Source organism: Dermacentor silvarum, chromosome 1 (genome assembly GCF_013339745.2).
Source record: "Dermacentor silvarum isolate Dsil-2018 chromosome 1, BIME_Dsil_1.4, whole genome shotgun sequence".
In the NCBI taxonomy this organism is placed as follows: domain Eukaryota; kingdom Metazoa; phylum Arthropoda; class Arachnida; order Ixodida; family Ixodidae; genus Dermacentor; species Dermacentor silvarum.
In genome coordinates, this window is record NC_051154.1 from 63,905,628 (window position 1) to 64,049,806 (window position 144,179).

The following is a 144,179-nucleotide window of genomic DNA, read 5'->3' on the forward strand; positions in this document are numbered from 1 at the left end:
CCACGTGCCCCGTGATATTACAATGTTTCACTCGCGGGAGCACCCGCGTGTTGCTCTCCTTGCGCGGGCCCCTACATTCGATCTATTTCCCATATACGTATCGCAACTGGTCGTGGCCGTCAGGTGCGAGCGAGCCGCACTTTCGTTCGTCCTCGTTGCTATTTATGCGCCGCCCCATCGCCCTCTCGATCCCTTCTTGGACGAACTGTGGCAGGTATTTTCTGATGGCTCAGTGCGATCGTATATTATGGGGGGCGACTTCAATGCGAAGCATGCGCTGTGGGGGCCCGGGCCCGGAGATGTGCGCGGCACGCAGCTCGTGCAGTTTGCCAACGCTAACGCCCTGCAAATTCTCAACAGCCCCGCGTCACTGCCCACTTTTGAGACGCCGTACGCTCGCTCATGGATCGACGTCACGTTGGCGTCTGTCTCTCTTGCGAGCGCGGGTTTTACTTGGCAGGTCTCCGACCGCGATAATCTTTCCGATCACCGTTACATCGAATTTACTCTCTTTGCTGCAACGAGACGTCTGGAGCGTGTCCTTACGAACTACGCACGAGCCCAGATCCTCGAATCCCTACGATTACATCCGTGGTTCGAGAGAGTTCAATACGCCTCTTTATCCTCTGGGCATGCGCTTGATAGCGCGGTCGGGGATTTTTATGAGTTATATGAGGGGCTCCGTCGCCGCTACCTGCGTAAAGCTAAACCGCGTGGCGGCAAGGCAAATGCGTGGTGGAGCCCTCAGCTCGCTGAGGAGCGCCTGCGTGTGCGCGCGATGCGTCGTCGCTTTCAACGGGCCCGCGACCCTGATCTGCGCTCGTTTTACCGGACGCAATATGCGTCGGCTTTCGCTGTCTACAAGCAGCACATTCGTAGGGCCAAAGACGCGGCGGATCGCACGCTTTGCCAGGATATGACGGCTCGCAACCTTTATGGTTCGCCGTTCAAACTGGCGTTTGCGAAGTTACACTCCGCGACGCTCCTCCCACCGCTTGAGACCTCGCCCAACGTCCTCACGTCATCGGTGTTGGCGTCTGCTTCACTGCTGTTGAGTGAGCATGTCGCGACGGATGACCCGGGTTGTGATACCCCCTTTCACGCACGCCTTCGCACGCTCGCGTGCTCTGATTACCCTCCCGTGCCTGACGATCACGCCTTTACGCTCCCGGAGATCGAGCATGCGCTGTTTCAGGGCAACTTACGTTCGGCGCCGGGGTTGGACGGGCTCACCGGCATGTTTGTTCGGAACCTTTTTCGTATTCACCCTTCCTTTTTTCTTCTTTTATTTAATGCGGCCCTCCGCCTGGGACACTTCCCTACGTCCTGGAAAGAGGGACGCGTTATTTTCATTCCAAAACCTGGCCGGCCGCCTCATTTACCCTCAGCTTATCGTCCTATCGTGATGAACTCCTTATTCGGCAAAGTACTGGAACGTTTACTAAATTCCCGGCTCTACTTTTTTCTAAATTCTCATCACCTCCTTCACGATTCCCAATTTGGCTTTACACATGCCCGGAGTGCCCCTCTCGCCCTGTATGTCCTGAAGCAGCGCCTGCTCTCGCTCAAGGCATCAAAAACGCCCGCCGTTCTGATCTCCCTCGATTTTCAGGGCGCTTTCGATAGCGTGTGGCACGCAGCGGTGCTGTTCTTTTTGCGCAGACACCGCTGTCCGGCCAACCTGTACCACCTCTTGTGCTCTTTCCTCTCGGGACGGCGGGTGGTGTTCCGGGCGCGTGCGGGTGAGGTATCGGCTAGCCCGACGATCGGCAGTCCGCAGGGCTCCCCCATCAGCCCCTTACTGTGGAATTTGATCGTCCACTCCCTGCTCAGCCTTCCCATGCCGGACGGCGTGCACTTACAGGCGTACGCGGACGACACCATTGTGCTGCTGTCTGGCACCTCGCGCCTGCAGCTGCAGGGTCTGGCAGAATCTGTCTTGTCCTTGATTTGCAATTGGGCCCGGCAAAACAAGGTCAAAATTAGTCCGTCAAAATCTTTCTTTGTCTTCTTCAACAATGGGCATATTGGCACTTCCAAGAGGCGTCCGTCTATTCGTCTAGACGGCGCTTTTCTAAAACATCAAGATCACATTAAACTTCTCGGCGTGGTCTTTGATGATAAGCTTAATTTTCACGCCCATGTTGACTTTATCAAGACTAAAGCCGAGGTATTGGTTACTCGCTTGCTGAATTTCGTACGTCTGCATTACAGGCTACGTCCCGTCCTTTTACGACGCCTTTATAGACAGGTTCTGCTCCCTGCTGTTGCATACGCATCGCCGGTGTGGTGGCCCGCTTTCCCTACCTCGCACCTCACTGCCCGTGTGCAGTCGGTTCAGCGCTCGCTTCTGGTGGCGTTGACGGGCGCCTTCCACACGACTCGTACTTCGGCATTGCAGATCCTGGCCAACTGCCCACCACTCCCATTGGAGCTGGATCGCCTCAATGCCGAATTCTCACTTTTCGTGTTGCGCCAGGTGACTCATTTCGCCAACGAGTCGTTTGACCCCCGCAACCTGGAACGCCCGTTCGACCCGTGGTCGCGCCATCCGCGGGAGCTGTACCGATTGCGGTTCTACCGCTTAACGCCCCAACAGGCCTCACGTGTGTGTGCCACACCTGCATACCACGTGTTCACGGACGGTTCATTTACGAGCGTGTCTGCGGGCGCCGCTTTCGTGGCTTTTAACCCACGTGGTCATCTATGCGCTGTCCGCAAATACAAGGTCGTAAACGCGTCAGGCGCCTACAGCGCGGAGGTGGTCGCCTTCACTGAGGCGCTCCATTACCTCACCTCGCTGCAAACATCCTCGCCGGTGCACATATACACGGATTGCCTATCTTTACTCCTTGCCCTCTCAAACATCCGTGACGTTGACGCTCGTGTTGTCTATTGCAAGCGCGCGTTAGCGTCGCAGAGCGCTGCCGGGCGCCATGTCTGCTTGTACCACGTCCCGGGTCACCGTGGCGTTCTCGGAAACGAGCTCGCGGATTCCGCTGCTTCTTCTGCGGCCACCACGGGTCTCTTGCGGGAAGTGCGTATCTCAGTACGTTCGGTCCGGGCGCGTCTCCATCGCTTGTCCCGGAATGTATGGCATGGCGTCTGGCAACGCGAGGGCGCAGGCACATCCCTGTATCAATGGCTCCCCAGCGTTCACGATATCCCTGAGTGGTGTCCCCCTCACCGCTCGCTGGTGCATCTCCTCTCGGGTCACGGGCATTTTGTGCCCTACCTCTTCCGTTTCCGTCTGCACGCCGATAATCTGTGCTCGTGTGGGACGCCGTGTGCGGACTTATCCCACTATTTGCTGGCCTGTCCTCGCACCGCCCAGGTTGTTGCTGCATTGCGTGCGGCGGTTCGGGTACCTTCCATCACCCCGCCTACTTATCCTCTTTTACTGCGCTCGCGGCAAACCCGCGCATTACTTATTCGCCTTGCTGTTCTAATAGCTCGGTCAGTCCCCACTTCACCTCCCGCCCCTGCTGTTTTGCCCGACGCCTTTTAATTTTTTGTCTTTCACTTTCATCTTCATACTTTCACATATTACTTTTGCATGGCTGTTTCTGGCCATCGCCACTGTTTATGCCAACTATGGCGGGGGGAACCCCGTGGCCGATGCCTTAAGCTGCATGCGCCATCGTCATCATTTCCTGTTCCCCCTTTCTACCCTCTTCCTGTGTTTCCTTTTCCTGTCTGTCATATTTCTTGCGTTTCTCTTTTGGTCTTTCTCTTTTCTCCTGTTTTCTCTTCTTTTTCTCTTTCGTCCTACAGCCACCCATGTACCGTAGCGCTGCCCACCACCAACTGGCTGCCTCCTGCGGTTCCTGACGTCAGCAAGGCGCTGCCCCTCGTGTGGCATTTCATGTCTCTTAATAAATGGGTTCAGGCGGTTTCCGCGGATCACTGCCAGGTTTTTTTTTTTTTCCCCTCTCTCCAGGAGCTTGTTTTGTTTTCTACATTCGGCCTTTTTTCTTTGTATTCCCTGCGCGCCGGCACTTCGCCTCTCATATCGCACTGCTTTGTCTCCGAGACCATTTTTTTTTTCTCTTTTAATTGGCTTTCTTTAAATCTCTGTTTGGGTTGCTCCTGTAACCCCTTTTCATTTATTTTCTATTGGCCTTATACCTGCCATACCTCTTTGGTGGTGCGGGTTTGCCCCTTTTTATTTCTTTTTTTTTTTCAACTCCGGGGCACAGAAAAAGCCATCCCGTTGAACCATCCGACTCCACTGAAACGGACCCCGACAGTTATGTCTTGGCGATAACAGACTTCACCTATGTGGCCGACGAACAACGTCGAGATCCATCTTTGCTCTCTCTTATTGACCGTCTGCAATCCGGCACCCTCGACCCTTCCCTCAACATGTTCTTGCTTCAGGATAACGTTCTTTACCGCCGCAACATGCACCCCGACGGCGCAGAACTCCTGCTCGTTGTCCCGCATCATCTGCGCAGGGATGTCCTCATCCAGTTTCATGACGCCCCCACTTCCGGGCACTTAGGCGTCTCCAGAACTTATGATGGCATACGACGACGCTTTTTCTGGAAGGGCCTTTATCGGTCCGTTCGCCGCTACGTAACATCTTGTGACCTGTGTCAGCGTCGGAAGAAACCTGCGACTCTACCCGCTGGTCTCCTTCAGCCAATTGACGTTCCAGCCGAGCCATTTTATCGAGTGGGCCTGGACTTGCTGGGCCCCTTTCCAATTTCCACGAAAGGCAACAAATGGATTGCAGTCGCTACGGATTATACCACTCGATTTGCAATTACTCGAGCGTTGCCAACCAGCTGCGCCACAGACGTAGCCGACTTCCTACTGTACGACGTCATCCTCCAACATGGTGCTCCACGTCACCTACTCACAGATCGCGGTCGCTGCTTCCTGTCTCGTGTGGTTGACGATCTACTTCGATCATGTGCTACTCATCACAACTTCACGACCTCATATCACCCTCAAACTAATGGACTCACCGAACGCTTAAACCGTACACTGACCGACATGCTTTCCATGTACGTTTCCGATGACCACCATGATTGGGACGTTGCGCTCCCGTTCGTCACATTTGCATACAACTTATCGCGTCATGAAACTGCCGGCTACTCACCCTTCTATGTTCTCTTTGGACGCCATCCCTTACTACCCTTTGACACCTTGCTCCCTTCTGATCCGGCCTCCACGTCCACGACTTCCTATGCGCAAGATGTCATCACGCGTGCGCTCGTCGCGCGCACAGTAGCCCGCGCTCGGCTCACGTCATCGCAGACCTCACAAAAGGCCATCTACGATCGTCGACACCGGGATACTGATTTTCCACCGGGCTCTCTCGTCCTTCTCTGGCTCCCATCTCGTCACGTCGGCCTGTGTGAAAAGTTAATGTCGCGGTACGTCGGACCCTATCGCGTGCTGCGCCAGGTGACTCCTGTCACCTATGAGATATCTCCCATGGCATCCACCTCATCGACTGCCGCACCGCGAACTGACATCGTACATGTTTCCCGCCTCAAACTTTACAACTGTGATAATCCATTTTGATCACAACAAGCACCGGGACGGTGCTTCATCGGCCGGGGATAATGTCACGAGCAATTGCAAAGACAAAGACATTGTAGTGGGGCTGGGTCAGAGGCTCTTTTGTCGGACTGAAAACCTGCTGGAACCTGTGCGCTCTGTGCAGTCTTGACTAGGCAAGCGCTAGCCGTTCACGGTTAATTAAATACTCCCCGTAACAATATATATATATATATATATATATATATATATATATTGTTGTTGTTGTTGTTGTTGTTGTTGAAATAGGAATTGTGTTCCGTGTGACTGACAATAACTGTTTAATCTGTGTGGGTTTATCACAGCCTTAGTAGAAAGTTACTTATTCAAGCGTTAGAAAGTGTCATGCTACTGTTATTCAAAATGTTTCCCAGTCTTCTAAAGGAACGGCACTAAGTACGAACTTCAAATTCCGTGAAAATAAGGGAACATTTTAGTGTAATGCGCTGCGAAACATTTACGCACTTGTTTTACATGTAACGCTGTAAATAATTACTGAACCCTCGTTTTTTCCCCTATTTTTGTTCGTCATACAAGGCTTGCACACACATGGCCTATCCGGTGTCTGCGGTGAACTAAACAAGGTACCTTGTTCACATGGCTTAAAGTCCCCCTTCAGCAGAGGGGGAGGGGGGGGGGGGGGCTCACACACGCTCATATATATATATATATATATATATATATATATATATATATACAGGGTGTTTCAGCGAACACTTCCAAAAATTCTTAAAGGTTGCCTGTGGCAGATAGCACAATTCTAGTTCACGAGCTGGTCTACTTGAAGAGGCGGACATTACTTGCACAATAAATTGAAATGCATAATTATATAATTAACAAAAATGCACTAATTAAGTTTTTAACTAATTACCTGATGGCCCATATTGCAATTTACAAATTGTAGCCATGGAGTTCGCAAGGCGGATCCACTTGGAACGAATTCTCGGGATGACACCAGTTTCGAGATATTAATCCCCGAACTTTGCGGAGAAATGCATTGGCGTTCCAGTTAGTTTCCTAACAAAACGTCGCTTTATGCATTGAAGCACGAAATTAACTGGAACGTCAATGCATTTCTCCACAAAGTTCGGGAATGAATATCTCGAAACTGGTGTCATCCTGAGAATTCCAAGTGGATCCGCCTTGCGAACGCCACTGCTACAATTTGTAAATTGCAATATGAGCCTTCAGATAATTAGTTAAAATTTTAATGAGTGAACTTTTGTTGATTAGTCGGCTATGCATTTCGATTTTTTGTGCTAGTAATGTCCGCCTCTTCGAGTAGACAAGCTCATTAACTAGAATTGGGCTAACTGCCACAGGCAACCTTAAATAAATTTTGAAAGTGTTCACTGAAACACCCTGTATAGCCACAGTGCTACAGTTGACCTTCCGAGGAGGGGCCGAAACCCCGCCTTAAAGGATGGATGGGGGGGGGGGGGGGGGGGGGGGGGCTCCGGGCCCCGGGCCGCCCTGACTTTAAGCACTGCTTGTTCATATTCGGGGAAAGTTAGGGGCATGGTATCGGTAATATGTAGGCAACGTTCCAAATAGGTCGGTCAAATGCACCTTTTTACAATAGATTACGTATACAAGTGGTCCACAGCATCATTAGTGACGACCGTTGTAAGAATTGCCCCGTTTCCCTGGTGTAATTACAATTACAACCGAGGTCAAATTTTGCGAACATATGGAGAACGCTACGCCAAGTTCGTGTGCGATGTTAAATGCGTGTTGGTAAAATACAGCTTTAAAAAATATAATTCTCTTGAGCTCGTCCTTGCCGATCGCGAGTGAACGAACAGTACAATCAATTAAATTCGGGGGTTTTACGTGCCAAAACCACCATATCATTATGAGGCACGCTGTAATGGAGGGTCTCAGGAATAGTTTTGACCACCGGGGGTTCTTTCACGTGCACAAAAATCAAAGTACACGGTAACAAGTGTATTCTTGCATTTCGCCCCCATCGAAGTGCGGCCACCGTGGCCGGGAATCGAGCTCACGTCGTCGAGCTTAGCGGCGCAACACGTATGCATTTACTGCTAACACGGCGGATGTCACTGTACGATTCAACTACGCGACACGTCTAAAACAAACGGTCATGCGCTAAATACAGGCATATTACTAATGCGTTTTTATCTAGCGACCGTGATATTACACGCGAAGGCGAACGTACGTGACTTACTTGACGGCGCACTGCAGTTATCCACGCTTGTCGTCTATCCTTCTCGTACTACATCCCCGGAATTCTGTAGGACTTCACGGGCGGCTTTCGACCTTTCGAGGCTGTTGTGGCAATCAACAACACAGCAGTATTGCGTGCCACCTTTCCTGGTTGATGAGGTCGCGCTCGCCGTCGCGAAAAGAACGCGCACGATCGCTCGCGCCGTAGAGAACACGGGCGCGCACTGGCCCAGTGACGACCTTCGACACTTCTATCCTTCCGCCAGGGGAGTATTCAGCGCTGGTGTCGCGCGGGCAAGCTTATATGACCCTTTTCCCGGCGCTCCCGTAGGCGCTGCCATGTTTGATCACGTGATGACGCGTTCATTGATTGCCTCAGCTGTTGCCTCCGTGTTTACAACGCAAGCGCATGACGCCGGTGCGGCGCAGCAAACCCCCGTTTCGAAGCATATCGCAGACGGCGACTGTGTGGACGACACGAAGCTTTGGCGACAGCTTTAAACGACATGTACAGTGCTCACGGATTGAAACACGACAGGTAAATTTTGGGTAGAACACTCTTTCTGTGCAATTACTCGAGAGTACCATGCCTTGTTGCTCCGAATCTGGTTACGAAAGGTGTCTTTGACTCTGATCTAAGCGTACGAGTCGAGATTGCGCCGATGTCACACAAACTACCGACGGTGGAAACAAAGTGCTTTCAGAGCTCATTACGCCTTGTCCAAACAGCGCGAGCAGCGTATACGGTGCTTGTACTAAAAACGGGGCTAGAAATGTATTCCAAGCTGTCCAAACTTTCCGCTTATGAATTAAATCAGGATCAGTTGCTCTTCGTTCTTTGTTTGGCAAACATTTTGAAGCAGCGGCTTTTCCTGTTTCTGACTCAGTAATGTTTCTCGGTACGGCCACTATTTGATTGTTTATTTTCAGCATAATCGCTCGCGGGTGTTCTTGCTGCGCACAAGCTTGGAATGTAAATGTTCTGTACTTTATGGTAGCTTGTAGCAAATAGGTATTATCGCTAGTCCGTCACTTACTCTGTCGACCATCACGAAACGTTCCAAAATGTTTCTAGTGGCACGACCGCCGCCGCTGGAGAGGGCCTCGAGGGGAAGAAAGATGCGGCGGCGCTGTAGTCGACCGCACTTGAAAGCGCCTCAGCTTTCGGGCCGTCGCGCTGCTAGGACGACCACTTCGTCCGGCGTTTACAGCGGGTAATACAATTCCAGTAATGCAAGACTAGCAAGTGACAAAAGTTTTTGCTTCCGGTTTTTGTTTTTTGCAGCTTCGTTATGCCACGGCCGGGCTCGACTGGCGCGCGCGGTCGCTTCTTACGGCATCGGAACAAGTTCATGCCTATCGCCGCTGCTTGGAGGGGGGCGCTGCGACCCCACCTTTATTGGAAAAAGGCAGCAGAAAATGCCCCTAACAACACGGCAGCAGGACCCGATGAAATCCCAATACAGCTAATCAAAAACCTCGGTCCAAAAAGCAAGGCACTGCTGACTAATGCCATAGAGCAAGTGATTAGAACAAAGAATATTCCCGTTGGATGGCGTGAAAGCAAGATGAATCTCATCTACAAAGGCAAAGGAGATAAGGATAAGACGAGCTCGTACAGGCCAGTTACAGTAACGTCGGTGATATATAGAATGGCAATGCAAGCAATAAAATTAGAACTGTCGAAGTGGGTGGAGGAAAGCGGTGTATTGGGGGAACTACAGAATGGGTTCAGGCCAGGCAGACGCTTAGAAGACAATATGTTTGTACTAACTCAGTGCATAGAGATTTCAGTAGCTCAGAAAAGACCTTTATGGATAGCATTTCTAGATATTAAAGGAGCTTATGACAACGTAGACAGGGAATTGTTGTGGGATATTCTTCAATACGAAGGCATAGATGACGATTTCGTGGAGCTGCTGAGGGAGATATATCGAGACAACCAAGTACAAGTGGCATGGGAAGGCCGAAAAGGAAATGAAATGGTGGGAATTCACCAAGGATTGAAGCAAGGATGCCCTCTGTCACCATTGTTGTTCACGCTTTACGTCAAGGGCATAGAAAGACGACTGGAAAACAGCGAATTAGGTTTTGATGTATCCTACATGCGTAATGGACAAATGGTGCAACAGAAGGTCCCTGGACTGATGTACGCAGACGACATTGTGCTACTAGCGGACAATAAAAAAGATTTACAGATACTTGCGAATATCTGTGGGAACGCAGCGACAAATCTAGGCCTTAAGTTTAGCACAGAGAAATCAGGGATTATGATCTTTAATGAACACACGAGTAACTTCGTGGTGTCAATTCAACAGCAAGTAATACCCATAGTGAAGCAATATAAGTACCTCGGCGTACACATAAACGAAGGAAAGAATTACTCAAGCAACCACCAAGATAATCTGAAAATAAAGGGGAAGCGGAATGCAGCAATAATGAAACACAGAGCACTGTGGAGCCACAATAAGTATGAGGTGGTGCGTGGAATCTGGAAAGGAGTAATGGTGCCAGCGCTAACATTCGCAAATGCCATTATATGCTTAAAATCGGATATATTGGCGGGTTTGGAAGTTAACCAAAGATCAGTAGGCCGGTTGGCTTTGGGAGCACACGGTAATACGACAAATGAGGCAGTGCATGGTGACATGGCTTGGGCCTCTTTTGAAGCCAGAGAAGCACAAAGCAAAATTAGTTTTGAAGAAAGGCTCAGGAACATGGATGAAAATAAATGGGCGGCTAAAGTGCACAAGTATCTCTACATGAAAAGCGTGGACACAGAATGGAGGAAGAGGTCAAGGAAGTTGGCAACCAAGTACAGGATAATCGAAACTGTAAATAGACAACCAGGGGTCATCAGAAAGAAAGTGAGAGAAATAGAGACCGTGAATTGGATGCAAAGAATGGAAACGAAAAGGACAATGGAGATTTACAAGAATGAGAAGAAAGAAATTAGAAGGGAAAATCTGTACGATAACACAAAGGGCAGTGCCTTGCTATTTGATGCTCGAGCCGGTTGCCTAAGGACGAAAACATATCGGAACAAATATTCGGAACTAGATGAGACATGTGTATGCTGCAGTAAAGATCCAGTGACCACTCAGCACATCCTAATGGAATGCGACGGGATCCACCCAGCGAGAACCGTAGGTAACGTGCAACTCCCAGAAGCGCTTGGGTTTAAAGTGGAAGGAAACATAAACAGATCAGCCGTAGAGATCAGCAAGAGACAATTAGAGTACTGGTGGAAAAAAAGCAGGGAAAAGATGGATACGACCTGATCTCTTAAAATCATAGGCAGCGGTACAAGGTAAATTTTTGAAAAAGAAAAATAATGAGAGGTATACAAAAATGCTAGATAAAGAACATGTATAGCTATACCTAGCTTCAATATTTGAAGCTGACCAAATATTTCGCAACGACCGAATGTTAAAGAGTCCGCTTACTGTTCTCCGTCTGCTTAACAAAGTATCGTAAATCATCAGAAGTGAAAACACGACAAAAGCAGAACTAAAAAAACTTCGTTTTCGGTTTCAACGCGGAAGCATATATGACAATCTTTGATTTTGCTTGTAGTCTGTCAGTGAGTTTTTCTTGCAGTCTTGTCAAGTAGCAGTTTTCTCCTTTTTACACTACAAACTGATGTTTTTCCTCGCAATGGTCCCTTTTACATGTGTCTACGAACACAAGTCCGCCAGCAGCTCTTTTCTTTCTTTTTCCACAACTTCTGATCTTTTGTTGGCAACCATGTATTTAGTGTCTTTCAAGAACTAGTCCTACAGCAGCCATTCATTCTTAGAAAGCTTGTTTTCAATCTCAATCTAATATGTTGTTGAAAGTCTATTCGTGCAGTTCCTTTTTCTTTTTTACATAATTACTGATCTGTTTAAAACTGATCCTTTGTGTCTGAGAGTTAGCTGTCTTTTTTGCACTAGTCAGTACAGGTGCGGTACTTAAGAATTGCTGCTGTAGATATATGCGTCTCCATTAGGCTGTTCGATATTCGATTCAATATTCGATACTTACTATTCGTATTTGATTCGTATTCGAAAAAGTTGATATTATTCGCCACCCTCTAATGAATTGACGAGTGCTGACACAAAATTCTTTGGGCTCTGCTTTTTGCGCTTAATCAGCACCCAGTGACAACAATGACATCCTATGGATATCCACTGCCAGGACATGGATATCCTAGGATGTGTCGAATACGTCCTGCGGACGTCCCTCACACGATCACTTGGCCGATATTTCCATGCCCTGGGGAAATTCCTTGCATACGCGCGAGGGACATCATGGGGATATGCTGCGTACATTTTACGGACATACAGGGTGCTTCAGCGAACGCTTTCAAAAATTTGAGGTTGCCTGTGGCAGAAAACGCAAGGCACGTACTTCCTTGTCCACAGCTGTTCTCTCTTTGCCAACTGCTTGAAAGCGAACTCGCAGGTAGCACCAGCATGTAGCTGTGTTCACTATTGGAATGTCCACTCCGGAAAGTCGATAGACGCTGGTCTCGGCAACTTTTGAGACCTTGTCGCGGCCGGAGGGAAGTACGAGCGTGAGCGATTTACCCGCGTTGATGGACATTCCACGCTCGGCCAAGAACAGTTCAAGGGCGCACAGTTGTTGTTGCAACCCTCGCGATGTGGATGCCATGACGACCACGTCGTCAGCGAACGCCATGCAGTCGACTGAGAAGTCGCCCCTTTCGAACTTTATGTTCTTGTCACAAGTCGCCAGCCATTCCTCGATGACTAGGTTGAAAAGTAGAGGTGACGGCGAATCTCCCCGTCTTACTCCTACTGTGGGATGAACCCGCAAGGTTTCATTTTTCATGGCAAGAACTGTGGTGGAGGTTTCGTAAAAGTTCTGGACGTAATCCACAAACTCTGAAGATAGCCCTCTGCGCATCATTCCTCTCAGAATGGGTGCTAGATTCACTCGGTCGAAGGCCTTGGCAACATCACAGATGCCATACACAAGGGCCTTTGCTTGCTCTTTGCCTCATCAAGGGCAGTTGCTCATGAAGAATTCTAGTTCATGAGCTGGTCTACTCGAAGAGGCGGACATTACTTGTAGAAAACATTGAAATGCATAATCGACAAATGAACAAAAATTCACTAATTACCTTATGGCCCATGCTGCAACTTACAAATTGTAGCCATGGAGTTCACAAGGTGGTTCCACTTGGAACGAATTCTCAGGATGACGCCACTTTCGAAATATTTATTCCCAAACTTTGCGGAGAAATGCATTGGCGTTCCAGTTACTTTCTTAACAAAATGTCGTTTTATGCATTGAAGCACTGAAGTAACTGGAACGCTATTGCATTTCTCTGCAAAGTTCCGGAATTAATATCTCGAAACTGGTGTCATCCTGAGAATTCGTTCCATGTTGATCCGCCTTGCGAACTCCACGACTAGAATTTGTAAATTGCAATATGGGCCATAAGGTAATTAGTTAATAGCTTAATTAGTGAATGTTTGTTAATTAGTAGATTATGCATTTCAATTTTTTGAGCAGACGGCGCATCCCACAATCTCTCGCTATTTTACGGGTCACCTATTCACTGTGCCAAGAAGCTGACCAAGGTTAGCTGAGAGTACACATTCAGGTTATTCATCTATAACACTAGTGACCATTAATTGCCAGCACGTCTGATGAGGATAAAAGACGAAGCAAAGAGGCAACCAAGATGATTAACGAGATGCCCAAATTTTTGCCTAATGCATTACTGCCACTCTACATAATTTGCCTAACACAGACGAGATCTTGCCTCCTTTTCTCAGCATATGTCTTGCACCAAGAGATGAGAAGATGAGCTAGCACTAAAGACAGCAAATTGATGTTGGTTCAGCACAGAAATCACAGGAACCCTGCATTGCACTGGCCACCGGTCTTGGAAGGTGCTGCACCTTCACTCATGACACTTGCATCAGAGGGCAGCTACAGACAGAGCACTAAAACTTGGCAATTAAACCCATCAGTAACTCCTGCAAATAGTTGAAAAAAAAAAAGCACCAACCACAAAGAAAGAGCTGATGTGAAGAGCTAGCATCAGTAATTCTTAAAGAAAATATAATAGAACTGGTATTTCCTGTTTAAATGCAACATAACCTCTTTGCTATCTGCGGTTGACTGCTATACTCGCGGACAACTTTCTGTGCCAATGAAGAGAAAGTTATGGAGACAAAGTGCGCACAAGTGAGAGCACTTCTAAAAAAAGTCCTGCACTTTCATCCACGTTAATTAAAGCTGAGGAAGAGAAAACCTTATTCACAACAGCAAAACATGACAAAATACACCACTCAGTGTTAAGTCGACACATTTTGCGGATTTTCCCTTCCCCGTCAGGGTAAACGCGAAACCGTTGCACGTGGAAGTTGCATCGATTGAGTGTCTGTTCTGAGAAACCAAAAGCGCTGAAAAACGCTGCCAGACTACTTGGCACTTAATACATGCGTGTAAGCTCCGCCCCTATAGCTTTCCCTTCACTGCCACAGAAAGTTGTTGGCGAGCATAGTACTAGTACTTACCGAGTTGTATAAACAACGCATATCAAATTGCGAGCTAGTCACAGTGTTGGTGCTAATCCTGTTGTATGTTTGCACCTTTTCCTTGTGTACAGAAGTTTCATTCTTAGTAAAAATGACATTTTGGACTTTCTGGATCGCAATCACTTTGGACTGACAGTGCTTTAAAGTTTTTGCGATACAGTCTATAGCATATGCACTGTTTATTTCTAAGGGCTTACACTTCATAAACACCCCCTCCTCCTCATTTGGCCACCAGATGTGCTGTATGAGTATGTGGGAGTCTTCACCTTTTCAAGCACCCTCCCTTCACTCGTAATTAGTTCCTATATGTTTTGTACATATGCACATGCTAGCAATGATGAACTTTTTTATATAAAGGGCTGCCTTAAGGCATAGTAGAAAGGAATTAAATGAATCGATGCAACTCTGCATGCAGCAACTTCAGTAAGGTTGTACACACATGCTAAAAATTTACAAGATGGGTTTCACACTTCGTTTTCACTCAACTTTTACCATTCAACATTGAGAATGAGTGCTAAAATGTAGTTAAGTACAAAGAAAACTTGTCAGTGCTCATGCTGCAGTTTTGATTGATCAACGAAATGTTATCTGTACTTACAAAACAGTGAATGCTGTGATTGCCAAATGGAGGATAGTTGTTCTTGGACAATATCACAAACAGTAAATAGCAACACCACTACATTCTGTAGAAGTGAGCATGTTCGACAGAGCTACATTTACAGCAATCTTTTCACATAGCATCATTTAATGTTCTCTGCTGCTGTGAATCATAGGAAAAGGATCATGGGTGCTCATTGTGTGCATGGTCACCTGGCTACATTTTAATGTATATTTGGCTATAGTGGCTCAGATGGAAGTCCCTGATGCAGAGCCAAATATTACCTTCAATGATGCAAGACATATTTCGTATAGATCAGATACCAATGCACTGCTTTGACACCTTACGTGTGGTCCTACCACATCCTGCTGGTCCCAGGGCTAACACGGAAGTCTTCATGAACCTCATCCAGATTTACACCTCAAACTACTGCCCAATATCCACAGAAGCCATGCAAACATGCTACATTGCCTCAGAGCTTGTCTGGCATTCATGAATAATATTCACCAAACTTGCCATGCAGACAGCCCAGACTGCAGTGTGTGCTATATATTCCATAAAACAATGCAGTGTGCATGGGCTGTACATCTGCCCTAAAACATTGAAAATCGATTAGCATGGTGACCTCCCTGGCACAATTCGACAAAACGGAACCATCAGAGTGTGTTGTTTGGTAGTACGGCCAGATTGGTGATCTTATCAGGTACTGAAAGATTACTATGCATTTCATTGTGCAGGAGTGTACTTGATGGGATCAAGAATCTTGCTTCCTAGTGCATACAAACTTGAGTCAATCATTTGCTCCAGTGTCATCATCATTGTTTTCATGCTCTCGTTTTCCTTTTACTGTCCCCATGCCAAAGAGCATCACCAAAGCATAACACATTCCTCTTTGTAAATGAAAAGTACATGCGAGGGCAAAAAAACATGGAGGGTGCTTAAGCTTTGCCTTTAAAAGTAGAACAGGATAGTCTAGCACTAGCCGATTACAACTTGAGCCAGCAAATTACCTCATTTCATCACCCCACCTAACTATCTCCCATCCTCGACTGTGCTTCCCTTCCCTTGGCATCCATTCTGCAACTCTAATGGTCTGCCCTACACATTACATGGCCTGCCCAGCTCCATTTATTTTTACAGCACAGCCGTCTATGGCTAGGATCCCAGGATTTCTTTGTGGCGTAACGTCAACAGAAAAAAGTGTTGGGCCGATCCCGGTGGCAATGCAAGGCAGAGCAATGTCTCATACCCCCGTAAGGCAGACGCTACAAGCAGCGACTAATCACAAGCAAAGAGGGTGTTTCAGTTTCGACCGTAACAGAATTATGTTTTCTCGTATATTCAAATTACAATCCTACGCTATCATGTCTGTAGGCTGTGCGTAAGTCATACTTTACGACTTTTCTGACGCATTTTACTTTGAGAAATTTAATTAGTTCAGTAACACCTATGCATCACGCGGAGGACATGCGTGGTTCGAGATGCATGGTTCAGGATGATTTTCTCTGATAGACAACTCCGCCGATGCCGGCACCAAATTTTCTGTGACACAGGGCCCTTAACGCTACTGTGTTAACGATAGAATCTGCCTACACTTACACCATGCTTCCCACTTTTTAGTGCTTTCAACACTCGTGATGTGGCCTCAGAGAATAGTATTTTTGGATGCCATGATGCCTTGCATCATTCATTGTCATTTAGCTACATGGTGTGCAGCTGGTGCAAGTTTTGCACTCGACTTCTCCTTTTTGCTAATCAGTAAAAGTCAACACTTGAGGGGGGAAAATGCTTGAATAAACAGTTGTATTATCATAGGTAACAAAATGCTTTTTTCTTTTTTTTAGTTTGTCTATCTCAATGCCAAGAGAACAGTGGAAAAAATGGCATCTTTCATCTCCGACACACACAAACACAGCATTGACAATCATGGTCGCTGTGGTTACACTTTACTAAAGCCAGACCAGAAGCACAGTTGTATACTACACCAGGCTGACATACCACTGCTTGACAGTGCAATGTATACAGGGGTGGGACTGCCCAATTTCATTTCCGAGCAATTTTTGGAGCAAGTAAAAGTGCATTTTGGAGCAGACAAAATTGAATTTTGGAAGCACTTGGAGCTGATAAAATTTCATTTTGAAGCAGTTTGGGACAGGCCAATCAGAATTTTGGTGGAATAATGGAATATAGAATATGACAACGCACTTCGAAACCACGACGGAACACAGTATAAACCAACACGAGCACTGTACTGCAAATGTATTCAGCAACGTCATAAGCTGAATTTTGAAGCAGATTAGCCTGATACCGAAACCATCTAGTGGATGCAAATTTTGGCAATAGTGCCTGTAGATTTTTAATTAGTGGTAGCAATCACAAAAAACATGCACTCTGCAATCATCATCATCATCATCAGTCTATATTTATGTCCACTGCAGGACGAAGGCCTCTCCCTGCGATCTCCAATTACCCATGTCTTGCGCTAGCAGATTCCAACTTGCGCCTGCGAATTTCGTAACTTCTTCACTCTGCCTAGTTTTTTTGCCGTCCTCGACTGAGCTTCCCTTCTCTTGGCATTTATAGTGAGTCCAAAATTTCTAAAAGTAGCACAAGAAATTTTTTATAAATGCATTTTTCTTTAATGCCTCGACAGTGTGGGTGAAGTGCCTGGAAATGCGCTTCACCAACAGACCGTATGGAGAAGCCAGATTTATGAACTACTGTGGTTCACTGAAAGTAATTTCTATATAATAGAAATAGTTTAGCCTTGCCGCAAGCCAATCAGAACGTGGGCCGGTAGAAGCGCGCTTCGTAGCTATAGCGTTCTAGAATATGGAAGTGTGGTTCAAGTGGCGGCACGGCATATGCGTTCCTGTAAAGCCGAAAACATCGGTGGCACTATGACCGAACTATATACTCCCGCGCCGATGCTCATGATGATAGCAGAAAATGTTCTCAAATTATGCGGTCCAATCGACGTGGTAACATAATTACAGGGTCACCATGCATATATGTCACCTCAGACCCAGAGAGCCACAATCGACCACAAGGTGTTTTTGTGCTCATATGGGCGAGGCCTGAGCCATTTTGACCTATCACGAAGGGCAAATGGTGCATTTGGAATAAAAAAAAGTCGCAGACTCGCCTGAAAGGCGAAGCATCGATTGCGATAGCAAATTAGTAGGCAGCTATGTGACGTAAGCATAGTAGCTTTATTTGACGTATAAACTTGTAAACATTTGCTTACTGTAAGCCTGCTGCTAAAAAGTGCAATTCTTTAATTGCTGCTCGGAAAGCTTGGGACTGGCGTTTCCCTTCATCCTGGTCTCACCGAACGAAACAGCTGCGAAGAAAGGGTAGAGTAACAGCTAGCAGTATGTTGCCGATGGTCCTTGCTTGACGAGCGAAGCACAATGGGATAATTGATGGTCAGCGGTGGATGCCTGTCATGGTGACGGCGCCGAGATGAGGCAGTTTCACCGCTCAGGACACTGCCCGATTATACCTGACACACGGAGGGGCGATTAGAGCCGGCTGGCGCTGAGCAAACGTGGGGGGGCGCATGACGACGCGATTAGCACCCAATAGTGCACAAAGCTGACTTCAAGGTGAGTGAATATCAGTGCTTCGTCACGTACATCTCGTGCGGTCGTCCTGACAGCAAAAGCTGAGAAGTCCGTGACTACCGCTGGCTCCTGATGTGCGCAGGCCAGATGTGTCATCGGCACAGAATGCGTGAACGCCGTACCCATTATTCACCGTGTGCACCTTTCCCATTGTAACCGCTTTGGCAACCCTTTTCGGAGACTGTTGCCAATTGACCATCGTGAAAAGCTTCTATGAGCAAGCATTTACTCAACCGGGGTACGCAAGCCTGACTGAAGTGTCGTGTTGACAGCATTAGCTATAGCCCGCAGCTACATTGCTATCGGTTTTTCCAAAAGGTGTACAGAGGTAAGAGCACGGAAGGGGTCGCAGCATAGGTCAATCGCATTAGCTTGCAGGTGCTGCCTGTTAGCATGTTATTGTGCCCATTGTGGTGGGCACTGTGGCTTTGAGCAAGAGTGTCGTGCTATGCATTTGTCACCCTCCCCCCTTTGTGCGTTGTTTTTTGTATGTTGTTTAGAGGGAGAAAAACTAAACACTGTAAAAGGTACTAAAGGAAAGGGTGCTTGGACTAAGCGCAATGCTGGCAGACAACTCACACGACGATCCTAGTACAGGATTAGTGATTGGTGCGCCGGCGGATCACTCTCATAGCCACTCGGTGGTGATTGGGCTGTAAACGTTTGGGGCAAGGCACCAAAGGGTAGAAAACATGGCCCCGTTGCCCTGACCAAGCGTTCTGGACTCAACTTCAGGTGCTACGCACCATCGGCTCTGCTGCCAATATAGGGTCGCCCTATGGATGCCAGTTCCACCTTGCAACTCAATGTGTATTTCTTGTAAATAGTTCTTGTAAATACAAACTTTCTTCTAGCTTCATCTGCATCTGCTTCAAAGCGATAGGAAGTCTCCAGCGAACCTGTCACCGCTATTCGTAGCAGCAGTACTCCTCACTTGCGTAGACCACCTCCGGCGGTGCGTTTCGGACGCCCAAGTGGAGGAGTGATACAAGAAGAACCTAACATTACTCTCACTAACTAAATTAACAAGCAAGGTGTCACGTGCGCACAGGTAAACATGAACACATCTCGCTCGACGACTGCAGAAACTCGCTGTCAAAACGCTTGAGTGAGGAAGCAGAAGCGAGCGAATTGACCTTCGTGCTGCCTCTCGCCTGAACGCGAACGAAGTGGCAAAAACAGCGCACAGGAACTATCGGCACTCGGCACAATGTGTCCCCGTCGCAGATCGCTTTCAGTATAGGGGCCATATGCACCAGTCGCCGGAGTAGAACCCCCCCCCGTGCCTTGCGCGCGACGGAATACTGCGCGCTTCCTCACCGCTTTCACTCGCACATACAGCACACGGCATGCGACAACAATGTTATCGCCCTTGGACTTTCTTCTTCTTCTTTCTGGCGTTTTACATGCCAAAACCAGTTCCGATTATGAGGCACGCCGTAGTGGAGGGCTCCGGATTAATTTTGACCACCTGGGGTTCTTTAACATGCACTACAACGCAAGCACACGAGCATTTTTGTATTTCGCCTCCATCGAAATGCGGCCGCGGCCAGGATTCGATCCCGCGATCTCGTGCTCAGCAGCCCAACGCCTTAGCTGACTGAGCTACCGCGGCGGGTCTTGGACTTTATACGGAACATCACGGCCACGGCAGAAATGTGCCTGGAGTGTCCATATAATTGCTATCGCAATGAAACAAATTGGAATAGTTTTACTTTATACTGGCCCTGGGGACAGAGACGGCCGCCTGCTGAACCCACTGCAGCGCGCACCGCCTTAATATCTAGTTCACTACCAGTGAACTCTGCCTACTTTTTTTGTTGCTTTACGCCTAAGCTAGGGAGTGCCGCCGCCACTTGGCTCACTATGCCGTATTCTAGTACACTTTACTTCCGCTCTGGCCGTTCCGACAGCAGCGACGACAGCCGGGAGTGGCAACGTGCGCGCCGGCCACTTGCCGGAAGAGCCGAAAGTTCAATGTTATAAGCGCCAAAATTGGGAGAAACTGTGTGGGAGGCGCCGTCACGCGCTGTGCGGAATGTAAACGTCCACACTCTTTTTCCGAGAAAAAATCTGCTAACTGTTCATGGCCACTGCCGGAGCACACAATCCGAAGCCGTTCTGGCGCAGCGTGGGGAAATTCCAGTCAATTTTCTTTGTTTGGTGCAGTTTGGCACAGGAATTTGCATTTTTATCAAAATGGCACAATTGGCATAGGGATCTCACCCCTGCGTATATAATCATAAGGTGTGCACTGTGCTCCATGCTGAAGGATTGAGGCAAAGCACAGGCATTATTCTTGGTGGTATCAACTTCTTGGTATCAGCTGACATACTGAAATCTCAATCCTAAGTTTGCATGGTGCCCAACGATCAGGCCAACATCTGAGAGCCTGACACGGTGGTAGCACATTACAAACAAGTGGGTACAGAAAAAAACAGCACAATGATTTGATGCGCCAATGAGAATGTAAAAGCAAGCATGCACAACACAGGAAAAAAAAGAAGGAACGAAAAAAAAAGCTAGCGTGCAAATAATAATATTCGATTCGAAGGACACTTTTACTAGTCCAAAATATTCGAATCCCCCAAAATTGGTCAGTTTTCTTAAGTCAGTTTTGCCGCAGCACAGCCATTTTATGCAGCAAAGCATATTTGCCATGCAGTGAAGCATATCAAAAGTAAAAGGGGCACTATCATAGGGCCACTGCTGGTGCTTGTCTATGATACACTATCAGCTAAGTAACCACAGTGTACTGCATCTTCATGCATCTGGACAACACCAGCTGCCAGGTGGAAACATCTGCATCTGCTACTAATCTGGCTAAGTGCCTAAAAACATGGTTTTCAAACTACATTTTGACTAAGTAGCAAGCTTGGCAATACCTTTAGACCTTCGTTCTAAAGTAGTTGACTACCACCAGGATGCTTCAATGGCAAACGGGATGGAAAACCTGGAAAATTTCAACACCAAGAAACAACGAAAGTTTCTGAAGAGGCTCCTTCCACGTCAGCACTGTGGAAAGCCTTTCATAAGCTCATCAACCAATTTTCACTTGCTTGTGGCAGCAATTTTCACTGCTAAAAGCACAGGCTGAAAGATGTATGCATGATGAAATTTTGGGCCAAAAAGAAGATCCATTCGAGTGGTGGTGTAAGCACAGTGCCAAGTGTTGGCTGGGCTTGCGAAGATACCTGGTGATACCAGACACTAGCGTGTCCAGTGAGCAGTTTTCGGTGTCTGAAGAAATCGTGACATGCAGGAGTAGGTTGATGCTCCCCAAACATGTCGAGCAGCTATCCTTCCTTCACGACAACATTAAATAACTGCAGTTATGATACTGTCAAGCAAAAGTGCAGTACTAACAAATTTTGTTCACCACAAAGCATAGTTTTCCTGTACGTTATTTGCTGTGCAATAAACTTGCTTTTTTTGTCGTACCCCTGGTTGGTGAAAAAAAATTTCATTTTTGCAAAACCAATAGTATTTGCATTAAAAAAAATATTCGATTCGTACTTCGTTTTCATTATTCAAATCCACTTTGAAATTTAAAATTTCATATCTGCACACCTTTAAAAAAAACAAAGGTGGTTGGCTGACACACCTCCCTTGAATGTGCAATTGCTACAGTATTCTTAGCTTGCAACTACAACTGTGTTCAGTGCTTTGACAACAATAGCTTTTTAACACAAGCAAAGCACTGCTTTGGAAAAACAGAGTTTATGGCGCAACAGGTTGTGGTCTGGCTATTTAACAGTGTGAAGATGTCAAAGAAATTTAACACACAATTGCCACAATTTGTGACACTGAAGCTGTTCGTGCTCACGTCTTTGCAAATCGAACAAAAACTAAGCTTTTTAACAGCATCAAGTTTGCTCATAACAAGTATAACTGCAAAGATTTGGTACGAGGACAAAAAGAAGTTTTGTCACCTGATCACCTCAAGATAAGCAATAACTAAACTTGTAGGTGTGAGAAACTGCTCCACCTGAAAACAAATTTTAATGCAATGTTGAGCAAATGCAGCTGCACTTGCAGAGATGCCCACACATTCCAGGCTGTTCTGAAAAGTGAGAAATGCTGGAGCGAATAAAAGTGACACGTATAATTAGCCAGATACAAAGGATTCGGTACACAGTTGTCATGACTCAGTTTTGGCTTGGTTGGTTATGTGTACCAAATGAGTTGAAGGGAAGAATTTGTGCAGGTGGCCATCGCCATTTTCGATCAGACGCTTGGGGCTTTGTATACCGTGTGCTGGGCAGTAGCACTTTTGAAGCGCCATCAGGCCCGCATGGATGACACAATGGTCCCATACTTCTGCCAGCACCCTGCGGGAAGTTTCCATCGCGAACACCTACGACGTGCCCACTTGCAAGTCCCAGAAGATTAAATCAACACGCTGCCCGGGACCTGTGCTTGTCGCAACAGCATGAGGTAGTTGTCAACGACTTCGCAAGCTTCCCACGTTCGGTCTAGGACGCACTGTGCTGTATAAAGACACTTCGGACGAAGGACGTCTTTAGTGTTATACTGAGATTAACGTAATCGCTTTGGTCGTTTACTGTGATGCTTAGGTCGTTTGCCTATGCTATTTGTACGTTTACGTGTATGCTTGTGCCCTGTCCGCTGCCATAAAGTAGTTTTCTATGTGTATTGTCTTCCCCGCTGCGCATCTGAGATCCTGGGCCCACATTTCCTATCACAACAGCCTAACAACAGCTCTCGTAAAAAAACAAAACCAATCATTTTTTTTTATTTAGCTCCTTCTTAAATGTGTGAAACAGAGCTTTGGAGAGAGAAAAGAATGGTATGATGCATCACACACAACCACAAATCCAATGCCGAGTAAAATGAGGATAGTGCAGCAAAATGAAAACCAATCGAAGCTGACAGCACAAAGAACTTCACAGATCTTGCAACAACCAAGTACACACATGCACTATGCTGATGAGAGCAAACAACAAATAATATTGCAAGAAATGAGACTTTCTACAGACTATGGACGCTACGTAACTTTTTGACATACAGGTATGATTGTTGCATGCATATTTTGAAGCAGTAATCAAAACACCACAAGAAGAGTTACTGTGGCTCGTTTCTTGGAAGATGGATGCCACATGGTTCTGGTTTTTAGGTATCCAGGTGTCACAGCAATTTGTCCAATGTATACATAGATTTATGTACAGGTGTATGGTATTTGCTTGAGCAAAGGCTGCAAACCAGGGTGTCAATAAATTCAGGCACAGCCAGGTCAAGAAATAGTTCATATTATGCACGAAAAACAGCACCACCAAATGAGACCACTATACATTGAGCCCAAAAGTGCTACTCTGCAATCAAGCTGACTACCACTGAATTAGCAATATGCCTGTCACAATGCAGAGCTGCTATATTTTGTACAAAATGTATGCTTGTAGCCAAAGCACCATTGCACAATGAAAGAAGTCTTTAAACCAAATTTTCTTTGGTCAAATAAATGGTGCACTTAGATAGTGCGTGTCACTTCTGTTTAGTTTAACTGTCATAACATCCTCGCAGTTCAACGTTTCATGTGGACATCGTCCAAGTTTGTGAAAAGTTGCGACTTTGCCAGTCTAGCAATTTAGAGGATCACAGTGAAATGAGAAGGCAGAGAAGTGTACTTAACACAGTCAAAAGACATGCTTTAATTAGAAAGTCCTGCTGTTTTAGGCCTGCTAACAGCATAAATCTTGCTTCCTGTTATGTCTTAGGAAATTACATGGCAGTATCAAATGATCCATTACATTAAACAAGTGAGCTTAAATAAAAATAAGCTACACAATTATTGTGGTATACAATTATTGTATGGCTCCAGAACAGCTATAGCCCACCAGTCACTTGAACTTGTGAGACATTGAACTGAGTCAATGTGACGTCAAAGAAAAAAAGAAAAGGACTCGCAAAATCAATTCATCATGTTCATATGCCAGGAAGTTTTCAACATTTTCAAACAGTATTGCCTGCTAAATGAAGTTAAAATTAAATAAAGGAAAGTACTGACATCACACAACTGCATCAGTAGATGCAAAAGGAAAACAGCAGTACTTCATCATAATGTTATTTCATTAGTCATGATTAATTTTCCAAATCTTCCGTGTCCAACCCAAGACCGAAATTTTTATGAATTCTCATTGTACGACGGCTGCTCTACATCCAGTATGTTTGCAACCCTCAATACCATACCTACACTTCTAGCTTTACAAATTCAACCCACTAAAATCATATCCTTTGCTTAAAATTTGAGCAAAATGCAGAGAATTGGAATACCAGTTCACAGTTTTCCCTATGCAGCATAAACCAGGTCACATCCTCAGCCTCTCACAAATTTCATAGGCCCTTCAACTGCTTATAAGCAATGGCCAATTCCTCTTTATACCGTAACACAACATGTACTGGTGCCACCTTTTCAGATGTTTTCCTAATTGCGCAGTAGCCCATACAAGTCTCATTTAAAAACACGCACACACACACACATGTGCAAACATGTGCACACACACACACATCTTTAGCATGAAAGCATGCTTAACAGTTTGGTAATGAAATTACATTAAACACATCTTTGCGGAATGGTGACATGGAGGTTACAGCATGGGGCTGCAGCTTATAACCACAACCTCTGTGTCCATGCCATATATAGTATACCCCAGAACATATTTAAGTAGAGCAAAAAAGTCTTGTATGGCACAGCTAATGAATGGTTTTCCTGCTGCACTAGGGAAACATACAAGTTTGCTCCCAAGATGGCCAGGTTTTAAAACAGAGTATTTGAAAGCCCCATGGTTTGCCCCGTCAAAGCTAAAAAAAAAAAAAAAAAAAAAAAACGACATGGAAGCTCATAAAAACAGCACAGCAGCCTAAGGCTAAGCAATCTGGTCGCCGAACTAACAGGAAAGAGAACCCCAATTCACACACACAAGAAAAATCATGATAAACAGCAACGTGAAAGTTAGAACTTCAATCACAAAAAGCAAAGTGTAAGAACTTGAATCTTATAGATTTAAAATGTTTTCTGTGAATGAACATTCAGCAAAATTTCAATTAGTCACTCAAAGAACAAAAGAATAACCCAATTTCTGTCCCAGCAAATTTTGTTAAAAAAAGATGTTCACTACGAGTCCAGGAAAGTTATATATAGAGCAGACAGTGAGTGTTCACATATGTACGTGCCAAAGTTAAATAATAACTGATAACGTACTCTGAGCGTAAATGAAACATACATTGAGTGCAACTAAAACTAAAAATAGTTCACTTTTCCACAACTTTATTCCTTTGATGTTAAATTTAAAATGCTTATTACTTTATTTCAAAACCGCGATGTCACAGCACTTGCATTTAGAGAATCTCTTTGTCATACAGCAAATGTAAAGAAATAAAAATGCACTCACTACCCTAAATGTAACATGCTTTTGAGCTGCTTTAGAAAAATATTTTGGTCCAAATTTCCAAAGACAAGTATTTCAACTCTAGAACCTACATACAGCTCTAATGAACCCTGGACTTAGTATGCCCTCCAGGCATTACATAATCAAGCACCATGAATATGGACATATGAAAACTGACACCATGGTATTCAAATAACTCAGAACAGTAGAAATGCTTAGCATTAAAACACAAATGCTTTCATTCTGAAACTTAATATAGATAACTCTGTATGATCAGTAAACATTAAGCAACAGCTGAATTACTGTATCACAAATGTGAGGTAGGATGCCCAGCACAGTATTATTCCTCAATTTATTTCAATCATCCAGAATCACAGAATGCACAAAAACACTGTACTACGAAACTAAAGTGTCCATCCTAACTCAGCAATATGCAGCTCTTCTACCATGCAAACCAACAGAACTTGTAGCACCACAAGGCCACATGGTATACAATAGTGAAATATACTGCTGCATTTCAATTCAATTTAGTTTTATTTGACGTTACCAAGTTACTTGGCAATCAGTTGTCATTTCAAGACGGTATAATTCTGAAAATTTTAACTGATGACAGAACGTTCTATCCAGAAGATTTCCCAGCAATAAAATGGAATGTCACCAATGGGCTATCTTGGTATACGAATAGGTGAAAAAACAGCACAAAATAAACACGGACAAGGGAGGAACACAGGACAAGTGCTGTCCTGTGTTCCAAATTTAAACACGGACAAGAGAGGAACACAGGACACAGTGCTAGTCCTGGGTCCTCCCTTGTCCGTGTTCATTTCGCGCTGTTTTTTTATCAATGAATTCATACCAACTAGCTCACATTCATACCCTTTTTTTTTCTTGGCAGATGAAGTTTCAAAGATATTCAATGCCAAAAAAAGGCAGCTTATTATGACAAATGGCTTTAAATATCAATTAGAAACAGTGTAATGCACATATTTGTGTGTATATACATATATGCCCTGTCTGTACATATAGATAGCAAGAATAAATTGCACTCTCACCCACTTTCTTTCCAGCTCAGTTATAACAATTTGTACATGAGCATGGTGTTCAAGAATGTTTTGTGTTTGGACAATCCTCAGTAATTGGTATAATGGCAGTTTGTGTACAGCTGAGAAAACATATGACATATCACTGTTTTTGTGTCTATAAATCTATGAATGAGAGCAACATCTGGCAATAACAACCTAGTATTTTCTCTACCACAGCATGTTTCTTGTAAGAGAAATTGCACACAACCTTATGGTAACCTTGCCTATAAAGAAGTGCTAATAAAAACAAATTTATGTCACATATGACTTCAAATGTAAATAACAAGAAAGTAAATGCTACATCTCTGCAACTAGAATTGTCCTCAAAGAATATGTACTGATAAAGGTAACTTGGGCACTGCACACTCAACAGTGGAGTCTAAAACATCAAGCGAAGCTGGCTTGGCAATATTAATCCATATTATATGTTAAATGAAATTCTCACAGGAAATATTCAAGTGCTACATGAACACATATGGTCTGCTATTACTCTGCAAATAAAGCCCATGTTTACCTTACATTTCATGGCTTCAAGGATACAATGAGAACAGCCTAAAAAGCCACCTTTGAACTACAGCTATAGTTCAAAGTGCCATGCATTATTGTGGAGTAACCACACACTTGCCCAGAAAACATGGTAAGCGCACCTTCAGCCTGGAGACTCAACAATAGGGCTGAAAGATAGCTTTGCAAGTCCCATTTAACCAAGTTACTTTCATCAGGACAATATTTTGTCTTCACAATCTCAATGTGACAAATATAAACTCACTGGGTGCTTCGCACAGGTACCTAGGGTCAGGACAATATAGATAACAGTGGATTCTGTTATCACGGTGGAAACAACAACAACCGAAAGATATCTGAAGAAAGGCCTTGGCTAGCTGTGCTGTTTTTTTGAGTGAAGATAACACTGGTAGCCATGCCTAAACCCCAAGCCACACCGGGAGCATCGGTGTCGTTCTCTTAAGTGGCACCAGTACATGTGGACCAGGTAACTACTGTGACACCTGAATGCCTTCTTACGCCGCAATCCACCTTCCAATTTACAGTGGTGACATGACAGACTCAGCGAGGACTTTCCTAAAGGTAGGCGTGATGGTACACGTTTTCTTCGACGTCGTGGAGCTGTTGAACCTAGCTGAGACTTTCCACAGCGATCAGAGCAACAGACAACTACTTTTCGAGGTTTGGGTTGCTTCCTAGACTGCTTCAATCGCTGAACCTGCAGCACAGGTGCTGCTAACACCCGGACAGCAGTGTCTGCTTCGGCCACCAGTCCAAAATGCCGCAACAGCATCACTGCACAGTCAGCACAGCGGCCCTTGAGCGCCAGGTTGTGGTGACTTTCTGCTGCGTGCCGCGTCAGCACCTTGGCACTACTGCATGGCATCCCACAATGTGGGCACCGTGCCACTGCATCGTCATCAGCATGCTCTGTGGAAACATGCTTACGCAGCACATCCTCGAAAGGGGTGCTGTATTGACAGCATGCATCCGAGGCTCGGCAGCGAAGTGTCTGACCCGAATGGAGGCGCATGTGTGCAATCATTGTGTCCTGAGTGAAGGAGCAGAAGCCACACACAACGCAGCGGTAAGGGAACACTGTGGCCAGGTTGTTGGGGTCGTCTCTGCAGCCACCCTCTCGGCCACGGGCAGGCCCCGGGGACACGCAGTCTGCTAGCCCTCGCTGCTCAGTTGCTGCACTCCATGTAAAGAGAGACAGGATGAGCGGGTCACGCTTAAAAGGGGCTCACCCAAGGAAATCATTCTCCTATACCTTGCAATGCACCCTTAGAAGAGGTGTCAGTGCATGCTGTGCACATGCACATTAACACCACTGGTTAAATCTGTTGACAGGAAAACACCAGACCCTTTTTATATGCCTGAACAGTTAGTATGCAATCACGATAATAAAACTTTGTACGGTGCATCAAAGATTTCGATGCCACTTTTTGTAAGAATTGTGACTCTTCCTCCCTGCCATGATGCATCGCAGTTTCAAGTGGCTACTAAACAATAAATGAGCCCAAACAACCAGAGGCACCTAAAGGAACATTCAGCAGCAGCCTTTATGCTGTTTGCTGAATACAGTGAAGATTAGCCTCTTAATGCTGCCAGTACTATAGTATTTAATTGTCATTTCTCAAAGCCCCTGTAGGTGTGACCAGACCTGTCATTACCCCATCTACTTTCGTTGATCCAAAGGAATGGAGAGTGAGAGTGAGTGATCCAATTTGAAGCCCATGTGTTACAGCAGCACCACTGAAGAGTTCAGCAACAAATCTTACTTACAAAGAAGCTGTAAATCTTTTGACAAAGGCCATATACCCCATCACAGATCCAATCGGCCACTGCCAGCAATGGTTCGGCTGGCCTTTATTTCTTTGTGGTAAGGAAATGGTACGGAAATGATAGGGGTAATGGTAAGGTAATGCTCAAAAGCCTGGCAAGAGAACAAAAATTCATGATTGGCAGTAAGCCTCCAGAATCTGTGCAAAAGTATGTTTATCTAGGTCAATTAGTCACAGAGTACCTGGATCATGAGACGAAAATCTACAGAAGAATAAAAATGGGTTGGAGCACATACAATAGGCATTACCAAGTCATGACCAGCAGCTTACCACTATCCTTGAAAAGAAAAGTGTACAGCCAATGCATTCTACCGGTACTAACGCATAGGGCAGAGACTGAGGTTAACAAATAAGCTTCAGAAGAAGGATCATGCAAGGAGCTATGAAATGAAAAATGATAGGCGTAATGCCAAGAAACCATGCAAAAGTACTGTGGATTAGAGAATGGGAATGGCCGATATTCTAGCCAAATTGGGCACGCCATGTAATGCACAAGACAGATGCCAGGTGGTCTATCAGAGGTACAGAATGGGTGCCAAGGGAAGGAAAGCACAGTTGAGGATGGCAGAGAATGAAGTGCTATGGTGAAATTAGGAAATTTGTGGGCATAGGATGTGTCAGCTGGTGCAAGATGGGTAAATGGAGATCACTTGGAGAGGCCTTCATCCTGCAGCGGGCATAAAATCGGGTGATGACAATTATGACAGCTATTATTTATAATATTTCATTGGTCTCAAAGGCCAACGATGTTGGTGCTGTGAGCACCAGCTGTGTGACGACACAATGGCATCAATGGAAGTGATGCGACAATTTTGGAGAAAGTGGCAAACAGTGAAAGTGTGTCCCTTCAATATGAAAAATTATTGTCATTAAGTTCAAATGCTAAAGAAAGCCTCAGATTTACCACTGAATGCATACTGCATGTAGAGAGGGCAAGTATTGAAATTAAGAGCTTTGAAACAATAAGATTACCACCAGGTTTGCCTCTCTTTGCATTCCAAATTGCAAAATTTTATTTTAGTGCAATTAAATGTACATAACACAGCCAAATGTATCCTAATTGTTACTGTGAACAGTCTTACAAGCCTTAAGCAAACATTTTTTTGTGAAATCATGAACTTGTGAGCATCAGCCACCAGCCCTATTACCTTTTCCTCAAGAGTGCTTGGCCTTATTCAATGCACCCTTCAACAATATAAAAAAGATCATCACTGAAGAGCATCTTTTTTGAACTACATCGCTGTATGCACTACAGGGTGCAGCAAAAGTTCCCACACTATCCAGAAATCAGTTCTAAAAAAGTCAAATGGCCAAAACTGAAGAAATTTCTCAATGTTCAGTCTCAAGAATTGTGAAAGAGAAGCTGCACTAGTAAAGGGTCCAGAAACCTCAAAACCTCATAGACTAACAGAGCACATGAAAAAGACCAACGTCAAAAGATACAAGGACCTGCTCAAAATGCTTCAGCACCATGGCACCCCATTGCGGTATTGTCTCCACTTACGAGGCAGTATTCAATATCAAGCAGTTTTTAAACCAACACACGATAGGGTATTGACAGGAAGCCTTAAAAGCCAACGTTAGTGGAAGGATCGCCTAAAGGTTTTGTCACCCTCAATCACTGTTGGTTTTTGGGGCTATCACTTCTGATGAAGGATGCCACTGGTTCTTCTGTAACAGGGAACCAAAGTGAACAGTGAAAGTTATCTGGTAGAAAGTGGATGTCATATGTGATGTAATAATGTAGAAGTCCTGAAAAAGGAGGGTCTGCCTTGGACCGAATCACACTTCAGAAACGATCAGTGGACGTATCAGCAGGATTCCACTCCGGCTCGCAAGGCGTAGGTGGTGCACAAATGGTGCATGAAAAACTTTCCCGATTTCATTCACATTTCAGAATGGCCACTAAACAGCCCGGATCTAAACATGCTCGACTATTTAGTGTAGTCCGCGTTAAAAACCAGTCTGCTCTGCTCCTCACCGTAATTTGGCTGCTCTTCATCAGGCATTAGAAAAGGAATGGAGTGAATTAGACCACATCCATGCCATCATCAGTGCATTTCCAAAGCGACTCAAGGCTTGCTTTTGCGCAAAATGTAGACTTTTCGAAAAGCAGATTTGGATTTGTGTATGTAAGACATAACACACAAATTGACATAAAAGTGAGTTTGTTACAGTGCATTGCAAACATATTTATGGGCTTTTATTTAATTGCAAAAACATTTTCCGCACCCTGTAGAGTCCTCAAGTAATGGGGTGTGGTAACCGAGAAAAAAATGAATGTACACAAAGTCTGGGCACACTGCAAGAAATTCAGAGTTGTGGTTTGCACCGGTGTACAAGTAAAGCACTGTCCTCTGCTCTGTTGCAGGCAACATTTCCAAACAACTCTAAATCAGTACTTTTCCAGAACCCACACACTGTGTATTCACAGGTCCCTTTGATGACGCTAGGTCTCACTCTAATGTGCTTTTCTTTATGCGTTTGCCGTATATGTTCTAGTCTCATGCTTGAATGCTGTTTCATCTCCCCTTTCATAATTTTCCTTGGTTGCAAGCTTGCTTTCTGCAGACATTCATTGCTCGTACTGTTTGCATGGCTCCTTGATAAATTTAACCATACTGCACTTAAAAGGGCAACTCAATGGGATTATTAAGATTACAATTCCCACCATATCGGCTACTGATGTCAGCATTTCTGTGGATAAAGGACACGATATACTAAATTTTCCCATTTATGAATTAGAAAAACTCAAATGCTTCAATTTGAGGCACAGTATGCATTGCCAGGCATCACAGGGCCATTAATATTAATCACAATGAACTGCTCCAGTGAAAATGTGTGTTGACTCATCCATATGACAGCAGATGCTTCCCGAGAGGCTCTGCATTTGAAAGCTTCGAGCTAAGTTGCTGAACGCAACTCAACTTCTAAACACTAAGCATGGCTTTTTAACAGATGGAAGAGAGAAGCAGAGAAAGTTGGGCAAGTTGGCAAGTATTCATGGCACAGATGATGAACTATGTAGTGAAAATACTTATGTATGCATGCAACCAATGATGTTACCAAAGAAACAGGATAAATTGTTAAGAATAATTAAAAGAAAAATGCCAGCTAGGAAACCTGCGATTCATTGCAGGCAGAGCAAACAATGCAGATGGAGCATTAACATGCAGGTGGATCAAACACATGTATAGCAAAGGCAAGTCTGAAGATGTCCCAAGCATATACAGTCAACATCTCATTTTTTTCAACTCCCTAGGGGCAGCGAAAATGTCCCAAAAAATGAACACATGCCTTTTACTACCTCGAAGGGCTCAAATTGCCACAGGTACGTCCGAAATAGCTCGAAGTCCTGCAACTACACTTATTAGGCATATTGGTGCTCGTACTGTGATAGGAGACGGCGGGTGCCCGCGAGTATAATCAAGGAAAACATGTCCCATGACAATTTCCCCTTCCCACTCTTGGTATGCTTCAACGCAATACATTGCATATGCTTCACCGCGTAACACTACTGTGTTGAAGCGAAGCTGACTTTCGAGAACCGTCATTATGCAACGCTCCATTCTTTCCGAGCTTCAAAGCCATTAGCGAGGATTACAAAGGCGGAGTTGGTGCCCCTTCTAACAGCGGCACCATTGTTTCAATGAAAAACATGGCACTAAACAGCAAGAAGCTTGGTAGTGAACGTCGAAGTAGCTAGGCCTAGTGTTGATGCAGTGGTGGCTACGGCTGCCAGAGGATCTGCGTGCGAGAGCGCCGGTTCAAGGTGGTGACATAATCAAAATGGCAGTGGCGGTAGCTTCAATTAATACCATTTCAGACCTGCGGTCATGGCAAAAAGTTCGGAAAAGCGGACGGCAAAGGTTTTTTGCGTCCGACGTTTTTATACGTTGACTCTATGGGGTACGTGGCGGTGCCGCGAAGCCGTCCGAAAAATCAGGCGTCCGGAAAATCAGCCGTTGGCTGTAAAAATGAATTTTAGGCATATTAAAAGCAACCCTAGGGTTGCTTAAGTTTGCAGCTGGAGGCAAGAATGCTATCAAAGCATCAAAAAAAGAGAGCCATGGCAGCACACACAAAGTTTTGAAACACTTCACTATCACTCGTTCGTTCTGTTGCCCTGTATAAATAAGTCAGATTTTTCACTGCATCCTAGCAAAATTTTTTTTCTTTTTAGCTTTTTGTGGATATGAATCTACAAGTACAAGCTCAGAACGAAACATCTTGATTATAAATGCTAATTTTTTACCTGCATTTTTTCTTTATTTTACAGAACAGTTTATTTAAAGAACAGACAGTTAAACTTCGTTATAAAATTGCATCCGACATGAAAATATCTTAACTTCAATATTTGTTAGCATACACAGCGATATCAGTGAAAGAAAATTCATTACTGCGTCTATGTGGAAGAAACGCAAGCGTGATGCCCTTGATGGGCCAGCAAAGGGTTTCCTGTGGATTATGATGGCCTGTCAGTGGTTTACCTTGCCAATATGTGACACAGGAACAGTGCTAAATTACATACACACACTTTGCGCTGTCATTAATATGCAACAGTTCAAGTTCATTCAGGATCAGCATGTTGGCTCAATGGCTGCATCAAACAAGCCAAGCCGCTGGTCAAAATGCACATATGCGTCATGAATGTGATGTTCCAAGTTGCCCCCTCCAAGTATTTTACCACTTTCACTACCAGAATAAATATTTTGAGCTGAAAGTGAACAAACAGTCGCTTCGCTGTAACCAATATTGTTCTTGCTCATTCAGTTTCATTATACAGTGCAGACCCTTTATAACGTAACCGCTTTTAGCGCAGGACCGGTTATAGTGTGGGTTTTTTTTACCACCGATATGTCTCCCATAGAACTCAATGTATAGGCGAATCACTTATTGCGTAGGCGTGCGAAGCAGAATACTGGTTATAGCACGGTTCTTTTAAGCGCGCAACCATGAAATCGGCGCACGGAGCACAGCCTTTTCTAGGAGGCATTGAGAGCACGGCCCGCATGGCCGCACGGTTGCCGGGCGCGTGGGCCGTGCGTGGAGGGGAGCATGGGCGTGCACATGGAGACCAGCGGCGAAAAGCGAAACAAAAAAGAGGAGAAGGGTGGGAGACTTTGGAGGAAGGAGGGCGCGTGTTTGCATCACTATAGCAGCGTCCAATCAGGGTGCGTGCTGCGCTGAGTAGAAGCGATAGCGCACGCACTCTTGTTTTTCAGTCTATTTGTTGCATTTGGTGTGTGCACGTTGTCATCTCATCGTGTCGTAGTTGTCCTCTGTGCACGTGCGTTGTTGGGCTTTTGTCACCATGGCATCGGCGGCGTCTTCAAGCAGTGTGAGAAAAAGGCATGCCTTATCGCTGGATACGAAGGAATGCGTTATAAGGGACATAGAAAGTGGGCCGAAGAAGGCGTCGGTGGCAGCCAAATACGGCATTTCCGACACAACCGTGTCAACCATATATACAAGAACAAGGACAAATTGTGGCAGCGACTGCAGCAAGACTCGTCTTCCCTGTCACAGAAGAGAATACGTACATCGAAGTACGAGAACGTGGACGCAGCGCTCTTCAGATGGTTCCATGAAGTTAGGGCTCAGAGCATACCAGTGAGTGGCCCCATGCTCCAACAAAAAGCCAAGCCCTTGGTGTTCTTTTAGGCCACAACGACTTCATCCCACTTAATGAATGGATCCAGCGATTCAAGGATCGCCATGGCATCAGCTGCAAAGTGGAGTGCGGTGAAAGCAGTGATGTCGACGGGTCCATCGAAGTCTGGCTTAGCTTAAATTTGGAATCCATGCTGTCCACGTATACAGACAGAAACGTATATAATGCTGATGAAGCTGGCATATTTTATAACCTTCTGCCCAACCGCACTCTTGTGTCGAGAGGCGAAGCCTGCTCTGGCCGCAAGGCCTCAAAAGGGACCTGAACTTCACGCTCGCCATGCTCTTTAAACTGCGCATGTGCGAAAAAAATAAACAAACTGCACATAGGCATTTCTGTTCCTTGAAGATTCGCCTGTGTCTAGGTACTACTGAGGAGTTGTCACTCCTTGAATATCTGATGTTGCCTAGGGTACTACGGCGGAGAACTTCCTTTGATCGGTTTGTATGCATTTGTCCCTAGGCTAGCCTGCATGTACGTTCGAAATCGAAGTCTGGCTTAGCTTAAATTTGGAATCCATGCTGTCCACGTATACAGACAGAAACGTATATAATGCCGATGAAGCTGGCGTATTTTATAACCTTCTGCCCAACCGCACTCTTGTGTCGAGAGGCGAAGCCTGCTCTGGCCGCAAGGCCTCAAAAGGGACCTGAACTTCACGCTCGCCATGCTCTTTAAACTGCGCATGTGCGAAAAAAATAAACAAACTGCACATAGGCATTTCTGTTCCTTGAAGATTCGCCTGTGTCTAGGTACTACTGAGGAGTTGTCACTCCTTGAATATCTGACGTTGCCTAGGGTACTACGGCGGAGAACTTCCTTTGATCGGTTTGTATGCATTTGTCCCTAGGCTAGCCTGCATGTACGTTTGCGGTCTCGTCTCACCGCCCCCCCAGGTCATAGAAAACTCCATGCCCCGGGTAGGAGTTGTGCCTGAGTTGACAACGCTACACGCCTCGCTGCTGAAAAGCCGCGTAGCTCAAGTTTTCAACGACGAAAGTAGGCACGGCACGCTCACAGCGAAAAAAGCGAACAATACAGCGGGGTGAAGGTGCCCGTGTGTTCAGGCGACAACAATGACGCCGACACGGTAAGTTTTCCTTTGTTGGTTGCAGTGAAAGTGCGACGATGCGAGCGTTCGCTCTTGTGCAAGCAGATACTGCTCTCGTTTGTGCCCCAGTGCGGGTGCCGACGCGAAACAGCGGTCGTTGGGGTGTTGTGGAGCACAGCGTAGCAACACCACAAATAACAAAATACTGCTCCAGTCAGGTAGACTGCTCCCTCCCTGATAGTGAGATTATATTTGGATCATCAAAACAGTGATGCATTTATTTAGGAATACCATCAATCCCTTAACAGCAGCCACAGTTGTGCCTAGTCACCACCAGCCCAGAGTGTTCTCCGTTCCAACACCGGCGGCGGGAAGCCAGCGTCGCGTAAACAAACCAAGTCTCGGAAGCCAACGTTAGGGACAAACGCATACAAAACAAGCAAAGGAAGCTCTCCTCCGTAGTACCAAGGCAAAGTCAGATATTCAAGGAACAAAAGCCAACAAATTTTCTCTCATAACACAACTTCGCGCGCAGTGAGCTCCGCTAGGGACGAACAGAGTAAAACCGGCAACTCGACAACTCCTGAGTAGTACCTAGACAGGCAAATCTTCAAGGAAGAGAAGTCCCTATGTGCAGTTTTTTTATTTTTTCGCGCACAGCATGGCGAGCTTGAAGTTCAGGTTCAAAAGAGCGCATAACTGTGTTGTTCTGAGCTAACATGGATGAAAGCGACAAGTGCCGCCTGTTTGTCATTAGAAAATCAGCAAGGCCAGGTTGCTTTGAAAAGCAAGAGTGCCTGCCAGTGACATACAAATCCAATAAAAAGACGTGGATGATGCAAGACATGTTCACAAGCTGGCTTTGCAAGTTCGATGAAGACATGGTGGCAGAGAAGCAACAGGTCACGCTCATTCTCGACAATTGCACAGCTTACAACATCAAGCCAAAGTTGACTGCAGTCGAGTTAAAGTTTCTGCCTACCAACACGACTGCAAAATGTCAGCCGCTCGACCAGGGTGTCATCGCAACCGTAAAGGCGCTCTACAAAAAATGCATCTGCGAAAGAGTTTTGCTGAGCATGCAGCAGCAGCAGCCTCTTAAAGTGAATTTAAGGGGTGCGATTGATATGGTTGCCGCTTCGTGGTGGCAGGTAAAAGCCACTACAATAAGGAAGTGCTTCAACAAAGCAGGCTTCATGCGCAATGCAGAGGCTCTTGAAGCCGATGAGCCGAGCGACAATGTTGCCGATGAGACGGTCAACACCAATGACATGTGGTCCAGCCTCGTTGAAAGCAAGTTTGTTTCCGCCACAGACATCTTCCAAGAATAGGTCGATGCCGGTGAGTCAGAGCTTCCTGTCTGCGAGGAAGCGAGCACAGATGATGCGATCACCCCAGCAATGCGTAGTAGCGTGGAGCTTGCAACCGGAGACGAGTCGAACGGTGACGCTGATGTCGACCGGACGCCAGACCCAGATGTCCCGTGTAAAGATGCGTTGGAATACCTCAGCAAAGTGAAGATGTACTGCGTGAAGAACAGTTAGAGTGAGAAAGCGCTTCAGTGCTTAAGCCTTGTAGAGGATGAAATTGTTCGAAGCGCTGTTAAAAAAAATCACCAGACGAAAATAACAGCATTCTTCCGCTGATGCCGCAATTGTCATGAGTACTTTGTTTCTGTGCTGCGTTGCAATTGTGTTGCATGTGTGTGCGAGTGAAATATGTAATAAATTGTGTTAGAAAGGTGGGTTGCCCGTTTGGCATAGGCAAAAACCGAAAAAAGCATGCTTTGGTTGTAACGCAGTACCGCTTATAGCGCGAATTTTTACAACTCCCGCGACTTACGTTATAAGCGGTCTACACTGTACGGTAGCATCATATAGTTCTCATTGAAATAATGAATGACCAACCAAATTAGATATTTACTTTATTATATTCAAAATTTCTATATCCATAGTGGTTATATCGAAATTCGACTGTACTGAATAAAAGAACTATACAGCCTGTTAGGCTGAAATTATGCAACCCATGTTACACGTGCTTGTGCTACCACTGCGACTCAGCTGAGCAAGACTCACGATGGCCCACAATGCACTCAAAGGCATGCACTGAATTACCTAAAAAAAAGAAAAAGAAAAAAAAAAGATTAGGGAACCTATCTTGGGCATTAAAATAAAAATTATGGCAGAACCCATCTTACGATGACTATCGACGATAATGCAATTAGCATTCATGCAATAAAGGCACTAATGGTACTGCTGAAGACCCATTTATACTAAATCTGTAGTGGTCATTCTGAGACTTCTGCTGCTTTGGCTATATGCACATACACTCTTCTCCAGTAAGAGCCCGCGTTGCTATCGTACTCCCTTGCAAAGGCGGCCATAAGCATGACAGCATGATGACTACTATATGTCGACGACGCAATGACAATAGAATGACGTCAACAGAATGATTAAAGCGGCATGACAACAATGGCATGAGGACAATGGAGTGAGGGCAAATGTATGATGACGATGGCGTGACGATGACAGCATTAGTACTATAACCATGATGTGACGACAACTGTATGAAAACGATCATGTGACGACAGTGGCATGAGGAGAGTTGGACAACAAAGTTAGAATGACGACGATAGAACGACCATGATGGCATCAGGATGATGGTATGAAAACGAATGCATGACGACACCTATATGATGACGATGGCATGACAATGGTAAGAGGGCATTGGGATGAAGACGATGGTGTGATGACGAAGCTGGAATGATGGCAATGCAATGACCATGACGGCATCACAACCACAAGCACATACCTAGTGGCTCAATCTATTAAACTTGGTTCACTAGGTCTGCGTGTAAAGCGTGACTACGACAGCGTGACGAGAGTCAAGATGATGAAGCTGGAATGATGACGATGGAATGAGCTGGAAGACATTACGACGACAGTATGACAAAGAATGCATGACGACTGTATGACGATGATGGCATGATGGTGACAGCGTGACGAATGTCAGATTAAGACGATGGAATGACTATGATGACATCACAACGAAGGCATGATGACGATGGCATGGCGATAGTCGGATGACTAAGCTAGAATGATGGAAATGCAATGACCACGATGGTCCAAGCTATTAGAGAAGCTGGTTCATTGGATTGGCGTAAAAGCGTGACAATGACGCCTTTAGGAGAGTCAGGTGACGAAGCTGGAACGACGACCATGGAATGACCACAAAGTTATCACGACAACGGTATCACAAGTGCATGATGATTGTATGCCGACTGCATGACGAGAGTAGGATGACAAAGCTGGAATGACAGCAATGCATTGATCACAACGGCATGACAACTACGAGCCCATGCCTAGAGGCCCAATCTAGCAGACAACTTGGCTCATTAGGTCGGCGTGTAAAGCGTGACGAGAGTCAGATGACAAAACTGGAATGACGATGAAGGCATCACGACAATGGTAGGATAAAGAATACATGACAAATATATGACGATAATGGCGTGACAGCGACAACATGACGAAGGTCAGATGACGATGGAATGACTACGACGGCATCACGACAACGTTATCACAACGAAGGCATGACAACTGTATGACGATGATGGCATGAAGACAATGGCAAAGTAATAGTCGGATGACGGCAATGCAATGACCATGATAGCATCAGAACCAGGAGCACATATATACCATATTTACTCGCATAATGAACACACCCCTCCAATCAAGAAGTGTGTTTTTTCTCTTCCTTGCATAATGAACACACCCTTAAGTAGGTGAGACAAGGTACGATTCAGTATCCGATAAGGCGTCCGGCGAATACAATTGTATCGGACACCGAATTGGACGCCAATTGTACGTGTCTCCTACTTTTGTTGCAATAGCAATTATATGGACTCTCCAGGCACATTTTTGCTGTTGGCACCAACAATTGTGCCTCAATCTCTCGTGTTCGAGGGAGGAAAGCGGGGAGTAAATGCACCGTATTCCGTCGCGCGCATGGCGTCGGGGGGAGGGAAGGGAGGAGGGGCGGCCTTATCCTAAAAGCTATCTGCGTTGGGGGGGCCGAGTCTAGCAGTGCGACGGCGGCTTATACCTTTGTGCGTACTCTGTCCTCACCGCTCAGCCTGCATTGAAGTGATACACAGCACGAAGGTCACTTCACTCGATGTTGCTGCCGCGCTTCCTCACGCCAACGTTTTGACAGCGAGTGTCCGCGGTCATCGAGTGCGATGTGATCATGTTTGCCTGTGCGCGCTGACACCATGCTTGTCAATTTACATAGTTAGCGAATGTCTGCAAGTTTATATCGCTGATAAAACTATTATCCTTACTTCGTGTAGCTGTCTATGCATTTGCTATCGCAATCGAGGGTTTGCCTTTCAGGCGTAACAGCGACTTTTTTTGAGGTGGCCACGTAAAAAAAAACACTCGAAATTTTTCCCCACATAATGAACCCGCCGACATTGCGCATATTTTACGTGAAAAAAAGTGCATTCATTATGCAAGTAAATACGGTAGTGGCCTAAGCTATTTGATAAGTTGGTTCACTGGGTCGGCGTCAAAGCCATGACAATGACGGCACGGCGAGAGTCAGATGACGAAACTAAAATGACAGCGATGCAATGACCAGAACGGTATAATAACTACGAGCCCATGCCTAGTGGCCCAATCCATTAGACAACTTGGTTCACTAGGCCTACATGAAAAGCGTGACGACGACAGCATGACAAAAGTCAGGTGACAAAGTCGGAATGATGACGATGGAATGAACACGACACCATTACGACGACAGTATGAGAAAGAATGCATGACTGTATGATGACGAAGGTATGAGTGAATTCAAATGACCAAGCTGGAATGACGGCGATGCAACGACCACGACGGCATCACAACCAGGAGAACATGTCTAGTGGCCCAAGCTATTAGACAAGTTGGTTTATTGGGTTGGCATGAAAGATGTGGTGACGATGGCGTGATGAGAGTCAGATGACGAAGCTGGAATGACCACAATGGCATTATGATGACAGTTTGACAATGGGTGCATAAAGAGAATGGTACAACGAGAGTCGGATGGTCGGATGACAAAGAGGAAATGACAGCTATGCAACGACCCCGATGGTATCACAACCACTTGCGCATAGATTGTGGCCAAAGCTATTAGAAAACTTTGTTCACTGGGTCCATGTAAAAGGCGTGATGACGATGGCATGACAAGAATCAGAGGACGAAGCTGGAATGACGGCGTTGGAATTACCACGATGGCATCTTCTTTAAGAACATATAAGTAGTGGTTCTAGCTGGTAGGCAACTTGGGCAATATTGTCTGTGCAAGAAAATGGATGGATGGATGGATCAATGGATAGGCTCAAAATGCCTGAAGTGGGCAAAGAATTCTAATCAGTTTAAAAGAGTGGGCACTGATAAATTATCACAAAATTGTATTCCACACATCCAATGGCCCATGCTTTTGATGTGCACATTCTAAGCCTGCCTGTCTACAATTTATACATATTTTCTTGCTTTTGCCCACAGCTATGGACAAATTATTTCAAGCACAGAACGAGTTACCCTTTCTTTCATTGCCCAAACTCAACACAAAAGCACACAGAGGGCACCCTTTAAAGGGCCCCTCACCAGGCCGTATAGCAAATTTTGGTTATACACTGCAAGTGGTTACGTGACCTCTAAGGAGTGTTCTACCGTAATAACTTTTCGAATGACTTAATTATTAGCCAAGATAGAAATGCAGTTAAAACTCGACCTAACAAAATCCGATTTTACAAAGTTCCCGATCCTAACGAAGAAATTTCCATTCCCCAGCAGGTACCCACAGGGTTCAATGTTGCCATCAACCCGAATTAACGAAACTAACTTAACGGGTTTTTCCTTGAGCATGCACTCTAACACTCTTATGTTAAAACATGAAGGCGCCCTAGTCACAGCCCCAGCTTTATTTATATGAGGTTGCACTAGGCGCCCATGCACGGAACAATGGACTCAGTAGTCGGTACCCGATTTCACATGTGCAGGCATGGGTTACAGGCACATACAATGCCGTGGTAGCTTTCGGGTGTCACTACGTTGCGATTTTAGATTTCGAAGGACTGAAAAATCCCTTTCTCGATTTTCCGAATTCCCGATTTAACATAATAATTCGAGCGTGGTCATCACTTCGTTAAATCGAGTTGCAACTGTATTTGACATGCACGAACCCATGAGTTCAGGAGGCGAGCTTCACCACCAACACAGACACTCTCCACTTTCCCCTCGTCTTGCCTCGACGAGCGAAATTTCTTCACTGCGTTCTCCCATACTGGAGCCGGAGGATCGCATGACAAATACGTCACGGGCCCCGCCTTCATTTTTTTTCCTCTCTCTCACATTTTTGCAGAGTGGCGCACTTTCGGTGATGGTCTCGCGCACCAGCTCCATTTCTTTCATTTTGCGCAGCACACAAATTTGCGTGCTGTGCACGAGAACACCTGAATAGTGGTATAAGGCAGTTCCACTGCCACAAGCTCTGACTCAGACGCAAGTGGATCAAAGAGCACGATCATGCACTGGAACCCAATATCAACTTCAGATAGTTTCGTTCTCTGCATGCACGACTACACGACGTGGGAACAAGCAGACGAAACGGAAGTATGTCTCTCTTGCTACTACATAGAGTAAAACAAAGACTCGTATACATTCGGTTTGTAGGTGTTATTTCACTAAACTTTAAATTGCCTATTTAAGCAACAGATCAAACAAATAACTGATGTTGCCTCGAATAATTTTCGAAGTCACGTGTCACCGTGAGTGACGTCACAACAATGCCATGTACGTAGGCGTTCTTCTTCTTTCTGGGGTTTTATGTGCCACAACTAGTTCTGATTATGAGGCACGCCGTAGTGGAGGGCTCCGGATTAATTTTGACCACCTGGGGTTCTTTAACGTGCACTACAACGCAAGCACACGGGCGTTTTTGCATTTCGCCTCCATCGAAATGTGGCCGCCACGGCCAGGATTCGATCCCGCGACCTTGTGCTCAGCAGCGCAACGCCTTAGCTGACTGAGCCACCTCGGCAGGTCATGTACGTTGGCGCACTTATGCGATTGATGTCGACTCTACAGCTGAGAACGCGGCACCCACGAGAAGGGCAAACAATTTTTGGTTTGAAATTTAAGCTCTTTCCGCGGCATGTAGGGATGTAATACTTAGCATACAAGATTGTCAGCACGCATTGTATACACTGCACTTTTCATTTCGAAATGGCCAGACCTGGTGAGGGGCCCTTTAAATATAGAGCCACCTATAGTGCCACTTCCATGGCCATGCTATCATGCAGTTTTCTAGAATGTCCAGTACTACGAATACTCAGTAGACTGCAGTGCCAAAATATGCTTCAATAAATAAAACGGTTGAAAGATCTACAGTTCAAGATGTAAATATTAACACAGAATTTAATTACCGTATTTTCCGGTCAATAACTCGCACCTTTGTATAAGACGCACCCCCCTCAAAATGGCCAGTTTTTATAGAAAAAAACGCATATAAGTCGCACCGGTGTATAAGACCCACCTGTTCGTTCGGTAAGCGATTAAAAAAATTTACAGTGACGTTTCACTCCATGAATATATCCACTCCAGGTGCATTTCTGCCGTCATGGTTTCCGCGATGTTCCGTATAAAGTCCAAGGGCGATAACATCGTCCCCGCGTGCCGTATGCTGTATGTGCGAGTGAAAGCGTCCGACGGTGAGCTGAATCGTGCACAAGGGAAGAAAGCGGGAAGGCAGCGCAGGAGGGAGGGGCGTATTTTGCACAGCGGCGCGCGCCGTATCTTGACAGTGATCTGCAGATGCGATGAATTCGGGTTCAGCTGACTCGCGCTCGGCCTGCCGCCGCTTGTGTTGCTGCTCCGTCCATCTCGCACGGCGCTCGGGAACCCGATCACGAGAAGAATGTACCCGGCACCTCGATAGCGGACACAGAACCCGCAGCAATTAAGATAACACCGAAGCCGATTTTGACGGCAGTTTTTCCGGAAAAAAAAATGTACATAAGTCGTTCTTAAGATGCACCGACGAAAAATTTTTTTTTTAAAAGCGCGTGTTATACACCAGAAAGTACAGTAGTCAAAGCCACTTTTCCATAGACTGCCTGTTCTTGTTTTTTAAGTACAATAGCACTTCTGACTAGTGGCGTTTTTCCCTGGTCAATCTGGGGCAGGATTTTTTGCTCCACGGCGGCGAATCCAAATTTCACTGGTCGAGTTGGAGCGGGTTCGTGCTTTTCATTGGTCATTTCAGATCAGCTCGCTCTCCGCCGGATCGCTCTCACTTGCTCCGCTGCCAAGGTGCGGATTCGGGCGGAAATAGGACGAGAAGCATACGTCACTTCCGCTCGCTGGGGGACGGAAATTTTGGTGGCCATGGAAGTCTATTTTTGCGACGTGTGTGCACGGACTTCCGGTACAATGCAGCACGCAGCATTTTCGGTCTCTGCTGGCAGATTAGGATTGGTGAAATGCGAGCACTCGCTCCAAGATTTCGGCGGCCACTTCAGATCGACCAGTGAAAAACACCGTAAGGAATCATAGAAGGAACGATTGAGCCAATACTTACGTCCCACCTGCGGTTTTGAATTGGAAGTGCAAGCGCTAGTGCCATTGGGCACTGAACATCCACAGGGCTCAATTTTGCACTTGTCCACTGGCTGCGAAATAGGTGGGTGCGGTGGTCGTACAGGAAACGGTGGATAGAGGGAGCAGCCCATACGTGACTTGTCGTTCAAGCTCGAGCTCAAGCTGGAAAGGAAAGTTCATTTTTCTATAAAAGCTGTACGTTACTATGACAAAAGTTGCACAGCAGTTATTGCAGGTAATAGCCATTTCTGACGCTTGCAACTTCTAGGTTGTCTGTTAAGGGTGTCACGTGACCATCAGTGTCTTGCTTAAAGGGACAATGAAAAGCAAGCACTTAATCAAGCCATATACTGGCAGATTTCTTTGTTTGAACTTTCTTAGCATCAGTCAAGTAAAAAAAAATGGCTTAATGGAGGAGAAATTTACATAACAGGGCCAAACATCTCCCTTTCAATTTCTCTCTCTGGAACCACAGCAGGGACAGTGCCACTGTATGACATTCCAGATTTCGTGGGTTTGGACTCTCACTTTGCAGGAAAAGACAAAAAAAAAAAAACCAGCAGACTTCAGAAATTCCTTCAGCTCTGAACTCATTTACTGTGACAGCAGCATTATCTCCCAGTGAAGACCATCTTATTTGTTTATTTGAGTTGCCTGCTTATTCCTCAAATAATTGTGTTTGCCCGCTACAGAGAACTGGACAAGAACCTAGGATTTATAGGGCAGTTTGTTAGGGGGAAAGTGCAGCCTAAAGAAAAGTTGATTTGAAGTAAGAATAAGAAAAAATTATATTTATTATCATATTTTCAAGGTAATTACAATTGCATGATAGCACAGGAAGAGTAGTGTGGATTAGATAAATTGTGAACTTTTTCTTTTTGTGATGTATGCAACTTCCTTCCTTTCAAACTATGTACATGGACAGACCTTAGCCATTGCAGACTCCCTCTGTCTAAGTAGGCTACACTTATTTAGTTAAAATGAATAGCTTTATACGACCTTTTATTCACAGGTGTTTAGCTAAAGGCTTATGCGAACTTTTTTTTTTTTTTTGATCACAGCGGTTCAACATTTTGCTATTTAAATATATTTCATTCAGATAATCTTAATGCATGCTTACTTTTGTTTGTTTCATGTAAAACAGGGGCATTTTTTTGTTTCCATCATTCAGTAAGACAACGTCCACACACCTAGGTACATGCCTGACATGACTGCAGATGATCTTCAAATTTGAAGTTCTGCACATCATTTCTTAAATTCAGTTTTTGTGCAAATCAATATTTAGGCCACAGGAGAGGAGGAAGTTACTGTGTTAAAGGCTACATGCTTCTAAGGCTTGCTGACTCCTTTTGAATAGACTTCAAATAGACTGAGGCCAGAACTTCTACTACAACTGATGTCACGAGTGAAATGACGCAGTGCCACCTATGAGATTTGAAAGATTTCATTTTCTCTGTACATTTGCTGTATTACTATATAGGGCACTTGGCGCCTGTGCATACTGTGAGGCACTCTGTAAACTACGTAGCATTGTCGCTGTACCGTTGCTGTTGGCATTGATGATGTCAATGCTTTCAATGGTGTTTTTCACCAACAACCTTATTCTTGGTGCATCCTCTAATGTGGATATATGCCATGTTTGAGGCTTATCATCATCATTGTCAAGTATGCGTCCTTGGTGCCAACAATGGTAGACACAATGACGACAACGGTCATTGTCAGAGTAACAGAATGGACAGGCAGACAGACAAACCAGTTTAGAGCACTTAAATGTTGTCGCAGTAAATGCTGAAAGATTGAACTTATAACTGAATGAAACCCTATTCTTTTTAATAATTTTACATTGACCTACCTAGTTATGGCCAAATCATTTGGAGCTGAATCAGAAATCTAAATAAAAAAGGTTTTAAAAGAAGTGCTCATGTCCTACACACAAGTCATTTTTTGAAATACCAAACATCAGATATAAGCAATTTTCAGCAATCAAATAATTTATACAGTATTCTAATTCAGAGTCCCTTAATGGGCATCCTTTAACTGTGCCTGATAACTCAGCACACCTTATTGACAGCTCACCGATACTTAGTGCAGCATAGACATCTCTACTGCTATGAAGTGATCTACAGTCGCATAGCAGGCAGGCATCTACTGAAGTACCACCACAAAATTTTGTTCCCCTACAAGCAAAGCAGCCACAAAATAACTGGATGAGATGGTATTCAAAATAAAACTGACAAACACCAAGCATATAGTATAATTTTAAATACATGACAATCCATAGAGTCCCATACAATTACTAGAGGAAACTGTGGCGCTAGTGCCTACGGGAGCTGCAAGCAGGGCAGTTCAAGCAAGCATGGGATTAATGGGCAGTACAAGGATTTGCCTAAACTTCGTAATTCTGGCTTTAAATGGCTTTGTGACTGTGGAAAGTGATCATTTTTAAGAAAGTAGTGCGTTATAAATAATCAGATAAACATTATTAAAATTGTCCGATGGCAGGATACGAACACAGGACCTCTAGCACAGAAGCTCGATATTGAAACCATTATGCCACGGACACGTGGCACCACTGCAAATTAGCGATTATGCATGCTTGCAGTCTTATTACCGTCTGCATTAAAGAAGTCCTGAACCACATTTTATCGAAGTCGAGAAATGCATCTGAAGTTGGACTATTTTAGAAATACTTTGCTGCAAAAAGTTCTTCAATGCGTTCAGCAGAAGCGGAGTTATTGGCAATCAAGCATAGCGCTTGAGGTGCTCCTACTCCCCTTCAATGATTTGCACTGCGAAGGCTACGACGGAGTGGGGTGTGCCCACAACGCTCCATTATTGAACATGCAGTTCAAATTTTATTTTGGATGTTCACGTAGGCACCACTATTTCCAATTTTGGCACTCCCAACACACCAAACGTAGCCAAAAGTGCCAAACACGGTTGTCCTCAGTGAGCCGCAGTGCACTCGGCCAGTGGACTCGTCGTGGCACCCCGCGGCCGCAGCATCTACGCTATGTATCAGACCGCAGCTACATGCAACTGCAGCGCTTGCTTTGTGCAAGACAAGGCTAGAGTGCACGCTCGTACTCATATGCTCTTGTCTGGCTGTGCTACGCGGTGCGTACGAGCTTCGTCCTGCACCAGCTTGACCAACCGATAGTAGCCACATCCAACTTGCGCATTTCGAAGCGTTATCAATAACTCATTACGAAGCGAAGTCTGCCAAGGGTCTAACTGGAAACGGTCAGGACTGAGCGCGCGCTACCGAGCATGCGTGTGGTCTGACCTTAAGTTTCGCGTGGTTCGAGGCTAGCTGAGTGGTAAAACTAGTCGAAATTAGCAAGACCCGACGGTTACGACACCGATAAGCAGGGTGGCCGTAGTTTGTTTCCAACGTGGACGGCCGCGGCCAAGCGTGAGCAAACAATAGTCGGCTTCTTCCAGATGTACTATCGGCGTCAAATGAAACGCGAAGAGTGGAGTGCCTGCCGGAAGGTATAGTGCGCGCCATCCAATCGTCACCATTGACAAGAGCGCACATCCGGTTTGAATGCACTGCGTGATGATGTTCCACCCTATACTGCAATATTTTCATTTCCTTTCTGGTTGTCTTTTATTTGAAAGCTACAAAGATGACGGTGCTTTAATGATGACTGTGCAAACTGTACCACATGCACCGCTGTTAGAGTTTTATTTGATGCCGATAGAACGTACGGCTTCGCCGCACTTGGCAATAATACTTGCCATATGCTAGGATATTCTAGCGCCTGTTTTCTTTGATTTTTGGTTCGCGCTTTGAAATAAAGGAGAGCCAAAAAGAAACGAAAGGGGGGAGCATCATCGCGCAGTGCGGTCAAACCGGATGTTTGCGCCTGTCAATTGTGATGACTGGACGGGCGCGCACTATACCTTCCGTTAGGCGCTCCACTGTTTGCATTTCAGTTGACGCCGATAGTACGCAATTATTACCGAAATTCGAAAGCAGATTTTCACTTACTTCAGCCTGTTTATTGAACTGCATCCATAAGTATACATAGTAACAGTAGGAAAAAGCATATTGATCTAAACACCCTTGACTGATTCCAGCTATTGGCCAATAGCAGCCGCACATGGGAATCTGCTATAAGCATCCAGAAAAGAGTGAGGGGTAGGCTTCTGCTGAAAAGACAGCGTTTGAGAGAAAGATGACTTCGTGCTCTGCTTGCGAGATCTACGCGCCGCACATGACTGTAAAATGTGGCTGAGATGTTCCCAGCAGCATATGCTATGCGCGGACTGTGTTTTTTTTTCCAAGCCCAAGGGGTTGTTCAGGGCCCCTTCAAAACATGTACGTATAAATTACTTTGAAACTTAGGCCAAGTTAGGCCCAGATAATTTGTAATAAACGAAGCCACAAGAACATCTGAAGCCCCAAGCATGAAGGTCAAACAAGGCCATCATACCCATGATGGCTGAACGATCGCAGCGCCAGAGTTCCCTCCAGTAATTGTAGGAAACTATGTGACAATCCACACAGAGTGAAAAACTATGTAATGCCAAGTCAATCAAATCTAAGTAGACAAAGGTGCCAATTAATAAAGAAGTTTGGTTATTTTAAAGAATCGTAATATGCTGTTGGCATCAGAAGTTCTTGGGCCATGAGATCTGTAAAAGCTATCTACACCCTCAGCCTAAAACTCAAATTTGCAGTCTTCACTAGAGAGCTTTAGCGTGTCTGGTATTACGGTAAGTGCAAGCGGACTGGGGGTTTTACCGGGTGAGCGGAGGTGCATACGAGAACAGACTGCAGGTGCTGTAACCACCTGGTGGTGCAAGGTTCAACCAGACCAACACAGAGCTAATATTGCACTAATATTGAGTTAATATAACCAAGTGCATTCTACTTTGCTCCTGGGGTAAATTTTTGGCAGCAGTGTAATCGTACATGTTGCTGCAGAAAGTTTACACCAGCAGCTAAGTAAAATACACTTGGTTAGTGCAACATCAGATGAGTTTGGTTGGTTCAGCTCTGCGCCACCAGGTGGATGCACCATGCAGGCCATTTACATTTATGCCTCCGCTCATCCGGTAAAATGCCCAGTCCGCTTGTGTTTACTGGAATACCGGACACACTAAAACTCTCTAATAGTACATGCAAACAAATAGCATGGTACAGTTTGATTGGCAGCAGGCACTAAATGCATTAGAGTTCAGCTTTTTTGCATACCCTGTGTCCCAAAAACTTTTCATGCCAATAAATCAAATAAATCAGCATCAATATAATACAATATTTTGTAACACTTTCTTCCTAACAATGCAGCATATAAGTGGCTGCTAATCACAACGAACAATCTGCCAAAGTGTAGTGAATTATTTATTAAATAATGTTATGCTAGTTTATTTTTATGAGGAACACTTTAAAAAAACTCATATCTAGCCCCCTGCCGCATTTGCTGATGAGCTACATGGTTAGGCAGACAGAGCAGCTCGAAAACCTTTAACGATAATTTATCTAATTAACTAAAACATGTTAACTAATGTTTTAAATACAAGCTTTAGGGCACATGATGCAATTGTGAAATTAAATCCAAAGAGTAGCGAATAAGTCATGTCTACTTAGCAGAAATCCCAAGACTAGCACCCCTTTCGAGATATGCGGCCCTCAAGGGACACTAAAGGCAAATCCTGAGTCAAGCTAAGTGATGGATTAGTGTTTGAGTATCTCTAAGGCTCCAATATTACCGCAAACAGAGCCTCAGTAATCGAGAAATTGAGGTAAATGCAGGACACGATTAGAGACTTCGGACAATTCAAGTACTTGCCCGATGACGAAGGCACTCATTTAAATTCTGTCACTAGTACTCAACCACTCGTTATAAAAACATCATTGTATTCTATTACAGGGCGAAAGAAAATGCTACTTGAACAGCTCTATTTCATTTTTGGAAAAAAAAAAAAAAAGCTCATTCACATTACACCGTTGACAATGACGCAGGTGGTCGAAAGGTTTTGTTTTCGCTCGACTGTGCACTGCCTGCGCTTTCACGTTTCAGTAGTTCCGTTAGTGTGTAATGCTTCGCTGGTTTTGCTGGCTCACAAAACTCGCCCAAACTGCAAGTAGCAGAAAATTCCACTTCCATGTGATGTCGCGGGATGCCCAAACAGTCCACGCCACTTGACCAAAAGCAGCTACAGCAGTGCATCGTACCGCCGTCTGTCGGGCGCCGTTTTACTAACTTACGGCAGCAAAGGGCGGAGATGGCGTAAGCAACGTCACCACTCCCTGGTTTACGTGGTGGGAGATTTGAATTGCCATAAAGGTAAACGGACCCTTCAGATGCAATTTTCGCGTAAACTAAGTCTTTTCTTTGCACGAAACAACCATTGCGAGGTTTTTGGAATGGTATTCAAACAGTTCCCGACTTCGTATTTGCCTTTAGTGTCCCTTTAAAATGTGCTACGGAAAGTCTTTTCTTTGCACGAAACAACCATTGCGAGGTTTTTGGAATGGTATTCAAACAGTTCCCGACTTCGTATTTGCCTTTAGTGTCCCTTTAAAATGTGCTACGAAATATTCAAAAATTTTTTTAAATAATTTTTCGCAGTTAAAAAATACCTTTTTGTAACTTCTCACATGCATAGCAGACACGTAAGGCTATGAAACGACATATCCCAGATATTTTAAGGCCGACCACCAAAGCAACGTTTTTTACCTTGAACACAAAGCTTCTTCCAGAAAAATTAATCTTTGCAGTTTTTTTCAGGCTACCTGCTGAACCTTCAAAGCTTCAAATATTTTTTGGCTATACTATATCAACCAGGCTATCACGCTATATTTAATTCGTGCCCTTCTGGATTTTCCAGCGTTTCAATAAAAAAAAATTCAAACTGATATTTTAATCACTTTTGCCAGTGGCAAAAGCACTTGATGTATTAAAATAATTGAAAAATTGGCTATTTTGGCTGTCACACCATTTCACTGTCTTGCCCTACCCACCATGTGAATGTCTGGATCATACAACATGCTTTTGAAAAAAAGTTTTCATTGGTGCCTTCTAGCCCAGCTGGGCAAGAACAAATCTTTGCCAAAATGTTCGAAAATCCTTGGCAAGAAAAATAAACGTGGAGAATGAGTTTCTAACTTCAACTTCATGAGTTTCAAACTTTAACAAAGATGTGGAAATTTTTTCAACTATATCTGACAGTAGAAAAAATACTCGTTATTTGGTGTGCAATAACTTACCTAATGTACACGTGGTTTCAGTTTTTTAATGCATCAAATATACCATTAAGCCAAACCTAAGGGCACTATCAAAATTTTTTTAGTTTATCAAAGTTCAACTAGACGAGATCCGTAAAATCCCGAGCAAGTGCCCTCTGCTATGGTGAAAGATAATCCAAGAAAGGTTAGGGTTAGGACCTTATTTGGTCGTGGACCAAAACTCAAGGGCTGTCTGGCCCCGGATCCAGTGGCCAGCGAGCTAGGCCTATACCGTCTCCCAGAGATCGCAAGCTTGCCTGGCGTTCGCTTCCATCGGCATTGATAATATCAAATGTATTGCAATTTTAGCACAACATAATTGCTTACACGTGGTGCTGACCAACATAGGCGCTTTATTACGAGATGCATGTGGTCGAATCGCAACCACCACCCGTCCGGCCCAGCGAGCTAGGCCTGCCGGCTCCTAGCCAACAGCGGCTATCGAAATTGCACCATGTGTTTCGTGCTTGATTCAGTGATACTTCGCACGTTTGACGAAACCGGCGACTGACGAAAGCTATGCCTATGTTTCCTCGGTAAAGTGCAGCTAAACAATAAATTTCTTTTGCACTAAATTGCACCATTTGGTGTAATTTAATATGCAATTTCGTAAAATGTCGACACAAGCAAACTGTAGCCAAGCGGTCCAGTGAAAATGCATGAAGCGGTGAACAGTGTGAAGAAAGGAAGCAGAGGGGGGGGGGGGGGGGGGGTGCTTGCTCGGTATTGGCGGCGATTTCAAATCCCTCGAAAGTGGAGGGGGAGCTTGCACAGGTAGGGGCGCTTGCTTGGGATTTTACGTTAATCATAGAGCACATCCCTGGATTGTCAGCTCGGCTGCTACTAAAAAGAAATGGCTAAAATTGTTTCAAGAAAGAAAGATAAAACCACAAATGGTTGTATTACTTGGCTCTGGTGAACAAAGTAACCATTTCACTAGGCACCACTTTTAAGTAATTAACGAACTTTCTTGCTCCCATAGCACCTGCACGACCCGAGAATGTCTCGTGAACTTGTGCGGCCACGTCACCCTCAATAAAGAATCCTATTTTCAAATATCTAAACCTGCACGCCGCTATGTAAGGCAGGCGTCATTGAGAGGAAGACTAAAAAACAACCATACAATGATAAAAACTTGCAAAAAGCTGCTACTGCAGAAGCACTGCTTAAGATCAACATGCACTATCTGGTTCGAGTATATAGCCATTATCAAAGCTGAATTCAATAAATAATTGAGGTTGAGGCTGAAGATTCTTTTATTCAACAGCCTTATAAAACGCAGCAAAATAAACACTAAAATACTTGGACCGAACATATACCTCACACACAGTGTGAAATAAACAAGAGCACCTTTGATGCATAATGGCCAAGTGTGATGGGGCGCTGCTGCATATATAGCTACTAAGCATAGTGGACCTCCTAATTTGCATCGAAAAAGGAATGAAATCAGTGCCTGCATTAGTGGACACTGAAACAAACATACTTTCTATATACTCTATTCTTCCCATTTGCTGCTATATTACTTACTAGTGTTGCTGCTTTCTCCTAAACTGACCGGTAACCTTATATGTGCATATATATTGATTTTTTTATGTGCCTTCTGTTGTTACCAATATAAGAACAGTCGCCCCATAAAGCTGCTTGTCAAAGTTGCTTTTAGTGACTGTTCCCTCCTTTGTTTGAAAAGAAAAAACCTGTTGAGTGGTTTTGATATTGTACATATACAAGATATTCTAAACTGTGCACAAATGAGACAGAGATCAGAAATTTTGAGTAGAAAGATGGTTTTCATCAAGATCTCGAGACTTCTCATAATTTTTCATAAAGTTTACATCAAGACCGTAGCAGGAGTGCTGCATAATCTGGAATTTAAAGGTTACCGTTCTTCATGCAAACAAATTTGTGACTGTACTTACTGGTTCTCTTTGACATGGCGCTCCAGAGCAATCGAGTCCTCCCCCGCAAAGTGGCACTTGTTGCACAGATGCTTCCCGTGAACCTTCAGCACATGCGTGTTCAGGCGCTCTGACCGGGCTGCCTTGTACTCGCAAAAGGGGCAGGAGAATGGCTTGATGTGCGTGTTAAGATGCCGCCGCAAGCACCAGCCATCTACGCCACGCCAGGGGCAGTAGGCGCAGGCAAATGTCTTGGCTGCTGCAGTTCCGCTTGTGGCAGTAGCTGCTGCTTTGCCCGAGCCCCCACGTTTTCCTTTTGCCGTCGTCTCTTGGGGCAGGGCAGCGGGGCAGCCCATGGCCTTGGGGCCAGTGCCACTGCACACAGCAGGCACATTGCCAGCATGGAAGCCCCAAGCCTGCGTGCCTCCTGCACACAATGCCAGCATCTTCAGTCTCCTGCCGCACACGGATGTCAAGGACAGGTACATCAAACACAATAATCAATCTTCACTCCCTAGCAAAAAGTGTGGTATGGAAAACGTGTGAACTACCGCCCTTCAAGAGAGCATCAGAAGAAATACATGCATTAGAAAATGTCCTCAATCCTATGGTCAATCATATGAGCTGAAAGCCATGCCAGTTCATTTTGGCATTACGTAAAATTAAGGGTCATGTAAAGTGATGCTAGTGACAAGAAAAATTTACTGGACGGACACACTATGGTCTAATCAAGCCACGTATATGGCTGAAATTCTTTTTAAATTGCAGTTACTATAAATCAAAAGTGTCAGAATTTGGGCTTGTTTGTTGAACATATTCTGATTTGAACAGTGCCAAGTAAACTACATACCAATAAACAACTGATAAACTACATACTGCACTTTTTGAGTGCAAGCAAAACTCGCGAGATATGATTATTATATCCTCCTAAGACCCTTTGTACAACACACTGCACATTGCCTTAAACTTTTTTTTGACACTCACTCGGAAGTGATTACGCCAAATATTCATTCTCGGTATGAACTACGGTGTATTTGTAACTGTAGTGAAGTAGTTTACACATATTCTTGTCAACTACTTTCGAGAAATTTGACACTAAATTGATTTAGACCTCTTTGTCATCCCAAATGGCTGAAAGCCACCTGGAGGTGTGTTTCGAAATCACTGAGATTGCGTGAAAGCACCGGATGCGGCAGCAACATGGCAATATACTACAGGTAGTTGTGTCATCCCAAACGGCTGAGAGCCACCTGGAGGTGTGTTTCAAAATCACTGAGATTGCATGAAAGCACCAAATGCGGCAGCAACATGGTAATGTACTACAGGTAGTTCCATCTTCATCTCTGCATTTAGGCAGAGCGAAATGCAGTTTTTACCATAGTAAACATGAGGAGATGATGGAGATGGTTATTTTTATTTTTTTTTCACATAAATGGAGACGCAGCTGTCGGCATTTAATCATGACATTTAAATTTTAAAAATTGTTTTTCACCTTCATAAGATAACAGTAGACAATAAAAACCACCTTGAAAAGCAATTATAGCCTATAGCTGTAGTCGGATCTCAGGAGGATATACAGAATCACAGCCCAATAAACATTCTCTTGCAAGCTTATTTTGAAAAGCCACCAGAACAGCCATGTTACAGATGTTTGAAGCAATAAAATCATGCAGATCCTATGCACTGTGAGAATCATATGCAAAGCATTTTGCAGCTAACTGGATATCCAGCTTGAACTGCAGTTCTGCAAAATCCTTACAATATGGACCAACATGCCTGTGTAAGGCGAGCGATTGTGTGTGCAACGCAAGTGTGTGTAATGATAGCAGCAAGGTGATGATGACGGCAGTGATGATAGTATGACAGCGATGGCATGATGACTGCAGTGAAGCAACGTTACAACCTGTTGCATTACAATTTGGGCTGATCTCAAAGGTAGTTCAATGTCACATGCGTCTCAAAACACTAGATGCCACAAGAATTGGACTAGAAAAAGTGGGCCCCTACCAAAGGCGGTAACAGTGTCAGTGTTTTTAGACACTATGTGACACTGCGCCAATGTGCTAGCATCGGGTTATGTGCTAGCAGCGGTTATTAGCATCAGAGGCATAGTTTCCGTTTCGTGAAAAGGCCTGAAATGACGCTTGATGGCAGCCTACCTAAGTATGGAACAAGGTAAAAAAAATGATACACTCACAAGTGCACCTTTCCTCATTTGCTCATCCTCTTGCTGGCATGCATCTACCACAGCCTCTGTGGGCCTTTGGGGAGATGTGAATTTGCATAATTTGTCTACATCACTATGTTGCTTTTTCTTTTCTTCAGCTGTTGTAACATAATGGAATTTTTTTGCAATCAAAGGCAGAGAGAGCATGGGGGTGCTCTGCCACAGACGCCGCAGCATTGGTTCTGATATCACTGCCAGCAGCTAGTGAGGTTGACATTTCCACAATCAGACAGCATATTCAGTCTTGCGTTGAATTCTTGAATTCTTAAGCATTTCAGACAGCATATTCAGTCTTGCGTTGAATTCTTGAATTCTTAAGCATTTCACAAAAACTTGAGGAATAATATTAATTCTGGGGTTTTACATGCCAAAACCATGATATGATTATGAGGCACACCATAGTGGGGGGGCTCCACATTAATTTTTACCACCTGGAGTTCTTTTAACGTGCACCCAATACACGATACACAGGCACTTTTGCATTTAACCCACATCGAAATGCGGCCACTGCGGCCAGGTTTGATCCTACGCCCTCAAACTTAGCAGCGCAACACCAAAGCCACTCATTATTGCTCACCACGGTGAGTGAGTAATAATGTTAATCTGCAGAAATTAAGGTAATACCATTTAGTACTCTGTACTCTGATGGTACATATCATCAGTCGCGCGGCAATTTTGCTTGTATTCACAGGCTTCTTACATGCTCGGAAAAACACTTTTACGTAGCACGTAGTGAGCAACAGAAAGCTGTATCAGGAGTTTTTCATGTTGCTCTACAATTTTCTCATTGACACTTTTCATCTAATTAAAATAATTGATAAGTTGGTGAATTCATTAAGACTAATTATCAAATTGTGCGAAATGCAAAAAATAATCTAAGTATCTCCAAGCGACGGCAAACAACATTACCTTGGTTCTGTCCAGCTACGTAGCATTTGCACATAGCATTTAAAGTTTGGCCCAAGTTAAGTGAAACACCCTGTATAATGGCAAGGATGGGAAGAGTGCCCAACTACAGCAACAATTCAATCAAAAAAAAAAAAAGGTGGGGGGGGGGGAGGGGAGGGTTACCCAGACTAATGACTATAACTACTACAAATACATGCACTGATCACATGTTTACATGGTAGGTTTGAGAAGTTTGACATCCGATTGCATTGAAAGGGCTTGTGAAAAGCAATTTTGTGCCTAACCTAGGAACACCTCTAATATGGTAAGACGCCTTGCCTCGTATGGAAAGTCTGCCTCAGGGATTTTTTATAGAATACAAAATATCAGTGGAGCTGCAAGGCAAATGTTACCCTCTACCTTTTCCCCTCAACTTGTACTACCAGTGGAGCTCAGTGCATAGCACTGTCCACCACAACTGCACCATCTCAGAGAATGCATACCATTCTTTTTTTTCCAATCACCACATGCTAACAACACTCTATATTGTCGAACAAGTTGAGAAAAACTTCTCTGGGGGCTGGATGGAGCACAATATGGTAGCTCAGTTAGCCAAACGACAGAAAGGTGGGAGAGTTCATACAGGTTCACAGTTAATTTAGGACAGAGTGCAACATGAGGATGAAGGAAGGACAATCAAGACATGCACTGTCCAGACCATTCCCTCCTTCACTCTCATTGTGTCACACAATCTAAATTAGCTATGAACTCAAGCTGCTGCTGCTGGTGCTGCTACAGCAATGATTGAGCCTATTTCCCTCCTATTTGACAAATTAAACACAATACAGCTATGACTAACAATGGTCAAACAAAGGATGTCTCTGGAGCCAATGTTTTGACAAGGGGACTCCATTTCATCAAGGCAACAACTTATTTCCCTATTGTCAGTGCCTTCAAGGCAAGCAGTTACCCGACAGAAACACGTCCCATTGTCGAAATGCTGGCTGCAGAGGCATCCCTTGCTGATCGTCCACTGTTGATGCCTTCAAATCCCCTTCTTCCTGTGTATCGCTTGTTTACAATCCAGCTATATGACATATGATGCCTTCAAGGGAATGACCAGTGTACCTTTTGCGCATATGTGGCACATCAGGGTGCTGGCCACAAAAAGTGTTCCTTTACACAATGGGCTACCCTATTCTGCAGTAACCATTAAAATCCAAGGCAACAAGTTTCAAAAATGTTATGTACCCAGCCGAAGTAAACCCCTTTGTAGCTCCCCCTTCGCTTTCCTTATTCCTATAATGCTGGAAGCTGCTGCTTACCACTAGCTAGAATAAGTGATACTCCACCAAGAGATGGGCAAGTGTGGCCCATTAAACTTCTGTTTCCTTAACTATCTCGGGTCTAATCCAGATACAACAGGTTTTAGACGAGCAAACAGCCACCCTCACTTATTCTCTGCAGAGCTCTGCCCAATTAGTATATCTTACCTGCTGCTTTGCTCATGGTTCATGAAACCTGCAGTTAGTGAAATGGTACTAATTGATGATGGCCACTAAAGAAATCAGGCTTACTTGGCCAACAAGCTATCGTGATGCATAAATCAGACTGAAAAGCTGCTGGGTAGCTGCCTATTGATTGAAAATGTAAAGTTCTTGCTGCTCAGATGTTCATGATAGCATTACCTAGCAACTTTGTGGTTTTACATAAAATTTGCTGAGATTTTATGTCCCAACGCTACATCCATGCTATCACGGTGGAAAGCTCCAGGTTGATATTAACCTGTGCATTCTTTACCATGTGCTAAAATTTAGCCCCTATTGGTAAGCAGCCACCACAGGATAAAACTAGTGCTTCATGCTTAGCATAAGAGCAGCATTGACCCTGAACCACTACAGTGGATGGGATGGTTTATGTACACCCGCCCACAAAATATTACGGACCATGAAATCTTAGAAACAGCTGAATATCTCCGCGGCCACACAACGCAGCCTGGTATTTGCATTTCAGGCCTCGACTAGAATATGCTAAGAACATTTTCATATACAGTTTTACTAGCTACTCTACAGGCTGCTCGGGAATTGAACGTTTTCCCAAGATCCCGTGGTACGTAAACTTTTGTGGCCGGGTGTACAAGTCCCCCCCTCCCCCCCTCAAGAGCCTTATAATAGAGTACACAGTACTCAGTTTCCAGACATGAATGCAGCGCAAAGCACCAAAGAGGGGGAAGATAGGTGTGTCGTTAGCGGAAAAAGTACAAACACAGGCACTTCGGTGCACTTCAGTGCTTTGCGCTGCATTCGTGTCATGAGCTTAGACCAAATCACCCAAATCACTTCACTTACCTAATTTCTATTTTATTTCGTGCATGTTCTTCAGGCATTGTCAGAGTAAACGAAAATTTTAACTATAACTTCACTTGTCAATTAAAACATGTGAATGCAGACACATTAGATGACGAACCTTCTTAGGGCATCTCCATACAATTCATTTGCACCAAATTTTCCCAGTAGTGACACTGGTTTCATTACATTTGTTTGGCAGTTAATGGCTACATATGAAGGCACAAAGAACATTGTTGTTTTTACAATATATAATTGGAAATATGCATATCTAATATATAAGAGAGGAGTAGCAAAGATAGATAAGTCAGTCTAACACACAAGGCACAAGATTTTAAAAAAAAGGAAAACAAGAAAAGAAAATATTTGTTAGTTGCACCATGCCATTGACCTTCTAGGTGTACCCAACTTCAACAGAGCTCTTTAGCAAACTTGTCTGTTGCACATCATCCTCAGTGATCAAAACCAGCTGCTGATTTCAGTTTTGTTTACAGATGTTCAATGCAAAGTCATTAGAGAGACCAACCATAAACACTTCAGCATTAAAAAGTACCAACCTGCAGGGCATCCATTGGTAGGCACAGGCAGAGCCCTCGAACAGTCAGCTGGACCAGCACAGTTGGATGGCTGGGGAAGGCGAGCTGCACCTGCAGGATGTGTCCACTGGCCATTGTTGCTGTGATGATGGCCACTGGCCGAGGGCCCATGGCCTGTGTGTGTTGCTGAGCGTGGCGGATGGCGCCGAATCAGGCCAATATCATAGGGGTGGTTCTTGTGGATGCGCAGAAAGTGCTTCTTGACGTGGTCGGCTCGGTTGAACAACTTGAAGCAAACGTAACAGTGGAAAGGCTTGTCATCCTTGTGGATGTTCTCATGTCGGTGGTATAGGTCTCTGCGGTCGGTAGCATAGGGGCAACGAGGACAGACATAGCGCTTATCTACAGCTGGAGTGGCGGGTGCTGCAGCCAGCCCTGCACCCCCAGAAGACTCGGCCAAATTTTTCAGGTTCTGCAGCAACCCCATAATTTCATCGAGCAAAGGCTGGTCACGCCACAATGATGCTGGGGCATTCTGGATGCCATGCACCTTGCCCAAATGGAGTCGAACACATCGTGACCAAGCGCTGCTGTACGGGCACTCCGGACACTGGAACACCTGCTGTTCATGCGAGCACACAAAACATGCCCATTGTAAGCAACGACAGCAACTGAAAAACATCAAAAGGAAATGCTCATGGTTCATAGAGCAAAACTTGCCATGGAGAAATATTTAGTGGTAGTCCATGAATACTTAAACATTGCACCCAGCCGTAGAACTTAAAAACTACGATCACCTGCCTACACTTTGAACAGAGTAATGCAGTAGCACAATGCCTGTTTGCCACAATGATTAAGCACTATACTTTTTTTCAGAGCACATTGCTTATAGCCTAGCTTGATAATTATACCTCCAAGAATTCACCTATTTTATAACATGATCACCAACACAATTAAGTTCCAAAGTGAAGATTGTCACCAACCAGAAATTGGAATGAATGCGTACCATCTAGTGCATAAATATACATGGTTCATACACCATCCTGTATGATATTAGCCATGGTGCATACAACTTTAAGGGTTACTTAAGGCAAACATTGAGTCAATATAAAATGTTAGACAACCCTTCAAGAAACCACACATGTTCCATGCCAAGAGATGACTTAGTTGCAGAGACAATCATGACTAACGAGGATGCAAAATTTTCGACATCGAAACATTTGTTAAAAGTGGTCTCTTATACATTGATCTCAGAGGACATGCTTGCAATACATCATTCTACTTGATGCAATGTAAGCAATGTGAAACAGGAAAGTAGAGACAGACAAGAGCCAGCTACTAACTGTTTAAGGTAGCTCCAGAGAAAGCAAAAAAGCTTTCCATGTCCTATAGAGCACTGAGTGAGCCATAACCTCAAAAAGGTGGCTACCAGATATGGTATCCACATTTTCTCAGCTCCCAACAAGTGGCCGAAGTTGTGACCTTGAATTACTCGTGCTGAGCAGTGAGGGTGCCACAAGAAACAAAATATTTCAGGCATTGTGCTTGACAGTACTTGCACGAATACATTGAGAGTTACTTTTATTGAAATTTCCAGCTGCAAAACGTGCCTCGCGTTATATTCAGGCTCATGACACAAATATACACGCTTCTAAAAAGTTTTTCCTGGCACCTCACATTGCAGTAAGCGAAACCACCAGGCACCACCGTGATCACTACTGTGTACGAAGCCGTGTTTGAGCACAGAGAATCAAACACAGAGATTGTGCCACAGGCCCTTTCTGTAGTGCTGCCTATCCAATAACTTTGATGGCATGAAGGACGGTACCATTCTCGCTGACAGTGACAAAGATGTCAGCAGTGACGAGTAAATAGTGCATGCCCTCATTCTATCACTGTATTTTGTGACGGCAGTTCATAGTAACAAAGAATAAAGCTCCCTACAAGCATCCCCTTTTATGTGTCGGCCCTTTGAGTTATAATGGTAATATATATTTTTTCTTTTTCCGAGAGACCGAAAGCCATCCCTCGCGTTATATTCGTGGTCACATAATTTATAAGGTAGTACTGTATGAAATCCCCCTGATCTGCAGCAAGTCCCAAGTTAAACAAATGGGGCAATGCATCAATTACAGCCAGAGGGAGCACGTTAATAATTAAGCATAGGCAAAAGTGATGACACGCATCTTCCTACATAATGTAAAGCCAGTTAATGAGAGCCTTACTTGGCACAATTCACAGTTCTTCGCGAAAGCCGGGAGACCAATATAGAAGGGGACTGATGGAAGTGTTTCATATCAGAAAAAAGGACCTGATTGTGTTAGATATCACTATGTATTCTTCAGAAATTAACTTTTTTTTTTTAATACAGCTGTCATGACAGCATGAAAGTGTATTGCGAATTTACTGTGGCGTATACTGTGCATGCACTTGAGGCTTCATTGCGATGTGTCTGGAGCCATTATTAAACAGTTGGTATTTGGCGCTTGCCTCAATGCTTCCTGTTTCACATTGCTTATGTTGCACCAAGTAGAAAAACACACAGCAAACCTGAACACCAACTTGCCAAGGAACAAGTTCCTTTAGAGGTCATGCTTGGTAGTGGACTACTGCCTGCTTTGACACAGGCTGTGGTGAGATTAGTCAGAAGTAGCATCAGTGAATTCTTTTGCAGAAAAATAGAATAATTAGGCAAACTGCATTTTCTTTTATGTTTAAATGGAACATAATGTTCATATCCACAAGGTTCTCCACAAGAAAAGTAGAAAGTTACCTATCAAGAAAAGGGTCAGGCAAGGAGACACAATCTCTCCAATGCTATTCACTGCATGCTTAGAAGAAGTGTTCAAGCTATTAGACTGGGAAGGCTAAGGAGTGAGCAACAACAGCGAATATCTCAGCAACCTTCAGTTTGCAGATGACACTGTCCTGTTCAGCAGCACTTGGGACGAATTACAACAAATGATTGAGGACCTTAACCGAGAAAGTGTAAAAGTGGGATTGAAGATTAATATGCAGAAGATAAAACTAACGTTCAATAGCCTGGCAAGGAACAAGAATTCAGGTTTGCCAGTCAGCCTCTAGAGTCTGTACAGAAGTACATTTATCTAGGTAAATTACTCACAGGGGACCCTGATCATGAGAAGAAAATTTACAGAAGAATAAAAATGGGTTGGAGTGCATACGGCAGGCATTACAAAATCCTGACTCGAAGCATAACACTGTCATTGAAAGGAAAAGTGTACAATCATTGCATTTTACCAGTGCTAACATGTGGAGCAGAAACTTCAAGGTTAACAAAGAAGCTTGAGAACAAGTTAAGACCGCACAAAGAGCAATGGAACGAAAAATGTAAGGCGTAACGTTAAGAGACAAGAAGAGAGCGGTGTGAATCAGAGAGCAAATAAGGATAGCCGATATTCTAGTTTACATTAAGAGAAAGAAATGGAGCTGGGCAGGCCACGTAATGCATAAGGTACATAACCGAAGGACCATTAGAGTTACAGAATTGGTGCCAAGGGAAGGGAAGCACAGTCGAAGACAGCAGGAAACTAGGTGGGGTGATGAAATTAGGAAATTTGCAGGCGCAAACTGGAATCAGCTAGTGCAAGACAGGGGTGATTGGAGATTGCAGGGAGAGGCTTTCGTCCTGCAGTGGACATAAAATTAGGCTGATGATGATGATTAGGACAAGTATTTGACCACAATTCACCAAATACGAACAAGTCAGGTTCCATCATGGAAACTGGTATGTACTGCATTTTCAGAGGCAGTAGCAATTCTGCCTTATGTTTACATCATTTACCTGCTTACAAAAGCTGCATCTCAGTAAAGATGATCCTTTGGTCACCTTAGTGCACTAATCGGTATATATTTAACTTGACTTCAAATTTGCCTTTAGTGTCCCTTTAAACCAGGTTTGACTGCTACAAGACACAGAATAATTCCAATTATTCGTCTTTCTTGTAATATGCTCTATGGTGGCAACATTTGTACATGAAGAAATCATTACAGAATGCAGAATTTAAATAGTTTGAAAGGTAATTCAGGAGATTTATGCAACAAGAAGGTGGGAGGTAAGTTGAAAGGACAACTTTAAAAGACAGTGGTAGGGCCAGCATTGTTGTATAGACCCAAAGTTATCCTGGCTAAGAAATTAACTTTCAGAAGACACAAGTAGCTGAAATGAGAATGCTAAGCAAGATGCCACAAGAAAAAATTTTGGAATGACTATACAGTCAAACCCCCATTGTTATATAATGCAATTCCCAGGACCTCTAAAATCCTTCATTATACATGTCATTTCGCTGAAAGGGTTGTGTGCACTGTACCACTCACACTAGAGCAGGCTAAGCGTGTGCAACAAAAGAAAGCCTTTATTAAACACGAATTCTAGGCATGACTTAGTGTAGTAAGTCGCAATCTTTTTCGTGCACTCTGACAGAATCTGCGACTACAGTCAACCTTGTTACAGAGAGGTTTACAGCATTCTCCTCGGCAAAACACAGGAGCTACGCAAGGTAACGCCACAGATTGTTGAATGCAGCTATCGCCTCCCTTGCTGTCAAAATCCTTGGATCGTTAACAGGATCTTCATCACTGTAGCTTTCGTTGACATTCACATCCTTTCCACCCTAGCTGCCTATGAAGATGTTGTCGGAAGTCTGTTACGAATACACCATGTCGTCATCAAGTGCGACATATTCGTCAGCCAACGCACCCGCTTATGCACTACAACAAGCAGCGTACATGTTGAGCAATTTATAGAGCAGTGCAGCTTACTTTTGACATTGGCACACTCTTCAAGTGCATCGCTACTGCTGCCATTAGTGCTCAGAACGCCCCTTGGTGACACTTTCGGAAGACAGTGGCAATACCTCTAAAATCCTTCGTTATACAGGTCATTTCGTTGAAAGGGTTGTGTGCACCGTACCACTCACGCTAGAGCAGGCTAAGCATGTGCAACAAAAGAAAGCCTTTATTAAACATGAATTCTAGACAGTAGTAGTAGTAGGAGTAGTAGTAAAACTTTATTATATTCAGAAACCGGACAGGCTCCTACCCCAGTCCACAGAGGGAGTAGGGGGTTAAAGACGAAGTTTGTCCAGCAGGGTGGTGCCCCTATTCCAAGGCCCCACTAGCACGGGCCATCCGCTCAGCTCGTTGGATCAGTCGTAGCTGATCTTCCAGGGCCGGGCTAGACAGCAGTGCCTCCAATTCGTTCCACGTGCCGTTTGTTTCGTGTTCTTCTCCGTGTTCTGCACACTCCCACTGTGATGTGAAAGAGTGTTGGTGTTGCTCCACACCACGGGCTTATGTCTCTGTATGCCGTGGGGTAGATCAGGTGGAGTGTGTGCAAATTTATGTAGGTGTTCGTCTGTAATCTTCGCAACACGGTTGCCTCCGCAGCGCTGAGTTTACCGTGCGGGGGTGGATAGATCTTTCTATTTTCTCTGAAGTATTTCTGAATTGTTGCAAATACTTAGTGAAGTAAGTCACAATCTTTTTCATGCACACTGTGACAGAATGTGCGACTGCAGTCAACCTTAATGCACAGAGGTTTACAGCATTCTCCGCGGCAAAACACAGGAGCTACGCAAGGTAACGCCACAGATTGTTGAATGCAGCTATCGCCTCCCTTGCTGTCAAAATCCTTGAATCGCTTACAGGATCTTCATCACTGTAGCTTTTGTTGACATTCGTGGTGTTCGTTGTAGAGCAACAAAGCAGCTAAATTTCTTTGGTGTACAGGCAAGTTCATTTAGGTAGTCTTCACTGTACAGGCATTCACAATAAATATGAAAAATAGAAATTCGGCTGGGGACTTAATCAATCCTTCATTATACAGGTCATTGTGCTATAGAGATGTCCATTGTAGAGGCATTCAACTGTATATCTAAAGAATGGTTAACGCTTTCAGTGCCATTGACTTAGCGGTACGTTTTGCAATGCCAGTCGAATGTGGGCAATAACACGAAGTTGGCAAGCTCCGAGGTAGTTCCGCCATCTGTTGTATATTTCTAAAAACATATTTTCTCATCTCTCTGGGTTTGCTCAGTCTGGGTTTTTGTTAGCATGCAGCGGAACACGCCTCTTCGTGGCCATGGTTGCGCCGCACAGAGTGTGCATCCGCCGAATGGAGGGGTGGCTTCCAGTTTTTGTACAACCACGACGATTTTCCATTCAAAAATTCACGCCGTAGCACAAAGACCACTCTTGTGTGCTCCCGTTATCTGTCGAACAATTATAGCAGTGTTTCCTTTTTTTGACCCCGACACAGCGGGACGCTATCGCGGAAGCTTGCACGTCAGAATGAAACTAGGTAGGAGATAAGAAAATTAGGAATGTGAGGACCATACTAAGAATGCATTTGCCGATATCCGTGTCATTTTTTCCCTTCTGAATAACCATAGATAAACCATTGTGTTTTTTTTTTTCAAATATGCAAAAACAACACCTGACACTGAAAGGGTTAAAATTGTGGATACAAAACATCATTTGAACACAGTACAAATATATTTCTAATACCAATAAGTAATGAACAAATATAATCCGTAACTCACATTTAAGAAAATAGCCTCAAAAGCCTGCAGCATCTCTAAGGGACAAACAAACATTGCACACTTAGATAACTTGCCTTGGCATTAACATGGGTTCCCAAGTAGTGCTCGGCAATTCTTGACAGAAATCCCAACGTGTTGCATGCAACACAGCGGAACATCTTCGTTGCAGGATTGTAGGCAGCCACTGGTGAGCCATCCCAACTGAACTTTTCTTGTCCTTGAACCCAGCCATCATTAGCTGACGCTCCTGGATCACGCTTCGCCTTGCGTTCGGACTTGGCTGAAGTACCCGAGCTGGGAACCTGCAAGCAATTGTAATGTATGTCAATACTCAATACAAGTGCTACAAAACCTGCTTGTGCACTTCTTGTGCATTTTAGGGGAAGCTTCAAATTTGAATGTGAATGGCTTCAAAACTTTTACTTGTGTCATGTAAGTTCCCAGATCATGTGTGCAATTATGACTACATCAATACAAATTAAACTGCATGCCTGTTCGAGATCTACAATAACAATTTCAAGCATGATCTGAAATCTGGAACCAAGTGGGAATCATCCCTTCTTAACATACAACAAACATTGTCAATTTAAACAAGATTAATAGAAACTTTAATAGAAACTTTATTGGAATGGAAAAGATATTAAGGAGGGGTGGTCGGAGCCTCTCAGTCCAAGGCCCCACTGGCCTCTGCCGCCTGCCTGACCTGGCTAGTGAAGGACTTTTGTCTTGCCAGGTCGGAGCGAGATGATGAAGCAGTTTTGAAAAGAGTAAATCTACAAGGTTTAAGACTCCAAGATGATGAATTTGTCTGTTCTTGGAGACCCCAAAGAATTTCGTGAGCAGAAGCAGGAATAGATAGTGCATTTTCTGGCATCAAAGATACCCTGAAGTGTAGATTTACACTTTTCAAAACTGCTTAATCATCTCAGCTGTGTAGAAATTAGTGATATCAGCAAGCATTGCTTTCACTTTTTCACTTTAGTAGCTTCTCTGCCATGGCACAGTCTATCCTCATCCAATTTTCCACATAACTGCTCACCTCTATATGAAAAAAAAAAAAAAAAAGAAATGTAAAAGCTGATTTTAAAAGCTTGTTGAGAAGAAAGAGGACTGCTGCAAAATGTCATCATTGAGCCCCTATGTGCAATATTTGGACCTATAAATGCAGAACTAAATTTAAATCTACATTTTTCAAGTTAATAGTCGTTGCTGGTTAGCTCTATATGAATTCTCACTTTCAAATTCACTCAGAAAACAGAGCACAACATAGTAAGCACTTTCTACAGACCAGTAATCACAGAAGCTGTAGGAGGTGCACAACTCGCATTTTGAAAACACTATAAAGCTGCCCCGAACTTTCATTTTCATCATGTGTTACAGGAAAATGCTGGAATGTTAACCACCAGCTATCCCCTTTCCTATGTTTCCTTATAATAACCAGCAGAGCTTTCATCAAATCACCAGCAAAGTGCTAAAGTCAAAACATCCTATATTCAACATTTCAAGCTCATGATAACTACCTTTTTTCTTCACTGGCCCCTGTAAGAACTTTTGAATAGTCAAGCTAAAGGTACCACTGAGCTATTAAAAATGGACCCCAAACATTTCTTTGCAGCCCCGTGCACCAAGCACAGAGTCAGAAACCTGCAATGTTTGACATTAAAACATTTTTTTAGGTTAGCAGAATTGCGTACACTTAAAGCAAAATGTGTGCTATTCAATTTCTCATCAATAAGGTCCACATGTATCATGATGGTTATGACAGTGCCTTGTTAGACTAGTTTATCACGTTAACATGTCAACCTCAACACGACAACCTCCCACAACATGACCTAAAGCCTTAAATATTATCAGCTAGATTGCTAATGGTGACAGACTCGTACAGTATGTGCTCACCAAATGCAGCACTCAGTATGTATTCACCTCACTATTCACTTCCTTTACGACACAGTGCACAGAAGTGTTTTATCTACTTTCCTTGCATCACTGGCTATCCAAGGCAAAAGGTACAGCAGGATAGTGGCGCAGTAATACTTAACCGCGAAAGAAATTATACCACACAGAAGCACGGCATAACGATAAAGGATACACCACATGTGCTGTTCTCTCCCCGAAAAAGAAGAGCAAACTGCGCTAAGAGATCAGCTCAGATGTTTACTTTTTACTTTCAAGCAACTACAATGAAATGCAACAAGATTCTTAAGAGGAAGCTTTAGCTTGGAAGCTTCTTTATCTAAATACATAGGAACAGAGAAATTTTTCTCAGCATCCACCGCACCATATTTGATGAACTTTGCTGCACTTATAAGAAAAGTTAACATTGTAGGAAGCAGATTTTATTATTTAAGACGTGGAATTTCTAACAAATATTGCTCACAACTGCGAAATCGAACGAAAAAGCTCAAGTACCAAGTTTCTAATTTTAACTTAGTAATAAATAATGATATCACAATTCTGCAAACAGCACCTTTTAAGAGATCAAAGCAGAAAAAATTGATAACCTCTCTCAAATATACCACTAATTTGTGAGCAGGACTTTTCCGAAGCCCTCGCAAGTGTAATAATTTCACGAAAGCTGTAAACTCATATGAAATTCGTCCACTTTAGATGCTCTAACAATGCAATTGACAGAATTTCTATATCTGTTTTTGGTGCAGAGTGATTCACAAAATTCATGCTTTTTCTTTTTTTTTTTTTTAGCTTACCGATTTTCAGCAATTCTCTTTAAACCTATGAGGTCCTAAATCAAAATAGTGCTTCTTACAGTTGCTAGAACCTAACTGCGTCTCTCAAATGCAATAGATTTTATTCAAATCGGTCCAGCAGTTGTCTAACAACAGCCTTGCATTTTATATGTACTGGAAATCGGAGATGAACCTAAGCTAAATCTTCCTCTTAATATGTGAAGACCCCTCAGATCAATGCTTTTCAGAGGCCTGTGGATAAATAAATGCACAAGGCTTTCTGAAAAAATGTGTATATGGCTTATCAAGCATCCTTCAATAGCAGTGTTCACTTATGTGAATCACAAACAAGACTGCTTTCTATATTATCTTAGTAATTTTATTATGAAGCCAGTTCACTGATGGCATTTCATTGATCTGATCCCCCCCAAAATTAAATATGAACATAGTGGTAGTGTGGCTAGCTTCACAAAACGTTTACAAACAGTAAGCTTGCAGTGGAACAGTAAGCCCCTATAAGCCAAGTCATTAATTGCATGACTACATATTCCCCCAGTAAGGCATGGCTTCTAATGAAATAATTTATTATTATAATCAGGCCTATGCAATATGGGATCAAGCCTGTGCACCCCCAATTTTCACATATTAGCAAATGCTTACCCTGGAATGTTGCTGTTGCTGTTGCTGTGGTTGCTGCGGTTGCTGCAGCTGCTGCTGTTGCTGAGGGGGGTGGGCTTTTTTGGCACAGTCATCAGTTGCCGGCAATGGTGGTGCAAGAGGTGGGAACAGTGGATAGGGAGGCAAAAAATGGGAGGCTGAGCCTCGACTAGCTTGCAACAAGGCGCTTACATGCTTGCCCACATTCTGGTTTGTGTAAATGCCCTCTAAGCAGCTGAAAGCTGCATTCAGAGTGCCTTTGTCCATGCTGGGTCATTCTCGTCCAGGTCCCACCTGGTAGTCCTGAAAGAGCCATACATACACACACACACAAATGATTAATAAATACCATAAAAGGTACAGATAGAAAAGCAGATAGGAAATAACAGCAAGGGGCTGGCAAGAAGCACAGCAGAATACCCTTTTTAGCCAAACATGCTGCATTTTTCTTTTTTCTCAAAAACGGCACCATGAATTCAGGATGGCAACACACAACAATCAGATCATTCATGGAAATAATTCTTGTTCAGCACAAGTGGTGGTCAACATTGCCAAAAACAATCACAAAAACAAACAGCCCGAAACAAACTGCTAATTCTTTCGTCCTGTGTTCACTTCATGTTTCTTTTCGACTATGTTAACCTACCGACTCATTGCCAAAAACAATCACAAAAACAAACAGCCCAAAACAAACGGCTAATTCTTTTGTCCTGTTATCAAGGTATAACAACTATTAACAAAGGTGTGTGAAAAGGTGAAATTTCGTTCTGAACAAGAGGCCACTTTACTGCCGCTTCACCTTGGAAAGTATGCTAGTTAAGAAGCTCACTTTAGAAATTTTCCTTAATTTATAAAAAAAAAACTATGTTAAAGGAGTATAAGGTACCCAACTTTAATGGAAAGTGAAAGCAATGCCAGTTTTAGGCAGGGTGAAGAAATATGCTAGCCGCACAAACGGATTATTGGTCTTGAGTAAAGAGAGAACTAATATTTAAAATTTTACAGGAAAATGAACTGCTCCAAAGACTCAACGGCAAACACTGTATTCACTGGCTGGCTCTAGTAACTCAGAATTTTGATATATACTCCAAAGTTTCTATCATGCCACCGACAGTGAAGTGCATTCAATGTTGGCACAGGCTCCGGCTGCCAACTGCTGCAGCTCACTTCAGTGCTGTGTTAGCAATGCGACTTTCTGCACTAGTTCACGGTGATGCCCACAGTAATCCTAGAGCCCTGCGCTACGGTCACAGGACTCTAGTTAGAGCCACAATTGGCCACTTCTCACCTGCCCTCATGGTGAGTGGAAAGTCGAGTGTAAAAGTGGGGAAATGTCATCTGCTGCATGCTTCCAAGCCCTTGATGATAATGCCCATGATGATAATGCACAAAATTTTTGCTTTTCACTATCACTGAAATCCCCAATCATGCTACTTTGCAGTGGTAACAAAGTCGCAGTTGGGACTTTGTACCGCAAGTCAGAAAATGACACATGCCAGAAGGTAACTGCAATAAAAAAAAAAAAAAGTTTGGAAGCTACTAGATGTACTTACAATTGTCCTACGACAACAAAACAGCCTCCTAACTTGTAATTGAATAATAATAATAATAATGATATATAATAATAATAATAATAATAATAATAATAATAATAATAATCAATCAATCATTTATCGTTCCCAGGAACAACCATGAGGTCTAAGTACTGGCGCACGTACGAGGTCTGTATGTGACCTTATTTTTTTTTTGCGAACACCTGATGGATATGAAACAAACGCGCTTGCATCAGCCGACCTTGAACCTTCGTGCGCATGCGCTAATTTTTTCCCGCCTGCCAATAGCGTCAGTCGCAGGGAGGCAGCGTTTGAGTGAGGTATTGCGCAGTGCTCTAGTCGGTTTTTTTTTTATTGCAAGCAAAATGACGGAGCGACTGGAGCAGCACTACTGCATCAAATTTTGCCAGAAACTGGGCGACAGCCAAGTGGAAACCATTCGGAAGATTCAGACGGCTTTCGGTGATGATGCTATCAACAGCACACAGATTAAGGAGTGGTACAACCGGCCACACATCGGTGGAGAGCGAGCCACACTCCAGTCGGCCATCAACACGCCGAAATGACCAGGTCATTGCCGAAGTGAACGCTGTGGTGATGCGGGACCGTCGTGTGACTATCCGAGAAATTGCGGAATAGGTGGGCATCAGTACTTTTTCTGCACATTCCATTATGACCGAAGATTTAGCCATGAAGAGAGTTGTGGCGAAATTCATGCCGAAGCTGCTCACGGTGGAGCAAAAGCAACTTCATGTTGAAGTCTCACAGGACATGCTGGATTCCACAAACAGTGACCCCGACTTCATGAACACCATAATCACTGGTGACAAGTCTTGGGTGTACGGGTACGACCTGGAAACCAAATCCCAGTCGTCACAGCAGAAGCATTCCACGTCACCAAGATCAAAGAAGGCCCGCCAAGTGCACAGCAACGCCAAAGCGATGCTGACTGCTTTCTTTGACTCCCACGGTGTGGTACACCACAAGTACGCACCACAGGGTGAAAACCACTAAAGAGTACTAGAGGGATGTCCTCCGTCGTCTACGTGATGCTGTGCGGCGCAAGGGACCGGAGTTGTGGTCAAGAGGAAATTGGCGCATCAATCACGACAATGTTCCTGCACATTCCTCACACTTGATTCAGACTTTTTTTGGTGAAAAACCAGACTCCTGTAGTTCAACAGTCTCCTTACTCTCCTGATATGGCCCCCTGCGACTTCTGGCTGTTTCCCAAAATCAAGAGGCCATTGAAAGGAGCGCGATTTCAGACAAGAGAGGACATTATGGCTGCAATAACAGCTGAGCTAAACTCCATTCCGAAAGAGGCCTTCTCGAAATGCTTCCAACAATGGCAGCACCGCTGGGAGAAGTGTTTGGAATCCCAAGGAGACTACTTTAAGGGTGATTAGGTTTGCAACGCTCCAGTTATGCCAGTTTTTTTTTCTTCGGCCAAAGGTTGTATACTTAGAATTCTAACAGATCTCGTATACATAGAAAAAGAAATACAGCAGGGGAATATCAGCAAAAAAAAAACAATGATAAAAAATAACAATCTTGAAAAGAAAAGTGTACATACAACAAGGCACAAAATGCATACATAAGAAAAAGGAGGAGAAGGGAAGTTAAACAATATGTAAAACTAAGAGACAACAACGCAAAGCTCAGAACAGAATAATGACAGCGAGTTGTTAAAAATATCAAGGTCATGAAAGTGGGCATTATAAAGACTGTATTCTGTGGATGGTTGAGTGTTGCTGGTGAGAGGCAGCAACATGGAAAGGTCCGAGTTCTCTGGTAATCTTGCCCGGATTACGAAACATGATACAAATGAGGAGTTCCGTGAAGGAGTTTGAAAAGAAACAGAAGGTCAGCACAATTACGTCAGCAGCGAAGTAAGGGCAATGACAATAACCCGACAGTGCTAGAGCAAGGTCCAGCATCTGTGCTAGCAAAGCGGTGATGATATATGCTTAGAAACATTTTCTGGACCCAATCTATAACGTCACTGTTGGATCTAGAGATGCCGTTCCAGACGACCGACGCGTATTCGAGTTCAGGAAGACAGATTGTTGTGTACAACTTGCAGAATGGTGTAGGAGAATTTAATTCTCTCGATAATCTGCAAACAGAGCCAAGAGTGCACCGCATACCCCACATTGCAACGCGTTTAGTGTGAGCTGAAAAGTCTAAGGTTGTATCAAAAAGTACACCGAAATCATTGATCTCACGGACCCTACACAATGATACAGAATCTACCGAATAAGAAAAAGAAATGCTTGCTGTTTTGTGGGTGAAAGTCATGACTTTGGTCTTAACAGCATTCAAGGTTAGGTTATTACCTGTGCACGATTTAGAAAAAGAAAGCAGGTCAGACTGCAGGATGTGATAGTCATCAACAGTGTGAATTGCCTTAAAAATCTTTGTCAGCGGCATATATAAGGAATGAAGAATGTCAAATGGCAGAAAGAATGTCATTAATAAGAATTTCTAAAAGGAGTGGTGCCAATACATGACCCTGAGGGACGCCGTTAGTTGCCACGTAAGAAGAAGACCTTTGGCCATTGACGTTAACATAACATGATCTACCAATAAGATAACTCCGCAAGAGATTTACAATTGATGATTGAACACCAAAGTACGTAAGCTTGATCAGAAGCAGTGAGTGGCTGACTACATCAAAACCTTTGCTGAGGTCACAATAAATGGTGTCAACTTGCCCCCTTTGGAGTACCGGCGAGGATGTCTGTGTCATGAAACTTGTGAGATTTGTGATAGTGGAGCGGCCAGTGAGGAATCCATGCTGATTCAGGATCAATGCGTTCTTCACAATAAAAAACAATATGTTGTGAAGAGCAAGCTCAAAAATCTTAAACGTGGCACAGAGAAGAGAAATTAGGCGATAATTTCAGACATCGGTGTTGCCGCCAGACTTAAATACAGGAAAAGCACGAGCAGTTTTCCACATGCGAGGGAAAGTGGAAGTATTCAGAGAGTTATTAAATATAGATGTCAATACTGGGGCAAATATACAGCCATAATCTTTTAGAACTGCGGAGGAGAAACAGCACAGCACTAGATGTAGGAACCGTTGTGTGCTGCTGACACCTGCGTTGAAACCTGAAGTTTTATATAAGGATGAGAAATGGACAGCAATACAATCCGTGACTGCTTGGACTTCTACTCCTCTAGAGTCATGCAGCCAAAACTTTCCATGTTTACTAGAGCGCTTTTGCATATACTTCCAAAATTCCGCCGGCTGGTCGGAGGCGCTCTTTTCTAATAATGCAAAATATAAGTCGTGATGCCACTTAGAGGCATTTGCAGATCGATCGAGAGTTCAAAGAAAGCGGAATTTTTCCCTCCACAGGACTTTTGGATTTACGGTGCGCGCGATCTTTATACTTCAGGGCAGTGATAAGTTCAGATGAGAACCAACGGGGATATTTAGAGTGTTTAGGACTATACTGAGGAATGTATTTGCGCATAATGCTCAAAACAAGCTTTGTAAACTGATCTATTTGGTCATCGAAATTGGTTTTATCTGTGACGAGTGACCAATCGGTGGCGGACAAGAAATCGTACAAGCCAACATAATCACCCTGCTTGAAAGCAAAGCGAGAAGATTCAGTAATGCCAATGGAGGAGCTCTGCCTCAATAATAATAATAATAATAATAATAATAATAATAATAATAATAATAATAATAACCCAGCTTCAAACTACTGTTGGCAAAAGCTTAGGCAATTGTGCACACCTGCCTCTTGTAATCTTCCTCCATTCACTTTGTTTCATTTCATGTCTCAACCATCTCAACAGTATCTCAGCCTCTTCCAGTTAGGGCTTTAGGGGCGCGATCTTGTACGCGTTCCAAAATGGAACGGAGGCGTTCCGTTCCATCGAGCCGCACACGATTGGTCAATTTGAACGTCGCGGTTGAAATTGACCAATCGTGTGCGGCTCGATGGAACGGAACGCCTCCGTTCCATTTTGGAACGCGTACAAGATCGCGCCCTAGATCAGCCCAATCACCTCTCCAAGTGCACTGCCCCGGGAGTACCCACGCACTACTCATTGGTAGTTCATGCAGGTGTCTTCTGCCTACACCAACACACAGTGGTTAGTAGTCAACATCGGCCGTAAATAAAATCATGTGTGCTGATTGAAGGACCCACACATATAACTACTCCAGGACGTTTGTTACTGACGCACTCCAGGCCCGTAGCCAGGAATTATTTTTGGGGTGGGGGGCACTTGCTGAAGGCCTGGTCTATTTGAGGAAAACACCTATTTTTCAGTAATAATTTTTGGTAAAAATCGCAGTATGTAAATTATGTGACTTATTAAATACTATTTTATTACTAGTTTTATAGTTTTAGTTGTGAGATTAATCTTCCTAAATGTATACTATTTTTATACGGACGAATCGTCTCATAGCTTTCATTAATAAAAATAAAACAGCGTTACCGGGGAGCAACACTACATTTGCTAGTAGGTACAGCGTTTGACCGCTGGCGCCACGCTGCGCCGCTCGCACGTACCGCGTTTCTAGGTGGTTCCGTTCACCGAGGGCGCTCGAACGCAATGATATGGTTTGCACGAACGCAATGATATGGTTTGCATGAATGGAAGCGTGGCTGTATGGCTACCGGGGGGGGGGGGGGGGGGGGGGGCAATATCGCCCCTCCCCCCTGGCTACAAGCCTGACGCACTCATCACAAGCCGATGACTACAGACGAATCAAAGTGATGACAGACGGATGTTTAAGGAACAACAGCCAGGTATGTCCAAAGACCGCCAAGACAGTGTTTTGTAAAAAAACAAAAGAAAACAAAAAAAAAAGCTAAAAGCTTGATAATGGAACGTGAACTTGAAATTTTCAATGGTAATGAGACACGTCAAAATGGCTCAAGAGCCTATTGCAGCTTTCGCTGTGAAAAGGTAACATTCTCACACTATGGAGCTTCACATGCGAGGCCTTGGGACGTATTCTGAAACGTTCCACTTCGGCAATATTTCGCTTTTCGCCTTCAGGTGCGCGCTGATTGAGCCAAATTGAATGACGTGGGGCTCAACCAGCCAATCACCTCATACAATTTTGCTAAAACAGGCAATCAGCGCGCATCTAAGGCGAAAGCGAAATATCGCCGAAGTGGAACGGTTCAGAATACGTCCCGTTCACAGTGCGATGTGCCGGCAGGGCTTCCTACATGCCAGGAACAACTCGCTCAGGTCGTCTCTCGAAGACCTGAGCGAGCTGGAGCAAATTATTTTAGCTCGCATGCGTGCTCAGAATTTCGCGCGCGTACAACCGCAATCATGTGCGCCGCCATGCATTGAGAGACGCGAGCCCTGCTCATTAGCGTGTACTTTTTTTTTTTTTTTATAGAATCAAGTGCGAAGGCCTAATAATAACGAACTGCAATTTTAAACACTAAGTACGCGGCAGTGAATAACAGCCGACTTACCGCACCGTGATCTCATATACTACATCCGAAGCAACCCCCCGTCACTCGCGGAAAACTTTCTGTGGCAATGAAGGGAAAGCTACGGAGGCAAAGCGCGCACAAGTGAGAACGCTTCTGAAGAGTCCCGCGTTCTAATCCACGTTGGTTTAGGCTGGGGAAGAGAAAACAACAGCTTATTAGCAACAGTTAAGTAAAACAGAACACACCATTGTGCGCAAAAGTATACTTATTTTTCTGCTTTTCCCTTCGGCGTCTGGGCAAACACGAAACAGTCGCACGTGAAAGCTACGTTTGATTCAGCGTCTGTTCCAAGCGTTCCTGCCGGACTACTTAGCGCGGTAACACGTGCAGCATTCACGTGCAGCATTCACGCGCCCGTAGCTTCCCCTTCATTGCCACAAAAAGTTGTCCGCTATAATAGGTTCGTTGATTCGAAGTACGAAGGCTTCACCGCCAGTTCGCGCTACTTACTGGTTCTTAATAGAGTTACTGTATATGCTACCAAAGGTAGCATAGGGAGCATATACAGTAACTCTAGTTCTTAATAAAGCCCCTGGAAAAAAAAATTCCAGGGGCTTTAGTTTTTAAGACTTTCTTTGCCAATTTAACATTATAATTCCTACTTAAATCGCAAACAGCGTCCGCGATTCTACCATTATAAATCATGGTCATTTCATTTCTTGAACATACAATTTGATATGTACACAATGGTAACAACTGCTCAGCTCGAGTGTCCGTGATTGCATGGGCGCTTTGGCGAGAAAGCCGCGCTCTCTAAATGACATGCTTATGGCAGAGTGTTTCCTAGCTGTTAGCAAGACCACGAAACACCAACACCAGCTACCGAAATCGGCAACAGCCTGCAGAACACCCTTCCTGTCTCCATTGTCTAAAGGGTCCGGTCACCTACACGTTTCAGCGGCATATGTCAAGCGAATGACGAGCGGTGACTGCGTGCGGCAATTTGCAAACGATAGCACCGCTCTGGTGCTCTGCGCGCTATATAAATCACTATTCAAAAGCAGTAATCTGTGATATGACAATTAATTGCAACGCACATAAGAAATGCCCGTACGAAAAACAGTAAAAAAGCGGGAGTGCACGTTAAAGAACCCCACGTGGTCAAAATTAATCCGGAGCCCTCCATGGACACGGCGTTCCTCATAAGAACTCGTTTTGGCACGTAAAAACCCCAGAAAGAAGTAGAAAAGAATAATTGTGCTGTAGCACACTTCCTGACTAGGGCGGCCAGAAAGTGCAACCAACAGTAAGAAACCGGGATGCCAAACTTCGCCATGCAAAATTTTATTTTCTGAAACCGCTTCGATGCCTCAAAAAAGCAGACATCAAAGCTTCGGCCTTCTTCATCTCCTTAAAAGTACAGGTCCCTAATCTTTACAGAGCATATAAGGCAGACCTTCCAAACACACACTCCACCCGACGCAGTGCCCAAGTGGCTATGGCGTTGCACTGCTCAGCACGAGGTCGCGGGTTCGATTATCAGTCGCAGCAGCCGCATGACGTGGAGTACAACTAAGTGAGCAAAACTCTTAATTCAACGGATGCCCTGCCTAGAGAGAGGGCCGGAGGGGGAATAAGCATAAGATAGGACTGCAGTCTAGCTTCGCACACAAAGCGCCACAGTGACACCAACGTGCGCCGGACGTCAAGTCTGAGGGATCGAGACTGTGGATGGATCCAGTAACAGGACAAATAGATATATGGTAAAAGATATGACTATTTACATATTTACAACAGAGCGACTAGGTAAAAGTGATGCATAGTTCGCTTGCGGAGTGACTTCCCCGAGAGAGTTTGTCACCTGGCCCCGCACTGTCACACCGGCACCGTTAGGCCACGTAAGAGAACCCGGGTGGCGAGGCCTAGTCATGCCCGAGGAACTTGTGGAGAAAGTTGCTTGGTACCGCAGAAGCGCATCCTCCTAGTGCGCACGCTAAAGAACCCCCAAGGTGGGCAAAAGTAATCCCGCACACTCCACTACGGCGTCCCTCATAACCCACGGTGCATTTCTGCATCGTTAAACCCCATAATTTGTCTAAGAAGCACCCAATTCCACATTGTAGTTACGGTTTATGGAAGTCGGTTGTTCCAAATGCCGAAAGTGACGCCACACACTAAACAAGACGTGTGCAAAGGCGGGCGGCTGATCTAGTGTTAATTATGCTAACTCGAATGATCAACGACTTTCTTACAAGTCGTCTCACTGCTTAGTATGACCTCTACGTCATGGTGCATGCAGATTCGCTGCTATCGCCTGCGAAACGCATCAAAATGCAGCCACTTTCGCGAGCACCTGTTTGCCCACATACTGCGACCCCGCGCTGCACCACATCCGGCAGCTTGAGCGAGCGAAATCGTCCCGCAGAAGAGGGGGAAAAAACAAGCACTTTGTTCCCCCGTCAGGAAAGCGATGAATGAGACCGGTTGATTGCACTACATCTGTTTACGTCCTTCTTGCGCTGTAATTAATAATAATCTTAACGAACTCGCCAAGCTGTTATAAGTATACAAAGACGTACACGAAGTGGAACACAAGAAGCGGAACTATCATATTCGTGACTTCCTTTAGCGCAACTCAGTTTGAGTATGAAGGGAAAAAGGTCGAACCTGTCCCTTTTTCCCTTCATACTCAAACTGAGTTGCGCTAAAGGAAGTCACGAATACGATGCACCAACTTGCCCAATCCGCAGTACTTCGGAACTATCAGCTTGCCTTTGACTTTCTGCTCGCTGCTATATAATTATTGCACACCGGAGGATCAGCGATGGGAACTCTAACGTCCGTCTGCTCATTCCCGTGTCTCATTCAATAGCTCTATCTGAACTTATGTCGTCTGGCTCCATACTGGCATGGTGTGGTGTCATGAGCGGATCTGTCATCCAATTGTTGCCAAGTTTTATAAGGCGCATGCTCAATCTGCGGTAATCAACCCAACAATTGAAACGAATTGGAACACACGTGAATCGCCGCGCGCACGATTCTCACGGTGATGCCAGCTCGAACTGGCGCCAATAAGCGTACGTACGCACGTTCGCATGCATGAACTTGTTAATAAGTGGACAGGTGACATCCTTCGACGGCTCCTTTGAAAGTCATTTCTATTGTCCTTTCGGCAAACCATAGGCCAACCAACCTCTTCAAACATTCCAGAAGTGCTTTTATATAGGGAGAATGAGGTTGGGAGAGGGCAAGTTGCATACGTGCGCGGGCAAGACAAGTGACAGAACAGTATTTCAGACAGTATGGTAACTCCGCAAGCAACGAGAAAACCAACACTCTCCAGTAAATGCTCGAGACGCCGGCGTCGCAGAAGGGTAGTCGATCAATGCAAAGCTTTCTCATCACAATGGACAATGATCAAGGGAAGCCGTAGTGAAAAATTTGCTCAATTTTGACCACCCTGGATTGTTTAAGCGCCGCTAGAACTAAATACACTAGCAATGTTGCGCTGCGCATCCATATCGCAATGCTACCGCTTCGGTCGGAACTCGTTCCCGTGTTATGGTACCCAGGAGCAGCAGAAACTCACGGCCATTTAGCTACAGCAGATGGTTTTAAATTTTCAAGGGGTAGTTCGTGGCCTCCAAGAAGTTGCACCGGAACACGCCGTTGCAATCTCGGAGGCCACGCGTAGTGACAGCAAAATTTCAGCTCTTCCTCGTGATCCGAGTATTGTCGCTGCTAACGAAGAACTGGTGGAAACAGATCCAGACACGGCGCAGGAAGATGAGAGACTGTGCGCTCTCACTTAAAATTCAGCGCACTATATCATCTTTGTGCTCCGTCTTTGCGCAGGGCAATTTAAAACTACACACCCCACCCCACCGTTTCTTATTTTCAAACATATCCTGCCAATCAGCTGGTTTCGGTTTCCAAAGGCTAAGCACTATAAACATGCCACCACAATCCCTTTACCATGTATACCCTGAACCACGTACGGTGCTCTGAACAACACGTGCAGTGCTATTTCCCACTGCTTGCTAGGTATTTAAGCGCGTTTCTGCATTAGGCTAACAGTGAACACTATACGCCTCATAGCGTTCCATTTAGAGTATGTCGCGTGAGAGCTATAAAAAAAGTGAGAAATAGTCATCTATCTCAACAAACGTAATTAATGAATCAGGTTATGCTCTGTGCGTGAATGACATATCGTCGCCAGTGGTTTGCCGTCGTGAAATTCCTCAAGTTATTTGCCTCGCCCTCATTTTAACCTTATAAGGGTCTCCATTCTTCTATAGGCATACCGAAGAGCTTATTAGTGAGCCATCTGGTAGTATCAACACTGTTTTTCTAGGGAAAGCATAATCTTGATATCTGATGCGGTTTTAGAAAATTGGATGTTTTCACTTTTCGCATTCCAACTGTTTACCTGCAACAGCAGGAGGTAATTTGAAGCTATAGCGTCTATGAATTGTAAAAAAAAAAAGACAAACAAGATAAAAAAGACAAACTTGTGAGCAAGTTATCATCACTTCGTTACTTTTCGCCAAAGATGAAGTCTTTTGGGCCACGACCTAGTGGCGTAAAAAAGAAAAAAAAAGTTACGCGCACTGCTTCCTAACATACTGCATTAATCTTTATTGTGACGGGTCGTGCTTCTCTCGGATGAGTTCACGTGTGCCATACGCGCAACGACTGATCAACATCAGTGTCGTTCTACGGCGCCCACTGGATGAACCTGTGTCTGCCTAGCGAGCACAAAAGAGCCTTCGCTGCCCTCTGGTTTCTCCATATTCTTTCCTCACCGCTTCAAACAAAGCGACAAGCAAGAAAAAAAAGAATAACAAAAAAAAAGAAAAAAAAAAAGAAGGCTGGTAAAAAAACCAAGCTGGAACGCTCACGCGCGAGCCCCCCCGAAAGAGCGAAACAAGAAAAAGTACTCTCAGAGGCAGCTTCTTCCCCACCCCCTCCCCGCCGCCCGCCCCCTCTCATTCTTGCATCACGGCCCTCAGCCAAGGCGGCGAGGAACACCACCGCCCAGGCCGCGAGCGAAATAACACGCCAAGGAAGACTCGTCGTCCGAACCCCCCTCGGATCGGCACAGCGACAAACTAGGATGGTACGCTCCAAAGGACACCACCCGCTCCTCCCCCCCCCCCCGGTCGCCCACATGGTAGGCGCCGCCGCCGAGCCCAGCCGCCCCCGGGGAGAGCAGCAGCAGCCGGACCCCACCCACCGGCACCCACCACCCCGCACAGCCTTGATGGACTCGCCCTACCGCCAACACCCCACCCCCTCCCGGCGCTGGCGTCGGCGAAGCCGCCGTGTTCTTTGCTACGCCGCCCCACCTCCTCGCACAGGACACGCACACGAGCGAGAACAACACAAAGACGTAAAAAAGCAGATCGAAGAACAGGCCGGCGGCGGGGGGTATGGGGCGGGGTACGGCCACATGAGAGATAGAAAGTAAAGGGTGTTATTTGGATAGAAGCGCGCCGGCCGAGCGCTGGACGCTGGAAAGGCGGGAGTGCGGCCGGCAACGTCGAAAAAGCAAACAGCTTGACGGGAGTTTGAAAAGCGCTGCCGCTTCCCGCGGCCGGACGAGCACTGACGCATCCCCTCCTCTTTTGCGTACTCCTTTCGGGGATAACAATTAATTCAGCCCAAGCGCCACCAGCAGTGGGGTGCGCCGGAGCCAAAAAAGAACAAGGCACGGCCGGATTAGCGCCGCCGAACCGCACAGGCGGCGGGCGGGTTACATTAAAGAGAAGGAAGGGCATCGATTTTTCTCTCCGGCGGAAGGGGGGGGGGGGGGGGGGGGGGCGGCTGTTTTCTTCTTTTGGCCGCCCACAGCAGCGAAGCAGGCGGGGGGACGGCGGGAGGAGAGAGCAGCCATTTTCGTCCTCCGCGCCTGCGCCTTCAGGCCGAGACAGCCGTGGTTGAGTACGGCTGGCGCTTAGCGACAAGTCTCGGAGGCCGCCGCTTTCCGCGTGGTCCACGGACAGGTGTGCGCCTGCCCTGCTGCTTCGCAGGCGCGTCAGCTGTCGGTCACACTGGGCCTGATAGCGCGTCGCACATAAGCTCCCGTAAATCGTGTTGCAAAGAGGCACCGGGCTGACGCAGGCGTAAAGCAGCTAAGCTTTCGTTGAAATCGTACACAAGCTCCGGAAGGCTTTAAGGTCTTAGTCTGACCTGGAAATAAAAGTATTTTCTCTCTCCGGAAGGAACACAGAAAACGCGTTGGGTACACCGTGGAGAGGCATCACAGAGGCGACTCTCGGATGCAGTAAAAACCACTATGACACGCTTGCGTAGCTGCTAGCAGTGCGCGTCAATGGGCACAGGAACATCTACATCTGATCAAAAATGGTTATGCAATCAAAAGCATTGGTAGCTATAGTGACGTAGTTCACGCACGCAAGAAGTACGTACACATAGGTGATCGCCTTGGATTATTTGGCAAATAGGCCACCTGCTCTCGACTTCAATGCCCTGTTAAGCTGGTAATGATGGGAAAATATGAACATTTTTTCGCACACACGTCTAACGGTAGTTTCTCGTCCTTTCGCAACCAAACTCATTAGGAAAAGGTGGCAGCCAACAATATCAGAAATTTTCTCCAAGAATGACAACCAAAACGTGGGAATGGAATGACATCAGCGACTCGACAGTATCATAGCTGGAGTCAAAAAAGGACTAAAAGCAAATCACGCACAGAATCTGGTATTTCATGATCGACGCGACATAAGAAACACTAATACATACTAGTTAAGAACGAGATCGCATGGCGCGACTATATTTTTTACAGGGAATCTTAAGCAGTCAAACGTTACTCCCTGCATCAGCAGCGCAGCCAGCATTAGTGATACACCGCTTATGAAATCCTTCGTTGCGTCAATGATATTGTAAGCGAGGGTCTATATATATATATATATATATATATATATATATATATATAATAAAAGCGCGCTCTGCCGCCCAGTTTCCCAGTAACTGATCAAGCCACACTGCTCTAAACGCGCTACAGGTATTCACACAATATTCAAACACTATGCCAAGGAAGAACATGGCCACAGCGCAAAAAGTCACTACCAACCAGGGTTCCACAGTGCCCGGTCACACAAATATACCGTGTGTTATATTAACGTTAACATATTTTTTAATTACCTGAGGCATATAGCACAAATGTGTATATTGAACTGGATTACTCGAGGAGGCAGACATTACTTACACTTGAAATCAACATGCATAATTACGAATTAACAAACTTCCCCAATCACTAACTACTTTAGCGTCCACATCACATTCGACTGGATTAAGTCATTTCACAAGGCACATTCCCTTGGAACAAATTTTGAAACTAGCACCAGTTATGAGATAAACTTGCGGTAAAAATGCACTGTTCTACTTTACCAAAACGCAGTTTTATGCATTGAATCTCAAAAATGACATACCCCAATGCATTTTGTCGCACATTTTAGGAGCGCATATCTTGAAACTGGTGTCCTCAGAATTTGTTCCAGTGGACATGACTTTCGAAGTCACCGGTTCCACTTCTTAAATTGCATTACATGTGCCGTAAAGTAGCATAACAGTTAATTAGCGAGAATATGTTAATGGGTCATACGTTTATTTTGATCTGTCATGCAAATAACGTCCGTCTCCGAGAGTAATTTAGCTGAAGAAGTAGAATTGTGCTATATGCCACGAGTGATTTAAATTCTGTAAACGACAATAAAAGAACACCCCGTACAGCCCACTGTATAACGTGCAGTTTTCAGCAAGTATGGGAAAACATTTATCGAGTAGCTGCTGCTCAGAAGGCTGCGCAAAGAGAGAGAGAGAGAGAGAGAAAAGGCAGATAAAGGACAAGGGGACGGCGCGCGGAACAATACGACCGAACAGGTGCCTCGTCCATAACCGTATGCGACCTGCCAAGATGCTCCCATTCTCTCTTTTGTGGGTACTGTGCACTGCAGCCTATACATGGCGGTTGTGCGGTACGGCGGAAAGCGCGCGTCTTTGCCTATACTAGCGAAGTTCACCGCCACTCAAAAGCCGAACTTGAAATTTCAAAGGTGCGACAGGCACAAAGGTTGGCGGGTGAAAAAGCCGTTGCCTCTCACACAGTGGACGACAGCGGCGCGCACAGGCGGCGCCAGTAGGGCAACAGAGAGAGAGGAACAAGTGGAGGGTGGGGCGATAGGAAAGAAAGAAAGAAGGCAACTGTCGGCTGCTGCTGCTCTACGATGGTAAGATAAAGCGTCGCAGTGCACCAGGACATTCTATTTCAACTGGACATGACTCTGGTCTGCATGGGTGCGGGGGGGGGGTCACAACATGAGTCTCGAGCCTGCCGTCAGCGGTACGCAGCGCCGATCGCAAAACGAACTTTCGCAAAGATGCTTCTTCGCACGGTTTATACAAGACAGCTGCGCTCCACGGCGATTATAGCGGCTTCTCACACGTTCCCCACACCTTACTACCAAGCGTGCAAATCATGACGCATAATATATAAGCGGGAGTGCTCAAAATATTTGGAAAATCTACAAGCGCGCCATAAGCAAAGCCCTTAGATGACCTGACTGTTCGCTTCGTTTGTTTTTCTTTCAGTCCGCGGTTCACACAGATGTTTCGCCTTGCGCGGCCTTGAGAGAGCTGCGCCAAAGCGTGGAGGCCCCCACCCTTTCTCAAGTTTGGACTCGATCAAATCAATTAAATTAAGTCTGAGGTTTTACGTGCCAAAACCACCATCTGATTATGAGGTACGCTGTAGTAGGGGGGCTCTGGCTTATTTCTGGCCACCTGTCTTTTTTTTTTTTTTTTTTTTTTTTTTTTTTGAGCGTGCACTTAAACCCAAGTAGACAAACTTTTTTTTTTGCTTTTTTTTTTGCATTTCACCCCCCACTGAAATGCGACCGCCACTGCCGGGATCGAACTCGCGATTTCGAGCTCAGGAGCGCAACACCACAGCCACATGGGCTACCGCGGCGGGTGCGGACCGAGCAAGTGAATACCTGATGGCTTATGTTCCCCTGCACAAAGCGGCGAAAATAAACTTCGGTTTTTCAACATGGATTTCTTCAAATAACTAGAAACAATTTTCAACACTATATATATATATATATATATATATATATATATATATATATATATATATATATATATACAGGGTGTTTCAGCGAACACTTTCAAAAATTCTAAAAGGTTTCCTGTGGCAGATAGCAGAATTCTAGTTAATGAGCTGGTCTACTCGAAGAGGCGTACATTACTTGCACAAGAAATTGAAATGCATAATCGAATAAATAACAGAAATTCACTAATTAAGTTTTTAACTAATTACCTGATGGCCCATATTGCAATTTACAAATTGTAGCCGTGGAGTTCGCAAGGCGGCTCCACTTGGAACGGTTTCTCGGGATGACACCAGTTACGAGATATTAATTCCCGAACTTTGCGGAGAAATTCATTGGCGTTCCAGTTAAGTTCTTAACGAAACATCGCTTTATGCATTGAAGAACAAAATTAACTGGAACGCCAATGCATTTATCCGCAAAGTTCGGGAATTAATATCTCGAAACTGGCGTCATCCCGAGAATTCGTTCCAAGTGGATCCGCCTTGTGAACTCCACGGCTACAATTTGTAAATTGCAATATGGGCCATCAGGTAATTAGTTAAAAACTTAATTAGTGAATTTCTGTTATTTATTCGATTATGCATTTCAATTTTTTGTGCAAGTAATGTCCGCCTCTTCGAGTTGACCAGCGCATTAGCTAGAATCGGGCTATCTGCCACAGGCAACCTTAAATAAATTTTGAAAGTGTTTGCTGAAACACCCTGGATATATATATATATATATATATATATATATATATATGTGTGTGTGTGTGTGTGTGTGTGTGTGTGTGTGTGTGTGTGTGTGTGTGTGTGTGTGTGTGTGTGTGTGTGTGTGTGCGCGCGCGCGCGCGCGCGCGTGTGTGTGTGTGTGCGTGCGTGCGTGCGTGCGTGCTTCATGGAGCGTCGGCAGCGTCTGTGAAGACACTTGAGCTACAGGTGGGCCGCGTGAAGACAACGGAAATGAATGACTCATGAGGTCCCAAAGCAGCACAGCGTGCTAGAGAGACGCCGCACTTGGGGGCACCGGATTAATTTTGACCGCGCGCGGGATTCATGAATGTGCACCCAAAGTCACACAAAGTACGGTACGCGGTTGGTGGGTGTGTTCCTGCGTCCACTGGGATGCAGCCGCCGCGGTCGGGTATCGAACCCGCGACCTCGTGCGCATGGAATAGAACGCCATACCCCCGTGACTGGGTAACGAAAATGTCAGCTTGCATGGCCTAGCTCCAAAAAAGGGTGGTTGGTTTGCTGCAGCGACAAGCTGACGCGCTAAAGCGGGAAGGCGGTTTTAAACGCTAAGGTTCAGCAATGGCTACCCGAGACTCCCGCCGCTTTGTATAACTTACGAGACGCTTTACAGCAGTTCTATTGGTGCAGATGGTGTAGCGCGTTACGGACAAGGACCAGAAAGAAACAAGTAATACGCAAAGGTTGCTGTATTAGTGTGCGTATCATCTGTTTCTTTCTATAGCGTCCTTGTCCGTAACACGTTACATAGTCTGAACCAATGGCACACCAACGAACCCGAACACAGGCGCTCCGGAAATTTATTTTGAGTGTGACGGTATACGCCGGGACTCATTTCACCTACACAAACCTTTACTATTATTTTATTGCGAAACCAAGGCTTAATTTATTATATTCGATAGCGCCCAAGGCTGTGGGGGCGCTCGCCTCCACAGCCTAGGGGTTCGGGGGTTGTAACCCCCCCCCCCCCCTGAGGCCGAGTTAACCCCCCCCCCCCCTTTTGTTTAACCCATTTTCTTTCCTTGCGCCTTTGAGTACTGCAACTAAGATTAAGACGCGCAATCGTCTGCACACTCGCAAACTTGCGCAAAAAGCGAAGTTTTTGACAATTTCCCGTGAAGAAATTGAAATTAGTGCTGTTGAGAAGGTATTGGCAAACTGTCAACCCCCCCCCCCCCCCCCCGGCAGATATCCTGGGTTACTGCCCTGATCTATACTAAATATATATACACAAACTGGAGATAATTTCGGGTTGAAAGGCTCGTATATATACGCAACACCCTTTTCTTCAGATTTCACGTAACACAATTTAGTGCGCTTAGATTTTGAGCGCGCACGAAACCGTTATGTGCACAAATACGTAGCACGCATTGGCCAGCCGTTAAACCTAATTCTGGGCGAGAGCCAACATCGTAATATTAATAATGGCCATACCTATTTGGAGGAATACCACTATAGGACTGATCTTAACCATACGGCGCACAGCTCTAGGTCAGCAGCTAACACAGTTTATTTTAAAAAATCAGGACATTTGGAGGTGGGTATGAGTGGGGTTGAAGATTAACATGCAGAAGACAAAGATAATGTTAAATAACCTGGCAAGAGAACAAGAATTCAGGATCGCCAGTCAGCCTCTAGAGTCTGCAAAGGAGTACGTTTATCTAGGTCAATTACTCACAAGGGACCCTGATCATGAGAAATTTACAGAAGAATAAAATTGGGTTGGAGTGCATACGGCAGGCATTACCAAATCCTGACTGGGAGCTTTCCACTGTCGCTGAAAAGAAAAATGTACAATCATTACATTCTACCGGTACTGACATATGGGGCAGAAACTTGGAGGTTAACAAAGAAGCTCGAGAACAAGTTTAGGACCGCACAAAGAGCGATGGAACGAAAAATGTTAGGCCTAACGTTAAGAGACAGGAAGAGAGCGGTGTGGATCAGAGAACAAACGTGGATAACCGATATTCTCTGTACCTAGTTGACATTAAGCGGAAGAAATGGAGCTGGGCAGGCCATGTAATGCGTAGGATGGATAACAAGAGAAGGGAAGCGCAGTCGAGGACGGCCGGCAGAAAACTAGGTGGGGTGATGAAGTTAGGAAATTTGCAGGCGCAAGCTGGAATCAGCTAGCGCAACAGGGAGAGGCCTTCGTCCTGCAGTGGACACAAATATAGGCTGATGATGATGATGATCATATGATGATCGGTTAAATAAGGCGGGAATAGTACAGCACAAAACTTCCAGCTGGCACTATACGTCGAACTCATGTCAAGAAGCCCAAAAGAAAGCATTCTCCTATATCCAAGCACCGTGATAACTTACTATGCTATATGTGTACCCACCCGGCACCCTTTAAAAGCTGCCGCCTTTCAACAGAATGTCAAGAGGCCTATTGACATTACATTTAAAGTCGGCAATTTTTAAAAGGCATCTTTGTGCTCGACATCTACGCTAGCTGATAATCGATCCCTTATCAGTAAGGGTACGTGCGAATAGTCGAAATTTCAAATACGAATCGGGAGACCCTTGCTATTCGATTCGAGAATTCACTATTCCAAGATACCGAATAGTCGTTTCTGTCCAAATATAATGGATAACACTTATTGGAGACTACAATTAGAAATACAGATGCAGTAAGTGGTGACTGTTGCGAATTATACCGCTCCAGGGGAGACGGGGTAGCTGCGCAGAGGCATGAGTTGCCAAGCGACCGCACGGTGTAGTTATAATAACTACATATATACTGCACAGTGATTTCTAGTCATTCAATAAGGATGACTCGCCTATAGCCAGCTTCCGAATTTGTCTTATCGGTTTAGGCAAAACATTTCATTATTTAGACAATTGCAGTTTGCATTCTTTTAGAACTATGTGCGGTGATCTAATGTTATTCATTGCTCCTTCAACAAATATCACCGTATACGTGCCTCTGTATATGGTGACGCGCTGTTCCTGTGTTTAGTTACTGCCATTGTGATGGTGCGCCAAATGCGATCACCTTTCAGAGTTTCTCATCTACAAAACTTCTTAGTTTATTGGGCTTCAAGTTCTGAACTGCACTTTAATGAAACTAAATTATGTAAATGCGCTTTTTTCATTTATTATTATTATTATTATTATTATTATTATTATTATTATTATTATTATTATTATTTTACAAAGCGAACTACACGCATTTATATTACACTTCGTTTAGAATTGAGGAAATATTCGGCATTCGATTCAATATTCGAAGGTCTCTTAAATATGTGTTCCGATTCACATTTTTTGGCTATTAGAACAGCGCTCTACCTATCACGAGTAGCGTGCACGACAGACGGAGAGAAAGAAAAAAAAAAAAAAAAAACACCGAAAGAAACACCGTTTAAATAACAGTCAGGACACTAATCGTGCAATCGCCAAACCGAGAGCGATCGTAAATGTGCGCCTGTGTTCTACGTATGTCCATGATGACAATGTCATGAGAGTCAATGGGATCGTTTTCATCCAGAAATCTTGCGATTCGTGCATAAGTGTACCTCGGTGACACCTACTATCACGCATGTGAGGTGATATTTCCTGGCAGGGTGCTAAATTGCGCTTAATTTGCGGGAGATTTTTTTTTTCTTTTGTTGTCGCTCGCACTACGAAACAACTTTTTTTATGGTAGTTTATTTGCTTTGTACTCCTCTGCCATGCAACCGGAACTTGTATTAAACCTGTTTTAGGAAGCAGCCCACTTCAATATATATTGCGTTAATTAACATCTTGCACGTTAATAATAAGCACGTTCACTAAGTGGTACGGAAAGTTGGGCGAGTTGATACGTATTCATTTTCTTGTACATTTCGGCGCGCACAATCGACAAGGCCAGCAAGGAAAGAAACAAAAGAACACAGGCGCTTCACGTTTACCGCCCTTCCCCCTTCCAATTTATTTGTGGTTGCATTGAAATAATGAATCAGCTGCGAGTGTCAGCGCTTGTGTCCTTGTGTTTTTCTTTGAGGCATTGTCGATTGTGAGGCACTGAAATCTAATAAAAGAAAATGAATTTTGCGTCAAGGCACTGGCGCGGTGCGGCAACCCACGACTGCATATGCGCACGCCGGCTCCGCACGTTCTACAACACGGAAGCACCCCTCGGCACTTTCACTCGCCGCGTCCCTCCACAGCTCGAAAACTTTTGGAAAGGCCACTCTAGTTGGATCTGTCCGACGCAACAGCATGTCTACATGCGCTGAATACAGACTGAAAACGAGTCGGAAGCAAGCCGAATGTAACAACACCCGCAAAGATCGGTCTACTCGGGTACAGTGCGGACACAATACAAGGAATGACAGTGGCGCAACGCAACACGATATAGACGGATGTTGCCAATCTCGTACAGTATCCCTCGTACAAAGAGTACGTCACAAAGATTCGTACGATGTACAAAGCGGGACGTTACTGGGTGCCCTACCGAGCGCACGATAATCATCAGACGTGTTCAACTTTGTTCTACAAGTCCTTTATTAACGTTCCCAATTTCCGCAGCTTCACCTGGGCGAAAGACTGGTGGTTTTAGGGTACAATACGCCACAACTGCAGGTTAGCAATAACAGGTATGTTTGAAAAAGCGAACATAAGAAAGGCTCACGAGACTGCCGAGCAAGGTGACAATATATCAAGGAAACTGCAAGTTCTGTTCAATGCCGAGTTTTTCAAGCTGAGGACACACCCCAATGCTTGCCTACTACTACTAGTACTACTACTACTCTTACTACTACTAGTAGTAGTAATAATAATAAAATACTAATAGAATAGATGTCTGCTGAGACGTATTTCCTTAAGTCAATCGCCGAAGCAACTCAACCAAAGTGAAACAAAGCGAACGTCTGTCCTTTCAAAAATGAGTCCAGGTGTTTCTTCTGAGGACCCAAAATACTGCTTTAGCTTAATTAAAACAGGAACAGGGCAACCAACGACGCAAAATAAGCAGCAGTTTTTGATGCGACAACAAAAATGGCGCCTTCGCTCGCGCGTAACGGCAGCTAGTCGTTGTCATGGCATGCGACTAGTGGCAGCTTGCGAGAAACTTGGCACAGAAGCCAAACATAACACAATTTGTTCCGCTTTAAAGAGATCCAAAAGGAAGGTCAAGTCCGCGAATGAAACCTGTTGATCGTTAAAGTCAGGACGGCAGCACAAGCTGTAAAAAAAAAAAAAAAAAAAAAAAAAAAAATAATAATAATAATAATAATAATAATAATAATAATAATAATAATAATAATAATAATGAAAGAAATAACGTAAAATAACGTAAAATAACGTACAGCGCGCTGTTTTGCCCTTACATACATCTTACATTACATTTTCAGACAACTACGAAACTTTGTGGTAGATTGAGGATTCTCACTTATCCATGAAATCGGATACTGTCACTGATTGATGCATGCCTCCTTTTAAACAACAAAATTACGCACTCCGTTTTATAACTTTCGGCATTTGCCTTTCCTTCGTACGCTCGATATATTTGGTTTCACCACACTGGATTGCTTCCGGAGACGGTGCCGAGTGACTTGGATGCGAAATGCAAAACCTTTGCAGAGTGCCGCGCGTCGCTACGGCCACACGTATGGCTGTTGCGACTTCAGGTCTGAATCCTACAGCTGTAACGACTGTTGCGAAGCCGCAGGAGTAAGATTGCGAGCGTTAGCACCGACGCAACGTGGTCGATGAAGCGGCCGGACAGAGAGGATCGGTCCTGCGAGGAGACGATAATTTATACAGAATATTTACCAATATCAGTGAGTGAGCTGACAGGGCCAATCATACTGACTAGGGGTCGTCCCTCTCAACAATGGGCCGACACGGCATTAAATACGTTCGGTGTCCCCGGCTCGCCGGTCCATCCTTGGGGGTAACAAAAGCGGGGCGGGTGGTGACGTCACCTCGGTCGAAAGGAGTCGATTCCTGGAGACACTTGTCAAAGAAGTAGTTGACATTGCACTGTTCGAAACCGTTAGCTTGCTTTGCGTGGGCGAAAGGTGTCCGGCATGTAGATAGGAATGCTCAACAGGTCCAATGGCCCAGGCGCAAACCAGGAATGCGGGAAAACATTCATCTCACGGGAGCGCGATCCGATGTGGTCCGGCACAAGAGGGCCAAAGCCCCGACACGTTGAATCCTGGGTGCAACGTACGGGCTTGTTCGCCGTTAGCGACGCTGGTGACGCCGCGCCGACGAGTGTTCTCACGCGCTCCTCAGCAGTGGAAGTGCAAGCGCTTCAATGGCTCCATAAGTCCCCACGTACCTCTCCCCCCCCCCCCTCCCCAATTAACCAGCCGTTCAAACGTTAGGGTGGTTAAAAGGATTCAACGTCCCAAAGCTACACCAGGGTCGTGAGAGGCCGGATTAATCTAGAGAGAGAAAAAAACTTATTTACAGGGGCTATGTGGTAGTCCTCACTGGGAGGAATCTGGACAACTGCTTCATTCCTGCGCTCCGCAACACCGGAGCAACCGCCGCTTCCAGGAGTGAAACCCGCGACCTCGTGCTCAAAAGTAGGAAATGCATCACCACCACCGCTCAAACACTGAAGATTTTAACGTTTAGGGCCCCGTGTCGCAGAAAATCCGGCGTCGGCATTGGCGCCCGCGGCCGAGAAAAGCATCCCCAACCACGTTTAGGTATACCACACCATGCTATCATTAATGTTGCTCATACCTTGTCTTGCATTCTTGGCAAAGCTATTCCTCGGAATTTTGAGAATGACAATCCACAAACAAATGTCATGAAACAAAATACCCACAGCGCATGCCTTTTATGTTAAATCTTCTCAGACTGAAATATTAGAAGTGCGAAACGAATACGGAAGCCTGAAAATGATGTAATTTCTTTGGCGCGGTTGTGCACTATCTGCGGGATCGGCCCACGCAAGAGGCCGCGTTTCCACCAGAAAGCTCGCCGCCAGTGTTTGCCAGTAATCATTACGGTTGCATAAGCTGCAGTTTTCAGGAACCATGAGTAGCAGTCAGGGATCTTTGAATGCTATCGCGTTCCATTCTTAAAAGCGAAGCTTAAGCGTCCTCCCAATTTTTATTCATAACGTTGCCGCGGACAAAAATAGCACGTATAAGCCATAAATTTCTGCTGCCCGAGGTATCCCGGGAACTGAATTCTTAACGAACGTAGTGGTACGACCTAATGCGTCGCAAGGTATAAGTGAAAATTCGCCGTAGTATTGGCCAGACAGCATTTCGCACAAGGAACTTTCACTTTTACCAAAACAGAAACAAAACCTAAGTAACAAATCCAACTTTCCGTAAGCCATGAAACATCAACGAATACTTTTTTTACGCAGTTGGAACAATTTATTTGCTGTCGCTTTATGAATAAATCATGGCTTTGTTGCCCCCCCCCCCCCCCCTCCTCAAACATCAATGATGACAAATCTTCAGAAAGCCTTGGGAAAGCTCGTGCTACCGTGCAGACAGTCATGCTGTGATAGCATTTAGCAACAATGAACCAGGCACCGGCATGCCACACTGCCGCACATTTAGAAAAGATGGACAATTGAAAACGGTAGTTGCAAAATAAAAAAATAAAATAAATTATGGGGTTTTACGTGCCAAAACCAGTTCTGATTATGAGGCACGCCGTAGTGGAGGACTCCGGAAATTTGGACCACCTGGGGTTATTTAACGTGCACCTAAATCTAAGTACACGGGTGTTTTCGCATTTCGCCCCCATCGAAATGCGGCCGCCGTGGCCGGGATTCGATCCCGCGACCTCGTGCTCAGCAGCCCAACACCGTAGCCACTGAGCAACCACGGCGGGTGTTGCAAAATAACGCTTCCACAACTGAAACAGAACTACTGTGAAAAAAGTGGCACTTCAGATCGTAGCCAGTGAACATCTATAAGTGTAGCGTGTAACCACGGTTGCAATCGCAACGATTTAAAGAAGTACAGCAACCCAAAACGCCGGCGAAACGGGCACGCACGTGCGAGAATAGCACGGTTGGCCAATCGTAAATACAAAACACAAGGGATACTAAGGAGGCAAGTTCACATTATAGTTACGGCCGCATAAGAATATACATTTTTGCAAGGCGATTTGACAAACATTACAAGCTAGGGCACAAAACTTCGCGCAATACCCAAAATTATACGCGTCCTGCACATATTTCTCTGCTGTCGATCTACGACTTGAGTCCTTGCCATGTTTTTAAAACTCGCGGTATCGGAGTGAGATGGCCCGTTTTTCGAGCAGCGCTGGTGTTTACAAGCGGGCAGGCTCCTGGCTCAACGCGTAAGTATACGTGCGTCTACTCACCCGCACTCCAGCTTGCGCAGTACCCGGCGCTGCGTTGTACGCCACGTTGGAGTTCATTTTTTTCCACCGGCGAGACGACGCTCCCTGGAATACAGCGAGCGTCTCCTTTCCGGATAGAACCCCTGCCGCCCACTCGAGGAAAAAGCGTTTCTACCACCCCCTGCGTACGTGAAGTCCGGCAGGGAGAACACAGCTGAGCGCAAGACGCGGCTTCCCGACAGGCCCCCAGCGGTCGTCAAGCGAACCACGCAGAGAAAAACAACATAAAAATAAAGAGAGATCGACCAGGCCTGCGTTGCCAGACAACATTCAGAAGCGTGCCGCTTGCCGGCTCAGCGCACTTTTCGCAAGAGAAATAACGTACTGTGGTAGCATCACTTTATAACATTTAAAAGTTGTTACTAAGACATTTCGACTCGCTCTGTTTTTTGTTGTTGTTGTTATCACTCTACGCAGCACCATTTTCTTGAAAGTGTTTACATTGCTACAAGGACGACTTTCTAGCTCGGAGTGACAAGCACTTGTGAGCTCTGTGAAGCCTATGAATGCAAACGCTGAAGTCATTTGAAAGCTGTAAATGCTTTTAGTAAACATTATACACCGTTGTTTTAATTAGTGATGTCCACATTACAACCGCCAGCAACCCCTTTTCTCAAAGTAATAAAGCAAATCTCGAAGGCTATACTTTAGCGTGCTGCAAGCGTGGAGAGGAATGACGGTCATGACGTAATTGCGTGTTTCGAAACCAACTTTGCCCTTGTGGTATGGCAAAAGCATGGCCTTTGAGATTCGTAATTATTACCCTAGGGCGCCTTGGGAGGCGCCGTCGCTGATGTGTGTGTGTGTGGAGGGGGGAGTGAGTGAGTGGTTAACCACAACAACATTCTCTTCTTTCTACTGCTTTTTTTTTTTTCACGGCCGCTGGCTTTTTACTTACAGCTTCAGTTTTGTAGACAACATATACTCTCAATAATACTATCGACAGAATACGCTACTTACCACACCAAAATTTTATTTGTTCAAGGCTGCTGCAAGCAGCAGTCCGCCACCGGTCTGCTGCTGCTAACTGGTTCGTTACGCTAAACATTTGGGCATTTTGACCCTTGCAAAAGTTGCGAACTATAAGCTGACGGAAGAAAGAACAAAAAAGAGAAAGTGGCGTCGTCTGCTAGCTGATAATCGCGTGCGCCTCCACCTCGGAAGTGCTTTTTCGCTCTCCAAAAAAGAAAACAGGACTGTGGGAGTGGCACGCGAGGGCTATGCATAGTTGAGCTTTTGCTTGCTTGCTCTTGAAGTTTTCGCTTTATTTATTTCTTTTCGACATTTCGCGCCGGGTTATCTTCGTCGAGCTCCGACAATTCGTGTCTTTTGTCTTGCTGGGTGCGCCTCTGGAGAGCGTAGCATGAGGCAAATAAAAAACTGTAGTGAATCGAAGTGGGAGGGTTGTAAAAGTAGTGAAAGAGGGTGGCAGAATGGGGAGTTTAGATGGCTGCGCAGAGAGAACGGTGAAGGGGTCGGGAACTCATAGGCGTGAGGCGCCTGATCGCTGTACCTGTACATCGTGGCTAAGGTGCTGTCGTGAGTGGTTGACGAGGAAAATTGAAGATCGGCGGTTCAACCTGGTACATCCACGGTCGTTCAAAGCGGAGAGAACGTCGAAGTATTGCAGCGGCAGAGGAAGGAGCGGTACGAAGAGGTCTTTCCAAAGGAAGCCGCAGTGGCCGTCTGGCCAAGTCTTGCGAATCGATTGGTTAACCTTACCGGAGCGAGTGCCGATCAGCTAGGTAGCGACTACGCTGACACATGTATACGTGTATGACACATGTATGCAGAGTGAAAGCCGAAGTAAAGAAACCGAAGCGTGAGATTAAAGGTCATGGACGCGACTGTTTGGGATAAAAGTTCACTTGGTTTCTTGTTGGGCTACGACGGCTGGGAGTGGAAGGGGGGTTTTAGCCTTTAAGCATACTGCTTTCTTTCGATTCTGCTGCGGATGCGATGTTAAGAATTGGGCTTTATTCTTTATTATTCTGGCTGTTTCTGATATGCTTCTCTGGTATAGTACATCACAAGATTCGTCACTGACACACCCGCTATGTCTTGATACCTATGTATTGTACTCGAGAAAGGAGAAAGAACGACCGATTAATCCCTATGCGTCTTCCACTTAACAGTGTCGTTTTTATCTTCCTCACGGGTCACGGCTGTCTAGAAAATAATTATTTGCATGTTTTTAGCTAATCTTATTGAAATTTTATCGCATATCCCCGTAATCCCTAGCTATTTGCTGTAATAAGTTAATATTACAAATAAATAAGTAAATAAAGAACAAGTAATGCATGCGATGCTCATAACACAATGCGCTTCGTGGAAAGAACTGTCCGTCCATCTGTCCGTCAAAGTTTAATCGCGCTGACAATGAAAGCCAAATATTTCATGAAAAAGATGAATCTGTCCCCCTTGCACAATGACCGTTATTATGTGCTCTATCGCCACGTAAAAATGCAAACCTTATTGAGACATACCACACCTGACCATGCCATGAACCCTAAATGTGTTCATACTGGACGAATTCAACTATACATGTCATAAAATATGCACATCCGCAAGATGCGTGATCAGGGCTAATTAAGAGAGGAATTTTTACTCACACGTGTGTAACTGACAACAAAAACGAACGAAATAGTGCTGTGATTTTTACATTCTGGGCAACGTGAAAATTGCAGAACCTGGACCGCAATTCATTAAGACAGCCTTGTGCCGCTAAAATCGGGCGCCAGGGTGACACGCTGCGGGAGAGGGTTGCATGCACTCTCGCACTGCTCTTCCTCTTTCTTCCACATTTAATTTTCTCAGCAGTACGCAGAACGAAAGAGAGATGGGCTAAGGGCGAGGATCACCTTGGTCGCAATTTTGGCCACCGTTTTAGCAGAGCGTTACCGTATAGCGCGAGCTTTACCGTATGCGGTATACGGTACGCGGTATGCGTTACCGTACGCAAAGGGCCTCGAGCGGCCAGTCGCGCGGCAATTTTGCGTGTATTCGCTCTCGAGCTTGGAGACAGAGAGAGAGAGAGAGAGTAAACTTTCATTCTGAGCAAGCGCTGTTTGCGCCCTAGGTGGGCGGCCTCCTTATTCCAGGTAGCCGCGGACCATCTCCCGTGCCCGTTCGATCAGGCTGCGCTGTTTCTTCGGGTCCGGGTCTGTTAGCATGGCCTCCCACTCCTCCTCGGTTAGTGTTTGGGTATCTGCGGTGCCATGTTTTCGTACACAGGGTGTCTGGGACATCACAGTATACTTGCAGATGTACTACTTGCGGGTGCTCAGTGGGTGAGATTCGGTGCATAAAGATACCGGGATCGTAGGTATTGGTCTGCAGTTTCCTGAGGGTTACTGCCTCTTCCCTCGTTAGGCTGGGGTGAGGTGGCGGGTAAGTTCTTATGTTTAGCCTGTAGAGTTGCAGAATATCGGTGTACGTTTTGGGGACTTGATCCGTCCTCCTTGGCGCGTCCTGTGAGAAAGCCCGGTGGACGTGAGCTCGGACAGAGGCGTCGGCTGCCTCATTCCCCAGCAGGGACTCGTGGCCCGGACTCCAAACGATGTATATATCTGGTAGGTTCTTCTTTGCAGTGGTTGTGAGGATTTGTAGGGCTTGTCGGGAGGTTCTTCCTTTTTTAAAATTTCGGCAAGCCGCTTGAGTATCAGTGACTATTATTGCTCCCATCCCCGCAGGTATAGAGATGGCCAGGGCTATTGCTGTTTCTTCTGCCGTATTTACATATCTTGTTAAGATGCTAGCTGCCGTTCTCTAGCCCATGCTTGGAAAAACACTTTTATGTAGCACGTACCGAGCAGCAGAAAGCTGTATCGGGAGTTTTTCATGTTGCTATACCATTTTCTCGTTGACACTTTTCATCTAATTATAATATTGAGAAGTTGATTAATTAATTAGGTCTAAATATCTCATTAGGCGGAATGCAAAAAAAAATATGTGAGAATATTCAAGCGACGGCAAACAACATTACCTTGGTTCTGTCCAGTTACGTGGCATTTGCATATTTTAATATCTTAGCGCGTGATAGTTATGGGACACCCGGTATATTCTCTGCTTCTTTGAGGACGAACTCCGGGAGTGTGCGCTTGATCTGTGACTGTCCAGGTATACGTTGATGTTCAACATGTGTGCGATTCACATTGTGTTTATGTGCAAGTTTGCTTAAAGTGTGTGCACAGTGCAACATGGGCAGGAACGAACACCTGTGCGTTCATTGTCTATGTGCAACAGCCGAAGAACGTGCGCTTCTGTGGTTAACTTCGTGTGCGCTGTTTATTCGTACACCATGGTGTGCTTGGATTTTGTGGCGTTTGCGCGACAACGCTGCGAGTCAGGCGGGCGTGTAATAAAAGCTTGTTGCGTATAGCTAGCCGGAATATCGTGTACGTGACGAGGCAAAACTTCTGGCGCGTGCTGCCTTCTAGCTGGCACCGGCGACACGGACAAAGTGGCCGAAATGTCCCGCGCATGTTCACGTTGGTCTACATCGTGGAAAGAGGTTACTGACTAGCTGGCTTGTAACGTGCCTTGCGTGTCGAATCTGAGTAAAGCAATGATCTCGTAAACCGTGCTGTTTGTGTTAAGCAATACAGCCGAATATATTTCTTTATGTAAATTAAAGTTCGATGTGGTTTACGGGCGGCAAAGAGTATAGGTGGCTGTGATATATACCCGTGCACTTACGATACATTAAATGATGATTTGCAACAAGTATGGTGCTTGCTATGTTAATTCAATGCTTTATAACAAAAGTTTGCAGACCATGACTTGAATATATCCATTGATGTATAATGGCGTTTCCCGTCAAGGTTTGCGTTTTCTTACAGTCAAACCAATATTTACCCTTGTTAAAGCAGCTGTTCTTCCTTACTTAGACTTCTTCTACATGGACCGTACATATACTAAACTGACTGTGGCGAACCGAAAGCTGCGCGAATTCATCTTCGCACTAACCTAACGTTCTCCTCCTCTTTTCTGTGCATGCAAGACCTGCCGGTGCTCTCCTGTCATGAGTAAACACAGCCTCACACATTTGCCATTTGCTGTGTACAGTTGTCGAAGCTATTAGTACGCAAAGGATGTCCTTCAGCGCAATATGTGGAAATGGAAATTTTAGTGGTCAGCCTGGTATCTTGGAGCGCTTTGGAACAATTGTGTGTTTTAACATGTTTTAACACAAAGCGATTGCGATAGTCCGTATGAGGGACTTAATTTGGAACCGCCGATCAGGTGTTCCCAATTCATATACGAAAGAAAAACATAAAAGCAGCGGCTGTTAAAAAAAAAAATTAGCCAGTTCCACGCTTGTGAAATCTGATCAAACGGAGGCGCTCTGCAAGTGTGGGTGTATAACGTAGTGGGTATGACGCGCGCCTTCGGACCGTGAGTGCCCGGGTTGAAATCCCGCCTCGCCAAGAAAGTTCATAGAGTTTTTTTTTCTTTCTTTCTCTCTCTCCTTCTCGCTGCCATTTTCTCTTTCTCTCGCCCATAGCAAGTTGTGTTGCAATCGTCGGTACAATGCAACCATATGGTTCCCATAAATGCACGGTCTGCAAGCGTGGGTGTATAGCGCAGTGGTTATGACGCTCGCCTTCGAACCATGGGTACCCGGGTTGGAATCCCGCCGCGCCAAGAAAGTTCATTTTGCTTTATTTATTCTTCATTTCTCTTGCTCTCTGTCTGTCTCTCTTTCTGTCGCTGCACCTCCTCTCCTCCTATGCTCTGCTTTCACTACTGATCAACGCTCGGCACGGTTCAACCTCGGCCTTAAACAAAGGCAGAGGTTGAACCGTGAACGAAAGTGCATTTACGACGTATGTACAATAATATCAGCTTGTACAGTAATACCAGCTAGCCGATAAACCGATAAATACGCCAATAGAGACAACCGCCGAGGAATCGAACAAGTTCAACTCACCATGCAAGGGATAGTGAGGTGAAGGTTCGCCTTGTTTTTTTTTTTTTTTTTTTTTTTTTTTTTTTTTTTTTTTTTTTTTTTTTACGAGTTAATTTTCATTCCTTTGGTTGTGCATTATGAGTGCTGTGTTGTACGAAAGATGCATGCATTTTGTCCACTTTTGTAAGTAAGTAGGTGTGAAACCATAAAATATATTGTTGTAGTGACTGAGGTTGTCAATGAAGCAAGACAAATTGTGTTCTGTGTTACTCATGCTTTAATCATGCCACGTTAATCATGCTAATCACTAATCATGCTTTAACATTTATTCGCCGGAGCGCAATTGTCATCGCCGTTTTAGCTACACCGCAATAGCCATAGAAACGTACGATTGCGTAACACTTAGTTGCTGATGACGTCGCAATCTGTGTTTCTCTCGTTTACGCTCGTCCACTACCTATGTGGAAAGCAACAATTGCCATGTCGTAAGCTCGCGTCGAACACACACACACACACACACACACACACACACACACACACACACCACACACACACACACACACACACACACACGCACGCACGCACACACACACGCACGCACGCACACACACACACACACACACACACACACACACACACACACACACACACACACACACACACACACACACACACACACACACACACACACACACAAAAACGGCCCTCCTCACCCTCTGGACGCTCACCCCTGGTGTCGAGACCGACGCTAGCATGCATGCGCGTCCCTCTGCGACTGCAAACGTGCATGTTTCCGCGCTTCCTCCCTGCGCGCCAGCGATATCCGAGTGTAGCCACGAGGTGCTGGCGCGCGTCGCAGAGGCTGCTTTTTGTCGAGTCACGAGCGCGGATGCATATCGCCCGGTCGCGAACGCAACAAGTCATTTTCTTTATTGCGATAGCAATTATGTGGACACTCCAAAGCGGATTTCTGCCGTCGACGTCGTCGTCACCGTGAGGTTCCGTATGACGTCAACGGCGATGAAATCGTCGCCGCGCTCCGGACGCTATATGTGCTAGTGAAAGGGCGCGAGGGACGCGCGCTATCGCGGGGAGCGAACGCACGTCGGAGAGCAAACGCGCGTTCTGCGCCGTGCTTCCTGAAGGGCTGCCGAATTAAGCGTCTCTTTATTCCTTTACAATCACCATATATAGAGAGCAAACGTGACTTCTTCCATCGCGCGAGAGGCTGTGGGGGGACGGGAGCGAGGGGAGGCGACGTTTAGCTGCGGCACCAAATGCGTATTTATATAAAAACGTTGCGAGGCGAGAAAGGGGGTAAGATTTCCGACGCAGCTGGTCGAGTTCCCCATTCTGATCTCGTCGAAAACCTCCGAGCCGCCCCCAGAGGCACCGGCAGCAGTCACCAACGCCGCGCGCGTTCGTTGCGAACGCAGGCAAAACGCCGACGGCGTCGACAACAGTTTTGCGCGTTGCTGGTGCTGCTGCATGTCAAAGTTTATACAGCTGATAAAACTATTATCCTTGCTCCGTATAACTCTCTACCAATTGCTATCGCAATTGATGCTTCGCCTTTCGGGTGAAACTGCGACAAATTTTTTGTCTGCGCTGTGCCTTTTCGTGGCCAATGTTCGTTATTTCTTTATTTTTACGAACGGGGGCGTTCTCCCACAGAAGAGCCTGACAGAAAAGGCGCTCTATAGAAAGAGACAGGCAAGATGAAAATAAACTTATTTCCATTATATCAGCCAAGTTTTGCCCGTCGAAGCCGCCACAGTGCAAATCCCAAGAGGGGCACCTCGCGGCTACACTGGGATATCGTCGGCGCGCAAGGAGGAAGCGCGGAAACATGTACGCTTGCCGTCGCGGAGGGCCGCGCATGCGCGCAAGCGTCGGTCTCGACACCAGGGGTGAGCGGCCAGAGGTAGAGGAGGGCCGTTTCGCCACGCGCTCGCGTACCCAGCAATATTTTGTGGCCGAGTGTACATTGTGAATTGACCGGGAATACAGTCTGCTACAAAGAAGTATCGGTATCGAAAGCTATACGGCTTAAGCTTCCAAGTATTCGAAAATGTGCAATGCTCCTACTCATGAGCTCATAATTGTCCATCTGTTAATTGTTAACTGTATTAACTGGCGATTTGGAAAGGCGAGGAAGATTTTGGAACATCCTATGATAAACTGACCGCTTCATTGAAGAAAACTAGAAAAAAAAAGAAAGAGAAAAAAAATATTACTTTTCTTCTATAGGCTAATGAAACAGAGCAATAACATAATTCATAACTGAATCACAACTCTTCAGATCTCATCGCATCAATACGGGGTTCTGTGCACACGTACGGTCAAGGCGCAGCTTCTTCAGTGGCCGACAGCATGTTTACGGTCAAGTACCAGCTTTGAGCCGTCGCCCTTCTTTTTTGACTTCCAACCGTATAACTCGAGTCTCCGTGCAGATCGGCTAGAATTGACTGCAGGCTCATGTATTCACTCGTGTAGTCGAAGTCGCCGGCGCGCCTCATTTCAAAAGCAGCAGCCTATACACAGAGGGAACTTTGTAGGGGCGTACGAACCCCTGCCTCTACACATTTTGTGAGCTAGTTTCACGGCGCACACATTTCAGCTACTTCTTCCAGTTTACCTATACGTCTAGTACTGCCACGTAAGCAAGGTTATCCAGGGCTGCATATACTTGAGGTGCATAAAGGATCCCCCCTTTTTTTTTTTCTGCCTTAATCCTGGCCCTGGCTCGACGCCTTCCGCACGTCTTTTCAGACGACCGTTTCGCTCCGGTCAATAAACTTTGCAGCGTCAAATTAAACGACTCCAGAACTTCAACCACCACGAAACTTATAGAAGCTCAATTATTTTTGTTATTTTTTCATTCATCAGTGGAATACAATGTACCGATGCAGAAATTACAATCACAAAGAGCGTCCGCGGCGCGCCTTCTGATATTCATTTCAACGAAACACCGGTTCAGTACCTTTCAAGGAAGCAGCGAAGACCGCTTGCATGCGTGTAAATTGAGTACACGAGCGGAAGGTGAATAAAAACAAAATTATATGAAATTTCTTCGTGTTTCTTCGGAAACCAGACACTGAAATGACTCGGGTGTCTATAGAATATAAAAATGAAACTAATGCCATAAATTTTAAAATAGGAAGTTTAAAGAAAGTGGTTCTGCTGCTATTTCAGCAACTTACCGAAGTGCTCTCATGCTCGATACTAAGCAAATATTGGGCAGTCGATATTTATACGGAACAAAATCAATATTTCTATGGCGACGGCGTTAACGAAGGTACAGATTTACGTCATTTTACCCGGTTTTGGCGATTAGGTGCGCAGACGCCAGTAGCAGATATTAATGTGATTAGCATTATGTGGAAACTTCAAGCACTTTCCGGTATATCCGTCCGTAGCTCACCTCTTTGACGCACTGGGCATGTACCGCTCTTCAATGACAAAAACAAATCCTTTAAAATTTCTCCGGTGCAGACAATCTTGTCTGAATATATAATGCAAACACGCCACGCGCGGACTTCGCGGCGGCGCTTCCAGATGGCGCAGCATGTCCTGATGGCGCAGCACGTCCGCAGCATGTCCTGTGTCGTTACATTGCTTCAATGCTAATTGCATTAACTCGACAGTCGACTTAAGATTGTTTCTGCCAGAACTTCTATTGATTGTTATCACCATAGGTAGTCCGTGTTACCGCTGTGTGTAAAAAAAAAAGAGAGAAAAAAAAACGATGTTCACGAGTGATAAAACATTTATATCGCAGACGCGATTTGATTTTGCATCTATCGTGAAAACTTTTGCAAGTAAACTTTCTGTGACCACAAGCTGAAATTTTGAAATAGAAGATTGTTCAGGGCAACTTTAATGACTCGTAACATTTCATCAACGGCTGAAATTTTTCTTTCAGTTCAAGTTATACGAGGAGGTGAAATTGATACAAAGAAAATAAATGAAGTAACACTATAACCTTACACTCCGCGCTCGCAGCGATTGCTTTGTTTTTCCTTCTTCCCTAGAACATGAATGGAAATCCTTAGCCGTTATGTTTGAGATGATTAATGATCTTGTTTACGTCACATTTGACGCTTTTTCTCGATAGCTCTGCCGTTATACTGCGTTGCAGCTAAAGCTGATTTTTTTTTTTTTTTTGTTCGCTTTAGCCACATTTGTAGAATTTTGTTCCTTTTCTGCGCACCATCTGGCTTAAATTTCCCAAAAAGGAAATTGAGGTATCTGCACGTAAACTCGATCAACATACCGAACGAAGATCTTTAAGTAATCGTGAAAAACAGCTCTGAAAAAAAAAAATTAGTTTTCAGCACCTTATATTTTGCGACAGTACATGCTTCTAGAATTGTGCGATAAGAGACAATAGATTCTCTAATTGGCCAAAATCCACCGATTGACATTAAATTAATAACAGCCTTAGCACACGGGTGTTCTGCCGTATCAGTTTCTCGAAAATCATTTCCTACGCTCTGCTGTAGAACACATACGCCTACAACGCGAAAATTTTGTGGACGAATATATCCAAATTGAGCTTCAGGATTCCTACTGGATGGAAAGCTTTGAACAATCTTTACCTCTGATTTCGCATTCACAACATGTACGCCAACGTCCTTCACGAGCAAGTTAACAAATATTAGTTCAACCGCAAAGCTTCTATAGCGGCATCTGCCACAAATAGTGTATCGCAGGGGGGGGAATCGGTTTATCTCTGCTGTACTGTTTTTTTTTTTTTTTTTTTTCAAGAATTACCTCGGTGCAATAGCTGTAATGAACAAGAGCTTTTCGAAAGCGTGCGTCTATTCAGAGGGTGGTTGGTCTGCCTATTTCTTCAACGTGTACTGCTGCATGGTAGTTATGAAGGTTTACAGTCAGCAATAATAAAAACGGTGGGACTAACCTCAACGTAGCGCAGTCGGCTTAGCATGCGAATTGCGACGCTCTGCCATGCCGTACTTATAGGGGGCAGGCGGTCACGCGAACATTTTTGCAGGAGCCTTTGCGTTTCAACTGTTAGTTATTTTACTACTTCGTCCATCTTGTATTTTTAGTGGTCATCAGCGGGGTCGATTTGCGCGAGACACATGTCCCATCGACCGCGGTCGTCGTTGACGAAGTCGATCGTGATGATGTCAGCGCTTTTCGCAGGCACAAAAATGACTTGCAATTTGCTTTATTGTTATTGAATGGCGGCTACCACGCCAACCCATGCTTGCTTCGGGACGTCGATGACGTTGCTTTGGTTTAGAAAAAATCCGTTCTTCTCTGAAGAAATCTCAATGGTGAAGCTCATTCGGATGCCCTTCTTGACATACATCCAGTCGATCGCAGTGCCCGGAGCGATATCTGCATTCATAAAAAAAAAAAAAAAAAAAAAACTTTCATAAACTTTCCGTTACCCTTGCGGCGAAGTCATAGACATCGCCTCAAGCAACCGCCTCAAGATTTGAGAAAAGCTGCCGAGGGCCTTTCAAGGAAACCAGCGTATACAAGTGAATGGGCTCTTGCGCCATTAGGAAAGTGTTAACATATGAAGGAAAGGACAATAAAGGAGAAGTATACTGGCATCAGACGTGTCTTTAGAAGCTAGAAGCACATTACATTTCGTGCAAGAGAGAGCAAGGTAGTTTAATTTACACATGAGCTGAATGTTCCAGTCATTCGTCAACTGCCACGCCGAATCAGGTAAGCACAGTACGGACTCGTTGAAGTTACATGAATAGTTTGGAAAGCGTACACAACTTCATGTCGAGTTCTCTCATCTTTTCACGACAAAATGATAAACAGACACTTTGGCGCGAACGAAGACGATACCTGCATATTTTAATTACCTTTACTGTTATAAACAAACAGGTTTGCGTGACATTGGACTTAGTTTTGTATACATAAAATTGCGAAGTGACATCCACAGGGTGTTTTTTTTTTATCTGCACTAAATTATTTTAAAACATGTCTGTGGCAGATAGTACAATGCTAACCCTTGATCTAAATTACTCGATGCGGCGGCCATTACATCTACGAGAAATCAAAATACTTAATTCAATAATTAACATAATTACGCTAAATAACTTTTTATATAATTACCTCATAGTGCGTATTTTAGTCTTCGAATTATAGCCGTTGAGTTCGCAAGGCGTATCCACTTCGTACGAATTCTCAGGACTGCATCAGTTTCGAGATATTAATTTTCAAAGTGCCCGACGAAATGCATTGGTGTTCCAGTTACTTCTGTGCTTCAATGCATAAAACAACGTTTTGTTTAAAAAAGTAAATGGAACGCCCATGCATTTCGTCGGGCACTTTGAAAATTAATATCTCGAAACTGATGCAGTCCTGAGAATTCGTACGAAGTGGATACGCCTTGCGAACTCAACGGCTATAATTCGAAGACTAAAATACGCACTATGAGGTAATTATATAAAAAGTTATTTAGCGTAATTATGTTAATTATTGAATTAAGTATTTTGATTTCTCGTAGTTTTAATGGCCGCCGTATCGAGTAATTTAGATCAATGGTTGGAATTGTGCTACCTGATACAGGCAATTATTAAAAATGTGGTGCAGCTTAAAAAAAAAAAAAAAACGAAAGAAAGAAAAAAAAAAAAAAAACACCCTCTATACTATAAAACTAAGACGCATACCCGTTTACTACATCCGCGTGCGGCGGTCGCAACCGTCGAAACCAACATATTTTTATCCTTATAGTTTTCTGCTGTGAAGCTGTATTTACCACGAAAATGCGCCACGATGCGCTATAGGTGATGAATCCGCGACCTTTGATCGTGTGTACTCACAAAGTAAGGAAGATATGGATCCGGCTTTGTAGACGGTGCCGCTAACCTCCTGTATTGCAGAGACTGCTCGATTTGCCCGCGCCATCTGAAAGGACATACGGAGCAAGAGGATATTGAAGAGGGACGTTGTGAGCAGTGCTGCAGGATTGCACCAAAACACGTGTGCAAAAGAGATTTACGCCAACAATCCTGAGATTCAACACAGTTCATATTAAAGACGTTCCGTAAATAAACTTATGAGTAACAGATTTGCAAAGTTAACATTTCAAAACAGGAACTGATCCCGGTTTTTAATCGGATTCGTGGGATACTTTCATAACAAGTCGCAATCAAGAGGTAGGACAAGAAACATTTGTGAGAAAAGTAGGTAACGCAGAGCAGAATTAAACACCAGAAGTTCCCCGCGAATTCCCGTTTGTTGGGTCCCCGCTATTCTCAGTCAGTTTTCAAGCATCCATCCGTCCATCCGTACAAATTAACGACCCAATAATGAGAACAGAAATAAAAAAAAGTAAGTTGGGCGAGTCATGAACCATCGCGGTACGAAACAGCGTCCGTCGGCTGTCTACGTATACGAGTGATAACCGACGGTGTGCTCCAGTCGCTTCGAAACCAAGGCATAGAGAGCACGCCGCACCTTTTCGCTCGCCGGGCACGCGCTATTTTATACTGCCGCACTACACGCGGGGCGGCGCTGAGGCCACCCCAACAAGGACAGGTGGCGGCCAGCGCGTACCAGTTCGTCGTAGTCCGGCGGCCTCTCGGAGCGGAAGCCGTACGGGATCAGCCAGAGGTCTCCAAAAGCGTGGAAGCTGAAGTAGAAGGCTATCCTGTTGCGGAATTCAGTCACGTATTCCCGGAAGGCGTGCGACTCCGGCTCCGAGAAGGGCGCCTTGCCACAGAAGGTCTCCTTGCAGGGATCCGCCTCGTCGGGCGTGCCTGCACATACGCACCACGTGTGTACGCGTGCACACGGCAGCGACGCGAAAGCCGCACGCGCTGGCTTCGGCTTTGTGCCCAGCGGCTACGTCCCGTCACGAGAGAGCTCGGTAATTGCGAGAGAGACACCATGGCCTTATCGGCGTTCCTTCAAAGATGAGTGCTATGTGTAACAGTCGAGATTAGAAAGAAGGGGTTAGTCATGTGTAAGCGCGGCAGTCAATCGCCCTTCTCGGAAAGAGTATTTCACCCCGTAACGCCCAAACACAGTTCCACATCTAGGGAAATCGGGACAACTTGTTCACGGCTATTTCTGGCCATGCAGCAATTAAAAAGAAAAACAAAGAAATGTTATTTCAGTCATAACTTGATTAATATAGCAATAATTTATTTACTCGTTTGTTGAAGACCACAGCTGGGGGAAGGGGCGGGGGGAGAGGACCTCCAGCATATCAAAACCGCCACTAAGTGCTTTGCGTTAAGCTTCCCGAGCCTAAATCGGCATTCCGAGGCGTCAAAATCAGCGTAGGATATATGATACGTTCGGTGTTACCGAGTTGATCTCAAAGATTAACAGTAGATGCAGGCGCTGACGGGTGGTCTTACTTTTGTTTTCTGTTCTGTTGCTACTTTTTCGTGCGATATATATATCATAGCAAGCCAAATAGACATCAAGGACAACATGGGGTAAATTACTGGTACTTGCTAATTGCATTAAAGAAATAATTTCTTTAATTCAATAAGTAAGTACTAGTAATTTCCCTTATGTTGTCCTTTGTGTCTATGTTTGTTGGCTTCCTATGATCTGATTAATAAAATCGGTACCCTCCGTTCCCTTTCTTCTCGTTCATCATCATCAGCCTATATTTACGTCCACTGCAGGACGAAGGTCTCTCCCTGCGATGTCTAATTACCCCTGTTTTGTGCTAGCTGATTCCAACTTGCACCTGCAAATTTCCGAACTTTATCACCCCACCTAGTTTTCTGCCATCTTCGACTGTGCTTCCCTTTTCTTGGTATCCATTCCGTAACTCTAATGGTCCACCGGTTATCCATCCTACGCATTACATGGCCTGTCCAGCTCCATTTCTTTCTCTTAATGTCGACTAGAATATCGGCTATCCCCGTTTGCTCTCTGATCCACACTGCTCTCTTCTTGTCTCTTAACGTTAGGCCTAACGTCTTTCGTTACATCGCTCTTTGTGCGGTCCTTAACTTGTTCTCGAGCTTCTTTGTTAACCTTCAAGTTTCTGCCCCATATGTTAGCACCGGTAGAATGCAATGATTGTACACTTTTCTTTTCAACAACAGTGGTAAGCTCCCAGTCAGGATTTGGCGATGCCTGTCGTATGCACTTCAACCCAATTTTATTCTTGTGTAAATTTCCTTCTCATGATCAGGGCCCCCTGTGAGTAATTGACCTAGATAAATGTACTCCGGTACAGACTCTAGAGGCTGACTGGCGATCCTGAATTCTTGTTTCCTTGCCAGGCTATTGAACATTGCCTTTGTCTTCTGTATATTAATCTTCAACCCCACTCTTACACTTTCTCGGTTAACGTCCTTAATCATTTGCTGTAATTCGTCCCCATTGTTGCTGAATAGGACAATGTCATCTGCAAACCGATGGTTTCTGAGATATTCGCCGTTGATCCTCACTCCTAAGCCTTCCCAGTCTAAGAGCTTGAATACTTCTAAGCATGCAGTGAATAGCATTGGAGAGATTGTGTCTCCTTGCCTGACCCCCTTCTTGATAGGCAACTTTCTACTTTTCTTGTGGAGAACCAAGGTAGCTGTGGAATCTTCGTAGGTATTTGCGAAGATATTCACGTATGCCTGCTGTACTCCTTGATTACGCAATGCCTCTGACTGCTGGTATCTCTACTGAATCAAATGCCTTTTCATTATCTATGAAAGCCATATAGAGAGGTTGATTGTACCCCGCAGATTTCTCGATTACCTGATTGATGACATGGGTGTGATCCATTGTAGAGTATCCCTTCCTGAAGCTAGCCTGTTCTCTTGGTTGATTTAAGTGAAGTGTTGCCCTGATTCTATTGGAAATTATCTTGGTGAATATTTTATATTGGGAATATTTTATACAGTACTTCTCGTTCATATATAAATATAACTGTGTATATATACCGGGTGTTCCAGTTAACTTGGACCAAGATTTAAAAAAAAGACCAAGAGCTCTAGAGATATCGTACCGACTGCATAGTAGCGACAGCCGTGTGTACTTACAGCAAGTATTTTTTTTTCATCACGAAGTGTTAACTAATTATTTGCTTTTAATTAGTGAACTATTTTATTATTGCTTGAATCGCAAACATGTAAATTCCAAATGTAGGGCACCTCAAAAGCCTCCGAATGAAGAATTTATTTCGTGCTGAAGTATGCCTGGTCCTTTTTCTAAGAAAAAAACAAAAGGCCCACGAAATACGCGAAATATGATCTACTCAAGCGCCTCCGAGCAAAATTTCAAGGATATACGGATGCATTCGTTTATCGCCGCATCGTACAAGGCTTCGTCATGTAGGATGGCTCGAGAGGTATCGCGACCTATAACTAGCGTGGTGCGATAAGCGTCAGATCTGCGCCGTCACAGTTTCCCGGCTTTAAAATTCCCCCCCCCCCCCCCTCCTTACGGCTCCGCTACCCTTATCAATGCGTCAACGGCGTGTTATCATGATGCCGCGAGCATCAAATAGCGTGAAGCCCTGTATCGAGCTGCCGCCGCTAGTAAAGCCGTGTATCCGTGGCTATTCGCTTGGGAGCGCTTGAGTAGCGGCGCGCGAGCGCGCATCTATTTGATATTTCGCGTATTTCGCGGGCTTTTGTTTTTTCTTAGAAAAAAAACAACCAGGCACACTTCAGCACGAAATAAATGCTTGATTCGGAGGTTTTTTTGAGGTGCCTTACAACTTTGTAATTTACATGTTTGCGATTCAAGCAATAATTAAAAAGTTCACTAATTAAAAACAATTAATTAATACTTCATGATGAAAGAAATACTGGCTGTAAGTACACACGACTGTCACTACTATGCAGTCGGTACGATTTCTCTAGAGCTCTTGGTCTTTTTTTTTTTAAATATTGGTCCAAGTTAACCGGGGCACCCGGTATATATATATGGAATAAACCGTCAGTTGGTATAGTGCGCGCAGTGGCTTGAGTCTTTTTTAAATTAGATGCAAATTCTTATAGCAGAATTTAAGTTAATAAATATAGCACAGACAACCACAGAATGAAATTAACTCACGATATTGTATATCCCAAAAAACGTTACGTACGGAGAAAAGCGTTCACGCTTTAACACCGAAGATACTCTCCTTCCATTAGAAGGTGGCATCTTTTGTTGCTTATTATTACTAGCGACGATTTTCGCTGATCTTAAAGTAATCAGCGGTATACTTTCTCACTCATGTTTGTCCGGGTGCACTTCAGCGATATATCACTGACTAATATAGTATTACTCACTCATATATATCCTATGTATCATTCAATCAGTGGTGTATCACTGATACATCACTTCCATTACATTGAGAAACAAGCAAGGAAACTGGCGTCTAATTAAATAACAAGAATTCGTTACAAATTATTGCTTGGTGCGCTGTGATTACAGAGGTTAATTGTTCATTTGTAGCAGCCCACATAAACAAAGCAGAACAACGCTTTTTTTTTTGCGTGTGTGTGTGTGGGGGAGGGGAGATAGATGTTAATTGCTACGATGAGTCTGGAAATGAGCAAGAAAAGATAACAAGCTGGCTTTGCGGCCACTTATAGTTTTCGTTACATATCCCGCATGCTTTAAACCTGAGCCCTGAGAACGGAAAGAAGACAAAAATGATTTAAAAACTTACTGCAGAACGACACATCGAAATTACGGTTGAGGTCGGTACCGTAACACTTCGTGCCATTGGACAAGTACTGAACCGATCGATTCTTCCTCCACATCCTGTTCTGCATGGCAGAAGAAAAGGTAACCAGGTTTGCACACTTTGTTTATTTTCCTATTCAAGAGAATGCTCACGTTTCATAGTTATAATATACTTAACAAGCTTCAAAGCTGCGACCCGAAGCTCAGCATTATCTGACAAAATTTCTTTCCACCGAAGGTAGCTTTAATTACTAGCTTACTGGTCGTTGGAAGCAATACTAATGTGCTCTCGCGGATGATACTGTAAAACAAAGGTCAGTGGCACATGCAAATATACCTGCAATGGTATTTGGATGACAACACTCGGTAGGAGAAATGAAGAAATAAAATGTCACAGACTATAGAACAATAAACCCGCTATCGCTAGGAAAAGCGATAGGAGCCCTCCACTACGGTGTGCCTCATAATCAGAACTGGTCTTGGCACGTAAAACCCCAAAAAGAAGAAGAAAGTATAGTATACGAAACTCGTACTATGATCCGTGAAAGAAAACTTTACGGCATGTTTACGATCGGCAAAGTTTACACACCGATTTCCTAGAGAACTCGTATCCGTCAGGATTGAGGCAGGGAATCACTCGCCACTCGTAGTCGAATATTTCGGAGACGTCTGAGGTTCGCTCCTGATGGCGGCTGACAAGCTGCAACCAAAAAGAAGTTCTTTGCTAATGATAACCTTCCAGGCATCTCTTGTTTCAGAAGGGTTCGTTGTGTAATCAGTGAGAACAAGCTTCTCCTATTGCTTGGTTTGAAACGTTGTAAGTTTTCCTTGACTCGGAGACTTTTGACATAAAACGGATGTGCGTTAGGGGGGTGCCTGTTAAATTTGTGGAAGTTCCATGTTGCTTCGGAAAGCCATCCTGAGTGAACTCTTCTGAACGTGTACTTTTATTCATGATGGATCGACTAATGATCTTTCTATCTACCCAAAGGTATTATTCTGCAACTGGCGACTGATCGAATCTTTCTCACTGTGGCAGATTTGTGCAGGTGTCACACGACAGCCTCGGCGGATCATGAGCGGCATCGCCTGCCTAGCGCATTAGTTTACAGTTACTTATTGGTTGCATGGTATGTGTTTGAAAAAAAAATACCTTCTTGCAGTATTAAGGATTTTACATTGGCTCGAAAAGAGTTCATTGCGTTCAGCGGAGTCCGTCGACTGCGGATTCATCGCTACGAGAACGGCATTAGAGACAAAGAGAGGAAAATTTTGAACCATTTCTGTTTTTTTTTTTTCTTTCCAACCAAACTGTTATTTTTTCTTTCTTCAGATTGCTTGATATAAAAACGAAGGGATACAAGAGCAGTAGAGCCATGCTTGGACATGTCGCTCTTCACCGTACCCAAAAGTCACGTAACCGTTTGCCGCGACCGCCGCTATAGCCTACACCTCCCATGCAACAGAAGGTATGCGCGCTTAGATTGTTATGTCACCTAGTAAGCCAAGGCCGACGCTATGGCTGGAAACCGCGCTTTAGAAATGAGGTGGTCAGGGTAAGGACGCCGACATGCCCCATTGAAATGAATGTATACTGTCGACCTTCCTGCGTGACGTCACGGCTCAAAGTGCGTGCATGGTCTGGGTTGTGAAGGAGGTGTTGCACCATGCAGTTCGCACGGAAAACAAACAGGCCCGACCACCAGAGAGCAGCACACTCGCCTCGTTGACGATGTACATGCAAGCGGAGATGGTGATCCACTCCCTGGCATGAACACCGCAGTCGATCAGAATAACGGGAAGGTCACTTTCGCTGGCTACCTTTAGAGGAATGAAAGAAAACATAAGAAGCAGTTGGCTATCACATATATAAAGCGGCAAGACATGAGATACAATTCAATAGGCGTACAACGCCTGATATGAATTGTTCGACATGTTTTTTGTAGGATATTCGAACGAAAAAAAAAAAAAAAAAAACATGGCTCTAATAATTTCATTAAAAGTACAAGAAAGAAGTTACAATTTTTACAAAAGATGCATGCGACGCTGGGCTAGTTCGTTGAATATGACTTTTGACGGTAAAATAGCGCAGGAAGCGAAGACTGAAAGAGGAAAGAACACACAGTGCTTGGTGGTATGTGTTCCTTCCTCTGTCAATCTTCGTTGCCTGCGCTGTCTTACCTTCAAAATTCACAAAAGAAGCTTCACAAAGAATTTCACAAAGAGAAGCTTCAAAGTGCTTACATCAAGCCTTCTCATCGCTAGCAACGTAAACTGGTAATTTGGTGGCATATTTATCGCATCGGGTCGACGTGTATGCATTCCTTTAGTTGGGCTCATGATCTACAGATATCGCTTATACCTTTTCGATTAGTGCATGCAGTCGTCGTGCCTCGAAATTTGAGTGATTTACCATCATTTGTCTGTTTTTCTTCTTTTCCTTCCCCCTTTCAAATCTTATAAGCCACCTCTCACGCAATAAAGCTTTCAGTTGGTAGTCAGCGAAGCATCATGTGTCCTCTTGTTCTGTATACCGTGTTTGTAGAGCTGTGTGCTCCCTAACACATTCAAGTTGCAAAACTCCTACAAACACTGCCACATTTATCAGCCACATAATTGCGCTCAAAGTTTCAGTCACCGAAAGCGCTAAAACAAACAAACAAAAAAAGCACGTTAAAATCACCGATAAACAGACTCTCTTTTTTTTTTTTTTTTCTTTTTTTTCTTTTTTAGGTATACTACCGATGCTTCGGCCATGTATCAACATGTGCATAGACAACATGCTGCGCCCATTTTTCGTAGCGGTGGCGGAGACAACAGCCCTGAGATCTCCGAAAAGAGGTGCCTACCTTCACAGCGATGATGTCGTTGTCATCGTGAGTTTGCCCAATAACTTGCGTTTCAAGAAAGCTGTGGACTTTTGCAAATCCCAGCAACGCCTTCGTTACCTGACGAAGCCAACGAAAGTAGCAAGAAAAAAAAAAAAAAAAGGTGTCATGGGCAAAAAAAAAAAAAAAAAAAAAAGGGGGGGGGGGGGGCAAAGCAACATTCGAAACAGACCTTGTAACAAGAGAGTGTGTAAAAGTAAATGAATACATGCTTTACAAACGAACAACTAGGTCACGTCGCACTTGCACGTACTTATATTCCGGCATGCTCTGCGGTGCGCAAGGTTTTTGACAAGCTGGTAAGTGGTAGCAGTTCACCTAGCGCAAGCGAACATTTTGTTTGTTGCAGTTTTCCTTGTTTATTTATTTACTCCCATTCGAAGAATTCAATCACGACGGATAGGAAACAAATCGGACCGCAATGCCTCTGTTCCTCTGACGCGCGCATTAACGTCCTAAAACAGATGAACAGCTGAGCGAAGGAAATGTTTTCTCGCGTAGGAGAGCGAACTCCAGCGCACGCTATCGTAAATATTGCACTCTTCGTAGAAAAATAAAAATGCGATATAAAAGTTGGTACCTTATGGTACCCAGTTACGAAGGCAGCAACACGTGCAAATTGTATTTTATACGGGAGCAATTTAACGTTGCAACTTTTTCTTGCGCTTATTTTCTTCTGACGCTTGTGCAAGGCTGCATACGGGTGACTGAGTAAAAATGTTCACCATGCGAAAAAAAAAAAAAAAGGGGGGGGGGGGGGGGGACTTCGGCTTACGGCACACTGCACTTGCAGTTGTGCCGAAATCCAAAGTGTGAACAGGATTTTTGTATAATGGGGCCTAATTTTCCTATATAGTTGCATATGAGAAGACAGTTTAAAAAAAAAAAGTGAATGGGCCGCTCTACCAAGAGGCTGTTTTTTTTTTTTTTTTCACGTTCATTATACTCTTCACTCTTGCAATTATAATATCATACGTGCACTGAGTACGCACCGTCGGAATTAAAACACAGAGATTCGTTGTAGGTGGCCGGACCATGAATGCGTGTGGGACGTGTAGATTTGCTCAGCAAATGTATAGCAGGCTGCTTAGCTCGTTGGACTATATAGCGTGTCTGGAAATGTATAGCGCGGCTCGCCGCGGTATAGCTCCGTAGCTATGGCGCTGCGCTGCTAAGCACGAGGTCGCTGGTTCGATTCCGGCCGCGGCGGCCGCTTTGCGATGGTGGCGGATTAGAAAAACGCTCTTGTACCGTGCATTGGATGCCCTTTAGAACCCCCCAGGTGGTCAAAATAAATCTGTAGTACACCACTAGGACACGCCTCATCATCAAATCGTGATTTTGGCACATGAAACCATATAATTTAATACATTTTTTTATGTACCGCGAACCGATGTGAAACGCGAAAAGACGCGGATATGGCGCTTGTGGTGACCTTTTTGCCCGCGTCTATTTGCTCTGACTCGAAAAAAAAAGAAGAAAAAAAAAATCGCGGCAGTACCTCGTACGAAAACCACGTCAGCGTGCATGTAAATTGTAACAGCAACGTGGCCGTTGTCGACTCACAGACTTGTAGCTGTAATAGCGCGCGTAGTCGAGAAGATCCGAAGAAGTTTCCCCTCTGGTAGCGCTCGCATCGTCGGGGGCGATGAGGCGCTTCTCTTCGTTCACCAGACTGCGAAGGAAATACGGGTCTGTGCTCAGGCCTGTAGGAGTGTAGTGCCTATAGGCGGATCACTGGCCGCAGTGAACCACAACATTAGAAATCGCCAAATCGTTACTGCAAACAGACGTTATGAACTACGCCGGACCGTGTCCGTCCGTTATCTCAGGAAAGGCACAACGTCACGAAAATGACATATCGCCAGCAGGTGTGCCTGGGATCGAAACAACCGACACACAGATTCAAGTCACGCGCTGTAATCACTACGCCACAACCGCACTGCGCAAGCGACGAGAGATACCGGCGTCGGCGCTGGCGAATGCTGACGGCTTTGCGTATGGTATACAGTCATACCACAGGGTTGATTGAGACGCGGTCCCTGCAACGTTGGTGGGAATCTCTATAAACGCATTGAGGTGTCGGAGGCACAGACGATTGTGTCGGCTGTAATCGAGTACAGGGCTTTTTTTTTTTTTTTTCTTCGACTGATTGCTTTTGAGTAGTTGCTGAAAGTTGATGAAAAAGGCCATGAAGGTGGTGGCATTTAAGGGCATTCGCGTACGAACCTCGCACGTATATTTTATCTTGAAGTCTGTGGACAGCATTGTACGCGCGAGCTTCCAAAGGCCGGAAACGGGGAAATACCGTCGCTACTTTATGCACCCACTGCAAGGTGGCACAAGCTTGGTTGGAGCTTGGACACAACACCGTGCATGTTAAAATTTGGCTATTAGTACTACCGAAAGTAATTTAAATTGCCCCGTACTGAACTTTTATCTTTAATTTTGTGTGGTATAACGAACAACTGATTGCTTTCTATAGGGGGTAACTCCATATTTAGCCACGGCTATAAGATTCTGTCGATCGTTAACTTTCCATGTCACAAATTTTAGCAGCACACTACAACAAAACGGATGAAGGTGAGCAGTCTTTGAAACAGTTGCGAGCTTTCAAGGTCCTGGAGATACAAGAAAAGAAAGAAAAACGAAAGTTAAAAATCTCGTTACTAACCTCTGCAAGTTGTCCGAGTTGACGTGATACTGTATGCCAGCCGACTCCATAACATCCACGATTTCGTTGATGCTCTCCGGGGGCACTCTCACCGAGTCCAGTGTGACCCTCTTTGATTGCGTGGCTCCAAAAGTCTAGCTGTTTTCCAAGGAAACGGATATTGTACTTACACGAGCGCTGATAAGCACAATTAAAGCAGTACACGACGTTCTTTAAGCCACATTTCTTTTGTCCTTCGAAACTCTATTCACTAGTAAAGATTGCTAATGCACAAGTGGTCAGACAGAATCACGTAGCGTGAATACCGTGACGAATATAAATTTTTCAGCGAAGCGGTCAGGGCGACTATAGAAGAGCTAGGAAAACGTAATATGCGTGTATTCCCTCACTAGGTCATGCACCGAATATACACTTTGAGGGAAAGGGAAAGATGTTAGGGGTTACGTGCGGGCTCCGGCTGAAATGTGTGGGTTATTCGGAAGCTACATAAAAATTACTATACACTATTGTTCTCTACCCGCTTAGAGGCGTTATACGAAACACAAAGCGTCCCCAGTGCTCTGGGATAACAATTAAAAATGCCAGCAATGTTATATTTTTAGAGAATTGGTGGCCATCTTATGGGTGGTGTGCACTGAAAGCTTGAAGAGTGCAGGTTATTTAGGAACTTTGGAAATAATTACAACATCCTAATATTCTTCCTATTTAGGGGCGTTAATACAGAACGTCTACTTAGTTTGTCTGGTTTACGGGGAGAACAAAACTCGGCACCAAGATTCAATCTATGAAGATGGGGGCATGTAGCGGGTGATGCACGATAAAAGTTTAAACTGTCTAAGGTTAATTACAGCCTTTGTAGAATATTACTTAAGCAACCGTCCCAGAGGGAGGTGGGTAGAGAATATAAGGGTGTTTTACGAACCGCGTACGAAGTTTACCCGATGTCCTGACCGAACTGAACGGGACACAGAGCTTTACGTTTAGAGGGAATAGGAGGAATCTTACGGGTGATGTGCGGACAAAGTTTCATGAGCCTCAATTAATTACAATACAGGCTTAGCGAAAAATTTCTCCGGCAAATGCTTGAAAGCGTTATATGACAGTTATCCGCAATGTTTCCCAATGTCCCGAGATAACTCTAGATGAGCTCGAGTTCACATTTGGTGAATATGAGGGGCCTGTTAGGGTCAATGTGAGGCGAAACTTTAATGTTGCTGTATTAATTACGAACTTTGCCGATAATTACCAAATTATCGTTACCTCCTATTTTTCATGCGTAATACGACGCACTTGGTTAAGTTTCCCCGGTGTCCTCAGTAAACTGATCAATGCACCTTGCGTATATCTGGTGGAAATAGTGGGCAAGTTATGAGTAATGTGTAGGCAAAGTTTAAGTTCTGTCGGTTAATTACGGTCTTTGCAGTAAATTATTCATGCAAGCGCTCCAAGACGTTTTAAGTGCGTTCTACGCGTATATACGAATCGCTTAGAATTTATCCCGCTTGCATTGGGAGAACTAGTGTAACTGGCACCGTGTTCAAATTTAGTTCATATGGGGGAAACATTGTGACTGATGTAGTGCATGCAAAGTATAATGTGTGTGGGCGAATTATACCCTTTGCAGTAAATTAATTTATTCAAGTGCCCGCATCCTGGGGAAACTGTACATGTCACCGAGTTCACATTTGCTGGATATGACGAGTGTGTTAGAGGGAATGTGTAGCGAAAGTTTAATGCTTCATTGTTAAATAGTGGATTCAGATAATTACTCACACTCCTCTTCCATATTTCAGACATTATACGAAGCACATATATTGTTTGTCTATACTGCCTAGGTGGACTTACAGTGGCACCGACTTTACATTTGGGGGAAATTGGGGGCACATAACGACTGATTGTGCGTAGAAAACTTTAATGCGTTTGGGTTAATTACGACGTAATACACGCGTTATACGGATGTTTTCCCGGTGTCATGAGATAAAGAAATGAAGACGCCTAGTTTAAGTTTGCTCGAAATTTGGTGCATATGTTATGAGTCATGTGAATTATTCAAATATATATGTGAACAAACTTGCTGGAAGTCAGTAGTAGCCTTCTGGTATACTCTTATGGCATTTTTCGTTGCTCTTAATTAAGAGGGCGTGGCACAAGTACCATGACAATTTTTTTGCATGCATTTTAGCAATCTTGGGCCGCCCTATATTTCATTTTCACGAACAGAATTTATTTTTCGTAAAGCTTAATGCAACACTCGTAAAATTATAGAACGAGTCTAAATTTGCAACCTTTACTAAAATTCCGGAGAGTTGGCAGGTATGATGGCATTTTTCATTCCGACGTCACGCTTTGTGTGAGTTTCAGTGCCTCTACAGGCATGATGTGTTATAGATCATCAAACGCCGATTCAGGTTCCATATGTGATGCAGGCTCAAGTTCCGTTAAAATTGCCATTGCGGAAAGAAACAAAGTAGGAGGGAGCATTAGGTCACGCAGCCAGCCTGCGCTCCGTGAAGTCATCCCCTTCGCTGTTTCCTCCCTAAAGAATTCGGCCTATAACACGTGATCCTGCGCGCGGCGGACTCAGCGCTTGGTTCCCGGTAGGCTTTAATCGAAGCGCATTTGTTCGGGGTAGCTCTGCCAACCGCTCTGTGCACATCTTCATTTTGTCGTCACCGTTCCAACGTGCGATCGTGCTGTGATACGTTGCTGTCGCGCCCGTTCTCATTTCGGGAAGAGCGTGCGCTGAGCGCGGCTAGTGCACGCAGCGGTGGAAGACACTAAGGCTGTGTTTCAATTCTTTCCATCATCGTAGACAGTCTACTTTGACGTCTACGAAGACAGCGAAGACACCTTCGAGGACAATAATGGAACGCGTTTCGAGCCGTCTGGAAGACGCTTCTGCGACGTGACGCCACCTCGCGGCGACAAAAAGAAAGTTGAGAAAAGCACACGTTAGTTCTGTATTTTAAGTATTTTCGCCTGCGAACCTATGAAAAACATGATGTGACTTACATTAAGGGTATTGAAAAGCGTGTCTACGTTTTTGTGTGCGCAGACAACCTTCCCGTCGAATTTCTAAGCGCCCTGCTCAGTCGCCATCTTGTTTAGACAGGAAAGTGGCCTGCATCGTTCTTGACTTCGATGTTGTCTTCGCGATGCTGTCTACTTTGACATCTTCGTGAGAATTGGTACGAGACTTAAGATGGCCGCCGTCCACTTAGCTGTCTATTTAGCCGTCTAAGGCGAGTATTGGAACACACCCTAAAACTTACCGCGACAAGTTCACGTGCTGGGCCGACTTTATTGGCTTCAAATTTGCTACGTAATGCCACCTCCTAGTTATTTCCTTCCTCCGTGAAAATTGCACACTGCAAGGTCGGAATCGTGTAACGATCCTATTGAAGTTCTATATTTCTTCTCGCTCTTATATACCGGCCCAAGTGGTGCTCAGCCTGCGTTTTCAAAAGAAACGACCGGTCCGTGGCGGTGGGTTGATAAGAATGAAACAGAATCATTGCGAAAAGAATCGTTACATTATACTGGCCTAGTCGCGGTTGCTTTTTGTTTCATTGTGTCCATTGGTGATCACCTCTTCGTAGCTCGGCAACAAGAAACGAAAGCATCACATCTTTAAGCAGCAATGCTGAGCAATGATACGGCCCTTACGTCGAGATTATCTTTCACATCGAGTAGCGTCTTCAGATGTGCTTGGCTGTCGATCCTTACTGACAGGAGGTGGTGCCTGCATGCAAAATAACACAATCAGCACGAACGTGAATACGAAAGAAAATATGCCACATAGACAGAAAGAGAAAAGAAATACCTAAGTGAAATATCACGTAACATTGAATAGATGGTAAATATAGTCGATGTCCCTCCCATCTGTTGACTGTGTTTGAAAAGTGAAACATTGGCCACTTTTAATATTTTGCCAAGGAAATAGCCTACTAGCTTATCTGGCTACTAGAGTAAACGAGGTTAACATTTTAACTGTTCGCCCGACATACATGGCGAGGCTTCAAGAAGGGCTCATATTTCACTGCCTGCTTGAACTATAAAGGAGTATCAAAAAATGCACGAAAGCGAGTATTCTGGTGTTGCAGTTCATTTCCACCAGCATTCCAGCCCTTACCAGTGTACTTCCCAGGCATAATGCTACTCCGTTAGCCAAACTATAGAGGTGCGACTAGTGCTTGCGTCACTCATTGCTGCACACCCTCGTTCTCATGAGACGCGCCCCTATGTTACACTATTACGATCGTGACCGGGGTGGTCGTCAAGAGAACTTTCTTCTTGCTCATTGCAAGTGGCAAAAAAAGTAGTTACACACCTACCTAATAAAACACCTGCCAAAAGTTTCTGCCGCTAATCGTGGAACGTTGACTCCGGGATTACAATTTGAAAGATGCATTCGCGATGTTTGACAAGGCGACGAGTGCTTACCCGAAGAAGGTGGTGCCGATGGCGCCATCGACTGCGCCCTGGGCGCCCCTGCATAGTCGGACGCATACGAAAGCCAGCAGCAGGGCGGCTCTCGTGGACACGGCCGCGGCCATGAGACAAGCCGCAGGCCGTCCCTGAACGGCACTGTTGCTGGCGCCCGCCAGAGACCGCTACTCCGGAAGAGCCGCGACGCCACTGCGCTGCAATAAGACACCGAGACGGGCAGCTGCATGCATCCGCCTCGCTGCAAGCGTGGCTTACGAGGATTCTGTGCATTCAGTACTCAACTTCTACTGCCGATGGCCAATGTAGTAAAATGAAATGACTGGGAATCCCTTTATCTCGTACGCAAATGTATCCAAATAAGTTGGACTACGACGGTGTGAGAAACAACTTTTGCAGAAACGATTATCACAGTGAACACTTACAGAGTACAGTGTGCAGAGTACAGCAGTTGACTGCTAAACTGCTATAGCGTTCCGCAAAAAAAAAAAAAAAAAAAAAAAAATATCGTTCGCATCGCGCATGGTGTCGAATTGCGAATATGATGTGCACTGAGTCGCAACCTATATAGCTGCTTCATTTTGTCGCTCTGAAACAGCACGAGCGGCAGTCGCGGTGGTATGCCGACTGAAGGGACTTGCAATATATAGATGCTAGACTGTTGAGGGCGATGGAGAATAGCGTGTTATAAGATAGATCAATGTTGTGGTCCTCTCATCAAGAATCTTACTTCCGAAGCTATATGTTAATCTTTAACTTTATCGTAGGATTTGTCGGGCAGTTCACGGTCTACTATACGCGGAAAACGTTTGTCTTGGTCGTGGTATACGTGCAAGCTGTTCAAAATTGATACGTGGCCGATGTTGTCGAATCCCCTTTTTATATCTAGGCCCATTACCGCTCTGATCTGACAGAACTCTTGTGCTGGCAGATACCTTCGAGGGAAAAGAAGAAACGACACAATGTTGCGTCGTTTCTCTCGCGTCGTTCGTTCCATGTCTGGCGCCGTTTCCATTGCCTCAGTATGATTAACCGAGTTGTACAAGATATAAGTTTGAATAATGTGCAGTTATACTATTTTATTTTTTGTCTCGTTCGTTCTTTTTTTCTCTCTGTCTCTTCAGTTTACTCGACGCGACAACTTCCATGTATTGTCATTATTTGCGATGTCAGAAGTAATACAGCAAAAGTAACGGCGAAGGAAATTCCCATAAATCTCGCAGTTACTACAGGATAAAAGAACGGCGCTCCCATATACGCACCGTTATCTCTACTGCAATACTACTGTAAGCTGCGAAAAAAGAATGAGTTATATGGGCTGTCAGCAAGCTGCTTAGAGCTGGTGAATAAGCAAAGCTGCAAAGTGCTAAGACAACTATTAGAAATCAGTGATAGGAAGCTTATCACCCTGGAAACAGAACAGCAAACTGCGTTTACCGAATAACAAATTGCGAGCCAGCCCGCTGCGTCTAGGTGACTACTCACGTGACTGTACGAAAAGTAAGAGCACACGCACTCTTATATCGATAAATATAAATAAGGGTAAACAAGTGTAAATTGTACGCGCATGCAGTCGTAAAAAAAAAAAAAAAAAAAAAGAACGCCATATACATTGTGCGCCCAGCAACGACAAACAATGCATATTCGTTGCCCTGGCTCCGTGCTACCAACTCCGTGCAGTGTGGCGTCAGCCAATGAGGAACGTGAACCGGTTGCCTACGTGAGCCGATCTATGACGTCATGCTACCTGACCCTAAATTTCCATTGCCAAGGCTGGCGTGACGAAAGCGGTGACGTCAATATCACTGTTGCTAACGCGGGAGCATCCCCATTAGATTATATGGCACTCGGGCCAGGTAGCATGACGTCATGATCGGAGTGCGTACTCCTTGTGCTGTCTAGGTGGTGTTGCCTACGCGCCATAAGTTCACGAACTCAGCGGCGCGCGATAGGCGATCCCTTTTTAATTCTCTGACGTGTACAGTCTGCCTTCGTTTCTAATTGGATGACGCGGTACATAGCCTTGGATGCACTGCATGGTGCCGGTGAGACAGAGTAAATCTACACTACACGCAATGCTTCGTACTGTCTGAATGAGCGAAAGATAGGGTCAGCAGGCAAAGTAAGGTGCTTACGAAGCCTTGTGCTTGCTCGATGGCTGAACTGGTGTCCTTGCCACCTTTCGTAGCCCGGTCGGCTACACGAAACTGACGACGGACGCAAGTGGATGGCCCATCCTTTCAGGCCATCCTCTCATGCGTGCTGGGTCGCAGCTTGCGTCAACAACACTCGGCAACGGCCGAGGAGACTTCGAAGCATTTCAACTGATGATGATGACCTCAATAACTGAGGCGCATACCCACTGTGGTGCATTGGTCAAGAATTGGGCGACGTGGGGAAAGTAAATCTGTGAAAATTTTAAAGAAATACCGGGAAAAGAAATTGAGAGTATAGCCACACTGGTATGAACAGAAGGGAGAGAGAGAGAAAGGAAACAATATCAAAAGGAGAGGGAGATAAAGAAATGATGTGATTAAGAAGGTAGACGGCGAGATTCACTGATCAAATTTCCCACGGATGTGTAAACATTCCTGCGACTGTGAGCGAAAACGGACGCCTAAAAAAAAAAAAAAAAGATCGATGACGCTCTTAGTGCTACTCAAACTAGCGCCATCTTGTGCGCCCTGTGAAAAATAACAAGCAAGAGTGACAGCAAGCGACAAATAATAATAATTTAAAAAATTGTGGCAGAACCTACTTCACGATGAATGTCGACGTTAACGCGATTAGCAATGTATAGCGACAACGTATCGCCACAGCAGAGACGCGTCATAGATTTGAGGCGTGTATGCAGCCGGGCTCCTCTCTCGCACTTCCCTCTGGACACGCTGGGTCATTCAGAGGCGCAGCCGCGAAGTCCGCGTAAGTTTGTCTGAATATATATGACGCGGTTCGATTGCACCCGAGCGGCGCATACCCCGTGGCGCACATAACCAGTGACCCAAGTTGGCGTCAAAGAGTTTCATTGAAGAGCGGCACATATATACCCAGTGACCCAAGACTGGTGGTTGGTGTCGAACCCGGTTCCCTTAGCACATTAGACTGCGGACTTCACAGCGACCCAAGCTGACGGGAAAACGGTTGGAGACAGACATAGATAGATAGATAGATAGATAGATAGATAGATAGATAGATAGATAGATAGATAGATAGATAGATAGATAGATAGATAGATAGATAGATAGATAGATAGATAGATAGATAGATAGATAGATAGATAGATCAGTATCTCTATGAAACAGGTTTGCATGCTTATATTTAGTTACATATACTGACGTTGTGCCGCGTGGCGACCCAAGCAAGCAAAAAAAAAAAAAATCTATGAAACCTGTGAAACATAAATGCTCTTGTTAGACGACCACTGAGCCGATTGGAATGAAATTAATTGCATTTTAATAAGAAAGCCTAATTATCGACTGTTCTGAGCTAAAATTTTATTTATGGCCTGATCTTCTTTTTTTTTTTTTTTTTTGCTGAAATTAGGCCTTTTTACGCTCAAGCACAATATTTACAACTCCAAGAAGGTGAAGAAGAAGAAGAAGAAGAGAGACAATAACGACAACAACAACTATAAAGATGCAAGTTATAACAAAAAAGGTAAGGAAGGAACGGCAAAGAAAAGGAAAAAAATAAACGAGCAAGAATCTACGGAAGTCATTGTGATTGTTTTACCTTTCCTCAGATTCCTTTTTGCATTTCGTATGCTTATAAAGGGTTTCGTCATTTCATTTGGGAACAATAATGCATTGTACTTAAACAGGACCGCCATCACCAGCAATAAAACACTTCAAAGAAAAAGTAATGGCACGCGAAAGCATGCAAAGGATAATTTCATCCCAAAAAATCTTTTCCTTTTTTGGTGGGGTCTAACGTCTTAAAGCTACACCACTGTCTGTGAGAGACGCCGTAGTCCCAGACCGGCGGTCGTGATCGTTGACTATAAGGAGCTATTCGACGCGCACCGAAATATCAGCACATGGCCGCCGCCATAGGAATGCGGTCTCCGTGGGCCGGAAATGAAACGAAGACTCTGAGCTGAACAGCACACCACCTTAGCTTCTGAGCTACTGCAGAGGGTAACAAGACCGCTCAGGAGTTCTATTCTGGACATTTCGCCGCTATCAAATTATACATTAATTATTATACGCCAATATAATATATCAGATGGATATTTCATAACCTGTTACAGAGAGAAAACTTCCATCAAAACAAATATAACACTATACACATGTGTTCTCGGAGGGTGTCATATTGGGATTTCGAGAGTACAGCATCCCCTGTGCCAGAAGTAAGTCATAGTTGAAACGACAGGGGAAAAGACAGGGAAAGAACAAATAGAAAGGTTGTGGGCATCGTGACTGTCTTAATTTTTGGAGGTACCCGAACTGCACTGCTGCCTCGCAGATGTGTGATGTCACGAAATGCAATATTAATCTGTCAAGCGGAGTGATAGCCGACATGACTGCAAGAATCATCCATGTTTTGCAGCGTTCATTCATTTGTCCGTCTTCCCGTCCACCCAAGCACCTATTTGGTCCTGTCTTGTGCATTAGGGTGCCTCAATCCGCAACCTCCTGCCCCGCATGGAGCAGACGGGCGAGGAAGGCCATCGAGGCACCCTACTGCGCATGAATCGATAGTGCCCTGTGGCGCTAAAAGCTATTTACGCCGATTATCTGAACGGCGATGATTAAAAACGTGTCTATTTGCATGGCGCTGCATCTGTGAAAGCTCATTTGTTCTTGACGGCGAAGTGCAATTGTTGAGCAGCACCAGCACATCTTTGTTTCGACAGCAACGAAACGGTACTATACCTATGTTAACCATAACAAGTCAACTGAAAATGGGGCTAAGGAAAGCATTGGGGAAATTAACCATTTCCTAAACCCTATAATAAACTATATAATTCATATATGAGCTTTAAATTTGCGATAAACTTCGTGCTTCTAATAAATAAAAAGGAAAATAAAGGTACAACAAAGGCATCCCCCATAGTGGGTATAGGAGCCACATGCTCGATATAGGCAACAACAACAAGAACCGACAACTTTGCCGCCAGCGGGAGCCGAACCCACACGTCACGTACTGTATGACGCCATGAATTACATGACGTCTGCGGTTTATTGGATGCTCCACATCCGTAGTTGCAGGTGGCGCTGGCTAACACTCCCTTGGCTAGACAATACATGTACCTACATACGTAATCGTTTACCCAAGAAAGTGGACAGCGGTTCAGCCGTCGCCGTAGCGCAACTGATAGAGCACTTCCCACCGGTGGAAAAGTTGTCGATCGTTTCACTTTCATTTTTTTCTTTACTACGGATGTGAAGTATACCACAAATTTAAGCTTAATATGTAATTAATTGTACAGTTAATTTGCCCTGTTATTTCCTTGGTTTCATCGTCTGTTGGCATCATACGGTCGTTGCTAAAATCTAGCACCTCGGTCCCTTCAGGCTCGCTCATTCGATATGTGATAGAAGTACGTTGCACAGAAAAAAAAAAAAATTTTAACGTATACACACAAACAGAAATTCCATGGTGTAGTACCTATGGGCGCCAAAGTAAAGTGGCAAACATCAGGATATGTCTCTGATAGATAAATTCGGGTGATGCAGCATGTATTTGAAAGGTTACGCAAGGGAAGAGCAATGCCAATTGTAGTATTACTTCCTTCCTTCATTTCTTCGTTGTTTTTTTTTTTTTTTTCTTTTCAGCCACCAACATAACTTCTGTGCCCCACAAACTTGAAATTCCACGCCCGCACTCCGTGATTTATTGTAAACATTTTTGTATCACTTCGTAACTTCAAGCCTTATGGCAGAAACCGTTAACGGCTCTCAGTTACGTAGCCACTCTTTTGTGGCGAGAACTCAATAATAATATCACAGAGACCCCAAATTCTGAAATTCGGACCACATAATATAATACACCATGCTTTGGGCCAGCGTCATGTCCGAAAAGGTGTGACGCACAAAAATATGGCATGCAAAAATTTTGGTCAACCGACTCACTTGGTTTGGTGCCTAATGGCTCAACCCACTACGGCGGATCGGCCATGAATCGGGCGATCTCGCGTTCACTGACAACTTGTGAAAGACGAAGAGAGAAAAGCGGCGACAGCAAACGATGAATGCGCGTAAGAAACTGCAGCACTTTAACAGCACATAGCGCTTTGATCCTAATGTTGTGCGTCGCAGCCAAGTTTAATCAGTGTAGCACTGCTCCGTTTCTGATCAGAGTGTGTGCTTACAATCGGTTTCATGAACGCCGATCCTACGCCGAACTTCGTGTACCCGCGCAACACGGCTTGCTTTCTCATCTGTCAACTCGCAGGCGACTGTTACTGCCAACACATCCGTGCATGGCCGGGCTGAAATCAGGAGCCGTTCAGCTCAGGTAAGTAACAAACGTACAATCCCGGTACATCAAATGAAAGTGTAGCAGCACTGCTCATTCGACGGCAACATGGCAAGGCTTTTAATATATATTTTTTCTTTTGCAACAAACTTCTGTCCACGTATGTACTTTTCGGTAATTTAAATGCCCGGTCTATTTCATTGGCGTAAATATTCCACGAATTTGCGACTCGGACTTGTGAACGCCTCTTTTTTTTTCTTCTGTTGCATGTTCTAAATTTAAGCCCCTCAAAACATATTTCAGCCGACCAAAGCAGCGGTGGAGCTTCGATGGAGGGGCTTTAGCATGTTCTACCTTTGCATTCTGCAGCTATACAGTACTTTAATACAACAATTGCAGCATTTTTCTACTCCAAGGGTCATAATGTGTCATAATGCTGCCCTCTGATGTGCGCACGTCAGAACAGCACTTTGTCGCACTTTTCTGAAGAGGCCGTGCTCAGTCAATCTGATTAATCTGTAGCGCGGCTTGTTTCCCGTCCTCCCGCTTCCCTGTCGAAGATAAACAAGATAAAAGAGTGGTTTGATTTGATTATTTGAAGACTGCATGCAGCGGGAAGTGGGAAACTGATACTACAAACTCCCTTATACGTCGTCGAGAAGTCTGGACGACTTTGACGTAGAGCTTATGGTCGATCAAAGAGCTGCCGCCAGCGTCAGCTCAACCGAAACTCTAACTCGCATTGTGAGGACCGGAACTTAATTCGCCAACATAGGCTGATTATGCGGAGCAAAATCACGTGATTTTGTTTTTATCACATGTATACATCGTTCAGGAACAATAACGAGGTTTGTATAAATGTACGGGCCATTACTGATGCAGAATGAGATATCGTTTGTTAAAAAAAAAAAAAAAAAAATGTCGAGGCCCCAACTGCGTAAATATATGTGTACGCCGCTCGAAACTTAGGAAGGCTCTACTTTTTTTTCTCTCTTCTTTTTTTTTTCCCCCTTCGAGGACCACGAAGGCACCCGCCGCAGTAAAGCCCATGGTAGTTACGGCGTTGCTCTGCTTAGCTCGAGGTCGCTGGTTCGATCCCGGCCGCGGCGGTCGCATTTCGATGACAGCGAAATGAAAAAAAGGTCGTGTACTTAAAATTAAGCGCACATAGAAAAAAACCCAGGTGATCAAAATTAATCCGAAGTTCCCCACCATGGCGTGCCTCATAATCAGATCGTGGTTTCGGCAAGTAAAACCGCATAATTAATTTTTTTTAGACCGCGACGGCGTCCATAGTGCTACGTTAATTCCTGCGTTGTGAGGAATTGTGCAACTGCACTCGGCGTCGCTATATCCACCCGCGAGGTTTAATATTCTACCTATATTAACCTCGAAAGAGATCTTTTAGAACAACCAGGCTGGACCATGGCTTGTGGGTATAATGAACATAGACCATCACACGGAATTCGGTGCTGCACGTACATGACCAAGCTGGTATTGCGCCCCGACATCGCACACTACAATCAGATTTGTCCGTTATGCACAGCACTTTCCGAAACAAGCATGATCTCGGCACACGCGCTTCACTGCGCAGTCGTCTCTGTAAACCCATGCATGGGATGATAAAAGCCGGCATCTCTTTCCAAGGCGGTGCGAGTTCGAGGCAAAGCAACTTCGATAGTTCGCGCAGCATTGCTGGGAGTGAATGAAGCACCGTCGCTTGGAGAGCCAGCCCGCACGCTTCACGTAGTTTGCTCTGCATGTAGGCACGATCCGCCCACAGGACGCCCACGTCTCCCGCTCGTGGCCTTCGTATTACTGCGTACCGCTGAGAGAAGCCTGTCGCCCTAGTTCATCGCCCCTTCCCGCCCCACCCTCCGCAACCTCTGAACGAGTTACACAAGTACGAGCTCTTCAACGCAGGCGCGGCCTCGAGCGAAAGTCGTCAGCGAGACCCGCTTGCTCGAGTGCCCATCGGCCGGGCGGCTGGCGACTGAACGAGGGCTCTGGTGACGTGGGTGAGGCGATCGCGGAGAAGCTCGTCAAGTTGCTGTCCTCGGATGCGGCGAGCTCGCTGCACTCAGTGCCCTTGCCTCTGCTCGAGGCGCCGGACGCCGAATTGCGTGGTGCCAAGTTGCTGGGCCTAGACCGCTTTCGGCTGCGGCCGGACGACCCGGCCCGAGTCCTGCGCACGGACAAGCATCTGCTCGTCCACATCCCGCTGCAGGCAAGCAGTTCGGTCCGCGTAGAAGCCAGCCGTTGCCGCAAAAGACAGATCGCTGGCCACCACGCGTGAGACAGTACTGTGCTCACGCGTGTGCGTTAGCGGCCATCACCAGCGGCTAACCTATCAACGCTCGTCAGTACAAGCCACGTATATTTATAGATGGTTGTCAACGTTAAGTTGGGCGTCATCTCAGTAGGTCGCAATAATGACAAAACGCACGTGGAACATAGCCCGGTCCACACAGCACATATATTTTCTGCATCAAATTACCGAAGTAGAACTACAGATTTTTAACTATAAAATGAACTGCCATAGTACGCCGGCCACTACAACTATATGGAGAATGGGGCTCTCGGCTCGTGAAGGTGGCAGTCGTATTTACAGTCGCGCCCGGGTATATCGAATCTGAAGGGGATCACAAAAAAGTTCTATATATATGTAATTCGATATATAAAATAAAAATTTTATGCAAAAATTTTCGAGGGAATTTAACTGCTGTTCGTTATACTCAATAATTCGTTATATGTGGGTTCGATATATCCGGGTGCGACTGTACGTAGTACATCCCCCCCCCCCTCCCTTTCCCAGTCTCTATCACGATCCCGCCCTACCTTCACCCGCCCCGCTTTTTTTTTTTTCCCTCTTCTTTTTCTACATTCCCCGTTAATCAAAGGGGCTGAGTAATAGGTGGGGGATATCTAATGGATGCCTCGACCACGCATTTATTGACGTGGTCCAACCAGTCCATCTAAAATTTCACAAGGATTACGGTACTTTGACCGGAGAAGCCAACGTGGATATTTTACCCATAACTGGCAATAAAGTAATTATTCAGGCAGCAAACATTTCGCAAAAACAAAAGAATAATCCTAGCCTTTAGTTGCGGATGATTACAACCAAATTGCCTTGCCTTCTAGCACACAACGCAAAGGGCCGGTAAACCAAGCTAAAAACCACAAGCAGCACTAAAAACTAAAATGCTTTGCACCCAAATAGTGGCGTAGCCAGAAATTTTTTTCGGGGCGCACCCACATGACCGCGGACGGAGAGGGTGATAGGAGAGGAGGGGGGCTGGGCAGGCCCCATATAAAACATAAAATTCGGGGGAGGGGGGGGGGGGTACGTTTGGGTGTGCCTCCCCCTGGCTACGTTACTGCACACAAGACAGCTTTGCTGCACCTGTGCCGCAAAGTAGGTTTAACGATTCGCCAGTTTGCCACTACACTAGCCCGTTGGCCGCGTGGCTTGTCACGCGGATCGAGGCTGTGGATTCAGATTCCTCGTGATTGCAGTATTTTTGCAGTATTGGAGATTGCAGTATTGGAGAAAGCACTGAAAAACAATAAATAAATAAATAAATAAATAAATAAATAAATAAATAAATAAATAAATAAATAAATAAAAGAACAATAACTGTCCCACTAAACACACTAATTATTTCATGAGCATACACTTTCCAGGGCTTTATATGGTTATTTGGCTGTAGCGCATCTCCGGTAGCTAGCCCCTAGGTCTCTACTATGCATCAGGTGCGCGCGCGCTCAAAAGCTTTATTTGCAGCAACATTTATACACCACCGACCTGCCAACCAAGAGCTATCCCGGCATTTGTACGGCTTCGTGCACGCAATAACTGATCAGTTTCACATTTTGTTAATCTCTGTGGTGGATTTAAACACGTGAGCTTTCTTCTGAAGAAGATGCGCAGTACACGCATCAGTGCAAAAAGATTAAGCACGGTAGCAAAACACGAATGTCAGAAGTGGGATTCGAACCCACGCCCGGAAGACCGGACTGCGACCTGAACGCAGCGCCTTGGACCGCTCGGCCATCCTGACAACGGTTCTCACGATGACTAAAATGTCTTGTAATATATACGCTAGTAAACCAGCTCTTCTCCGCAAGCATGTTGCGAATGTATTGTCGCCCTCGAAAATTTATCCCCTTTGCGAAACTGTGATGTGATCAAGAAATCGGTTCGAGCTGCAGCGCTGTTCTAATCAAGAGACACACCCCCACCCACTGTAGTGCGCAAACATGGCACTTTCCTGAGCATCTTAAATCTACATTCGCCGATTACATAATAAATTATGTCATTCTCGTTAACCGTGAAGGCAGTGGCGTCACCAGAAATTGTTTTCGGGGGGGGGGGGGGGGGGTAGCACTATGGTCGATCCCTAGAATCCAATATTCTAGGGACCGTATAGGCACTCACATGAACAGGGAGGGGGCTGCGGGTGTTGTCGCACGCCCTTTTACTTTAGTTTTATGCCAGCGGGGGGTGGGGCACATTCTTGTTGACTCCCCCCCCCCCCCCCCCCCCCTCCCCGTGGCTTCGCCGCTGCGTAGAGGTGGAAAAAACAAGAAAAAAAAAAAAAGTGCCACAATAACTACATTCGGACAGATTTTCCCTGTGCACAAGTAAGGTTACATACAAATTAATCGGTCAGGTTAAAAAGCCGTGCGTAAAACGTTTGCGGTCGAAACCATGTGGACAATAATACCAATGGCTTTCCTACATTTTTAAAACGAAAACCATCTCGGAAGCATACGACGCACTACGATCCCTGTACGGCGGTTATGCAGGCTCCCTACTATGTACGGGTACGTGCCGCCATCTGGGGGCAAACTACCGAGCTAGTGTCGGATAAACTGCGGAGGGAAGCAGGAGGGGCGGGGTGCTGTGTCGGCTCTTTTTACCATGCTTTTACCGTTCTTGGATGAAACCGAAAAATACCGCAAAATTTATCCGCAAAGCTTTTCGAAGTTCTCTTTTTAACTTAAGACGGTCACATTTCAGAACAATTTGACACAAGAACAATAGTGAGAAAGATTAAATTTGTAGTGTTATGGCTAGAGACCGTATTTTTAGGCACTAAAAAATGATGTTTCAGGCGCCTATAACAGGCACTAAAGCTGCCTTTTAAGGCATATATATAGGCACCAAATACTGTCCTTTAGGCATGTATAGGCTCAATTAACAAAAACTTTTGCTGCACACCTCAGGATGAATTATGGGTTTCTAAGGAACATAGCCCACTAAACGTCTGTTTCATGAAATTCATTTTATTTTATTTATAAAAAGGAATGAGGCATGTTGCGTAGGTTACAAGATTCGTCTGGAACATAGAGAAAAATTGTGAAAGGAGTGGCAAAGGAACACTGTCTCAAATTTTCGGGTTTCATGTTGTGCATTTTTTTTTTTCTCCGAGTATTATTTTAGTATGCAGAAAAGGAACGTCCAACATCCACTAAGTTAGCAGCACATACTTGTACTTCAGAATCTTCGATGATCCAATGCAGTCTGGATTTGTACGATGTTTAGTCAAAATCGTTGGCATTTCTTTCAGTACCAAAAATTAACCCGGGATTTTGTACGACACTGATTGAAGTTTTGAACTCTGTCAGCAACAGGTCCATTGAGGATGGCGGTGCACCTTTCCTGAACGTCCGAAATGAGTCCCACATTCTGAGTCAGATCGAGTTGCGCCCGAGAATCACTGATGTCAGCTAAAAACGTGAAGTGAGCACACAAGAACGCAAAGTCACCTTTAAGTGTATCATTCCGTATAGCAGTCTCCACCCTCCTCAAGGTGTTGCTCTAGTCTGTTCCAAAGCTGGTAATAACAGCTGCAATAACAGCCACCAGCAAACTGTTTGTGGTAATAATCGACTACCTTCAGGCAAGTTACCCACCAGGTTATAACATAAACAGAATGAGGCTGTGGTAAACATGGAAAAAGTCAGTTTTAGACTCTGAAAATACAACATGGGCACCTACATTAAAATACACTTTTATAGGCATGATAAAGGTGCTACTAAAATGCTGTAAACATTTATGTTAAACTGGAACGATAAAAGCGTAAGATAGACATTTTACCTAAAGTTCCAGTTTCTAGTCATGGCATGTGAGCAACACATAATTGCTGATTATTTGTACAATCAAACCCAGTTATAATGAAGTGGTTCGTGTGTTAAAATAGTTTAATATATTAAGTAATTTGATATATACGATCCCAGGTATAATGTACTTTTATGAATGTTTATGATGTGCTTGTTATACACAACAGAACAAAGCTGCGCAAAACAGTGCTGGAACACTTCATGGCTACCCGATTCTCACACCAACATCTGCAAGTAACACAACAACTTGGTACAATCTATAGCTCTATCGGGTTATGCGTCGTTTTGCACCCTACCTGATTGTGTGCTAAAACATGCTTGGAAAGCATACGCAAAGAAAACAAAAGCCCCTGCAAGGTTGTTTTTATACACAAGTTGCAGGTGCTCAAGAGTTCAATATATGCAATGTCGTATTCGTTTTAAGGGATTGATTTTGCATGAATATCAAGTTTTGCGCGTTGGATATACAGCATAATTCGCTGTACATAAATTTATAAGGTGTCACTGTATTGGTAAAACACGATAAGTACATTCACTCAAGCCATAAATTAGCTCGTGTAGTGCACCTCCTTCTTCGTCCCTTGTGTTAGTGCTGAGTTTGGTTTTCATGAATCCAATCCAGCTAGCCTAATTTGCAGTCCTAATAAATTATTGGTCTCTTTCCTCCATGGCTATATGTGAGACACTGTATATATCCAGCTTACCTTATTATCTTTGGATAATTTACTACTACAGAAAGTTTGAACTTGGAAAGAATAAACAGTGGTTGCAGCAGCAGCATCTCACCCTATCTAGGCATATCACAGAGACTGTCAAAAGAACAGGTAAACTCTCACGTAGTAATCACTGAAAGAAAAAAATACTAATAACAACTACACAAGAAGTACTCCATATTTTTTAAATATTATAACCAAAGTTCAACCCCAAGCATAGCTATCAGACTTAACAGCAGTAGCGCACCCAGGATGTCTGCCAGGGGGGGGTTGACAGTTTGCCAATACCATCTAAACAGCACTAATTTCGATTTCTTCACGGGAAATTGTAAAAAAATGCGCTTTTTGCGAGTGTGCAGACGATTGCGCGTCTTACATCTTAGTTGCAGTACTCAAATGCGTAAGGAAAGAAAAGGGGTTAAACAAAAGGTGGGGTTAAGTCGGCCTCAGGGGGGGGGTTACAACCCCCGAATCCCCCCCCGTCGGTGCGCCACTGCTTAACAGTGATGAGTAGTTTGTTCTGCCTACAAGTTTGTTTTAAGACACAAAGGACAGAAAAAGAAAAGTTGGACAAGTCTTATAAATTCATGCTCAGCAATGACACAAGAAGCTGGTGTAAAATGGCATGATGGCACGCATGTATCAGGAAGCTGTTGCAGACTTCAGTTGCCATCTAAAGCGTTCAGTGTAAAAGCAGGAAGCCTGGTAATAACTTTTGGTTTATGGGTGTCGCCATCTTGGGGTGTCCTATAACAGATTAAGTTGATGCTGAGTGATGTCTAGCGAACAACGGTCATTACACAGTGAGCACACCTCTACCAAAATCCTCATGCATATATGTAATGATTGTGTACCGTTCATTGGGTGCTGCATTTAATGTCCATGTTAGCAACCAATTATGACAGCACTCTGATGCTTCCATAAAACAGTTCATACCAAACCATTACAAATTACGTAGCTCTGTAATGAACTTACCACACCACACAGGGAAGATGCCATTATTGAGGTCCTCCCTGCAGCTGCCACTTCCATGTGATCATCCAACAAGTCGCCAAACGGCTATAGAAGAGGGCAGTAGGGCTCACTCGAAGCATTCCCCTTAGAGTAGTCAACCCTATGTAAAAAGGCTAGTTATTGTGTCTTAATCCTTCCTGCACAGCTTGTTAGACTCCTCTTGCCTTACCCACGGACAAAAAGCAATAAAATCTGGCCATGCCTCTCATCAGCTACCCACTGTATTGCTACTAGAATTAAATTCAACAGAAGAAAAATATAAGTTCACTTTTTGTTCACCCTTCATACCACAAAAAATTATTACTAATGGCAGTCAATGCCTACATTCTATCATCTCCAAGAGCCAAAATAATTTAAAAAAATTAAAACACCACTACAGCAAACCTAAACATCTAGCATAGACACATTGGTGTCAAAATAAATGGGAAGTGGCATTTTAATAAAAGACATCTGGTAACTAACATGCAAAGCTGTAGGTGCACCATAAATTAAGAAGATAGCAGAATATTACAAGGTGCCATCCAAGCTAATGATACCAGCATAAAATGGGTTTCAGAGTTCCTGTTGCCATATGTATGTTTCAGATGTAAGTGGAATGCTGAAAAACCCCACCTGAAAAAAAATCCTGGCAATGCCACTGTCTCATACACAGGTGCAAGATCTAAACGTAACTGGCAAATACACTGCACTGAGGCCTCACGTCATCACGAAGGGGAAGTTCAAGGCACGTCTGCAATGCCTCCACATCTACACAGAGATTGCCATCTGCAGCAGCCGTCCAAAACTGGAGACGCTTGAGGTCAGTTTGTTTTGAAATACTAGAAAACATCCTTATTCTTTAAATTATTTATTCATCAGATGTAGTCTTGTAAGCAATACTACATGGAACACTTCAAGAGGCCATAAAGGCTCAGCATACTCAACAAATGTCCCACAGGGTTGCCTGTCCAACGATAAAGTTATGTACATAGCACATAATCACATGTCCACATGCATGTCCACATTATGCTACTAATTATTGGTCAAAAACAAATTTAGTGTTCCCTTTGATATTGCTCATGGGTGCTCAGTGCCAGTAAACTTCTGTATGGCTGCATTTCTTTGCACAACACGAATTGGGGATAAACAAAACTTGCTAGCAAGTGTGTATACAAGCTCAAATTATTGCCTTGCAGGTAATGAAAATGGAAGGACTCAGCCTCATGTCTGCAAAAGGCATGACTGTGTTCCTGAACTGGATGCTGCTCACTGTGATTGACAACTTCGTAAACCGCAACCAGGCACAGCTGTTCAGAATGATACGAGAAGCCTCATGGAAAGCTTTTGCAGTGCATGTGATGAGTGTTCTGCCTCATCTTGATGTAAGGTATATTACAAAGAAGCAGCCATGCCACCATGAAGAACTAAACTGAAAGTCTTAAGAAAACAGCCATGGGAACCTTGTGGTCCATTGATTACGAATTACTAGAAAATGCCAAACCAACTATGCATGGGTATCAAAATGAATAAAACAAGACTTTCTACAAAGGAATATATGCAAATTATTTCAAGCAAGCATACTGCTAGTACAAAGTGGCATCAGGTAAGTGGATCGCAAATGTTTCCACGTGCCTGACGTTATAATAAACAAAAATCTTAGAGCAAGTACAACGGTCGTACATGCATGAGCACGGAGAGGCTAAAGAGCACGGGATGCATAACTACCTCCAAAGGCAGTCAGACAACTGAAAGGCACAATAAATACTCTTTGCTCACAGCATTTTGATTGGCAGGTTTTTCCAGGCGTGCGCTCAAACTCCTAACTGCTCCTGGAAACAACATCCATATTCAAACATTAAAAAAAAAAATTTGCGAAACAACACAGAAGTGTTCTTTTCATTTTCCAATTTATTCTCATCATGACATTACAGCAGATAATTTAAGCTCTTGCACAAATATGTCTAGTCTATATCTACTCATTTTACATAGACTAGAACAGTTGGCAGGGCAGTTGAGGCAGTGCAAGAAATTTACAAATTATTCTATGAAGCTAGCCATGAATGAGGTGACAATACTCTTCAATTTTGCATCTGTAGTTTCACTGATGTGGCCTTCTTGAGCAATGGTAGCCAGGACGTCCTTGTGGTGGCTTCGAATGTGCTGAAGGAACTCCTTCTCAAAGTCGTTGATCTTGGCAGGGTCGAGTTTGTCAAGATACCCACGGACACCAGTATAGATGACTGCGACCTGGTCTTCAATTGCCATTGGTGTGTACTGACCTTGCTTCAGCAGTTCTGTGAGTCGCACACCCCTGTTTAATAGCTGCTGTGTGGCTGCATCAAGGTCGGAGCCAAACTGCGCGAAAGCAGCAACTTCACGGTATTGGGCAAGTTCCAGCTTCATGGACCCTGCAACTTGCTTCATGGCCTTCGTCTGGGCAGCTGAGCCGACACGACTTACAGACAACCCGACGTTGATAGCCGGCCGAATACCCTTGTAAAAAAGTTCAGTTTCAAGGAAAATCTGGCCATCGGTGATGGAGATGACGTTGGTGGGAATGTAGGCCGAGACATCACCGGCCTGCGTTTCAATCACTGGCAAAGCAGTCAGAGAGCCGCCGCCGAAGGTGTCGTTCATCTTGGCTGCTCGCTCAAGGAGACGGGAGTGAAGGTAGAAGACATCGCCAGGATAAGCCTCGCGACCTGGGGGCCGTCGCAGCAACAGAGACATTTGACGGTAGGCGACGGCCTGCTTGGACAAATCGTCGTAGATGATGAGGGCATGCATGCCTTTGTCGCGGAAGTATTCGCCCATGGCGCACCCCGAATAGGGGGCGAGGTACTGAAGAGGAGCGGCGTCCGAGGCGGTGGCACCGACGATGATGGTGTACTTCATGGCATCGGTCTGGGTCAACCGTTTTACAATCTGAGCAACTGTACTCCTCTTCTGTCCAATGGCAACGTAAATACAGTACAGCTTTTTCTTTTCGTCCGAGCCATCATTGAAACGCTTCTGGTTGATAATTGCATCGATAGCAATTGCAGTTTTGCCAGTTTGCCTGTCTCCAATAATGAGCTCTCGCTGTCCACGACCGATAGGGACCAAGCTGTCTACTGCTTTGATTCCTGTAAGCATAGGCTCCCTTACTGAGATACGCGGGATAATGCCTGGCGCCTTCACGCCGACACGGGCACGGGATTTGCAAGCGACGGGTCCCTTGCCATCTATGGGATTGCCAAGGGCATCCACAACGCGACCAAGGAGTTCGGGACCGATCGGTACGTCCACAATAGCTCCGGTACGCTTCACAATGTCGCCCTCCTTAATATGCTTGTCGTTGCCGAACACGACGATACCCACGTTGTCCGGCTCCAAGTTAAGGGCCATACCTTTCAACCCGCAGGAAAATTCCACCATCTCTTCGGCTTGTATGTTGTTGAGGCCATAGACGCGGGCGATGCCGTCTCCAATGCTGAGCACGCGGCCGGTTTCTTCGAGGTTAGTTGTAGAGCTCTGGCCCAGAATGCGTTCCTCGAGGATGCTGGAAACCTCGGCCGCACCGGGGGCTGCATAGGAACATGGCGTGGTCGAAAGCTTTCGTAATGCGAGCGCATATATCGCTTCGTGAGCGGGCTTAAGTTTCAACGTTTGCTTCGGGAAGTGCCTGGCCAAGGTGCTGGCCAATCTGCGAGAGACGAAAGCCATACTCGCTGCGAGCTCGAGCTGCAATGCCTAACGACCAAACGCCCGGCGAGATCACCTTCTCCTGCACAGACGAGAGGACGTGACCTTCTTTGCCGGTGCGGTTGCCAGACGGAATCGAGCGCGCAGCTTCGTGCAGCGCGCGCGCCGCCGCCGCGCGTGCCGCGTTCGGTTTGCCGGCGGCGCGGTGCTGCAGCGCTAATTAACAGTGTGTGCGATTAAATGAAGCTCAGCAACTTGCCGAAAGAGAAGAAAAAATGCGGTAGATAACATGACGTTAAACTTTTCCATACATTCAAGGGAGTGCAAGCGAAGGCACGAAGGTAACATTCCACTCGACAAACGCAACGCCGTTTTACATTTTTTAGAAAGCAAAAATTATTTTATTACGCAACTGTTCAACCGAATCCGGTGTCAGACAAGAGCAAAATGTTAATTCAGGCCCTCGAACTAAAAAAACAAGGATAAAACGAAATCGAAAATTGCAAATAAATATAAATGTTAAACATCGACATCACTGTTTTCTAATTTCGCAACAAAAACAGGTAACAATATTTTACAAATCCGATAAAAGGGCCGCAAGCGGACGTTAATTAACGCGACACATTTTATCCGTGACCGTAAAATAAATAAATAAATAAATAAATAAATAAATAAATAAATAAATAAATAAATAAATAAATAATATCATTAACACGATAATATTACAGTACATAAATAATATTAGTATTTTTGTTCTAAAGCCCATAATTAATACGCACACACTAAATTTGCCCGGATGACAAAACAGCCCTATTCCGCGGGACATTACTGCTTTGCGCAGTAAAAGTCAGCTCCAACACGTCATTAGAGTTTAACTCCTCGATTTTCAATCCAGCAACTTTCGTACTATCTATAGGTTCAGAAGAAGAGAGATATTCTGATGAGAAATTTTGTGGAGCTTCACACGTATTTTAGCGAAGAAACTGGATCGGCCCCGACAAACGGGATTCCTGTCGATGAGCCCTTTTGAAGGGAGCTAGAACATACAGCAGTCGTGTTACGTAATGGCAGCGTAAATATTCTGATGTGCAGCGGATCACTACTCATCCTTATTCAATGTATCAGTTGAGTGGTCATTAATCTAACGGAAGCACGCGAAAATATACTGACATAGAGGTCTGCTGCAATCAGTACGCTTAGAGAAATATAGTTCTCAGAGCGCGCTTCTGTAAATAAGTTATATAGTTAACTATGTTGTATATGTGCTGCCGCAACCAAGACTCTACACAAAGAAATTCAATTGACACTATAAATTCGAAGTAGAGAAAGCGAAAAATAGATGCATCAAAACATTCAGGCGCTAATTGCGCTAAACATTCGCTAAACATTCAAACATTTAGCACGCGCACGCTAATTTGGAGGATATCCTGTTGGGTCGCGTTAGCCAGCGCATGTTTGAATCGAATGTGAACCACAAATATTTAGCCCCAACTGCACGATGCACGACGGTTGTGCATCTTGACAGATTGATGCATATATAAATTGTAGTAGTTTACTGATTTCGTTTAACAGTGCAAAAACAACGTAGGTCTTAAGACTTACGTTGTTTACTTGCTTACAAAATAACCTCTTGACGCTCCGTTCTGGTTTTCAAGCACGGGCGAACACAAGCACGGGCGAACAGATAGATTGACTCATGGTTTAAACGTCCCAATGTAACTCACGGTCTATATATTAGATATGCCGTATAGCGAGTAGGCTCCGGACTAATTTCGACCACCTCGGTATCTAAAACGACCACTCGAAGGGCAGTACCAGAGCGTTTTTGCGTTCCGCCCCCATCGCAATGCGGCCGCCGCAGCCGGCCGGGAATCGAACCAGCGACCTCGTGCTCAGCAGCAGAACATCAAAGCAGCAGAACGCCAGAGATATTGGTCGAAAGGTGAATGAAAATTTGTTCACCGTACCGTAACTGTACATAGTGCTTGGCGCACACCTGAAATTCCCCAGAGCATTAGGAAGGGAAACACAGGGAAGGATATATAGAGAGAAGGACAGTAAGAATAACAGATTGAGCTGGCAGCTCGCTCGCAATAAGTGCCCACAAAGCTTTAAGAGCGCGCTCTGTAAGCAGGCAGAACGCGAGAAATCCCGCTCCATGTCGCGTCTTAATTGTTGTCAAGGGCAACAAGACGTGCGAACAGTATAACTATGAATGCATCAAGTACCGAATAGTCAATGAAATTTGATACGTTGCAACGGGTCTTAACAGGACTCGAGCGAATATAACAAAGTGCAATCCTCAAACACGCACAAACTTGCAACCACCATACCTAACTGTAATATGCCATTGAAGAAGGTGCAAAACGAATATTCAAAGCGTGTAAATTGGCGAGTTAAAGCACCTGCGCAGTTTACACGGAAAGCTTAGCAGCAGTTAAAAAGGTGATTTCCAGCTTCAACTGTCACCTTTTTTTTTTTTTTTTTTTTTTTTTTTTTATGATCTAATCACGGGCACAAATTCATCGTACAGCTTCAAGAAAGGCGGCGTGTCACATTTGCGGAGCATTCCGGCCCTATCAAAGGTACGATAAGTTCATTTAAATGGAGCGTGCAGCACAGACAACTCCGTGGCAGACTCAAAAGGATGTTGCTATACACACTTTAAAAAAATCGCCGGCTTTATCTTCAAAGCGTAAAGGAGAGCTACACACGGAATATTTTTTGCCGATAACAACAGAATGTTGTCTTGAAACGCGATTTAAACTTTAGCACTGTAACATGGGCGAATATTATATAGTATTGTTCTTCTTCTTTATGGGGTTTTACGTGCCAAAACCAGTTATGATTATGAGGCACACCGTAGTGGAGGGCTCCGGATAAATTTTGACCACCTGGGGTTCTTTAACGGGCACTACAACACAAGCACACGGGCGTTTTTGCATTTCGCCTCCATCGAAATGCGGCCTCCGCGGACGGGATTCGATCCCGCGATCTCGTTCTCAGCAGCGCAACGCTTTAGCTGACTGAGCCACCGCGGCGGGTGATATTATAGTATACCTACAATGATAATTAATTGTTCGTTAAATAATTTTCGCCCGAAACGCGTTATAATGAGGCGATAGCTGGCGAAATATAATGCGCAGTAAGGCTTAGAATGTTTCGGGTGGTGTTTGTTGGAGTGAACGTTTGCAGGTGCGAGAGAGCAATCTCCTTTCGAGACGTTTTTATAAGTGAGACGTATTTGTTTGTAGAAACTGCGCCTATACCGATAGTGAACTGGAAAGACTCGACCCCTGCTCTTACCTATCCGTATACTTCGCCACTGGTCTCTACTAAAACGACCCTTGAGTTTCTTACTGCTAGATTCGTTCGGCTTTTCTCAATTTTATATTTGGGCTACCTCATTAATAGGCCCCACGTGATCCTAGAAGAAAGCGAGATGACGTCAGTGCCATGCAGTAAACATGAGAAGAAACCGAGCGCTACAAGAAAAGCTTCCAACGACGACGCAGCCGATGCGCTCAATCATTGTCATTACATGCAGAAGAAGAAAACTTAATTCAGGACCGCCTCCGCAACTGGGATGATGCCCCATAGTGGGTAGGAGCCACATGCTTGACAGGAAACGACAACTGGGGTGCTGGAAAAGGACTTCACATCAACTGGGAAGCCGACGTGCTATGCAGACCGCGAAGAAGGCGGGCACGCCAGCTCTATCCAGTACACATGCAGATGTTGAGC

The 144,179-nt window shown here is 44.8% G+C and overlaps 4 protein-coding genes and 1 non-coding gene across 8 annotated transcripts; 1 reads left to right on the top strand and 4 right to left on the bottom strand.

Moving 5' to 3' along the window:
- Positions 1 to 23,246: 23,246 nt before the first annotated feature.
- Positions 23,247 to 95,135, bottom strand: LOC119464457 (zinc finger protein 135). Its single transcript, XM_037725450.1, has 7 exons — positions 94,902 to 95,135; positions 69,757 to 70,056; positions 66,487 to 66,714; positions 59,871 to 60,471; positions 53,875 to 54,280; positions 44,699 to 44,880; positions 23,247 to 28,704 (listed from the first exon to the last, which is right to left on the bottom strand). Exons 2-7 carry the CDS (start codon positions 70,018 to 70,020, stop codon positions 27,884 to 27,886), a joined length of 2,502 nt encoding a protein of 833 aa, XP_037581378.1. The 5' UTR covers positions 70,021 to 70,056; positions 94,902 to 95,135; the 3' UTR covers positions 23,247 to 27,883.
- A 10,897-nt stretch (positions 95,136 to 106,032) lies between these two features.
- On the bottom strand, positions 106,033 to 133,449 carry LOC119464488 (carboxypeptidase B-like). 3 transcript variants are annotated; one of them, XM_049668740.1, is made up of 13 exons: positions 133,358 to 133,415; positions 124,632 to 124,903; positions 122,494 to 122,693; positions 121,717 to 121,792; positions 118,051 to 118,188; positions 116,943 to 117,051; positions 115,338 to 115,436; positions 114,211 to 114,309; positions 113,078 to 113,188; positions 112,472 to 112,571; positions 108,406 to 108,608; positions 107,670 to 107,754; positions 106,033 to 106,221 (listed from the first exon to the last, which is right to left on the bottom strand). In XM_049668740.1, exons 5-13 carry the CDS (start codon positions 118,098 to 118,100, stop codon positions 106,055 to 106,057), a joined length of 1,023 nt encoding a protein of 340 aa, XP_049524697.1. In that variant the 5' UTR covers positions 118,101 to 118,188; positions 121,717 to 121,792; positions 122,494 to 122,693; positions 124,632 to 124,903; positions 133,358 to 133,415; the 3' UTR covers positions 106,033 to 106,054. The 3 variants fall into 3 exon arrangements, with proteins under 3 accessions (XP_049524697.1, XP_049524709.1, XP_037581415.1); XM_049668752.1 differs by lacking the exon at positions 124,632 to 124,903 and having other exon boundaries at positions 133,358 to 133,449; XM_037725487.2 differs by lacking the exon at positions 133,358 to 133,415 and having other exon boundaries at positions 124,632 to 124,941.
- On the top strand, positions 128,889 to 138,259 carry LOC125946219 (uncharacterized). 2 transcript variants are annotated; one of them, XR_007467469.1, is made up of 3 exons: positions 128,889 to 128,955; positions 137,425 to 137,571; positions 137,948 to 138,259. XR_007467469.1 is itself a non-coding variant. In XM_049668756.1 (2 exons), the coding sequence occupies exons 1-2, from the start codon at positions 137,404 to 137,406 to the stop codon at positions 138,182 to 138,184; spliced, it is 405 nt and encodes a 134-aa protein (XP_049524713.1). In that variant the 5' UTR covers positions 137,371 to 137,403; the 3' UTR covers positions 138,185 to 138,259. The 2 variants fall into 2 exon arrangements, 1 of the variants encoding a protein (XP_049524713.1); XM_049668756.1 differs by lacking the exon at positions 128,889 to 128,955 and having other exon boundaries at positions 137,371 to 137,571.
- Trnal-cag (transfer RNA leucine (anticodon CAG)) lies at positions 132,897 to 132,980 on the bottom strand. Its single transcript has one exon. It is a non-coding gene; the product is annotated as a tRNA-Leu (tRNA).
- Positions 138,260 to 138,646: 387 nt separating the features above from the next.
- Positions 138,647 to 140,563, bottom strand: LOC119464481 (ATP synthase subunit alpha, mitochondrial). The gene has a single exon (XM_037725474.2). It carries the CDS (start codon positions 140,454 to 140,456, stop codon positions 138,789 to 138,791), a length of 1,668 nt encoding a protein of 555 aa, XP_037581402.1. The 5' UTR covers positions 140,457 to 140,563; the 3' UTR covers positions 138,647 to 138,788.
- Between the last annotated feature and the right edge of the window lie 3,616 nt (positions 140,564 to 144,179).

Bases quoted from the DNA above. Each gene is read 5' to 3' on its own strand.
- LOC119464457 (XM_037725450.1), bottom strand. From the start codon at position 70,020: ATGGACAAAGGCACTCTGAATGCAGCTTTCAGCTGCTTAGAGGGCATT. The intron at 54,281-59,870 runs GTTGGTACTTTT...CATTGTGTGCAG, and splicing joins TACCAATGGATGCCCTGCAG to GAGGCACGCAGGCTTGGGGC. The intron at 44,881-53,874 runs GTAAGTACAGTC...TTTCCTTTCCAG, and splicing joins CGCCATGTCAAAGAGAACCA to CTTGAGCTCGAGCTTGAACG.
- LOC119464488 (XM_049668752.1), bottom strand. From the start codon at position 118,100: ATGGAGTCGGCTGGCATACAGTATCACGTCAACTCGGACAACTTGCAG. The intron at 115,437-116,942 runs GTGAGTCGACAA...TGGCTTCGTCAG, and splicing joins GCTATTACAGCTACAAGTCT to GTAACGAAGGCGTTGCTGGG. The intron at 112,572-113,077 runs GTGTGTAAACTT...TCTGCCATGCAG, and splicing joins ACGAGTTCTCTAGGAAATCG to AACAGGATGTGGAGGAAGAA.
- LOC125946219 (XM_049668756.1), top strand. From the start codon at position 137,404: ATGCCACTGTCTCATACACAGGTGCAAGATCTAAACGTAACTGGCAAA. The intron at 137,572-137,947 runs GTCAGTTTGTTT...ATTGCCTTGCAG, and splicing joins CAAAACTGGAGACGCTTGAG to GTAATGAAAATGGAAGGACT.
- LOC119464481 (XM_037725474.2), bottom strand. From the start codon at position 140,456: ATGGCTTTCGTCTCTCGCAGATTGGCCAGCACCTTGGCCAGGCACTTC.